The following is a 144179-nucleotide window of genomic DNA, read 5'->3' as shown; positions in this document are numbered from 1 at the left end:
TGGCAGCACAGTGGACAGCACAGTGACAGCACAGTGACAGCACAGCGGCAGCACAGTGACAGCACAGTGACAGCACAGTGACAGCACAGTGACAGCACAGTGACAGCACAGTGACAGCACAGTGGACAGCACAGTGACAGCACAGTGGCAGCACAGTGGCAGCACAGTGACAGCACAGTGACAGCACAGTGCAGCACAGTGACAGCACAGTGACAGCACAGTGACAGCACAGTGACAGCACAGTGACAGCACAGGCAGCACAGTGACAGCACAGTGGCAGCACAGTGGACAGCACAGTGACAGCACAGTGGACAGCACAGTGACAGCACAGTGACAGCACAGTGACAGCACAGTGACAGCACAGTGACAGCACAGTGACAGCACAGTGACAGCACAGTGACAGCACAGTGACAGCGACAGCACAGTGACAGCACAGTGACAGCACAGTGGCAGCACAGTGGCAGCACAGTGACAGCACAGTGGCAGCACAGTGACAGCACAGTGACAGCACAGTGACAGCACAGTGACAGCACAGTGACAGCACAGTGACAGCACAGTGGCAGCACAGTGACAGCACAGTGACAGCACAGTGGCAGCACAGTGGCAGCACAGTGACAGCACAGTGGCAGCACAGTGGCAGCACAGTGACAGCACAGTGGCAGCACAGTGACAGCACAGTGACAGCACAGTGACAGCACAGTGGCAGCACAGTGACAGCACAGTGGCAGCACAGTGACAGCACAGCGACAGCACAGTGACAGCACAGTGACAGCACAGCGACAGCACAGTGACAGCACAGTGACAGCACAGCGTCAGCACAGTGACAGCACAGTGACAGCACAGTGACAGCACAGTGACAGCACAGTGGCAGCACAGTGGCAGCACAGTGACAGCACAGTGACAGCACAGTGACGGCACAGTGGCAGCACAGCGACAGCACAGCGACAGCACAGCGACAGCACAGTGACGGCACAGTGACGGCACAGTGGCGGCACAGCGACAGCACAGCGACAGCACAGCGACAGCACAGTGGCAGCACAGTGACAGCACAGTGACAGCACAGCGACAGCACAGTGACAGCACAGCGACAGCACAGTGGCAGCACAGTGACAGCACAGTGGCAGCACAGTGACAGCACAGCGACAGCACAGTGACAGCACAGTGACGGCACAGTGACGGCACAGCGACAGCACAGTGGCAGCACAGCGACAGCACAGTGACAGCACAGTGACAGCACAGTGACAACACAGTGACAGCAGTGACAGCACAGTGACAGCACAGTGACAGCACAGCGACAGCACAGTGACAGCACAGTGGCAGCACAGTGACAGCACAGCGACAGCACAGTGACAGCACAGTGACAGCACAGTGACGGCACAGTGACGGCACAGTGGCAGCACAGTGACAGCACAGCGACAGCACAGTGGTATACAGTGACAGCACAGCGACAGCACAGTGACAGCACAGTGACAGCACAGTGACAGCACAGCGGCAGCACAGTGACAGCACAGCGACAGCACAGTGACAGCACAGTGACAGCACAGCGACAGCACAGTGACAGCACAGCGACAGCACAGCGACAGCACAGTGACAGCACAGTGGCAGCACAGTGGTATACAGCGACAGCACAGTGAGCACAGCACAGTGACAGCACAGCGACAGCACAGCGACAGCACAGTGACAGCACAGTGACAGCACAGTGACAGCACAGTGACAGCACAGTGCAGCACAGTGACAGCACAGTGACAGCACAGCGACAGCACAGTGACAGCACCGTGACAGCACAGTGACAGCACAGCGACAGCACAGTTGCAGCACAGTTACAGCACAGTGACCAGCACAGTGGCAGCACAGTGACAGCACAGTGAGTGCACAGTGACAGCACAGTGACAGCAAGTGGCAGAACAGTGACAGCACAGGCGCAGCACAGTGACAGCACAGTGACAGCACAGTGCGACCGCACAGTGACAGCACAGTAGACAGCACAGTGCAGCACAGTGACAGCACAGTGGCAGCACAGTGGACAGCACAGCGACAGCACAGTGACAGCACAGTGACAGCACACGTGACAGCACAGTGACAGCACAGTGACAGCACAGTGGCAGCACAGTGACCGGCACAGTGACAGCACAGCGACAGCACAGCGACAGCACAGTGGACATCACAGTGACAGCACAGTGACAGCACAGTGCAGCCACAGTGACAGCACAGTGGCAGCACAGCGGACAGCACAGTGACAGCACAGTGACAGCACAGCGACAGCACAGCGGCAGCACAGCGGCAGCACAGCGACGGCACAGTGGGCAGCACAGTGACAGCACAGTGACAGCACAGTGACAGCACAGCGACAGCACAGTGGCAGCACAGTGACAGCACAGTGGCAGCACAGTGACAGCACAGTGACAGCACAGTGACAGCACAGTGACAGCACAGCGGCAGCACAGTGGCAGCACAGTGACAGCACAGGGATCAGCACAGTGGCAGCACAGTGACAGCACAGTGGCAGCACAGTGGTATACAGTGACAGCACAGCGGCAGCACAGTGACAGCACAGTGGCAGCACAGTGATATACAGTGGCAGCAGAGTGACAGCACAGTGACAGCACAGTGACAGCACAGTGGCAGCACAGTGATATACAGTGCAGCAGAGTGACAGCACAGTGACAGCACAGTGACAGCACAGCGACAGCACAGTGACAGCACAGTGACAGCACAGTGACAGCACAGCGACAGCACAGTGACAGCACAGTGGCAGCACAGTGGCAGCACAGTGGCAGCACAGTGGTATACAGTGACAGCACAGTGACAGCACAGCGACAGCACAGTGACAGCACAGCGACAGCACAGTGACAGCACAGCGACAGCACAGTGACAGCACAGTGACGGCACAGTGACGGCACAGTGACAGCACAGTGACAGCACAGTGACAGCACAGTGACAGCACAGCGACAGCACAGTGACGGCACAGTGGCAGCACAGTGGCAGCACAGTGACAGCACAGTGACGGCACAGCGACAGCACAGCGACAGCACAGCGACAGCACAGTGACAGCACAGCGACAGCACAGTGACAGCACAGTGGCAGCACAGTGGCAGCACAGTGACAGCACAGTGGTATACAGTGACAGCACAGTGACAGCACAGCGACAGCACAGCGACAGCACAGTGGTATACAGTGACAGCACAGTGACAGCACAGCGACAGCACAGCGACAGCACAGTGGTATACAGTGGCAGCACAGTGGTATACAGTGACAGCACAGTGACAGCACAGTGACAGCACAGCGACAGCACAGTGACAGCACAGTGACAGCACAGTGGCAGCACAGTGACAGCACAGTGACAGCACAGCGACAGCACAGTGACAGCACAGTGGCAGCACAGTGGCAGCACAGCGACAGCACAGCGACAGCACAGCGACAGCACAGTGGCAGCACAGCGACAGCACAGTGGCAGCACAGTGGCAGCACAGCGACAGCACAGTGACAGCACAGTGACAGCACAGTGACAGCACAGTGACAGCACAGTGACAGCACAGTGACAGCACAGTGACGGCACAGTGACAGCACAGTGACAGCACAGTGGCAGCACAGTGACAGCACAGCGACAGCACAGTGGCAGCACAGTGACAGCACAGTGACAGCACAGTGACAGCACAGTGACAGCACAGTGGCAGCACAGTGACAGCACAGTGACAGCACAGTGACAGCACAGCGGCAGCACAGTGACAGCACAGTGGCAGCACAGTGGCAGCACAGTGACAGCACAGTGACAGCACAGTGACAGCACAGTGGCAGCACAGTGGTATACAGTGGCAGCACAGCGACAGCACAGTGGTATACAGTGACAGCACAGTGGCAGCACAGTGACAGCACAGCGACAGCACAGCGACAGCACAGCGACAGCACAGTGGCAGCACAGTGACAGCACAGTGACAGCACAGTGGCAGCACAGTGACAGCACAGTGACAGCACAGTGACAGCACAGTGACAGCACAGCGACAGCACAGTGACGGCACAGTGACGGCACAGTGACAGCACAGCGACAGCACAGTGGCAGCACAGCGACAGCACAGTGACAGCACAGTGACAGCACAGTGACAGCACAGTGGCAGCAGAGTGACAGCACAGTGGCAGCACAGCGACAGCACAGTGACAGCACAGTGGCAGCAGAGTGACAGCACAGTGGCAGCACAGCGACAGCACAGTGACAGCACAGTGGCAGCACAGCGACAGCACAGCGACAGCACAGTGGCAGCACAGTGACAGCACAGTGGCAGCAGAGTGACAGCACAGTGACAGCACAGTGGCAGCACAGTGGCAGCAGAGTGACAGCACAGTGGCAGCACAGCGACAGCACAGTGACAGCACAGTGGCAGCACAGCGACAGCACAGCGACAGCACAGTGGCAGCACAGTGACAGCACAGTGACAGCACAGTGGCAGCACAGCGACAGCACAGCGACAGCACAGCGGCAGCACAGTGACAGCACAGTGACAGCACATGACGCACAGCACAGCCCAGGCAGCACAGTGACAGCACAGCGACATCACCCATGACCAGCACAGTGACCAGCACAGCTGACATGCACAGTGGACAGCACAGCTGACAGCACCGTGACAGCACCGTGACAGCACAGTGACAGGCACAGCTGACAGCACAGTGGCCAGCACCAGTGACAGCACAGTGACCAGCACCGCTGAACAGCACACTGACAGCACAGTGACAGCACAGTGACAGCACAGTGACAGCACAGTGACAGCACAGTGGCAAGCACAGCGACAGGCACCAGCGACCAGCACAGTGACAGCACAGTGACAGCCACAGCTGGCAGCACAGTGACAGCACAGTGACAGCACAGTGACAGCACAGTGACAGGCACAGTGACAGCCCAGTGACAGCACAGCTGACAGCACATTAGCAGGCACAGCTGACAGCACAGTGACAGCACCAGCTACAGCACAGTGACAAGCACAGCTGACAGCACAGTGACAGCACAGCGACAGCACAGGCAGCCACAGCACAGTGGCAGCACAGTGACAGCACAGTGACAGCACAGCGACAGCACAGTGACAGCACAGCGACAGCACAGCGACAGCACAGTGACAGCACAGTGACAGCACAGTGGCAGCACAGTGACAGCACAGTGACAGCACAGTGACAGCACAGCGACAGCAGCACAGCGACAGCACAGCGACAGCACAGTGACAGCACAGTGACAGCACAGCGGCAGCACAGTGGCAGCACAGCGGCAGCACAGTGACAGCACAGCGACAGCACAGCGACAGCACAGTGACAGCACAGCGACAGCACAGTGACAGCACAGTGACAGCACAGTGACAGCACAGTGACAGCACAGCGGCAGCACAGCGACAGCACAGTGACAGCACAGTGACAGCACAGCGACAGCACAGTGACAGCACAGTGGCAGCACAGTGACAGCACAGCGACAGCACAGTGACAGCACAGTGGCAGCACAGTGACAGCACAGTGACAGCACAGTGGCAGCACAGTGACAGCACAGTGACAGCACAGTGGCAGCACAGTGACAGCACAGTGACAGCACAGTGACAGCACAGTGACAGCACAGCGACAGCACAGCGACAGCACAGTGACAGCACAGTGACAGCACAGTGGTAACAGTGACAGCAACAGCGGACAGCACAGTGAAGCACAGTGACAGCACAGTGACAGCACAGTGACAGCACAGTGACAGCACAGTGTATACAGTGGACAGCACAGCGACAGCACAGTGACAGCACAGTGGACAGCACAGTGTACAGCACGTGACAGCACAGTGGTGAACAGCGACAGCACAGTGACAGCACAGTGACCGCAGCACAGTGACAGCACAGCGACAGCACAGTGACAGCACAGTGACGGCACAGTGACAGCACAGCGACAGCACAGTGACAGCACAGTGACAGCACAGTGGCAGCACAGTGACAGCACAGTGGTATACAGTGGCAGCACAGTGGTATACAGTGGCAGCACAGTGGCAGCACAGTGGCAGCACAGTGGCTGCACAGTGGCAGCACAGTGGTATACAGTGGCAGCACAGTGGCAGCACAGTGGCATACAGTTGCCCTGGTTTAAGGCCTTATAAACAAAAATGAAGTAAATATCAGATTATCTATGGGCTTGACAATATTCTGTCATAGCCCTGAAGACGTTCACTCCAGAACTTTCTGCACCCCTAGCCAAGCTGTTCCAGTACAGCTGCAACACTGGCATCTTATCCAGGTGTGTCCTGTACACAAAATCCAACCTGACCAACTAAAACCCCATCAGTCTATTTTCCATCATCAGCAAAGTGATGGAAGGAGCCATCAACAGTGCGACCAAGCAGCACTTACTCAGCAATAACCTGCTCATGGACACTCAGTTTGGGTTCTGCCAGGGTCACTCAGCTCCTGTGCTCATTACAGTTTTGGTTCAAACATGGACGAAAGAGGTGAATGCCAGTGGTGAGAGTGACTGCCCTTGACATCAAGGCAGCATTTGGCCGAGTATGACATCAAGGAGCCCTGGCTAAATTAGAGTCAATGGGAATCATGGGTAAACTCTCCGCTGGTTGGAGTCATGACTGGCACGTAGGTATTTGTTTGTGGTGACTGGAGGTCAAAGAGACCAGCTCCAGGACATCACTGCAGGAGTTCCTCAGGATAGTGTCCTAGGCCCAACCATCTCAGCTCCAGGACATCACTGCAGGAGTTCCTCAGGGTAGTGTCCTAGGCCCAACCATCTCAGCTCCAGGACATCACTGCAGGGGTTCCCCAGGGTAGTGTCCTTAGCCCCACCATCTTCAGCTGCTTTGTCAATGACCTCCCTTCCATCATAAGGCCAGAAGTGGGGATGTTTGCGGATGACTGCACAATGTTCAGCACCGTACATAATTCCTCAGATACTGAAGCAGTCCATGTCCCAATGTGGGCATTATCCAGGCTTGGACTGATAAGTGGCAAGTATCATTCATACAACACAAGTGCCAGGCAATGACCATATCCAACAAGATAGAATCTAACCACTGTCCCTTGTATTCAATGGCATTACTTTCACTTAATCCCCACTATCAGTATCCCTGAGTAGAAGCTGAACTGGACTAGCCATATAAATACCGTGGCTAGAAGGTACGGAGCTGGGTCAGAGGGGTTGACTCCCAATGGGTCAGAATGGAGGAGAGTTTGGGTAGGGGGTCGGGATTGAAGGTGCTAGCGACAGCACCGCCCCCGACGAGATACTCAGGGAGTCCGGTAGTAATAGCTTAACAACTGGGACCTTGTAAGGTAGAGAAGCTTTTAAGTTTTAATTTAGCTAATTTGATTGTAGTTGGAGATAAAGAGTGAGAGAATACAACTCTCACAGCTCTGCTAGAAGCAGTTGGTTTTAGAAGGCTAAAGAGGGAACATTTCTCTCAGCCTTGCTAGAAGAAAAGCCATGCTATTGAATAATGTTTAAGAAAAGAGATGCCGGAAATCTAAGATCCAGTTAGTTAAGAAAACTGGGGAAATTAAGTTTGCATTTAACTGAACAGAGGAAACTGGGAATCAGAACATTTTACTGTTCAGTAAAGTCACAAAGAGTTGAAAAGGTATTGGACTGTGAGAGGCCAGAAAGATATCTACGATAGTGCTACCGATTGTGAGAAATAACTACAGTTTGGGAGACAGTATGTTGAAATAATTGTGGAAATCGGTGGCTGGACCCGAGAGTTTTTATGAAAGCCTTTAAGAAACAAGAAAACCTGAGGGAGAGCCTGATGGAAGCAGCGGAGGGAAAGAACAATTTAAAAGCAGATTTGAAAGCGTGACTTATGAAGCTTGTTTGTAATTATTTGTGTGGCAGGAGGAATTCAGTGCGAAGGTTGGCTCACAGTAAGAGAACCATCTGGGGGGCTTTCAGGAGAATCCACAGACATTCACTTGGGTTCAGTGAGGAGTGTGTCCTGAACACAGTCATCCTGTGTACTTCAAAGGGACTGGGTGTTAATGAGACCATTGTACCTTAAAATGTATTTTGCAATCTGTGCGTAATCCTAAAACCTATGTGTAATTGTTAAACCAAAGGGGGAGTAAAGGAGTATTATATTATAGTCCAATATTTTAATTTTTAATAAGTGTTTTTTTCTTGTTGTTAAAACCAATTGGCAGGCATGTGATTTTCCACAGTTTATACAAAAAATAAATAAACCGTACAGTCTTTTGAGCAATGGATTCAATTTGGGATCTTCCTGTCCAGTTATAGCATCAACCGGGATCGTAAAAATACCACCATCTGGAGGTTCCCCTCCAAATCACTCACCATCCTGACTTGGAAATATGTCACTGAACTTCCTCCCTTGGGGAACTGTGGATGCACCAACACTTCCTGGGCTGTAGCGGCTCCTTGTGAAGGGCAATTAGGGAAGGGCAATAAATGCTGGCTGAACCAGCGACGCTCACATCCCATTAATCAATAAGAAAAAATATTTCTTGCCCTCCTACACTGCAAATTGTGGAGAATAGGTCTGGCAACCCGTTGGGCCTCTTTACAGAGACCAACCAGGAACATCAATTAATTTTTTAAACATAAATTTAGAGTACCCAATTCATTTTTTTCCAATTAAGGGGCAATTTAGCGTGGCCAATCCACCTACCCTGCACGTCTTTGGGTTGTGGGGGTGAAACCCACGCAGACACGGGGAGAATGTGCAAACTCCACAGGAACAGGGGCTGGTTTAGCTCACTGGGCTAAATCACTGGCTTTGAAAGCAGACCAAGGCAGGCCAGCAGCACGGTTCAATTCCAATACCAGCCTCCCCGAACAGGTGCCGGAATGTGGCGACTAGGGGCTTTTTCACAGTAACTTCATTGAAGCCTACTTGTGACAATAAGCGTTTTAATTTCATTTCCGTGACCCAGAGCCGGGATCGAACCTGGACCTCAGCGCCGTGAGGCAACGTGCAAACCACTGTGCCACCGTGCTGCCCCCAGGAACTCAATTAATTGGGACTTCCAGCCAACCTCATCACTGAGGTGAAACAGACATCCCTTCCCTTACCCTACTGCTCCCACTGCCCGTCTAGTCTATGGCACGTATGATAACCACTCCCCAACCATTTCAACCTCAACGTTTACTGAAAACAACTTAATTGATTTCATCATCCTGTCCTATTGATTTCCTGACTGGTAGGGAGACCATTCTAAGATATATCTTAGAATGGTTTCCCTAACACAGAAAAAAATATACATATAAATTCCTTGGACTCTAATTCAAGCCATTTTTGCTTTTGAACTTTTGTGCCTTGCTGGACCTTTTGCCATCTTGATCATTTAACCTGTAAACAAATTGGACCAAATAGCTTTAGCCTGTAGACATCGGTCCAGCAGTGTAGACTTTTTCCTTTCTTGGGGGGGGGGGGGATTGGAAAATTTGGTTTGTGCCCCCAGTGCCTGGGGAATCTATTGTTAATCTTGAGCACACTAATCTATGCTGAGTTTGTGTCAAGAAGCATTAAAGCAGAAAATGCTGGAAATATTCAATGGTTATTTTTAGAATTATTTGACCCGAAATGTTAACTCTGTTTCTCTAGGGCAGCACGGTGGCCTAGTGGTTAGCGCAACCGCCTCACGGCGCTGAGGTCCCAGGTTCGATCCCGGCTCTGGGTCACTGTCTGTGTGGAGTTTGCACATTCTCCCCGTGTCTGCGTGGGTTTCGCCCCCACAACCCAAAATGTGCAGAGTAGGTGGATTGGCCACGCTAAATTGCCCCTTAATTGGAAAAAATAATTGGGTAATCTAAATTTATAAAAAAAAAAAAACTCTGTTTCTCTCCCCACAGAGAATCTGCTAAATATTTCAAGAATTTTCAGTTTTTTATACCACATTTGGATTTGGATTTGTTTATTGTCATGTGTATCAAGGTACAGTGAAAAGTATTTCTCTTGCGGGCAGCTCAAACACATCATTTACTAGATGAAAGGAAAATATGTCATTGGCAACACAAAGTACACATAGACCAAAAGAGAAAATGCTGGAAAATCTCAGCAGGTCTGGCAGCATCTGTAGGGGAGGAAAGAGCTAAAGTTTCGAGTCCAGAAACCCCTTTGTCAAAGATTTAAAAGATAGAGAATGTTGAGAGATATTTATTCCTGTGGATGGACGAAATCGAAAAATGAGTCATAGTCACAGAACCAAGGAAACCCCGAGTGCTAATAGCCACAGAAACCAAGGGTACAGGAGTTGCTAATAGCCACAGAAACCAAGGGTACAGGAGTTGCTAATAGCCACAGAAACCAAGGGACACACGAGTGCTTAATCAGCTACAGAAACCAAGGGCAACAGCGTGCTAATGGCCACAGAAACCAAGGAACAGAGTGCTAATAGCCACAGAAACCAAGGGTACAGAGTGCTAATAGGCCACAGAAACCAAGGGAACAGAGAGTGCTAATAGCTACAGAAACCAAGGGAACAGAGTGCTAATGGCCACAGAACCAAGGGAACAGAGTGCTAAACCACAGAAAACCCAGGGTACAGGGTGCTAATAGCCACAGAAACCGAGGGCAAAAACTGCTAAAGGCAGTCCCCAGAGAGAATAAAAGAAAGGTCAAACAGCAGAGAAACTAAAATCAAAGGGTCAGCGGTGACAGATGTAGATGTGGGGGGAGAGGGGGGGACATGGACAGAAGGGAGAAGCAAAAGGGAGAAAATGTAAGGGAAAGGGGGGATAAGATAATGGGGAATATATGTAAAGAAAGACAAGAAATAAATAAATGGTAAACAACGGTTAAAATGAAATGGAATAAAAACAAATGGGTCGAGGTGGGGTAGAGCTAGTCATCTGAAGTTGTTGAATTTGATGTTGAGACCGGGAGGCTGTAGCGTGCCTAACCGGAAGATGAGATGTTGTTCCTCCAGTTGGTGTTGAGCTTCACTGGAACATTGCAGCAGGCCAAGGGCAGACATGTGGGCATAGGAGCAGGGTCTCACTTGATGAAGGAGCTACACTCCGAAAGCTAGTGATTTGAAACAAACCCGTTGGACTTTGACTTGGTGTTGTAAGACTGCTTATTGTGTTAAAATGGCAAGAAACGGGAAGGTCAGGGGTCCTGAATGCACACAGGACCGAAGATGCTCAGCAAAGCGATCACCCAGTCTACGTTTGGTCTCTCCGATATAGAGGAGACCACATTGGAGCAGCGAATGCAGTAGACCAAATTGGAAGAGGTGCAAGTGAAACGCTGCTTAACCAGGAATGAGTGTTTGGGGCCTGGGATGTTAAGCATGGAAGAGGTAAAGGGGCAGGTGTTACACCTTCTGCGATTGCATGGGAAGGTGCCATGGGTGATTTCCAAGATCCATTATATTTTACTCGATAAAGAGGTTCAGTTGGTATGGAGATTGCTCGTCGATCTGTGAACACAGGTAAAGTGTTGCGAATAAAGGGTCACATTCGAACAAGACATTAGATTGTCTTTTTGCTGGTGTGTTTTTGTTTTATTGGGATGACAATAGGAGCAGCTGCAATAGCTCCAGAATTTTGAAGCATTTTAACTCGGAATGAAGAGAAATGCTGTTGTTCTGAAAGAGCAAATCTATTTAGAGCAAATAAACAGATCTGATTTAGTTGATTATCCCAAATTCACAAACATGTATTTGTATTTCCCCTGGGTTTGGTTTGTTTAATTTTGTTTATGTCCCTCCAGGTGATTTATTTCCTGTAATATATACTTATATCTGTAACTGTGCCTTACAAAAACTTTACTCCTTTATATCAGCGGACACTATTTTTCCCACTTAATGAATGCTTAAATTTCAACCAAGCCTCTGATTGGCTTCCTAAATATTATTTTAATCTACAGAATTGTGGTGCTATGTTTATTCCTGGTCCTCTCTGATATCTCCGGTTCTCACAAAACTCTTACTTAGGGAACAGCTCCTGCTACCATTCTTTGTTTTGTTAACCAATGGTTTCGGGGAGAATGTGCAGCTCGATTCTAACCAGTGTCACAATCATGATTCAGGAAATTGAGGTGACGAATCTCTGAATCTGCAACTACCATGAAACTGTCACCAGAGATCTTATTGTCTAGGGGACCCGACGAAGCCAATGGTTACAGCAAGTGGAGTCTCGGTGTTTGTTCTAAACCCAGCTCCTCTGCATTATTGAAACCCCTTCCGTCAGTTATCCAGATATTTTGCACCTGAAATTTTGGAATGGCCATAACTCAGAAACAACAGATTAATTACAGCACAGGAAGTGGCCATTCGGCCCATCAACATAATACTACAATAGAATATTTTTTGAAATGTTTTCATACATATTTCTATTTAAGACAGTCAAGATTCTCCATTTGCAAAGATAATTATAAATGAGGCAGATCTTTCTACCTCATCTTAATTCATCCCAAAAGTTCAAGATGGAAAGCTAGGCAACTCGTGCGGTCTTTATTTAACTTTCAGCAGCAAATGTTGGGAGTTTCCATGTTTTATTATATCCCAACTAAAGAAACAGATAATACAAAAACTCAAGGCATTTTAGTTTCATACAGTTAAAGAGATCTCACTAGACCAACACTAAATGTACAGTATAGCTGGGTATGTGTCAGGAGATAATCCTACTCACTTTCATTAACTTTGAAAATAGGAAAACTTATGCTCTATTGACAGCCTTTAAAATAAATAGCCTTCCTTCCACGCTTAATATTTTAGTTAAACGTAAGAAATGAGTGATTGAAACTCTGAACAGGGTTGCATACAGAATCATTTTAATTTATCCACTTCAAGTTGAAGTCTAGCCCACCGCTCACTTTCCTGTAGAACAGAAGAGTATTAACTCCTTGCTTTGAAAATACAAGGGTCTTTTATAGAAAAGTAGATCAGACACATCTTTTCAGTTGATGGTATACATAAGTTAATGCAAAAGAAAAATCTTGCTTCAGTTAGTGTGAACTTAATATAGAACAAACTCCAAATGAGATATATTTCTCTTTTCCAAAGAGTCTACATAACAAATGTGAAGAAAAGTTCAGTGTGCTAAATTATTTGGCAAGTCAATACTTGGCATTGAACTTGAGATGCAGTCTTCTGAGCACTGAATCAGTCGGTGATTTAGATGCTCTTGGACCCTCATTTCTGGCCACAGTTATTGAAGGAATGTTACTTTTCTGCCTTTGGGTATTGTGGTAACACCACTCTACTGAGTGTAAATCTCCAAGGTGGGTGGCCCATTCCAAATCACTGATTCATTGCTTCTTTGGGAAATCCATTACAACTATCCAGGTGAATTCTAAGTTACGATTTGGAATCTTGGAAGCTGCCTATTTCCAGTAGGGATCATATGAGTATATCCCATGGCACTTGTCTATCTCCAATGTCATAGAAATAAAACTGCCCCATAACACACAACCCTAGAAGTTGAGAAGCTTGCCTTCTAACCTCAGGAGCGGAATTGACAGGGGCAGCATGTGGTCCAGTGGTTAGCACTGGGATTACAGCGCTGAGAACCCGGGTTCGACTCCCGGCCCTGAGTCACTGTCCGTGTGGAGTTTGCACATTCTCCCCATGTCTGCGTGGGTTTCACCCCCACAACCCAAAGATGTGCAGGGTAGGTGGATTGGCTATGCTAAGTTGCCCCTTAATTGGAAAAAAATAATTGAGTACTCTAAATGTATTTTTTTAAAGGAATGGAATTGACACTGGCCTTATTCACACACTCTCAGCTGGGATCTGTCCTGACCACAGGATAGTTCCCTTGGACTCTCAGGCCTTTGTACAGGTTTCCTGACAACACAAAGACATTTCTTCTCCTGAAAGATTCCCTGAAAAGACTGTTGCCTCTCTCCCATTTAGATGCTGATTTCCCTGCTGTGTATTCAGTTCTTCAGAATGCTTTACCTTCCTTTTGTGAGGGGCCACGAAGAATCCAGCACCAGTTTCCAGGATACAAAGAAATAACATTTATTTACAAATTAACATATATATACACCAGCAGCAGCAACTTCCCTTGCTGCCAAACTCCTCTCTCTCTGGTTCCAAACTGGCCAGCTCTATGTATGCAGGGAAGCTGCTAATGATTTCTCCGCCCCCCTCATTGGGGAAGCTCATACTCCCACAGGATTGTGGGATTGTCATTAGTCCCCAGCCAATGGTAAGCAGGCAGGTTATAACATCCCTTCCCCCCCCCCCGCAAAGTCCAAGGAATCCACAAGACCCTGGCGAAGGAGGGCGTCGGACTTGTTTTGCCGCAGGCCGGACACCATTTGCACGAGGCGCTGGATCAGGCGGCGTGTAACGAGATGGAGACCGGCGCTTCCGTGATGAATGGCGTAACGGTTGTACATCCACGGCCCGTGGGCCCGAGGATTCCCCCTCTGAGGCGTCCTGTGTCTCCGTCTCCGAGTCAGAGTCTGCTGCCTCCGTCATCTCGGCGTCTCTATCTCCACGTGGTTCTGTCACGACCTGCGCCGGCTTTGAGTGAGGCACCAGAGGAAGATTGTGAAGAATACTTTCCAACGTGTGTGGTCTCTGCGGCTGTAGGAATGAGCTCCTGGGGCGGGGAATCTTTGGCAGGGATAGCCTTCTGGACTGAACATGGTCTACATGTTTGCGCTGGAGACGTCCCTGGGCTTGTACCTGGTAAGAGATAGGGCTCGCTTGGCGAAAGATTACACCAGGGACCCACTGGGCACCACCAGCAAAATTCCAAACGAACACGGGTCACCGGGCGTAAACTGCCGAATCGGCCGATGCCGAGAAAAACCATGTCTCTGCCGTTCTTGTGTGCGGCGTACTTTTGCGCCAATGTCCGGGAAAACCATGCTAAGGCGGGTGCGAAGTCTCCGGCCCATTAGGAGTTCTGCGGGAGCTACCCCAGTCACTGCATGGGGGGTGGCCCTATATGAAAACAAAACCGAGCCAGTCTCGTGCCCATCGACCCGGAAGACTGCTTCTTTAGGCCTCGTTTGAATGGCTGCACTGCGCGCTCCGCCAACCCATTTGAAGCCGGGTGGTAAGGGCAGTGCGGATATGGCGTATGCCGTTTATCTTCATGAACCTTGCAAACTCCTCACTTGTGAACGGAGTGCCATTGTCTGTGACCAGCACCTCGGGGAGGCCATGCATACTGAAAGACAAACGCATCTTCTCAATTGTTGCGCAGGACGTTGTGTCTCCAATCTTATGCACCTCCAGCAATTTAGACTGGGCGACGATTAATAGAAGGAACATGGATCCTTGAAAAGGGCCGGCGAAATCCGCATGCAAGCGCGCCCAAGGCTGCCCTGACCATTCCCAGTGAGGTGGGGGCGCGGCCGGCGGAAGCTTCTGATGCTCCTGGCAAATGGAGCAGTTTTGGGCCACCTTCTCAATGTCTGTGTCGAGGCCTGGCCACCAGACATAACTCCGGGCCAACATTTTCATTTTGGTCACACCCGGATGCCCATTGTGTAAGTCTCTCCGTATCAGCTCCTGTCCTTTTCCCGGGACAATCACACGCGTCCCCCACAGAAGGATGCCGTCTTCCACGCTGAATTCGGACAGCTTGGAGGAAAATGCCCGCAACTCGCCTGGGAGCTGTCTATGCTGCCCTCCATGCAGGACAATGTGCCGAACCTTTGACAGGACTGGCTCCGTCTGGGTCCACTCACGGATCTGTGATGCCGTGACAGGCAAGGTGTCCATAAAATTTAGGGTTGCAACCACCTCACCGGTCGTGGGGGTCGACATGGGGCCGGTCGATAAAGACAATCGGCTCAGTGCGTCGGCATTCCCTATCTGGGTTCCTGGTTTGTGCTCCAGAAAATACTCGTATGCAGCGAGCAACAAAGCCCAGCGCTGGATCCGTGCGGAAGCAATGGGCGGTATTGGCTTATCCTCTCTGAAAAGTCCCAGCAGAGGCTTATGATCAGTCACGATAGTGAAGTGGCAGCCATACACATACTGGTGGAAACGTTTCACCGCAAAGACCACTGCCAGGCCCTCCTCGGTCTGTGCGTACATTTTTCCGCTGCAGTCAATGTGCGGGAGCGAAAGCTATCGGCCGCTCGGCCCCCGTTCTCCAACTTGTGGGACAGGGCGGCCCCAATACCAGACGGGGATGCATCACATGTGACGAGCAAAGGCTTTCCAGGATCATAGTGGGTTAGTAACCCAGACGACCACAATTGTTGTTTTACCCGCCGGAAAGCGGTTTCTTGCGGCTGACCCCAAACCCAGGTGTGATTCTTCTTTAACAGAAGGTGCAATGGGGTCAGTGTAGTTGCCAGATTGGGGAGGAACTTTCTGTAATAGTTTACGAGGCCGAGAAACGAACGAAGATGCGAAGTGTCAGTCGGGGCGGGGGCCTGTTGAATCGCGCGCACCTTCTCTGCGACGGGGTGCAAACCTTCGCGGTCCACCCGATAACCCAGGTAGACTACTTCCTTCGCCTGAAAGACGCACTTTGTGCGACGTAAACGGACTCCAGCCTCCGAAAAGTGTCTAAGGACAGCCTCCAAATTTTCTAAATGCTCCTGCTCCGACGTCCCTGTGATCAAAACGTCATCTAAGTAAACAGCAACACGCGGTAAACCTCTCAAAATTCCCTCCATTACGCGATGAAATATAGCGCAGGCAGAGGATACTCCAAAGGGCAAACGTGTATATTCATACAGGCCCCGGTGTGTATTAATCGTTACATATGGCCGGGAGGCAGGGTCCAGCTCCAACTGTAGGTGGGCGTGACTCGTATCTAATTTTGTGAATGAGAGTCCGCCTGCAAGCTTCGCGTAGAGATCCTCTATGCGAGGCATTGGGTATCGGTCGAGTTGGGAAGCCGTATTCACTGTAAGTTTATAGTCGCCGCACAAGCGAACTGTGGCATCTGGCTTCATTACAGGTACAATTGGTGCTGCCCAGTCAGCGAAACAGACGGGCCTGATGATACCCAAAGTCTCCAAACGAGTGAGCTCCCCTTCTACCTTCTCGAGCAAGGCGTAAGGCACCGGGCGCGCCCGGAAATAGTGCGGCGTGGCTCCTGGTTCAAATTGGATATGGGCTACAGCTCCTTTTATTTTCCCCAAACCGGGCTGCAATACTTCTGGGTATCGTCCTAGCCCCTCAGTCAACCCTCCAGAACCTGTTTGGAGGATGTGCTGCCACTGCAGCTGCAAATAGCGCAACCAGTCCCGACCCAACAGGCTGGGCCCATGGCCGTGCACCACGATAAGTGGCATCCATGGCCTCCTGGCGTCCATAAACAACAGGGGTCATCGTAGTTCCTGCAATATCCAATGGTTCCCCCGTATAGGTGGCCAACCTGGCCTGTGTGTCGGTTAATGTAAGGGTCTGTATACCCTGCTTGATGTGGGTGAATGTCCTCTGGGCGATCACGGAGACCTCTGCGCCAGTGTCCAACTCCATCTCAAGCGGGTGACCGTTGACCCGTACTGTCACTTTAATGGGGGCCAGACGGGGAGCTGCCACACAATGCAGCTGCAGGCAGTCATCCTCCGTCTCCACGTCCTCGGGAGTAGTCGCCGCAGGTTCATCCAAATGAAACCTGGGCTGGCCCTAGTTTCGGTCGGAACGACGGCGCCTCTGGCGCCCCCAGGACCGGCGTCCGTGACGGAGTCGGCGCCTACAAGTCTGACACGGACATGGCTTCTCATCCATTGGTTCTGGAGAAAGCTCCCTTCGGGGAGGAATGTCCGACGGCCACTGGTGTCGATCCGGACGTCGCCTTGCCCAAGGTACCGCAGGGGTGCAGGGGGACGCTTTCAGACGGAAGGGGTTGCGTCCCAAGGCATGCACCTCCATTCCCTGTATCTCCTGCAGTCCTCGTTCTGCCCTCTCTCGGGACAATACTATTTGAATGGCCTGTTGAAAAGTCAATGTTGGCTCGGCTAACAACTTTCTCTGGGTGGCCACATTGTTAATACCGCAAACCAAACGGTCGCATAACATTTCTGACAAGGTATCACCATAGTCACAGTACTCCGCAATCCTGCGTAGCCTGGATAGAAGGTCGGCAAGGGATTCTCCTGGGGTCCTCTCAGCGGCATTAAACCGGTAACGTTGGACTATCGTGGATGGGGTTGGGTTAAAATGTTGCCCCACTAAGTTCACAAGTTCAGCAAATGTTTTGGTGTCTGATGCAGCTGGGGACGTAAGGCTCCTAATCACCCCAAACGTATGCAGGCCGCAGGCGGTGAGCAATATGACCACCTGGCGCTTGTTTTCGGTGATGTTGTTTGCCCGGAAATAGTAACGTACCCTTTGTGCGTACAGGTTCCAGCTTTCCAGCGCAGCATCAAAAACATCCAAACGTCCATACAGAGGCATGGTGTAATAGAAAACAACTTCCCACCTGTATCCAACAAAAATCCAGGGAGGTGGCTTCAGCAGTGTAGACAGCTATTCACTTTAACCCTCGTCGCCAATTTTGTGAGGGCCACGAAGAATCCAGCACGAGTTTTCAGGATACAAAGAAATAACATTTATTTACAAATTAACTTATTTATATATAACAGCAGCAACGACTTCTCTTGCTGCCATACTCCTCTCTGTCTGGTTCCAAACTGGCCAGCTCTATTTATGCAGGGAGTCTGCTAATGATTTCTCCGCCCCCCCCTCATTGGGGAAGCTCATGCTCCCACAGGATTGTGGGATTGTCATTAGTCCCCAACCCCAATGGTAAGCAGGAGGGTTATAACACTTCCTTACATTTCCAATATTGGCCACATGCATAACACCCCTCATTCAACCTTGATGCATGTTGTCACTTTCCTGCCAATTGTTATCAACCTAATGTCTCGGCAAGTCTTACATCACCAAGCAAATGACACTTTTGTCTCCAAAGAAGGAAGAGCCACAAAAGATAAAGAGTTAATTATTATCACAACATCCCACAGCCCACAATTCCTCTCCTGAATAAAGTACTGAAAGGCTAACAGTAACCTAGAGGTGGGCAATGGAGTTTGGGTGATAGGCAAGTGAAAGGAGAGAGGGGAAGGTCTCCTATTCTGGCCTGAGAATTCTGTCCAAGTCTACTTGATAAATGTGCTAAATTAATTCAATAAGAAGTCTTACAACACCAGGTTAAAGTCCAACATGTTTGTTTCAAACACTAGCTTTCGTAGCACTGCTCCTTCCTCAGGTGAATCACCTGAGGAAGGAGCTGCGCTCCGAAAGCTAGTGTTTGAAACAAACATGTTGGACTTTAACCTGGTGTTGTAAGACTTCTTACTGTGCTCACCCCAGTCCAACGCCGGCATCTCCACATCATGGCTACCATCAAATTAATTCAAGTTATTGTTAGGTCACAGAAAATGAGTGTCCAGCGAACGGAGTAATCCCACTATGGAGGAGGCAGCAGGAAATCATGATGAGGACATCATGAAATGGACAATGTGCCAACCTTGAGATAAGCTTTGACAAAGGATCATCTGGACTCGAAACGTTAGCTCTTTTCTCTCCCTACAGACACTGCCAGACCTGCTGAGATTTTCCAGCATTTTTTCTTTGGCTTGGGATAAGGAATGTGAAATGAAAATTGCTTATTGTCACGAGTAGGCTTCAATGAAGTTACTGTGAAAAGCCCCTAGTCGCCACATTCTGGCGCCTGTCCGGGGAGGCTGGTACGGGAATCAAACCGTGCTGCTGGCCTGCTTGGTCTGCTTTAAAAGCCAGCGATTTAGCTGAGTGAGCTAAACCAGCCCCTTTGTCTGGAATGTCTGCAACAGAAAGAAGTGTTGCTTGATGAGGTTAAACTTGAGGAAGAGTGGTAGTGATTGGTCCAACATATTTTGAAGAGGTAGTGAAGTGGAAGAACTGCCCAATCAGCTGAATATCACGACTGAGAGATAGGAGAAAATGGGTTTAAAGGTAGAAAGGGGATAAAAGGATGAGAGAGGATCCAGGAATAAGATCTGGTTGGGGCAGCACGGTGGCGTAGTGGTTAGCACTGCTGCCTCACGGTGCGAGGTCCCAGGTTCGATTTCGGCTCTGGGTCACTGTCCATGTGGAGTTTGCACTTTCTCACCGGGTCTTCATGGGTTTCGCCCCCAGAGCCCAAAGATGTGGAGGGTAGGTAGATTGGCTATGCTAAATTACCCCTTAATTGGAAAAATGAATTGGGTACTCTTAATTTAAAAAGAAGGAATAAGATATGGATAATGGGACTGAAGTACTAATAATTGGGTGAAGACGAGGGAGTTACATTTGAGTGACCAAATATATGGGAGAGGATATTGCAGAAACATAGAATCCCTACAGTGCAGAAGGAGGCCATTCGGCCCATCAAACAACCTACTTACGCTCATTCCACTGCCATATCCCTGTAACCCCACCTAGCATGCACAACTGTGGACACGAAAGGGCAATTGATCATGGTCAATCCACCTAACCTGCACATCTTTGGACTTTGGGAGGAAACCGGAGCACCCGGAGGAAACCCATGCAGACACAGGGAGAAAGTGCAGACTCCACGCAGACAGTGACCCAAGGCCAGGATTGAACCCAGGACCCTGGCACTGTGAGGCAGTATTTCTAACCATTGTGCCACCGTGTCACCCAAAGACACGATGGTGAAAGGCCATGGAGCACTTTAAAGATGGTTTTAGTCTAATGTGTTAAGTGACTAGTGAAAACGTCGTATGAGGAACATTTGAGGACTCTAGGTCTGTCCTCGTTGGAGTTTAGAAGGATGAGGGGGGATCTTATTGAAACTTACAAGATAATGCGAGGCCTGGACAGAGTGGATGTGGAGAGGATGTTTCCAGTGGTAGGAAAAACTAGAACCAGAGGACACAATCTCAGACTAAAGGGACAATCCTTTAAAACAGAGATGAGGAGGAATTTCTTCAGCCAGAGGGTGGTGAATCTGTGGAACTCTTTGCCGCAGAAGGCTGTGGAGGCCAAATCACTGAGTGTCTTTGAAACAGAGATAGATAGGTTTTTGATCAATGAGGGGATCAGGGGTTATGGGGAGAAGGCAGGAGAATGGGGATGAGAAAATATCAGCCATATGTTCTATGTTCTATGTTCTATGATTGAATGGCGGAGCAGACTCGATGGGCCAAGTGGCCTAATTCTGCTCCTATGTCTTATGGTCTAAAACTGGGATGTTGGCTAATTCATACTCAGTATAGGTCAGGATATGGGCAACTAATGTTTGGACACATTCTAGTCTATTGAAGGTAGAGAAGGTGAATACCGTGTGGTTGACCTTGAAGATGAAACAAGATGGATAAGACTTTTACTGGGGTTTTGAGGCAGCAAGATGAAAGAGGACAGCAGGTTTGGTGCCAGATGTTGGGTGTGAAATAGATACTGATGAATATGCACTGGATCTGACTGGATGGGCAAGAGTGGAACTACCTCCCCCCGCCCCCCCCCCCCCCCCCCCCCCCCACCGCCCGCAAACAGTCGTCTACTTATGTGTTGTAAATAATTTTGCCGGGTGTACAGAGTTGCTGCTGTTGAGCTGGGGCACAATACCCTACCAGTTATTCTATTTTGTTTTTTATTGTTTTTTTTACTATGTACTATTTTCTTCTCTTTGGTATGTTTGGGTGTGCCATTCTCTTCTATATATGTGTTTATATATATATATATATATATATGTTTCTTATCTTGTGTACATAATGGTAATTATACCTTGTTCAAAAATCCAATAAAAAACATTTATTTAAGAAAAGAGTGGAACTACCTACAGAGAGCTGAACAACAGAGGAGAGAGACCAGAGGAATGGGGTGGGTCCACTATGTTTGAACTGTACAGAGAAGTCTAGATAAATAACGTACAATGATTACAATCACTCAGGATGTCATCTCAGCTCAGCCAAGCGTTCTCAGTGCTGGGAGAAGGGAAGAAACTGGAGTTGAGGGGATTTCACGGAATTGTTTGGGGAGATGTTGGAATGGGGTAGTGAGGTGATGATGTGAAAGGCAGTTTCAAGGCAGGGCAGGAGTTGGACAGATCAAAGTGACTTGTCCACCACCTTGAGTCTTGTGTGTGGTTCTAGGTATTGAAATATAGGGAGGGGAGGGTCCAGGTTTTGAAATGAGTGGAAGGGTAACCGGGTTTGTAAATGTGATTCAGCATTTGTGATTCAAGGGGAAGTGTACAAGCACGTGGGATTCTGCATAAAGGATTGAGAGTTTATTTTTCCTATAATATTCAAGACTTTCAGGGGAAGTGATTAACTGGATTCTACAAACATGTACATTTATACAAATTCTAGAACAAATGGACATAGATTCAGTTTAGGCAAAACATAGAGTTTAGATAAAACTTAGTGAAAAATGAAATGAAATCGCTTATTGTCATGAGTAGGCTTCAATGAAGTTACTGTGAAAAGCCCCTAGTTGCCACATTCCGGCGCCTGTTCGGGAGGCTGGTATGGGAATTGAACCGTGCAGCTGGCCTGCTTGGTCTGCTTTAAAAGCCAGCGATTTAGCCCAGTGAGTTAAACCAGGCCCTAGTCACAGGCAGGATGATGAATATAAATTTATATTTATATAAATATTTAAAAATCCAGCAGTGGAATTTGGGATTAGAGTAGGTAGGTTCTTCATAGCTAGCACAGACATGATGGATCAAAGGTCCTAATCTTGTGCAGTAAAGTTCTATGGAAATAGAGTAAGTTTTACATGGCAAGAGTGATCATTTTTGTCAGACAGTTATTGAAAGACAAAAGTGGAGCTTTGGGATCAGCCTGAAGGGTGGGAATGGGATGTTCTTGTCCTCGTGGCCCTTTCACATTAACTGGCACTGGGCAGCTGATTAGTTGAAGATTATTACACTAAACACTGGCGTATTCATTTATTGGATTCATGTGCTCAGATTATTCAAATCATGAAGCATGAAAATGTGAATTTCAATTGGTTTGGCTTCTTCTGACAATGACTAAGTATGAATATTGGCTCCCTCTGGAGGTGGAGCTGAAACTGAATATCCACCATGAACGGATTGAATAAATGGGTCAGATACCATGGGTTTGTTTCCTTTCCTCCTGCTTCTATTGCTGATGTTGTTATGCTCCACTAGTGGCAGGAATGAGGATGGGTGGACGGTGGGTTTGGTGCTGTTTCTACCAGATGAAGATTGGAGGAAATCCAGGCTTCTTTATTGCTGCATGATGTCATCACAATGAGACACTTCAGATCATCAGACTGAGGAACTCCTGAATCAAGTGTTTATCAGAACAAAACATGACTTCATGTGGAAGTAATCCAGTACATACAGAAGCAAGTCTTCCAATCATATCAATAATGCCATATTTAATATATCCTCTGAGTGTTTATCTCAACTCAAATATTCTATCAATAAGATCACCCACACATGCCCTTTACACAAAATAGTTTTCTCCTGATAGTATCCATTGTTCACTTACACATCTGTGTGATAGACATCTCACATTCAATCAGTGCAAATAACTAACATGACTCCAGTATTAAATCACCCCATAGCCCTGTCTCAGTCCCAAACTAATCTCACTGCCCCATACTCTCCCCAGGGCCCTAACTCTATCAACTTCAATTATTTATCCATTTATATATTTAATATGCAATGATATCTCCTTCAATCACTCCCCACTGCAACACACATTCCCTGCTTCATCGACCCTCTATGTAAAGATTTTTTGGGGGGTAATCATATTTTTCAATGTTTAGTGATAAGAAACGGTGAATATAAAATTCTCACTAACAATTCAACTAGGGGAAACAGTCATTCTCTCTAATTTATATGTCGGTCCTTGCTCAGTCGGTAGCTCTCCTGCCTCTGAATGAAAAGATTCCAGGCTCAAGTACCATTCCAGGGTTGAGCACGAAAATTGAATTGAATAGCCCAGAGCAATGCTGAAGGAGCACTGCATTGTCGGAGGTGCTGTCTGTCAGCTGAGAAACCAAACTGGGTCTCTGTCTGCTCAGGAGGGTGTAAAAGACCCCTTGGCACTGTTGTGAAAAATAACAGGTGAGTTATTCTCCTGTGTCCTGTCAATATTTATCCCTCAATCCACATCACAAAAACAGATTATCATTGCTCCTTGATGGATCTTACTGTGCACATATTGGTTGCTGCGGTTCCTACATCCCAACAGTTCAAACGTGCATCAATAGCTGGAAAGTCATTTGCGTGTCCGATGGAAATTGCAACGTCTTTCTTCATTTAAAAAAAAACCTCAATTAAAGATTTTCCGTGTCAGTGAAACAGTTCACGATGTTCAGCCTCTGCATTGTTAGTTTCACGCCTCTGGCACCATCCTGGAGAATTGGCATCCTCACTGGCTTCAATATTCTTTGTGCCTCATATACACTGTCTCCAACTGCCTCCGAACAAATGCTTTATACAATATACCATTACTGTTTTACTCTTAACGTCAGCATTTTTAAAACCCTAAAATATGGTTTCAGAATCTTTAGCTGCCTCCTCTCCGCTTCAAGACATGTTGGCCATCAGAGATCTCTCTGCTTCTGCTGTCTCGGTGTTTTCTCACTGAGATTTCACTGTCACAGCTTTAGTGAGGAGCTGGTTTACGGAGCAGCTTTTCTAGGAAGATATTCATGTCTCTGCCGTCAGTGCCGATCACTTGTCTCCAACCAGATTATCCTTCTTTCTCCCAGTATTGGGTTTTAATATTTGATAACATCAGCGTGATAGTGCAACATTTAGACTTTTAGCTGGGTCACAACCACTCTTGGCCAAATGGTCTGACCTTCTCTGTGGAATTAGCAGGTAGGGGAGGTGGTGGGGTAGGGGTGTCACTGGGCGAGTATTCGAGTGACCCAGATTACCCAGCGGGTCAAATCCTGCAGATGCTGAAATTGGAATTCAATAGAAATCTGGAATTAAAAATCTAGTGATGACCATTGCTAATTGTCATTAAAATTTAGTGGGTTCACTAATGTCCTTTAAGGAAGGAAATATGCCGTCCTTACATGGTTCAGTATTAACTGCTCCCTCAAGGGAAATTAAGGATGGGCATTTTGATGGCACAACCTGCAATGCCCATACACCATGAATGAATAATAAATATATAATAGACTGGCTGAAAGGTCAACCGTAACAAAGCTCTCAAGAAATTAGCAGAATGGCTTTGAATATGGTCACAGAGAATTTGTATTTCTGTAGCGCCTTTCATTTCCTCAGCATTGTCCCCAAGGCTGCCCAGCCAATGAAGTACTTTAGAAATGCAGTCACATTGGTTCTAGGAGACCCAAGAGAACAAGACGGGTTCGGTGTCAGTGATAATTACAGTTGGTCGCTGCCTACAAATAATAGCAATTTGTAGAGACACCAGAGGCTCACTGTTCACGTAGCATTGATGGTTCAGACACACAGGGACAGTGTGTACACAGTGCACAGGGACAGTGTGTACACAGTACACAGGGACAGTGTGTACACAGTACACAGGAACAATGTGTACACGTGTACACAGTACACAGGGACAGTGTGTACACAGTACACAGGGACAGTGTGTACACAGTACACAGGGACAGTGTGTACCCAGTACACAGGGACAGTGTGTACACAGTACACAGGGACAGTGTGTACACAGTACACAGGGACAGTGTGTACCCAGTACACTGGGACAGTGTGTACACAGTACACAGGGACAGTGTGTACCCAGTACACGGGGACAGTGTGTACCCAGTACACAGGGACAGTGTGTACCCAGTACACAGGGACAGTGTGTACACAGTACACAGGGACAGTGTGTACACAGTACACAGGAACAATGTGTACACGTGTACACAGTACACAGGAACAGTGTGTACCCAGTACACGGGGGCAGTGTGTACCCAGTACACAGGGACAGTGTGAACACAGTACACAGGGACAGTGTGTACCCAGTACACAGGGACAGTGTGTACCCAGTACACAGGGACAGTGTGTACCCAGTACACAGGGACAGTGAGTACACAGTACCCAGGGACAGTGTGTACACAGTACACAGGGACAGTGTGAACACAGTACACAGGGACAGTGTGTACCCAGTACACGGGGACAGTGTGTACCCAGTACACAGGGACAGTGTGAACACAGTACACAGGGACAGTGTGTACCCAGTACACAGGGACAGTGTGTACCCAGTACACGGGGACAGTGTGTACCCAGTACACAGGGACAGTGTGTACCCCGTACACAGGGACAGTGTGTACCCAGTACACAGGCACAGTGTGTACCCAGTACACGGGGACAGTGTGTACCCAGTACACGGGGACAGTGTGAACACAGTACACAGGGACAGTGTGTACCCAGTACACATTGACAGTGTGTACCCAGTACACGGGGACAATGTGTACCCAGTACACAGGGACAGTGTGTACCCAGTACACAGGGACAGTGTGTACACAGTACACAGGGACAGTGTGTACACAGTACACAGGGACAGTGTGAACACAGTACACAGGGACAGTGTGTACCCAGTACACGGGGACAGTGTGTACCCAGTACACAGGGACAGTGTGAACACAGTACACAGGGACAGTGTACCCAGGGACAGTGTGTACCCAGTACACGGGGACAGTGTGTACCCAGTACACAGGGACAGTGTGTACCCCGTACACAGGGACAGTGTGTACCCAGTACACAGGGACAGTGTGTACCCAGTACACGGGGACAGTGTGTACCCAGTACACAGGGACAGGGTGAACACAGTACACAGGGACAGTGTGTACCCAGTACACATTGACAGTGTGTACCCAGTACACGGGGACAGTGTGTACCCAGTACACAGGGACAGTGTGTACACAGTACACAGGGACAGTGTGTACACAGTACACAGGGACAGTGTGTACACAGTACACAGGGACAGTGTGAACACAGTACACAGGGACAGTGTGTACACAGTACACAGGGACAGTGTGAACACAGTACACGGGGACAGTGTGTACCCAGTACACGGGGACAGTGTGTACCCAGTACACAGGGACAGTGTGTACCCAGTACACAGGGACAGTGTGTACACAGTACACAGGGACAGTGTGTACACAGTACACAGGGACAGTGTGTACCCAGTACACAGGGACAGTGTGTACCCAGTACACAGGGACAGTGTGTACACAGTACACAGGGACAGTGTGTACCCAGTACACGGGGACAGTGTGTACCCAGTACACGGGGACAGTGTGTACCCAGTACACGGGGACAGTGTGTACCCAGTACACAGGGACAGTGTGTACCCAGTACACAGGGACAGTGTGTACACAGTACACAGGGACAGTGTGTACACAGTACACAGGGACAGTGTGTACCCAGTACACAGGGACAGTGTGTACCCCGTACACAGGGACAGTGTGTACCCAGTACACGGGGACAGTGTGTACCCAGTTCACGGGGACAGTGTGTACCCAGTACACGGGGACAGTGTGTACACAGTACACGGGGACAGTGTGTACCCAGTACACGGGGACAGTGTGTACCCAGTACACGGGGACAGTGTGTACACAGTACACAGGGACAGTGTGTACCCAGTACACGGGGACAGTGTGTACCCAGTACACAGGGACAGTGTGTACACTGTACACAGGGACAGTGTGTACACAGTATACAGGGACAGTGGGCACCCAGTACACAGGGACTGTGTGTACACAGTACACAGATTTGTGGACAGTTATCTCCATTAAGTTGTTGGCCGCAGAATTTCTGTTATTTCACTTCTTATGGAGGAGATGCCATTAATGTGAAGCTCCAGAGTTGTGCTTTGTGATAGAAGTTCCTGTCTGTTCCCAATTGCTGATAACACGCGGTCTGCTCCATCAGTCTGGAGCTTTTTGGGTTCCTCCTGATAATGACACCTCACAGAAGCAGCAACAACAGTGAACTGCTGTCAAAATGGGATTGAAGAGTAAGTTTTGCAGGAACAAACTGGGCCAGTTTGTTCTGACCATTTCTGACCTCACAAAGCTCACTTTATGCTCTGACAGCCATAAATAATAACGATGGATGTTTTCAGAAACCCATTTACTGGTGAATGGATTTAAATATAGTTAGCGAGGGGAGAGCTGGCCAGGGGAATATTGAAATGGGGATTATTGTTTTTAATGTATTTATTTAGTATAATCCAGTGGATTGATAGTAAAACGCTGCGGACTCGGTGGGAAGACTGGTGTTGACTTTGTCTGAAGCGGGTGTGGAGCAGAGAGAGAGGGGTCAGCTCCATACTCTGAAAGGCGCTATATGAATGCAGGCTGGTGTCTCTGGAAGACTTTTCCCAGTTTGTCGGCAGGAACATTTTGCCGAGTCCCGAGCCTGAATGGGAACTTTTCAATTTGGGAATCCGGGTGGCGAAGACCGGGAAAAACCCTCCACAATCAAAGGGAACTGAACTGACTTTGGGAATAATTGGGATCGGATTCCCAGCCTGGTCCTGACTCTGTTCAGCAAGCGGTGTTCCAAGTTTGGGAATATTTTCCTGCCCAGGTCCAGACCAGCGGCGCTTGTTTATTGTCGGAATGCTGTGAATTTTCACATCGGCCCACAACCTCCCCTCCCAGCACAATGTGGCCATAAATCCCCCTCCAGCAATCCCACTGCCTCCAGTCCCTGCCCTACCCTAACCTGCCTGGGTGTCCGGAGCTCTGTACCCTGCTGTCTGTGGGTGTGTATCCTGCTCCCTGCTGTCTGTGGGTGTGTGTCCGGAGCTCTGTCCCCTGCTGTCTGTGGGTGTGTGTCCTGCTCCCTGCTGTCTGTGGGTGTGTGTCCTGCTCCCTGCTGTGTGTGGGTGTGTGTCCTGCTCCCTGCTGTCTGTGGGTGTGTGTCCTGCTCCCTGCTGTCTGTGGGTGTGTATCCTGCTCCCTGCTGTCTGTGGGTGTGTGTCCGGAGCTCTGTCCCCTGCTGTCTGTGGGTGTGTATCCTGCTCCCTGCCTGTGTGTGGGTGTGTATCCTGCTCCCTGCTGTCTGTGGGTGTGTGTCCTGCTCCCTGCTGTCTGTGGGTGTGTGTCCTGCTCCCTGCTGTCTGTGGGTGTGTGTCCTGCTCCCTGCTGTCTGTGGGTGTGTGTCCTGCTCCCTGCTGTCTGTGGGTGTGTATCCTGCTCCCTGCCTGTGTGTGGGTGTGTGTCCTGCTCCCTGCTGTCTGTGGGTGTGTATCCTGCTCCCTGCCTGTGTGTGGGTGTGTGTCCTGCTCCCTGCTGTCTGTGGGTGTGTATCCTGCTCCCTGCTGTCTGTGGGTGTGTGTTCTGCTCCCTGCTGTGTGTGTCCGGAGCTCTGTCCCCTGCTGTGTGTGGGTGTGTATCCTGCTCCCTGCTGTCTGTGGGTGTGTGTCCCCTGCTGTGTGTGGGTGTGTGTCCGGAGCTCTGACCCTGCTGTGTGTGGGTGTGTGTCCGGAGCTCTGACCCTGCTGTGTGTGGGTGTGTGTCCTGCTCCCTGCCTGTGTGTGGGTGTGTGTCCTGCTCCCTGCCTGTGTGTCCGGAGCTCTGTCCCCTGCTGTGTGGGTGTGTGTCCGGAGCTCTGACCCTGCTGTGTGGGTGTGTATCCACCCCTGTCTCTCGCTGCCTCTCTCCGGGATGGTCCCTGGCTCTCCCCCACACCTCCTCCTGCTCGGGGCGGCTGCCCTGCTCCTCCTCGGTGTCCAGCTCCCGGTTTACGGTCAGTCCTCACCCTGTCTCAGTCTCTGCAAACTGTTTCTCCGCGGGATTTGTGTCAATTTAAATTGTTTTCCAAAGTGTTTTTCTGAGAAGTTGTACAGACAGATGCAGGTTGGTGGTTAGTAATATTGCTGCATTCTTCATGGATGGGGAAACGGTTTTCTTTTGAAGTATTTATCCAATTCATGTTTTAAATTATTCTGAAATCTGCTTTCAGATTAACTCACAGCCTAAAATCAATTGTGCTCATTCTCTCCTCTGGCCCTCTCGCCTGGTTAGTGACCCTCCCGCCCTGGAAACAGCTTCCTCACTCTTTCAAAACTCTTCATAGTTTTAATGGACCAAATCTACCCTGATCTCTCTCTCTGCTGCAAGGGAATAATCCCACCTTCTCCAGACTCCACATCAACCCTGGGTCATTCTGGATGTCTCTAAACTCTGTACCTATTTTTTACCAACCGGATCCATAAAATGGTTGAGATTATTTGAACAGGAGGAAGCTGTTCACCCACCAGCCTGTTCTGGACCCTGGCAGTGTGCACCTGCCTCCATTAATACTCTAACTGAACAAAAATCTATCAATCTTATTTTTTAATAGAATTTACAGTGCAGAAGGCGACCATTTGGCCCATCGAGTCTGCACCGGCTCTTGGAAAGAGCACCCTACCCAAGCCCACACCTCCACCCTATCCCCATAACCCAGTAACCCCACCCAACACGAAGGGCAATTTGGACACTAAGGGCAATTTATCATGGCCAATCCACCTAACCTGCACATCTTTGGACTGTGGGAGGAAACCGGAGCACCCGGAGGAAACCCACGCACACACGGGGAGGACGTGCAGACTCCGCACAGACAGTGACCCAAGCCGGGAATCGAACCTGGAACCTTGGAGCTGTGAAGCAATTGTGCTAACCACTATGCTACCATGCTTGCCCAATCTATTTTGAAATTTTCAATTGGTCCCCCAACATCAACACATTTTTGGGAAAGGGATTTCTATTATCCTTTGTGGAGAGGTGCTTCCTGGGATCGGAATAGTGGCTCTAAATTTAAGGTTATGCCCCCTTGTTCTGGACTTAACCCACCAGAGGAAAGACTTTTCTCTTGAGCCCAGTTTATACAACTTGTCCTCATAACTTACTCCTTTTTAACCCAGGGAGCACTGTTGTACAAAACCATCTTTCTGAAGAAATTTATATTGTCATAAATTTGCTGTACTTTAATGTAATTTTAAAATTTGTTTTAATTACTAAGTACAAGTACATCCTCTGTTCAGAACCGAATCATATTGTACAAAGTCTGAACTTTTTATTGCTTTCTGGAAGTTTGAGCTCAAAATCTGTTATCCTGGAAAGTGTGACGGTGACTCTGGGAGGAGTAACAAGACAAGGATGTGCTCAATGAATGGCAAGAAACTTGGAAGCTGAGAGGAGCAGTGGGATCTTGGGCTACTTGTCCACAGGTCCCTGAATGCAGCAGGGCAGGTTAACAGGGTAGTTAAGCAGGCAAACAGGACACTTGCCTTTATCAGTAGTGGCGTAGGTTTTATGAACAGGGAGGTTATGTTGGAGTTGTGCAGGACTTTGGTTAGGCCACAGCTGGAGTACTGTGTTCAGTTCTGGTTGCTGCACTACAGGGAGGATGTGATTACATTGGAGAAGGTGTAGAGGAGATTCACCAGGATGTGCTGGGATGGAGCATTTGAGCTACGTAGAGAGGCTGGATAAGCTCAGATTGTTACTGTTGGAGCAGAGAAAGTCGAGGGGGAATCTGATTGAGGTGTAAAAGATTATGAGGGACACGGGCAGGGCGAATAGGAAACAGCTGTTCCCTTTAGTTGAAGAGTCAATAACGAGGGGGCATAATTTTAAGGTGAGGGGCAGGAGGTTCACAGGAGATTTGAGGAGAGATTTTTCACCCAGTGTAGTGGGAATGCAGAACTCACTGCCTGGGAGTCGGGAAACCTCACAACATTTAAAAGGTACGTGGATGAGCACTTGAAACATCATAACATTCAAGGCTATGGGCCAAGTGCTGGAAAGTGGGCCCAGGGTCCCTGTCATAGAACATAGAACATTACAGCGCAGTACGGGCTCTTCGGCCCTCGATGTTGCGCCGACCTGTGAAACCATCTGAAGCCTATCTGACCTACACTATTCCATTTTCATCCATATGTCTATCCAGTGACCACTTAAATGCACTTAAAGTTGGCGAGTCTATTACTGTTGCAGGCAGGGCGTTCCACACCCCTACTACTCTCTGAGTAAAGAAACTGCCTCTGACATCTGTCCTATATCTACCACCCCTCAATTTAAAGCTATGTCCCCTCGTGTTGGTCATCTCCATCCGAGGAAAGAGACTCTCACTGTCCACCCTATCTAACCCTCTGACTATCTTATATGTCTCTATTAAGTCACCTCTCAGCCTTCTCCTCTGTAACGAAAACAACATCAAGTCCCTGAGCCTTTCCTCGTAAGACCTTCCCTCCATACCAGGCAACATCCTTGTGGAGTTTGCTCGTTCTCCCCGTGTCTGCGTGGGTCTAACCCCACAACTCAAAGATGTGCAGGATAGGTGGATTGGCCATGCTAAATTGCCCCTTAAGTGGAAAAAAATAATTGGATACTCTAAATTTATTTAAAAAGGAATAATTATCAATAATAGTGGCTGACAAAGGATCATCAAAAGGGGGTAATTGAAAGAAGCAACCCCAAAGATGTGCAAGTTAGGTGGATTGGACATGATAAATTGCCCTTAGTGTCCAAAATTGCCCTTAGTGTTGGGTGGGGTTACTGGGATATGGGGATAGGGTGGAGGTGTTAACCTTAGGTATGGTGCTCTTTCCAGGAGCCGGTGCAGACTCGATGGGAAGAATGGCCTCCTTCTGCACTGTAAATTCTATGATAATGGCTAAGAGTAATGGAATTAGTTCAATCGTTACAAAAATAGAGACTTTCCACCAGAAACTGAGAATGGTTGAAAATAAATCGAAAGTCAATGTTTCTCAGGCTGACTGAAGAGCTGGACGCCTCATTTGAGGAGTTTATTGTCTGACTGATCAGATAGCTAAACCACTCCGGGATTTAAGACAGTGCTTTGCGTTCATTATCTGATGGATAGTCTAAGAGATTTTAGTCTGTTGCATTTTAAGAAGCACTCTTACTGGATTCTTTATTAGAACTAAAATTATATTTTCCATCACTTTATAATCTTTAAAGTTTTAATGTCCTTATTCACTTTAAAGTGTATTGAATGTCATTTAATTAACTTGTAAATAATTTAGTCAAATATAACATCTTAAATAGTATTCTGTATGCAACTTTAAGGAGCCCCTCTCTTTTATAGCTCTAAAGAGAGGATATACATTTTTTTGAAGATAGATCTCCAGACCCTTATAATAGCTGGGCATTTATAAGCTAATTAAAAAAAAAAAAAAATTTAGAATACCCAATTCTTTCTTTCCAATTAAGGGGCAATTTAGCGTGGCTAATCCACCTACCTAGCACATCCTTGGGTCGTGGGGGTGAGACCCACGCAGGCACGGGGAGAATGTGCAAACTCCACACGGACAGCGTGGAGATCAAACCCGGGTCCTCGGCGCCATGAGGCAGCAGTGCTAACCACTGTTCCACTGTGCCGCCCCAATTATAAACTAATTGATAATTATTTTAAAAGACTACCTGGAAGAATGTAACATCTATTAATGGTTATCTTCCTGGGGGAAAAATGGCTCACTTGCTCAGGCCCCAGATAGGTGTCTGCAGGAAGTGACTATTCTAAACTCAGGTCAAGGTGATTCTCAAGGGAGTGCTCCTGATCTGGAATTACTCCAAAAGAGATTAGGGATATAATTAATGCCCTAAAATCCTTTACAACCAGTGAAATGTTTAAATGTTTTTATTGATGTGTTGTCGCTGTTCTAATGTAGAACAGCAGAAGCCAAATGGAAATATGCCACAATGAACAGTCATAATGATCAGACAGACAATCTGTTTTAATGATCTTGGTTGAGGGGTAAATAATGGTGGGACACTGGCAGGAACCCACTGCTCCTTTTTGTGCAATATCCTGGGATCTTTTACATCTATCTGACAGGACTGAGTCAGCCTCCATTTAAGATCACATCAGAAAGATAACACCTCTGACAGTGCAGCACTCCCTCAGCACTGACCCTCTGACAGTGCAGCTCTCCCTCAGTACTGACCCTCTGACAGTGCAGCACTCCCTCAGCACTGACCCTCTGACAGTGTGGCACTCCCTCAGTACTGACCCTCTGACAGTGTGGCACTCCCTCAGTACTGACCCTCTGACAGTGCGGCACTCCCTCAGTACTGACCCTCTGACAGTGTGGCACTCCCTCAGTACTGACCCTCTGACAGTGCGGCACTCCCTCAGTACTGACCCCCTGACAGAGCAGCACTCCCTCAGTACTGACCCTCTGACAGTGCAGCACTCCCTCAGTACTGACCCTCTGACAGTGCAGCACTCCCTCGCTACTGCACTGGAATCTCAGCCTAGTCTTGTCCAGGGGCTGTGTCTTATTGTACTGTCTTGTCCAGGGACTGTGTCTTATTGCATTGTCTTGTCCAGGGACTGTATCTTATTGTACTGTCCTGCCCCAGGGGCTGTGTCTTATTGTACTGTCTTGTCCAGGGACTGTATCTTATTGTACTGTCCTGCCCCAGGGGCTGTGTCTTATTGTACTGTCTTGTCCAGGGACTGTGTCTTATTGTACTGTCTTGTCCAGGGACTGTGTCTTATTGTACTGTCTTGTCCAGGGACTGTATCTTATTGTACTGTCTTGTCCAGGGACTGTGTCTTATTGTACTGTCTTGTCCAGGTACTGTGTCTTATTGTACTGTCCTGTCCAGGGACTGTGTCTTATTGCAGTGTCTTGTACAGGGACTGCGTCTTATTGAACTGTCCTGCCCCAGGGGCTGTGTCTCATTGCACTGCCTTGTCCAGGGTCTGAGGCTTATTGCACTGTATTGTCCAGGGTCTGTGTCTTATTGCACTGTGTTGTCCAAGGACTGTGTCTTATTGCTCTGTCTTTTTTTTAAAAAACACATTTTATTCGAACTTGTATCAAACACCCCTGAAACATTCTTCCCAACAATCAACGATACAGTATGGGCAGATTTTCCTCCTTTTTCACCCCCCCTCCCGATCAACAACCCCCCCCGCGACATACAGCTCCTCAAACACGGTCATAAACATCCCCCACCTTTTCTCAAACTGCCCTGCTGAGCCCCTTAGCTCATACTTTATCTTCTCTAACCGCAGGAAGTCTTATAGGTCTCCCAGTCCATGGACTGTGTCTTATTGCACTGTCTTGTCCAGGGACTGTGTCTTATTGCACTGTCTTGTCCCGGGGCTGCGTCTTATTATCATAGATTATCATAGAATTTACAGTGCAGAAGGAGGCCATTCAGCCCATTGAGTCTGCACCGGCTCTTGGAAAGAGCACCGTACCCAAGGTCAACACCTCCACCCTATCCCCATAACCCAGTAACCCCACCCAACACGAAGGGCAATTTTGGACACTAAGGGCAATTTATCATGGCCAGTCCACCTAACCTGCACATCTTTGGACTGTGGGAGGAAACCGGAGCACCTGGAGGAAACCCACGCACACACGGGGAAGATGTGCAGACTCCGCACAGACAGTGACCCAAGCCGGAATTGAACCTGGGACCCTGGAGTTGTGAAGCGATTGTGCTATCCACAATGCTACCGTGCTGCCCAGGGGCTGTCCAGGGGCTGTGTCTTATTGCATTGTCTTGTCCAGGGACTGCGTCTTATTGCAGTGTCTTGTCCAGGGGCTGCGTCTTATTGCATTGTCTTGTGCAGCGACTGTGTCTTATTGCATTGTCTTGTCCAGAGACTGCGTCTTATTGCATTGTCTTGTCCAGCGACTGTGTCTTATTGCATTGTCTTGTCCAGGGACTGCGTCTTATTGCACTGTCTTGTCCAGCGACTGTGTCTTATTGCATTGTCTTGTCCAGGGACTGCGTCTTATTGCATTGTCTTGTCCAGGGACTGTGTCTTATTGCATTGTCTTGTACAGGGGCTGTGTCTTATTGCACTGTCTTGTCCAGGGACTGCGTCTTATTGCATTGTCTTGTCCAGCGACTGTGTCTGAATGCATTGTCCTGTCCCAGGGGCTGTGTTTTATGAAAGAACAAAGAACAAAAGAAAGTACAGCATAGGAACAGGCCCTTCGGCCCTCCAAGCCCGTGCCGACCATGCTGCCCAGCTACACCACAATCTTCTACACTTCCTGGGTCCGTGTCCCTCTATTCCCATCCTATTCATGTATTTGTGAAGATGCCCCTTAAATGCCACTATTGTCCCTGCTTCCACCACCTCCTCCGGCAGTGAGTTCCAGGCACCCACTACCCTCTGTGTAAAAAACTTGCCTCGTACATCTCCTCTAAACCTTGCCCCTCGCACCTTAAACCTATGCTCCCTAGTAATTGACCCCTCTACCCTGGGGAAATGCCTCTGACTATCCACGCTGTCTGTGCCCCTCATAATTTTGTAGATCTCTGTCAGGTCGCCCCTCAACCTCTGTCGTTCCAGTGAGAACAAACCGAGTTTATTCAACCTCTCCTCATAGCTAATGCCCTCCATACCGGGCAACATTCTGGTAAATCTCTTTTGCACCCCCTCTAAAGCCTCCACATCCTTCTGGTAGTGTGGCGACCAGAATTGAACACTATACTCCAAGTGTGGCCTAACTCAGGTTCTATACAGCTGCAACATGACTTGCCAATTCTTATACTCAATTCCCCGGCCAATGAAGGCAAGCATGCCGTATGCCTTCTTGACTACCTTCTCCACCTGTGTTGCCCCTTTCAGTGACCTGTGGACCTGTACACCTAGATCTCTCTGACTTTCAATACTCTTGAGTGTTCTACCATTCACTGTATATTCCCTACCTGCATTAGACCTTCCAAAATGCATTACCTCACATTTGTCCGGATTAAATTCCATCTGCCATCTCTCCGCCCAAGTCTCCAAACGATCTAAATCCTGCTGTATCCTCTGACAGCCCTCATCGCTATCCGCAATTCCACCCACCTTTATGTCGCCTGCAAACTTACTAATCAGACCAGTTACATTTTCCTCCAAATCATTTATATATACTACGAACAGCAAAGGTCCCAGCACTGATCCCTGCGGAACACCACTAGTCACAGCCCTCCAATTAGAAAAGCACCCTTCCATTGCTACTCTCTGCCTTCTATGACCTAGCCAGTTCTGTATCCACCTTGCCAGCTCACCCCAGATCTTGTGTGACTTCACCTTTTGTACCAGTCTGCCATGAGGGACGTTGTCAAAGGCCTTACTGAGGTCCATACGGGCAACATCCACTGCCCTACCTGCATCAATCATCTTTGTGACCTCTTCGAAAAACTCTACCCAGTTAGTGAGACACGACCTCCCCTTCACAAAACCATGCTGCCTCTCACTAATATGCCCATTTGCTTCCAAATGGGAGTAGATCCTGTCTCGAAGAATTCTCTCCAGTAATTTCCCTACCACTGACGTAAGGCTCACCGGCCTGTAGTTCCCTGGATTATCCTTGCTACCCTTCTTAAACAAAGGAACAACATTGGCTACTCTCCAGTCCTCCGGGACATCACCTGAAGACAGTGAGGATCCAAAGATTTCTGTCAAGGCCTCAGCAATTTCCTCTCTAGCCTCCTTCAGTATTCTGGGGTAGATCCCATCAGGCCCTGGGGACTTATCCACCTTAATATTTTTCAAGACGCCCAACACCTCGTCTTTTTGGATCTCAATGTGACCCAGGCTATCTACACACCCTTCTCCAGACTCAACATCCACCAATTCCTTCTCTTTGGTGAATACTGATGCAAAGTATTCATTTAGTACCTCGCCTATTTCCTCTGGCTCCACACATAGATTGCCTTGCCTATCCTTCAGTGGGCCAACCCTTTCCCTGGCTACCCTCTTGCTCTTTATGTATATGTAAAAAGCCTTGGGATTTTCCTTAACCCTATTTGCCAATGACTTTTCGTGGCCCCTTCTAGCCATCCTGACTCCTTACTCAAGTTCCTTCCTACTTTCCTTATATTCCACACAGGCTTAATCTGTTCCCAGCCTTCTAGCCCTGACAAATGCCTCCTTTTTCTTTTTGACTAGGCCTACAATATCTCTCGTTATCCAAGGTTCCTGAAATTTGCCGTATTTATCCTTCTTCCACACAGGAATATGCCGGTCCTGAATTCCTTTCAACTGACATTTGAAAGCCTCCCACATGTCAGATGTTGATTTACCCTCAAACATCCGCCCCCAATCTAGGTTCTTCAGTTCCCGCCTAATATTGTTATAATTAGCCTTCCCCCAATTTAGCACATTCACCCTAGGGCCACTCTTATCCTTGTCCAACAGCACTTTAAAACTTACTCAATTATGGTCACTGTCCCCGAAATGCTCCCCTACTGAAACTTATACCACCTGGCCAGGCCCATTCCCCAATACCAGGTCCAGTACAGCCCCTTCCCTAGTTAGACTGTCTACATACTGTTTTAAGAAGCTCTCCTGGATGCTCCTTACAAACTCTGCCCCATCTAAGCCCCTAGCACTAAGTGAGTCCCAGTCAATATTGGGGAAGTTGAAGTCTCCCATCACAACAACCCTGTTGTTTTTACTCTTTTCCAAAATCTGTCAATCTATCTGCTCCTCTATCTCCCGCTGGCTGTTGGGAGGCCTGTAGTAAACCCCCAACATTGTGACTGCACCCTTCTTATTCCTGATCTCTACCCAGATAGGCTCGCTGCCCCCTGAGGTGTCCTCCCGTAGTACAGCTGTGATATTCTCCCTAACCAGTAGCGCAACTCCGCCACCCCTTTTACATCCCCCTCTATCCCGCCTGAAACATCTAAATCCTGGAACGTTTAGCTGCCAATCCTGCCCTTCCCTCAACCAGGTCTCTGTAATGGCAACAACATCATAGTTCCAAGTACTAATCCAAGCTCTAAGTTCATCTGCCTTACCCGTAATACATCTTGTATTAAAACATATCCACTTCAGGCCACCAGACCCGCTGTTTTCAGCAACATCTCCCTGTCTGCTCTTCCTCAGAGCCATACTGGCCCTATTCCCTAGTTCTCCCTCAATGCTTTCACCGTCTGACGTATTGCTCCGGTGCCCACTCCCCTGCCCCCTCCCGTGTGACACTAGCAAACCTCGCGGCCAGGATATTTGTGCCTCTCCAGTTTAGATGCAACCCGTCCTTCTTATCCAGGTCACACCTGCCCCGGAAGAGCTCCCAGTGGTCCAGATAACGGAAACCTTCCCTCCTACACCAGCTGTTTAGCCACGTGTTTAGCTGCTCTGTCTTCATATTTCTAGCCTCACTGGCAGGTGGCACAGGGAGTAATCCTGAGATTACAACCCTAGAGGTCCTGTCTTTTAACTTTCTGCCTAGCTCCCTGAACTCCTGCTGCAGGACCTCATGCCCCTTCCTGCCTATGTCGTTAGTACCAATATGTACAATGACCTCTGCCTGTTTGCCCTCCCCCTTCAGGATGCCCACTACCCGTTCGGAGACATCCTGGACCCTGGCACCATGGAGGCAACATACCATCCTGGAGTCTCTTTCACGTCCACAGAAGCACCTAGCTGTGCCCCTGACTATAGAGTCCCCTATGACTATTGCTCTTCTGCACTTTGACCCTCCCTTCGGAACATCAGAGCCAGCCGTGGTGCCACTGCTCTGGCTGCTGCTGTTTCCCCTGATAGGCTATCCCCCCCCCGACAGTATCCAAAGGGGTATACCTGTTTGAGAGGGGGACAACCACAGGGGATTCCTGCACTGACTGCCTACCCCTTCTGGTGGTCACCTATTTCTCTGCCTGTACCTTGGGCGTGACCACATTTATATAACTCCTATCTATGACGCTTTCCGCCACCTGCATGTTCCTGAGCATCCAACTGCTGCTCCAACCGAACCATGCGGTCTGTGAGGAGCTCTAGTTGGGAGCACCTTCTGCAGATGAAGCCATCCGGGACACTGGAAGCCTCCCGGACCTGCCACATCTCACAGTCAGAGCTCTGCACCCCTCTAATTGACATTGCGTCAATTAATTAGTCAATTAAATTTAAAAGTTTTTTAAAAAGTTACTGTTAACTATATGTTTCCCAGCACTCGATTTCTACTATGAATGTGAAAGCAGAATACAGTGCTCTCCGATCTCTGGCTTAGATACCCCTCTTAATTATAATTAAGTAATTATGTTTAATTAGTTTAACAATGCTTAATTTTTAAATTTAAGTAGCGTCCCAACCAGCCAATCAGGTCACAGCTTTACTGTGATGTCACTTCAGTCCCCCCCCCCCCCCCCCACACAATTTGAAAAGGTAATAAAAATAAATAAAAATCACTTACATTTCCAGGGTCTCAGATGCTCTTTGGTTCTCTCCCTGCAGATTAAAAGTTACAGGCCTGAAGAAAGAGAGAGAACAAAACAATAGGGAAAAAGCACCTTCTCTCACTCTGCACCGAATTACCTCACTGCACCAAATTACCAAGCTCCAACTTCCCACTCTGGATGTACCTCACTCCGGCTGTGTCTCCTTCACTTGCGCAAAGTTTTTATTGTCCAGGGACTGTGTCTTATTGCACTATCTTGTCCAGGGACTGTGTCTTATTGCACTATCTTGTCCAGGGACTGTGTCTTATTGCACTATCTTGTCCAGGGACTGTGTCTTATTGCACTATCTTGTCCAGGGACTGTGTCTTATTGTACTGTCTTGTCCAGGGACTGTGTCTTATTGCACTGTCTTGTCCAGGGACTGCGTCTTATTGCACTATCTTGTCCAGGGACTGTGTCTTATTGCACTATCTTGTCCAGGGACTGTGTCTTATTGCACTATCTTGTCCAGGGACTGTGTCTTATTGTACTGTCTTGTCCAGGGACTGTGTCTTATTGCACTGTCTTGTCCAGGGACTGCGTCTTATTGCACTATCTTGTCCAGGGACTGTGTCTTATTGCACTATCTTGTTCAGGGACTGTGTCTTATTGCACTATCTTGTCCAGGGACTGTGTCTTATTGCACTATCTTGTCCAGGGACTGTGTCTTATTGCACTATCTTGTCCAGGGACTGTGTCTTATTGTACTGTCTTGTCCAGGGACTGTGTCTTATTGCACTGTCTTGTCCAGGGACTGCGTCTTATTGCACTGTCTTGTCCAGGAACTGTATCCTATTGTACTGTCTTGTCCAGGGACTGTGTCTTATTGTACTGTCTTGTCCAGGGACTGTGTCTTATTGCACTGTCTTGTCCAGGGACTGCGTCTTATTGCACTATCTTGTCCAGGGACTGTGTCTTATTGCACTATCTTGTCCAGGGACTGTGTCTTATTGCACTATCTTGTCCAGGGACTGTGTCTTATTGTACTGTCTTGTCCAGGGACTGTGTCTTATTGCACTGTCTTGTCCAGGGACTGCGTCTTATTGCACTATCTTGTCCAGGGACTGTGTCTTATTGCACTATCTTGTTCAGGGACTGTGTCTTATTGCACTATCTTGTCCAGGGACTGTGTCTTATTGCACTATCTTGTCCAGGGACTGTGTCTTATTGCACTATCTTGTCCAGGGACTGTGTCTTATTGTACTGTCTTGTCCAGGGACTGTGTCTTATTGCACTGTCTTGTCCAGGGACTGCGTCTTATTGCACTGTCTTGTCCAGGAACTGTATCCTATTGTACTGTCTTGTCCAGGGACTGTGTCTTATTGCACTATCTTGTCCAGGGACTGTGTCTTATTGCACTATCTTGTCCAGGGACTGTGTCTTATTGCACTATCTTGTCCAGGGACTGTGTCTTATTGCATTGTCTTGTCCAGGGGCTGTGTCTTATTGCATTGTCTTGTCCAGGGGCTGTGTCTTATTGCATTGTCTTGTCCAGGGACTGCGTCTTATTGCACTATCTTGTACAGGGACTGCGTCTTATTGCATTGTCTTGTCCAGGGGCTGCATCTTATTGCATTGTCTTGTCCAGGGGCTGTGTCTTATTGCATTGTCTTGTCCAGGGACTGCGTCTTATTGCACTATCTTGTACAGGGACTGTGTCTTATTGCACTATCTTGTCCAGGGACTGTGTCTTATTGCATTGTCTTTTCCCAGGGAAGATGTTCGTGCTCCGGACAGAGAATGGGACCTCGCAAAGGGACCTGCCTGCGGCACTGTGCAGCGAGCAGGGAGCACGCCTGGCCACAGCGGAAGAGCTGAGGCGAGCGGTGGAGGAGTGCGCTTTCTCGGAGTGCACCACTGGCTGGATCACCGGCAGCCGGATAGGGTAAGGACACCCCCGTGGGGGGCCGGAATTGCCCAGCAGACACGCTGCCCTCAAGGGCCCAGATAGGCCCACCCCCACAGCTTCTCCCAACCCTCCCTCTGCCACTCCCAACCCTCCCTCTGCCACTCCCAACCCTCCACTGCCACTCCCAAACCCCCACAGCCACTCCCAATCGCCGCTGCCACTTTCCCAAATTCCCCGCTGCCACTCCCAACCCCCCACTGCCACTCCCAAACCACCACTGCCACTCCCAACCCCCCACTGCCACTTCCAACCCCCTGCTGCCACTCCCAAACCCCCGCTGCCACTCCCAACCCCCACTGACACTCCCAAACCCACCCCCACAACTTCTCCCAACCCTCCCTCTGCCACTCCCAACCCCCGCTGCCACTCCCAACCCCCGCTGCCACTCCCAAACCCCCGCTGCCACTTTCCCAACCCCCTGCTGCCACTCCCAACCCCCCACTGCCACTCCCAACCCCCCACTGCCACTCCCAAACCCCCACTGCCACTCCCAAACCCCCACTGCCACTCCAAACCCCCCCCCCCCCACTGGACCTCCCAAACCCACCACTGCCACACCCAACCCCCCACTGTCACTCCCAACCCTCCCTCTGCCACTCCCAACCCCCGCTGCCACTCCCAACCCCCCACTGCCACTCCCAACCCCCGCTGCCACTTTCCCAACCCCCTGCTGCCACTCCCAACCCCCCACTGCCACTCCCAAACCCCCACTGCCACTCCAAACCCCCCCCCCACTGGACCTCCCAAACCCACCACTGCCACACCCAACCCCCCACTGCCACTCCCAAACCCCCACTGCCACTCCAAACCCCCCCCCCCCCCCCCACTGGACCTCCCAAACCCACCACTGCCACTCCCAAACCCCCACTGCCACTCCAAACCCCCCCCCCCCCCACTGGACCTCCCAAACCCACCACTGCCACTCCCAACCCCCCCCACTGCCACTCCCAACCACACACTGCCACTCCCAACCCCCCCACTGCCACTCCCAACCCCCACTGCCACTCGCAACCCCCCACTGCCACTCCCAACCCCCCACTGCCACTCCCAACCCCCCGATGCAATTCCCAGCCCCCCACTGCCAATCCCAACCCCCCACAGCCACTTACCCAAACCCCCACTGCCACTTTCCCAAACCCCCACTGCTGCTCCCAAACCCCCACTGCTGCTCCCAAACCCCCACTGCCACTCCCAACCCCCCACTGCCACTCCCAACCCCCCACTGCCACTCCCAAACACCCGCTGCCACTCCCAACCACTCGCTGCCACTCCCAACACCCCACTGCCATTCCCAAACCCTCACTGCCACTCCCAAACTCCCACTGCCACTCCTAACCCCCCACTGCCACTCCCAACCCCCACTGCCACTCCCAACCCCCCGCTGCCACTCCCAACCCCCCACTGCCACTCCCAACCCCCCGCTGCCACTCCCAACCCCCGCTGCCACTCCCAGCCCCCCGCTGCCACTCCCAATCCCCCACTGCCACTCCCAACCCCCCGCTGCCACTCCCAACCCCCCGCTGCCACTTCCAACCCACTGCCACTCCCAGCCCCCCACTGCCACTCCCAAACCCCACTGCCACTCCCAACCCCCACTGCCACTCCCAATCCCCCACTGCCACTCCCAAACCCCCACTGCCACTCCCAAACCCCCACTGCCACTCCCAACACCCCACTGCCACTCCCAACCCCCACTGCCATTCCCAAACCCCCACTGCGACTCCCAAACTCCCACTGCCACTCCCAACCCCCCACTGCCACTCCCAACCCCCACTGCCACTCCCAACCCCCCGCTGCCACTCCCAACCCCCTGCTGCCACTCCCAACACCTCGCTGCCACTCCCAACCCCCGCTGCCACTCCCAGCCCCCCGCTGCCACTCCCAATCCCCCACTGCCACTCCCAACCCCCCGCTGCCACTTCCAACCCACTGCCACTCCCAGCCCCCCACTGCCACTCCCAAACCCCACTGCCACTCCCAACCCCCACTGCCACTCCCAACACCCCACTGCCACTCCCAAACCCCCACTGCCACTCCCAACCCCCACTGCCACTCCCAAACCCCCACTGCCACTCCCAACTCCCCACTGCCACTCCCAACTGTCCCTCTGCCACTCCCAACCCCCCACTGCCACTCCCAAACCCCCACTGCTACTCCTAACTCCCCACTGCCACTTTCCCAACCTCCCGCTACCACTCCCAACCCCCCACTGTCACTCCCAACACCTCGCTGCCACTCCCAACACCTCGCTGCCACTCCCAACACCTCGTTGCCACTCCCAACCCCCCCACTGCCACTCCCAACCACACACTGCCACTCCCAACTCCCACTGCCACTCCCAACCCCACTGCCACTCCCAACCCCACTGCCACTCCCAACCCCACTGCCACTCACAAACCCCTACTGCCACTCCCAACCCCCACTGCCACTCCCAACCCCCCACTGTCACTCTCAAACCCCCACTACCACTCCCAACCACCCACTGTCACTCCCAACCCCCCACTTCCACTCCCAACCCCACTGCCACTCCCAGCCCCCCACTGCCACTCCCAACCCCCCACTGCCACTCCCAAACCCCCACTGCCACTCCCAACCCCCCACTGCCACTCCCAACCCTACACTGCCACTTCCAAACCCCCACTGCCACTCCGAACCCCTCGCTGCCACTCCCAACCCCCCACTGCCACTCCCAACCCTCCACTGCCACTCCCAACCCCCCACTGCCACCCGCAACCCCTCACTGCCACTCCCAACCCCCCACTGCCACTCCCAAACACCCACTGCCACCCGCAACCCCCCACTGCCACTCCCAGCCCCCCACTGCCACTCCTAACCCCCCACTGCCACTCCCAAACACCCACTGCCACCGCAACCCCCCACTGCCACTCCCAACCCCCCACTGCCACTCCCAACCCCCCGCTGCCACTTTCCCAAACCCCCACTGTCACTCCCAAACCACCACTGCCACTCCCAAAACCCCACTGCCACTCCCAACCCCCCACTGCCACTCCCAACCCCCCACTGCCACTCCCAACCCCCCGCTGCCACTCCCAACCCCTCACTGCCACTCCTAACCCCCGCTGCCACTCCCAAACCCCCGTTGCCACTCCTAACCCCCTGCTGTCACTCCCAAACCCCCACTGCCACTCCCAACCCTCCACTGCCACTCCCAACCCCCCACTGCCACCCGCAACCCCTCACTGCCACTCCCAACCCCCCACTGCCACTCCCAAACACCCACTGCCACCCGCAACCCCCCACTGCCACTCCCAGCCCCCCACTGCCACTCCTAACCCCCCACTGCCACTCCCAAACACCCACTGCCACCGCAACCCCCCACTGCCACTCCCAACCCCCCACTGCCACTCCCAACCCCCCGCTGCCACTTTCCCAAACCCCCACTGTCACTCCCAAACCACCACTGCCACTCCCAAAACCCCACTGCCACTCCCAACCCCCCACTGCCACTCCCAACCCCCCTCTGCCACTCCCAACCCCCCGCTGCCACTCCCAACCCCTCACTGCCACTCCTAACCCCCGCTGCCACTCCCAAACCCCCGTTGCCACTCCTAACCCCCTGCTGTCACTCCCAAACCCCCACTGCCACTCCCAACCCCACTTCCACTCCCAACCCCACTGCCACTCCCAGCCCCCCACTGCCACTCCCAACCCCCTTACTGCCACTCCCAATAGAATTGAGTGAAACAGCGATCAGAAAAAAAAACATTACCTCCTGGAAAGATTTGGTTTTCAAAAGGGCTCCCCCAGTGCCTGGTACCTCGGCCCAATATCAACACCTTCTCCATGTCAATATCTGTCCATATTAAACTGTTATTAAACAGTTTAATAACCTTGTCTAAACACCAATTCAAAGGCATCTTTCAACTGGGCAGTACGGTAGCATTGTGGCTAGCACAATTGCTTCACAGCTCCAGGGTCCCAGGTTCGATTCCGGCTTGGGTCACTGTCTGTGCGGAGTCTGCACATCCTCCCCGTGTCTGCATGGGTTTCCTCCGGGTGCTCCGGTTTCCTCCCACAGTCCAAAGATGTGCAGGTTAGGTGGATTGGCCATGATAAATTGCCCTTAGTGTCCAAAATTGCCCTTAGTGTTGGGTGGGGTTACTGGGTTATGGGGATAGAGTGGAGGTGTTGACCTTGTGTAGGGTGCTCTTTCCAGGAGCCGGTGCAGACTCGATGGGTTGAATGGCCTCCTTCTGCACTGTAAATTCTATGATAATCTATGAAACTTTCCTTTAGGTCTGACCTTTAATCCTGGGCTTTCCCACATCGCCCTCTATTCAACATTTGTATCCCCGGAGTTTTCAATTTGTCTGTCAGTTTCTGATGCTCATATTCTGATCTTTGAGTCTCTCTCACTCTCACAATTGCTAAATGTACCACAAGGTAAAAACAATTTCCATTTGCTGATAACACCGGGACTGGGGGATACACATTAAGGTTGGGCAAGAGATACAGGGCGGAGGGGGGAGTGAGGAAGAACTTTCTACACAGCGAATGCTAACGACCTCCGCCAGAAAGCACCGTGCAAGTGGAGATATTGAATAATTTCAAAAGGGAATTAGAATCTTGAGGGGAATAAGCTTCCAGCACTTTGGGGAAAGAATGGACGAGTGGAACTGATTGGAACGCACTACTGAGAGTCACCATGGATTAGCCGGGCCGAATGGCTTCCTTTGTGACTAGATATCACCGTCAAATAACTCCCGTGCAACCCCCAGTCTTTACACAATTTCACTCACACTCACTTTTCACTTTCCAGATTACAGTTACTAATTCCTGGATGTTACATTTTGCCTTTATAAATTTGCTCAAAACAATCTAGCATCAGAGTGTGTGAAATCTCAGTGAGACGACACAGCGCGGTATCCGTCACTGATGATACCCTTCAAAAGTATCGAAGTGCAACGGGACTGGAGCCATATCCTGCTGATTGTTAGACCCAGCAATCCATGCACACAACATGGATTGTACACGGACTCCAATCTCCCATTCACAGAGAGAGAGACAGACTCCATTCTCCCATTCACAGAGAGAGAGACTCCAATCTACCATTCACAGTGAGACACATTCCAATCCCCCATTCACAGTCAGACAGACGCCAATCTCCCATTCACAGTCAGACAGACGCCAATCTCCCATTCACAGAGAGAGAGACTCCAATCTCCCATTCACAGCCAGACAGACTCCAATCTCCCATTCACAGTCAGACACACTCCAATCTCCCATTCACAGTCAGACAGACACCAATCTCCCATTCACAGTCAGACACACTCCAATCTCCAATTCACAGTCAGACAGACTCCAATCTCCCATTCACAGTCAGACACACTCCAATCTCCCATTCACAGTCAGACACACTCCAATCTCCCATTCACAGTCAGACACACTCCAATCTCCCATTCACAGTCAGACACACTCCAATCTCCCATTCACAGTCAGACACACTCCAATCTCCCATTCACAGTCAGACAGACTCCAATCTCCCATTCACAGTCAGACACACTCCAATCTCCCATTCACAGAGAGACAGACTCCAATCTCCCATTCACAGTGAGACAGACTCCAATCTCCCATTCACAGTCAGACAGACTCCAATCTCCCATTCACAGTCAAACACACTCCAATCTCCCATTCACAGAGAGACAGACTCCAATCTCCCATTCACAGTGAGACAGACTCCAATCTCCCATTCACAGTCAGACAGACTCCAATCTCCCATTCACAGTCAAACACACTCCAATCTCCCATTCACAGAGACAGACTCCAATCTCCCATTCACAGTCAAACACACTCCAATCTCCCATTCACAGTCAGACAGACTCCAATCTCCCATTCACAGTCAGACACACTCCAATCTCCCATTCACAGTCAGACAGACTCCAATCTCCCATTCACAGTCAGACAGACTCCAATCTCCCATTCACAGTCAGACACACTCCAATCTCCCATTCACAGTCAGACACACTCCAATCTCCCATTCACAGTCAGACAGACTCCAATCTCCCATTCACAGCCAGACAGACTCCAATCTCCCATTCACAGAGAGACAGACTCCAATCTCCCATTCACAGTCAGACACACTCCAATCTCCCATTCACAGTCAGACACACTCCAATCTCCCATTCACAGTCAGACACACTCCAATCTCCCTTTCACAGTCAGACACACTCCAATCTCCTCACAATGAGAGCAAAAAGTGCAGCTTTCAGGTACTGGATTAAATAACTAATTTATCTTGAAATAAGCCTGCAATTAAGTTTAATTACTACTTCCCCCTTAAAGCCTGTCCCTCAAACCCCTTGTTTTCACCCAACTCCAAGAGCACTCTTGTTTCCCCAGACAGCACTGGGAGTGCCAATAGAGATGGTCATGTGCTGTTAACATATTTCTGTGGTGGAAATGAATCTCAGAATGGAGGGGAAACAGTTTCACTGTTCATATTGCCTCAATTGTCTGTGGACAAAACTGGTTGACAGAGAGAAAGTTGAGTTTAGCATGGAGAGACCTGTAATATTTAGTATTCAGCAAATTAACTGGTGCATCATGATTCAATCTTTACAATACACAGTGAATATCAGAAAAGTGTCAATGTCGTAATCAGTAATTAGAACTATCTGAAGATGTTCTCTGAGAACAGCATTAAACATCATTGACATTTTTATCTCCCCGAGTGTGTCTGTTACAATGATTCATCAACATTGCATGCTGCAGTCAATTCAATCTCTTACTATATTGTGTCACTCCATCACCGGTTCAGTAAACAGTCTAGGAATGTTCTTTTAATAGTGAGAAATGAACCCACTTTTAGATTTCTACCCTGTCCAGATGACACAGACTGACATCATGTTTAACAGTTCTGCCCTTCCAAGTCACAGGTTCAGTTTCAAATGGAATAAATTCCATGAGAGACCATAAATTTAGTCTGAAATATTTATTGCCAACTGTGAGCACATCTGAAATGGGCAAGTCTTGTTTTGGCAATAACAGTTCTGCATTCCTGTTAGCTTGTGTGCAATGGTCCATCTTTAGCTTAACAACAAAAATGTTACTTAATTTAATTTACAAGGATTGAATACACGGTTCAGGAATCAAACACTGTCCTGTTTTCCTTTTGCTTGTTCCACTGAACATCAAGTAATCCCAGGATAGGTGAGTAAAGGAACTTCTTCATTCCCAATCATTCAAAGGCATCACATCCAGTTTTCACTGACACATCTGACATTTCTTTTTTAAGATAAATTTAGAGTACCCAATTAATTTTTTTTCTAATTAAGGGGCAATTTAGCATGGCCAATCTACCTAACCTGCACATCTTTGGGGTGAAACCCAGGCAGACACGGGGAGAATGTGCAAACTCTACACGGACTGTGACCCAGGGCCGGGATTCGAACCTGGGTCTCCAGCACCATAGGCAGCAGTGCTAACCACTGTGCCACATGCTACCCTAGACATCTGACATTTCAAATACCTTCTGGAACATTGCTGGTGCCCACGTGTCAGAATGTGAGCAGTTTTGCACTGCATGTCCAGTCTGATCCAAGCTCTGATCACTCAAAAATATCACGCTGAATCTTTTACAAGCTGCAGGAAGAGGAGATTTCCATCTCAAGAATCTGACACAGTCAACCTGTTCATCTCCCCTTTGGTTCATTTGCTTAAATCTGTGCTCGCTAGCTACTGTTCCTCCTACCAATGGAAACAACTTCTCCTTATTTACCCCATCAAAGCCTTTCAAAATTCTGATTCTGTGCAACAACGTCAAGATATTACAGAATTTATAATTCTGCAAAGTGAGTTCCATATGAAAAATCAGTGAATGAAAAACATTTATCAACTCAAATTTGAGTATTGGTATTCCTACTCTGAGAGGGCAAATAATTGGTTCAGCCCTATCTGTTCCTCTGAGCCTACGACAGAGGACATGGAGAAGTCGTTTTGCCATGTGTCTAGCCCATGATGGACTTGCTGTGGGAGTGGTTGCAGATGCCTCTGTTGCATAGAAACACGGAAAAAAAAATCAGAAGATGATTTTCACTTCTACAGCCAGCTCCAGACTTTAGAAAACACTTTACAGCCATTGTAGGAAATTCACATACATGACACTGTTCTGCTATTCAATTAGATTTTGGTCAAACTGTGTCTTAAATTCCATCTATTTGCCTTGGTTCTACAAACCATAATCCCCATACCCAATAAAACCCAAAATGTCAGTTTTGAAACGTCCAATTAACCCCTCACCACAATAGCTTTTTAAGGGAGAGAGTTCTAGATTTACACCACCCTCTGAGTGATTAAATGATTCCTAATTTTGTCCCTGAATGGCCTGGCTCTTCCTTTTAAGTTTATACCTCCTTGTTTTGGACTTGTCTATCAGAGGAAATATGGATAGTTTCTCTCTATCTTTCCTATCAACTCCTATAGTTATCTTCAAACATAAGCTACAAATGATCCAAAGCTGACTCTCTTCTGCACAAACTTTTTCTCATAAATTACAGCAATGACATGGATAGAATTTATCCAGGCTTCTCCTGACTTCATTCTGCACTGCAGTGGGAGACCAGGAAACTTCTCCCAGCTCCACTGATATCCTGCAATAAACTCTGGTGGGAAAATCATGCCGTGCCTCTGGAAAGTTAGTGTTGCCAATCCTCTGGAACTACCCTGGAACCTTCAGGAATCAAAGGATAATCTCTTGGGTAGTGCCGTAAACAACCTGGAGAAATATTATACAGGAGTTGCATTGAGTTGGCTGTTTAGCTTAAATGCTAACAGCATGGCGTTGATAATGCCAACATTATGAGGATTGTCCCTGTAGTCCAGAGTGTCTGCTCTAACCAGAATTATACCAAATTTTCATGCCAAATTAGTTTAAAGGAGGAATGTGGCTCAGTGGTAATGTCACAAGATGAGTAACCCAGGGATAAGACAGCTGGTGAAATTTGAATTCAATTAATGATTCTGGAATAAAGCCAGAGTCAGCAATAGTGATCATGACACTATCACTGATTATTGCAAAAGTTCATCTGCTTCACTAATGTACTTTTCGGGAAAGAAATCTGTCAACCTTACCCAGTCTGGCCTACATGTGACTCCAGATCCACAACAATGTGATTGACCCTTAACTGCCCTCTGAAGTGGCCTAACAAGCCACTCAGCCCAAGGGCAATTAGGGATCCAAATGCTGGCCTGAGCAATGGCAACCACATCCCATGAAAGAATAAGGAAAGAAAATGTATTTTTCCATTTTGTTTGAACAATTGTGTTCATTAGTTCGAATCCCGGCCCTGGGTCACTGTCCGTGTGGAGTTAGCACATTCTCCCCGTGTCTGTGTGGGTTTCACCCCCACAACCCAAAGATGTGCAGGGTAGGTGGATTGGCCACGCTAAATTGTCCCTTAATTCGAGAAAAAATAATAATTGGGTACTCTAAATTTTTTTTTAAATCATGCAATCAGATAGGAAAGCATCTGTTCACTTCCCAGCAGGCTGTGGAAGGATGGGTGACCAATGGCAGGCAAAAAGGGGCGGAGATGGCTGAATGTGAGAGGTCATGTGATGAAATTTCCCACAATATGTCCACCAATATGTTGGTGTTAATAACTGGAGCACTGATATTCATTTATAGATTCTCACACTAATAATAATCTTTATTGTCACAAGTCGGCTTACATTAACACTGCAATGAAGTTACTGTGAAAAGCCCCTAGTCACCACATTCCAGCTCCTGTTCGGATGTGGTAATAAGGACAGGTTTGTCCTTATTTCTTGCCACAACCTAGACTTTAGCGTACCCTTGAGAAAACAATTCACACAATTTCTCCAGGAACATTGTCAATCATCCAACTGGCCAATCGCCACCAGATCTCCAAACATCAGCAAGGTCTTTGCCCACATCAACAAGTCGGCAATTCCAGAGTCCCCACAAGTACAATAGCTGAGTAAGGAAGGCACGGGGTAATCCTGGAACAGTTGATATGTTTGAGTTCTGGGTCTGAAATGGTGCAGAATGAAGATTTGGAGCCTCCTTAAAGATAGGTTAAAATACGAGTGAAGCAGGGTGTGCGAGAAATTGAACGTAAATAAACGAACGATTCCCAACATAGAATATAACTGATTAAATGTGTTTCTGTTTACATACAGGATAACGATGTGTAACAACATAGGCTTTGGCCAACAGGACCATCAAACAGTCCGTGTAAAAATTAAAGCAGCTTCTTCAACTGGTCACTATGATTCATTCTGCATTAAAGATCAAGGTTAGTGCGTACGTCAACACAGTCAACATGCTAACCCTATATAATTGTAACAATATCTATGTGTACACCCACAGTGCTGTTAGGGAGGGAGTTCCAGGATTTTGACCCAGTGACAGTGAAGGAACGGCCAATATATTTCCAAGTCAGGTTAGTGTGTGGGTTGGGGGGGAAACTTCCCAGGGGTGGTGTTCCTGGGTATCTGTTGTCCTTGTCCTTTGAGGTGGTACAGGTAGTGGGTTTTGAATGTGTTGTTCAAAGAGCCTTGGTGAGTAGTGATCAAGGAAGGCAAATAAATTCTGAAGAGAAATTGCATAAACTTGCCTTGTATTCCTTTGGATTTAGAAAGTTGAGGAATGATCTGATTAGGGTGTTTAAAATGTTAAAAGGATTTGATAGGTTAGATACGGAAAAACTATTTTCTCTGGTGAAGAAATCAAAAAACTAGGGAACACGATCTTAAAATTAGAGCCTGATTCAAAATCAAGAAGCACTATTTTATACCAGGGGTAGTGGGAATCTGGAACTCACTCCCACAAAGACCTTCATTGCTGAGGGTTAATTGGAGCTTTCAAGTTGAGATTGATAGATTTTTGTTGGGTTAAGGAACCAAAGATTATGGTACAAAGTTGTGTAAATATGGTTGAGTTGCAGATCTAATTGAATGGTGGAGCAGATTGGAGGGGCTGAATGGCTTTCCTCCTGTTCCTACAAGTTTATAATTGGTTGTTGTGGAGATTCCCTTTGGATCTTAGTCTGGATAACAAACCCCACATTCCTCACTTCACATCAGTGGTACCATCAATCCCCTTAAAGGGGGAAGTGGGTTTTGTTACTTCAGTTGAGAGTAAATTGGAAATTCAAGGCTGAAGCAAAGAAAACAATAAATGTTATCTGTGATTTCTCCCTTCCTTCGATGATATCCCTTCTGTTCCACTCGGTTGTATTTCAATACTCAAACACAATTCCATGGGTGGCAGACATTTGTCTCAGTGTCATCCTAGATATGGTTCAATGAGTATCACAGTCCAATCAGGTGCCCTCAGTCACCTGAACCATTTGGGGAGGATTCACAGGCTGATGGCCAGGAGTGGGTATCATTGCCAATATTTCTCCCCCTAAGGATTCTTCGTGAACTGGAGAGCACGTGGTACAGTATTGTCCTGGACGAGAAAGGTTAATGCAGTACAGATCAGGGTTATAAATTGGAACCCTCTTTGTCTTTGTGGTTCAATATTATGGACAGTTTCTTTTTCCACTGATTCATTAACATAAGAACATAAGAACTCGGAGCAGGAGTCGGCCATCTGGCCCCCCGAGCCTGCCCCGCCATTCAATGAGATCATGGCTGATCTTTTGCGGACTCAACTCCACTTTCTGGCCCGAACACCATAACCCTTAATCCCTTTATTCTTCAAAAAACTATCTATCTTTACCTTAAAAACATGTAATGAAGGAGCCTCAACTGCTTCACTGGGCAAGGAATTCCATAGATTCACAACCCTTTGGGTGAAGAAGTTCCTCCTAAACTCAGTTCTAAATCTACTTCCCCTTATTTTGAGGCTATGCCCCCTAGTTCTGCTGTCACCCGCCAGTGGAAACAACCTGCCCGCATCTATCCTATCTATTCCCTTCATAATTTTAAATGTTTCTATAAGATCCCCCCTCATCCTTCTAAATTCCAACGAGTACAGTCCCAGTCTACTCAACCTCTCCTCATAATCCAACCCCTTCAGCTCTGGGATTAACCTAGTGAATCTCCTCTGCACACCCTCCAGCGCCAGTACGTCCTTTCTCAAGTAAGGAGACCAAAACTGAACACAATACTCCAGGTGTGGCCGCACTAACACCTTATACAATTGCAACATAACCTCCCTAGTCTTAAACTCCATCCCTCTAGCAATGAAGGACAAAATTCCATTTGCCTTCTTAATCACCTGTTGCACTTGTAAACCAACCTTCTGTGACTCATGCACTAGCACACCCAAGTCTCTCTGAACAGCGGCATGCTTTAATATTTTATCGTTTAAATAATAATCCCGTTTGCTGTTATTCCTACCAAAATGGATAACCTCACTCAGGTTTGGCCTCACTAACACCTTATACAATTGCAGCATAACCTCCCTAGTCTTAAACTCCATCATTGTAGGATAGTTGCTAATTCTGTGTACCTGCCTGGGAGAGACAGTGGGCGCGATTCTCCGCCCACAACGACGGGTCGGAGAATAGCGGGAGGGCCTTCCCGACATTTTTCCCGACCTCCCGCTATTCTCCCCCCCCCCCCCCCCCCACGGCCGCCCCACGACACGAATCGCTGCTCGCCATAAAAAACGGCGAGCAGCGATTCTCCCCTAGCCGATGGGCCGAGTTCCCAGGCCTTTACGGCCGTTTTCACAAACTCCAACACACCTGCTCTCACCGTTCGTGAAAACGGCCGCAAAGTGCCGTTCTGGAGAACCATGCCACCGATTGGCATGGCCGCACCACGGCTGTGCCAAGGGTGGCATGGGCCCACGATCGGTGGGCACCGATCGCGGGCAGCGGGTCCGAACCCCGCACACTCTTTGTTGCTCCGCCGCCCCGCTGGATCAGTCCGCGGGGCGGCTGAGGGGCATAACGGCCCGCACATGCGCGGGTTTCACGCATATGCGTGATGACGTCATCCGCGCATGTGCGGATTGGAGCCGTCCAATCCGCGCATGCGCAGCTGGCGTCATCATTTGCGTCAGCCGCCGTTAACCTTGTTGCACGGGCTTAGCGAAGTTCGCTAAGCCTGCGATGCCGAGGTTCACGGGGCCCCGCTGCTAGCCCCGACCAGGGAGCAGAATCGGGTCCCGGGAGGGGGGGGCGGAGGCTGCCGGGAAACACGGCCAATTTCACGGCAGCCTTCACGACTCTCCGCATTTGCGGAGAATCGCGCCCAGTGTCCTTTTAATGACTGAATTTTAATATTCAAAGTATTACTCCTGTTAGTAAAGGACAGTCTGTGTAAATCTTTGAATATGGATGATAGTTTAATAGAGAATTGAGTGTGTAGCCACGGTTACATAGGTCCAGATTCATATTTAAAAGGCACTGGAACACCATTCCAAAACTGTTACATGTCTCTTATCCAGCCCCATCTGTCCCTTGTGTTTTTTTTATAAATTTAAAGTCTCCAATTATTTTTTTCCAATTAAGGGGCAATTTAGCGCGGCCAATCCACCTACCCTACAATCTTTGGGTTGTGGGTGTGAGAACCACGCAAACACGGGGAGAATGTGCAAACTCCACACGGACAGTGACCCAGAGCCGGGATCGAACCCAGGTCCTCAGAGTACTTTTGATGTATAACATTGTTGTGAAGGGTTTTGTGACATTTTGTTATCTATTAATTATTCTGAAAACCGGTTTTATATTCTCAGTTATTACTTTATTTTGTGGAGACTTGAGGCGCGATTCTCCGCCCCCCACGCCGGGTGGGAGAATAGCGGGAGGGCCTCCCGACATTTTTCACGCCCTCCCGCTATTCTCTCCCCCCCCCCCCCACGCCTGACCCACGCTACGAATCGCCGCTCGCCATTTTTTACAGCGAGCGGCGATTCTCTGAGGCCGATGGGCCGTGCGGCCTGGCCTTCACGCCCGTTTCAACACAGCAGCAAACACACCTGCTCGCTGCCGTCGTGAAACGGGCACCAGATGCCCGTTTGGGGCATCTGGGGGCCCGATTGGCACGGCAGTACCACGGCCGTACCAAGGGGGGCATAGGCCCGCGATCGGTGCCCACCGATCACGGGCCGTGCGTCCGTAATGGACGCACTCTTTTCCCTCCACCGCCCCGCAAGATCAAGCCGCTATGTCTTGCAGGGCGGCTGAGGGAAAAGACGCCAACTGCGCATGCGCGGGTTGGCGGTGTCCAACCTGCGCATGCGCAGCCGACGTCATCGGCCGCGTCAGCCAGCGTGACGCTTGATGTGCGGACTTGACGACCGTTGTCAAGGACGCGCCACCGTGACGCACGGGGCTGCGCTCCTAGCCCCGCCTGGGGGGGGGGGGGGGAGAATCGGCCCCGGAAGTGGGCGTGAAGGCTGCCGTGGGTCACAGCCTGTCCCACAGCAGCCTTTACGATTCTCCACATTTGAGAAGAATCTCGCCCTTGGTCTGGTGGTCAGCTGTGAATAGTTTGGGATTAATATTTAACTCCTCTCTGTTTGGTTGATAGTGTAGCCGTTTAATGGAAAACCCAGTAAACAATGTCATCCCAAACACCAATTAATTGATTAATCCTTTGTCCATTCCAAATGGTTTGTTTAATACAATTCATGTTGCAAAATGATTTCACTTTAATTCCACACTTTTCCAAGCCAAATGCTTGTTCTAGTGGTTAGTCAGCTCAACTGTGACTTTGTCATGTATTTTGAGGCGATGATTGAATGTTAAAACAATAACATTCAATTGAATTTAATGGAAAAAATGGCCATTTATAACTCATCTCGTTTTTCTTATATTGAATTGTAGTCAGTCAGTCAGTCTGTACATCAGATCATGGCACTATTTAACCTGGGAGCAGATTATGTTCCTTTTTCGAGGAAAGTTATTAAAACACAGCTGTACAATAATCTTTAAAAACGGATTTCCAGCTCCATTTAATAGTTATTGGCAGTTACCCCGGTGTGTTTTTAGTAATGTTGCTGTCATACGACGATAAGGCTGAGAATTGTGAAATCCATAGGTGTTGTTAGTACATCCTAAGGTGAACGTTTCTGACAGATGTTCAGAGTCTCCCTCTACATCTGTCCTGTGACTCCTTTCCTGACTGCGTGAGGGGTTCACTCCCCTGGGAATCCTCCAGCATTCTCTGAATAGCTGAGGTAGCTGAGCAGGGCGGGATTCATCAGCTCTCACTGTCTGGCCCCTGCTTCTGGCTAAAGAAAAACCTATCATCCAAACAGAGAACAGGCAAAAGCTTTCTGCCCCTGACTGGGCTCGCTGTTTACCATGAAGCTTGTATTCTGATTGTTAATGAATGAATGGTGAAGGATTCTCAAGATAGCGCCAGTGTAGATAATGAGGAGTCTCCACAGCACAGTGAGGCTCATCACAAAATCCTGGGTTGTAATGAAATAAAGTTCACAGGCGAGGGACTGTAATGTAATAGATTACAGGTTAAGACTGTAATGGGGCTGTAATTAAATAAAGATCTCCATAAGACTATAAGACATCGGAGCAGAATTAGACCACTCGGCCCATCGAGTCTGCTCTTCCATTCAATCATGGCTGATATTTTTCTCATCCCCATTCTCCTGCCTTCTCCCCATAATCCCTGATCCCCTTATTAATCAAGAACCTATCTATCTCTGTCTTAAAGACACTCAGTGATTTGGCCTCCACAGCCTTCTGCGGCAAAGAGTTCCACAGATTCACCACCCTCTGGCTGAAGAAATTCCTCCTGATCTCTGTTTTAAATGATCGTCCCTTCAGTCTGAGATTGTGTCCTCTGCTTCTAGTTTTTCCTACAAGTGGATAAATTCTCTCCATGTCCACTCTATCCAGGCCTCGCAGTATCCTGTAAGTTTCAATAAAATTCCCCCTCATCCTTCTAAACTCCAACGAGTACAGACCCAGAGTCCTCAACCGTTCCTCATACGACAAGCTCTTCATTCCAGGGATCATTCGTGTGAATCTCCTCTGGACCCTTTCCAAGGCCAGCACATCCTTCCTTAGATACGGGGCCCAAACCTGCTCACAATACTCCAAATGGGGTCTGACCAGAACCTTATACAGCCTCAGAAGTACATCCCTGGTCTTGTATTCTAGCCCTTTTGACATGAATGCTAACATTGCATTTGCCTTCTTAACTGCCGACTGAACCTGCACGTTAACCTTAAGAGAATCGTGAACAAGGACTCCCAAGTCCCTTTGTGCTTCTGATTTCCTCAGCATCTTGCCATTTAGAAAATAGTCTATGCCTCCATTTCTCCTTCCAAAGTGCATAACCTCACACTTTTCCACATTGTATTCCATCTGCCACTTCTTTGCCCACTCTCCTAGCCTGTCCAAGTCCTTCTGCAGCCCCCCTGCTTCCTCAATACTACCTGTCCCTCTACAGCTCTTTGTATCATCTGTAAACTTAGCAACCGTGCCTTCAGATCCTTCTTCCAGATCATTAATGTATATTGTGAAACATTGTGGTCCCAGCACCGACCCCTGAGGCACACCAATAGTCACCGGCTGCCATCCTGAAAAAGACCCCTTTATCCCCACTCTCTGCCTTCTGCCAGTCAACCAATCCTCTGTCCATGCCAGGATCGTACCCTGAACACCATGGCCTCTTAACTTATTTAACAGTCTCCTATGTGGCACCTTATCAAAGGCCTTCTGGAAATCTAAATAAATCACGTCCACTGGTTCTCCTTTGTCTAACTTCCTTGTTACTTCCTCAAAGAACTTAGAGATGGTTATGGGCTCTAATTAAACAAAGTTTACAGGCTAGAACTGTAATGGGTTGTAATTAAATAAAGTTCACAGGTTAGAGACTGTAATGGGGCTGTATGATATCAAAATCACAGGTTAGAGACTGGACACTACTTTCCCAACCTGGATCCTGGGATTGGATTGAGAGCTCATCGTCACCCTTGGGGTGAGTTGTACAAATCTCAGGATTTGACTGTGACCGGGAATGAAAGTGCTTTGTGAGGTGGATTAAATGAATTAATTCTGTGTTGTGTGAGAACTGACTGAACCGTGTTTAACTCTGCCATTGGGAATATAGGTCTCTGAAAGAACATTTCTTCCAAAGTGCTGCCATCCCGCACAGAATCCACACAAACACAAAACCAAACAAATAAGTTGCCAATTCTGAACATTTGTATTTGTTGCTAGTGCTCACCAATTTGAGCCGTTACTTTGCTCATGGAATAAACACGGAAAATATTCTGGGTTCTCATTCTACTCCACACACTTGAGCACATTTAGGCTGATGCTTCCCATGCAGTACTGAGGGAGTGCTGCACTGTCAGTGCACTGTCAGAGGATCAGTACTGAGGGAGTGCCGCACTGTCAGAGGGTCAGTACTGAGGGAGCCGCACTGTCAGAGGGTCAGTACTGAGGGAGTGCCGCACTGTCAGAGGGTCAGTACTGAGGGAGTGCCGCACTGTCAGAGGGTCAGTACTGAGGGAGTGCTGCACTGTCAGAGGGTCAGTACTGAGGGAGTGCTGCACTGTCGGAGGGTCAGTACTGAGGGTGTGCCGCACTGTCAGAGGGTCAGTACTGACCCTCTGACAGTGCAGCGCTCCCTCAGTACTGACCCTCTGACAGTGCGGCACTCCCTCAGTACTGACCCTCTGACAGTGCAGCACTCCCTCAGTACTGACCCTCTGACAGTGCAGCACTCCCTCAGTACTGACCCTCTGACAGTGCAGCACTCCCTCAGTACTGACCCTCTGACAGTGCGGCACTCCCCCAGTACTGACCCTCTGACAGTGCGGCACACCCTCAGTACTGACCCTCTGACAGTGCAGCACTCCCTCAGTACTGACCCTCTGACAGTGCAGCACTCCCTCAGTACTGACCCTCTGACAGTGCGGCACACCCTCAGTACTGACCCTCCGACAGTGCAGCACTCCCTCAGTACTGACCCTCTGACAGTGCAGCACTCCCTCAGTACTGACCCTCTGACAGTGCGGCACTCCCTCAGTACTGACCCTCTGACAGTGCGGCACTCCCTCAGTACTGACCCTCTGACAGTGCGGCTCCCTCAGTACTGACCCTCTGACAGTGCGGCACTCCCTCAGTACTGACCCTCTGACAGTGCAGCACTCCCTCAGTACTGACCCTCTGACAGTGCAGCACTGTCAGAGGGTCAGTACTGAGGGAGTGCTGCACTGTCAGAGGGTCAGTACTGAGGGAGTGCCGCACTGTCAGAGGGTCAGTACTGAGGGAGTGCTGCACTGTCAGAGGGTCAGTACTGAGGGAGTGCTGCATTGTCAGAGAGTCAGTACTGAGGGAGTGCCGCACTGTCAGAGGTCAGTACTGAGGGAGTGCTGCACTGTCAGAGGGTCAGTACTGAGGGAGTGCCACACTGTCAGAGGTCAGTACTGAGGGAGTGCTGCACTGTCAGAGGGTCAGTACTGAGGGAGTGCCGCACTCTCAGAGCGTCAGTACTGAGGGAGTGCTGCACTGTCAGAGGGTCAGTACTGAGGGAGTGCTGCACTGTCAGAGGGTCAGTACTGAGGGAGTGCAGCACTGTCAGAGGGTCAGTACTGAGGGAGTGCCGCACTGTCAGAGGGTCAGTACTGAGGGAGTGCCGCACTGTCAGAGGGTCAGTACTGAGGGAGTGCTGCACTGTCAGAGGGTCAGTACTGAGGGAGTGCTGCACTGTCAGAGGGTCAGTACTGAGGGAGTGCCGTACTGTTTATTTCCGATTTCCAGTATCTGCAGTATTTTGCTTTTATCCCATATAAATGCCAGTCTTTTTCTGTTTAAGATGCTTTTCTATCTCGTGAGTCAGCTTCATTATGTATGTACAGCATCTTACAAATATATATCCTTTCATAGAGAATAAGCTTCAGGGCAGCCTCTAATACACTCAGCCTCTGATCTAAAATATAATCTAATAAATCTGTCCCTCACACAGCAAAATATCTCCAACCTCTTCATTAATGGCAGAAATCTGCATTGCCAGAGACAATCTCACACAGAGGGTAAAATCTACAGAGGGAATAAAATGCCTGAGTGACTGTTTGAGAAATTGATGGAGTGTTCAGTATCTCTTTCCTTTTTTGTTGTTGCAGGTAAGCCTTGTGGAGACCCGCCCTCCTTTCCCAACACCCTCCTCCAGGGTCACACCGGAACCGAAATGGGGGATGAGCTGCTTTATATCTGTGCCCAAGGTTATGTCATGGCCAACGGGGAGAATGCCTTCAGCCTGTTGTGTGATAGCTGTGGAGAGTGGTATGGATTTGTCCAGGTCTGTGTAAAAGGTAAGAGAAAATGCACAATCTTAACATCCAATAACATCAGTGTTTAGAAGCATTGAGTTGTGGACTTTGGGATGTTCTATGTTGACTACGTAGTCCTAAAGTCATCTTGAAAGATTACAGATTGACTTGTAAAATAAATGTATTTGCTTCCCTCACATTGGTTTCTGTCTGAGTGAGGTAGGGCTGTTGTGTCATTTCAGTGATGCTAGGCAACATCATCAGAACACCTTCATTTCAGAGAGGCTGTGCTCAGGGAATGAAACATTTTGCGTATTTTATGGCCCTGCTATCAGCTCCATGCATTCTTTGGGTGGGTGCATACATTGAGTAACTCTCCCCCTAACTGAAACTCCCATCAAGTCAGGGTCCTCCGGGTTGCGATGGTTTTAATTTTAGAAACCAACGGATGTTTACTTTAACCCATCATCTGCTTGGATTTGAGCTCTGATCTGGGAAGATGAAGGCGAGTGTGCAAACTCATTCCCACCTTCAATCATGTTAAAGGTTCTCACCCTGCTTTAACCTAATTCTTATTCTATCCCATGTGATCAAAACTAGTCATCAGGGAAAGTGGTTCGTTACCAATGATTTTAGTGCCCTTAATTCAGCGTGGCTATTTATCTGATACCCCTGTTGGACTATAAGTCAGTTTACCTAATAGCGAGAGATCAGTCTCTAGTGGGTTTATGACTCACCTGTCACTGTATGGTTATATGAATTTGTTAAGAGCTTATGGCTGTAGTAACTAGGAAAGGAAACTGAGGCATTATGAAATAGTGCTCGCAGCCATCGGTGTTTATTTACTAGGATATGAACCAAGTCAAGATACCCAAAAATAAAATTGTGGGTCTCCCGCAGACTTTAAATATAGGAACAGGCGCCGGCCAACTCAACATTCTGCGCAATGGTGGCACCCTTCAATTTGCACAGTGGATAAATCACATGAATTGTAACAATTTGATTGAACAGTGACCCAAATTCACCTTCTGTGACTAATTCACCGCTAAGATGTCCCTGTGCAATAATGATGATTTACCGAGACAAACACAGATTTAAACAGATAGTTATAAGGCCGACCTAGCAAATTAACAAAACTTGATACAGGCCTAGAAAATTGTTACTTCTGATGAAGAGTCTTGAGTAGAAGCTTTATGACACATTTTAGAATAAGGAGCTGCACTGTAAGTGTAGAAGGAATGGGAGGGTAATAGGTTAATCTTCAGGTGGGCCCAGATGTTGTTTGCCTTTATAGGAGATTGACCAAAACACATCTGGGGAGTTGATGGATTCAGAGGAGTGTGAACCCTGACAGCAGGATGCTTATTTTCAAGAGGCTCCCCTCAGTAGGTTTCAATTTTGATAATTTTGTTACCGATGTTTTAAATATGGAAATAAAAGTATTTGTTATGGACTTCAATCCAACTTCAAAATAAATTAAAACAAGTGAGGCTAGCAGCAAGATGAGGTCAAGTTTCACATTTCTCCAGTGTTATCACTAGAGCTAACTGATAACCTTAGGTCACTCTTTAAAAAAATATTTATTTCTCTTCATATCTTCTCTTTATATATCAAAAAAATACTCACTAATGGGCAGCACAGTGGCAAGCACTGGGACTACAGTGCTGAGGACCCGGGTTCGAATCCCGGTTCTAGGTCACTGTCCGTGTGGAGTTTGCACATTCTCCCCGTGTCTGCGTGGGTCTCACCCCCACAACCCAAAGATGTGCAGGGTAGGTGGATTGGCTGCGCTAAATTGCCCCTTAATTGGAAAAAATTAATTGGGTACTCTAAATTTAAAAAAAAATTTAATTAAAAGAAAATACTCACTAATTATGGGAAGCCATCTTGTTGTGCAATTTTACGAGCACGTGAGGAACTGATTTGTACTTAGAGATTAATCTGATTGACTAATCAGATGGCAAAGGAAGCCATTCAGCCCATCGAGTCTGCACCGATCCCCTGAAAGGATATCACACTCTGTGTCATTAACCCAGTAACCCCATCTAACCTAACGTGTTAGACACAAAGGGGCAATTGATCATATCCAATCCACCTAACCTACACATCTTTGGACTGGAGGATGAAGCCGGAGCATCCGGAGGAAACCCACGAAGACACAGAAAGAAAGTGGAAAGAAAATGCAAACTCCACATAGACAGTGGCCCGAGGCCCGAGGGTGCTAACCACTCTGCTGCCCATCACTCTGTTGTTATCTGACTATTAATGACCTAGATCAATGTGGTCAATGGTGGAGCAGAACATGAAGAAAACTGTTCACAAAGATCTAGTGATCCCTGAGGTGGGATTTCTCCTTTTCTGTCTTCTAGTCACATTGGAGCATTCTTGTACAAACCAGCAAGTTAAAACTACTTAATATCCTTAACTTTTCATTAAAAGTTTCAGATAGCAAAATAATGATTATGGTTTGATTAAAATATAACCTAAAATTAAAATAAACTTCTAATTCTGGATTTTTTTGTGGTGAAATTTGACATTCTCCAAATATAAATCTAGTTTTCAACATCAGGGAGGGTGGATATTAGTGATTATGAAGTTCATACACAATTCAAAACTGAGTTACACCTCCATTCAACAAGGTGTCACTCCGCTCCTACTCCCTCCCCCCTCCTCCTGTCCTACCTTCCCCATTTTAACCCCCTTACCCCCCTTCCCCCTTAAAGAAGTCAATGAATGGCTTCCACCTCCCATTGAATCCATCAGCCGACTCCCTCAGGATAGACTTGACCTTCTCCAGCTTCAGGAATTCCGCCAGGTCACTCACCCACACCCCCCGCTTTCCACCAGTTAATTAATGACTAACAGTTAACTGCCAAGTTTTGCTTTAAATTCAAACCAGGCAGGTTGACTCTGATTGATCAAGACATTGCCCTGGGAAATGAACAGAGAGTGGCTGTCACCTATTTTGTTTGCTGTTCGCAAGGGGAAGGGTACCGAATGTACACTTGCTGAACAATGCTGAGTTTGAGAATTACCCTGAAGATTATCAGTCAGGCTCGCAGTGTGGCTCACGTACAAGTGACAGAAGCCACATAGTTTAATACACAAGGCTCTGTTCTTTTCAGACAGAAAGGACATGTACACACACTGCACCTGTTTTAACTGAACAAAATAGACCATTCTCTAGTTAATTCGGCAGGGAAATGTCTTCATCAATCAGAATCAACCTGCCTCGATTGAATTTAAATAAAACTTGGTAGTTAACTTGTGCATTCTCCATGGCAACATCTCTACCAATCACAGTCCACTTGTCAACCAATCAGCATTTTCTTCCCATGAAGTACAAATTGTTGTTTCCTTTACATTTGGTATTCTTGCGAGTTGTCCTGACAGGGCAAGACCAAAGGCTACAACAATATGCCTTTGTTCAACAATATTCAAGTTCTGTACTACCAAATGATTATTTGTATATAAATTAGCCCAACAACAACTCTATCAGATTATTTCAGAAACGTGAAGTAATAGGAGGTAATGAGAACACAAAGAACAAAGATGAATACAGCACATGAACTGGCCCTTTGGCCCTCCAAGCCAGTACCAAATAACCTTGGCCAAAACCCTCAGCACTTCCTTGTGCTGCATCCCTCTCTACCCATCCTATCCATGTATTTGTCAAGATGCCTTTTGAACGCCGTTAATGTATCTGCTTCACAACCTCCCCTGGCAACGCGTTCCAGGCACTCACCACCCTCTGTGTAAAAAACATGTCTCGCACATCTCCTGCAAAACAGTTCACCACAATTGAACCATGAAGTGAGGCTAGTGTTGAGGGGACATGAGATCATTCTGCTATTGCTGATCCTTATTCTCACACATAACTTCTGGCATTTTGATGGCGACATACACAGGAAGAGAGAGGGAGAGTGAGACGGAAGGAGAGGCAGGCACAGGGAGAGACAGCCAGGGTGACAGTGTTCACTGGAGAATTTAGGGTTTTTCCTCTGTACAGTTTTCTGCACTGATTCCGAAACACGGAGTTTGTCTCTAAACCCCTGTAGGTTGGTTAGATGGTGATGCCTGTTCAGAACAAAACTGGCTTTAAAAAAAACAAGAACATTACACATGCTTGATTACTTAAGGTGGAGTTGAATTCTGTCCAATTTCACATTCATGCAATTAAAAATAATTCAGACAGTGGTAGCAGTGGAAATGAAATACTTTCATTTGAAACATTTGCAGCTGCTAAATATAACCAGCATCACATTTCCTCGCTAAACGCCAACACTGGGGCTGGGTTACTTTCTACAAAGGTAACCTCAAGCCAGACAGAAATTATTACCCAATATTGAACACACCCATTAGTGTCATTCTGGGAAAGGAAACGTGAACTTAGGATGGGGGAAACAGAGTTTGTTTTCTTTGATGTTAGAATGATGAATAGAAGCCTCTATACCCTCGGTATCTCACTGGGTTGCCTGTGCCAGAACTAACTTCTGCAATTGGACTGGTTCAAGTGAGGAAAATAAATCTTTTCCCATTTATTCCAAAATAGCAGCGTTTCATTCAGATAATTTGATAACTACATTCATATTAATCTCATTAATTAGCTAAAAATTACCTTGTGTTGCGAAGTCCCAACCTGCTGAAGATGTGTGAACTCTACCTTTACATTTCTGCAGGACAAGAATTAAAATGTTCATTTTTTTCTGTTAATTAAAAGCAAAATAGTTTTGACGGGCTGCAAGCTTTGCTGGCTAGGCCAGCATTTAGTGCCCATCCCTAATGGTCCTTGACAAGGTGGTAGTGAGCTGCCTTCTTGAACCGCTGCAGTCCATGTGGTGTAGGTACACCCACAGTGCTGTTAGGGAGGGAGTTCCAGGATTCTGACCCAGCACCAGTGAAGGAACAGCGATATATTTCTAAATCAGCACGGTAAGTGACTTGAGAGGAACTTCCAGGTGGTGGGGTTCCCAGGTATCTGCTGTCCTTGATCTGCTAGATGGTACAGGGTGTGGTTTTGGAAGGTGCTGCCGAAACAACCTTGGTGAGTTACTGCAGTGCATCTTGTAGATAGTATACACGGCTGCCACTGTGTGCCAGTGATGAAGGGAATGTTTGTAGAAGGGGTGCCAATCAAGTGGACTGCCTTGTACTAGATAGTGTTGGGCTTCTTGAGTGTTGTTGGAGCTGCGTTCATCCAGAAAAGTGGGGAGTATTCCATTACACTCCTGACATCATCTGTCATGTGGCTTTGGGGAGTTGGGAAGTGAGTTACTCGCCGCAGGATTCCCAGCCTCTGACCCTGCTCATGTAGCCATAGTATTAATATGGCTAGTCCAGTTGAGTTTCTGGCCAATGGTAACTCCCAGAATGTTGATAGTGGGGGATTCAGAAATGAAAATGGAAAAATGAAAATCGCTTATTGTCACGAGTAAGCTTCAATGAAGTTACTGTGAAAAGCCCCTAGTCGCCACATTCCGGCGCCTGTCCGGGGAGGCTGGTACAGGAATCGAACCGTGCTGCTGGCCTGCTTGGTCTGCTTTAAAAGCCAGTGATTTAGCCTGGTGAGCTAAACCAGCCCCTATGGTAATGCCATTGAATGTCACGGGACGATGGTTTGATTCTCTCTCATTGGAGATGGTCATTGCCTGTCACCTGGTGGCGTGAATGTAATTTGCCACTTGTCAGCCCAAGCCTGGATATTGTCCAGGTCTTGCTGCATTTGGACATCGACTGCTTCAATATCTGACAAGTCGCAAACGGTGCTGAATATTGTGCAGTCATCTGCAACATCCCTACTTCTGACCTTATGATGGAAGGGAGGTCATTGATGAAGCAGCTGAAGATGGTTGAGCCTCGGACACTATCCTGAGGAACTCCTGCAGTGATGCTCCGGAGCTGAGATGATTGACCTCCAACCACCACAACCATCTTCCTTTGTGCCAAGTATGACTCCAACAAGTGTAGAATTTTCCCCCTGATTCCTATTGACTCCAGTTTAGCTCTGTCTCCATGATCAAATGCTGCCTTGACATCAAGCGCAGTCACTCTCACCTCTGGCATTCAGCTCTTTTGCCCATGTTTGAACCAAGGCTGTAATGAGGTCAGGAGCTGAGTGACTCTGACGGAACCCAAACTGAGCGTCCGTGAGCAGGTTATTGCTGAGTAAGTGCCACTTGTGTTGATTACCCTTTCCATCGCTTTGCTGATGATTGAGAGTAGTCTGATAGAGCTTTGACAAAGAGTCATCCAGACTCAAAATGTGAGCTTCTTCTCTCTCCACAGTCAGACCTGCTGTGATTGTCCAGTATTTTCTGATTTTATTTCAGATCCCAGTATCCTCAGTAATTTGCTTTTGTCTGATAGGGCAGTAATTGGCCAGGTTGGATTTGTCCTGGACACACCTGGGCAATTTTCCACATTGCTGGGTAGATGTCAGTGTTGTAGCTGTACTGGAACAGCTTGGCAAGGCAAGCTCTGGAGCACAAGTCTTCTGGACTATTGCCAGAATATTGTCAGGACCCATACCCTTTGCAGTATCTTCAACCATTTCTTGATATCATGTGGAGTGAAGCAAATTGGCTGAAGACTGGAATCTGTGATGCTGGGGACCTCCGGAGGAGACCGAGATGGATCATCGACTCGGCACTTCTGGCTGAAGATTGTTGCGAATGCCTCAGCCTTGTCTTTTGCAGAGATGTGCTGTGCTCCTCCATCATTGAGAATGGGGATATTTGTGGAGCCTCCTCCAGTGAGTTGTTTAATTGTCCACCACCATTCATGGCTGGATGTGGCAGGATTACAGAGCTTAGATCTGATGCTTTGGTTGTGGAATTGCTTAACTTTGTCTATTACTCGTTGCTTATGCTGTTTGGCAAACAAGTAGGCCTGTGTTGTAGCTTCACCAAGTTGACACATTTTTTGGTATGCCTGATGTTGCTCCTGGCATGCTCTCCTGCACTCTTAATTGAACCAGGGTTGATCATCGCCAGGTTGCAGATTGTGGTTGATTTCAGAGAGCATTTTACCACATTCCTGTGGGTCTGGAGTCACATGTAGGCCAGACTAGGTAAGGACGGCAGATTTCCTTCCCTTAAGGACATCAGTGAACCAGATGGGTTTTTTACAACAATCGAGTCAAGGTCATCATTAGACTTTTAATTTCAATGGGTGGCACGGTACCACAGGGGGTACTATTGTTGCTAAGCGGCGCCAGGGACCCGGGTTCGATTCCCAGCTTGGGTCACTGTCTGTGCGGAGTCTGTACGTTCCCCCCCCCCCCGTCTGCGTGAGATTCCTCCGGGTGCTCCGGTTTCCTCCCACAAGTCCAGAAAGACGTGCTTGTTAGGTGAATTGGACATTCTGAATTCTACCCGAACAGGCGCCAGAATGTGGCGACTGGGGCTTTTCACAGTAACCTCATTGCAGTGTTAATGTAAGCCTACTTGTGACAATAAAGATTATTATTATTTCCACCGCCTGCTGTGGTAGGATTCGAACCCGGGTCCCTGGGTGTCTGGATCACCAGTCCAGTGACAATACCATTACAGTCACCACCTTCCCACTATCCGGTGCAGCATCGATATGAAACTGACTGGAATAGCCCTTGCATTTGGTGTTTTCTGGTGTAATATTAAGATATGTAACAGAGTCAGTGCTGTAAATACACTCAACCGAAGCAAGCCTTGTGCCATACGTTAATTACGTGACAAATTAGGAATGAGTAAATAGTCATTGGTTATGTAATCTCAATAATTACAGGGTGAACTCTAACCTCTTCACCCGTGTTGGTAAAGTGTTAAGACCAGGAGCAGAGTCTGTCAGTGTGTTTTGAGCCCGTGATTTACTTCTTTGGTTGCTAATAGTTGCTGATGCTTGTTCAATAAATATAAACCTGTACAGATCAGTTGGAGACTTGGGTGGGGGGATGTTAAATGGAGCTTAATACGGACAAATGTGAGGCAAGGCATTTTGGAAGGTCTAATACAGGTGGGAATTAAACAAGTAAATAGCAGAACCCTTACGAGTATTGACAGAGAGAGGGATCTGGGTGTACAAGTCCACAGGTCACTGGCAACGCAGATGGAGAAGGTAGTCAAGAAGGTATAAGGCTTGCTTGCCTTCATCAGCTGGGTCATTGAGTATAAAAATTGGCAAGCTGCAGCTGATAGGCCTCATTTGAAATATAGTGTTCAATTCTAGTTGCCACACCACCAGAAGGATGTGGAGGCTTTGGAGAGAGTACAGAAGAGGTTTACCAGGATGTTGTCTGGCATGGAGGGCATTAACTATGAGGAGAGGTTGAATAAACTTGGTTTGTTCGCACTGGAATGATGGTGGTTGAGGAGCAACCTGATAGAAGTCTATAAAATTATGAGGTGCATGGACAGAGTGGATAGTCAGAGGCTTTTTCCCAGGGTGGAAGAGTCAATTACTGGGGGATATAGGTTTAAGGTGAGAGGGGCAAAGTTTGGAGATGTGCAGGGGACAATTCTTTACACAGAGGGCAGTGGGTGCCTGGACATCGCTTTTGGAGGTGGTGGAAGCAGGCACGAGTGACATTTTAGGGGCATCTTGACAAATGCATGAATAGGATGGGAATAGAGGGATATGGAGACGGGAGTGTAGAATGTTTTAAGTTAGACGGCAGCATGGTCGGTGCAGGCTTGGAGGGTCGAAGGGCCTGTTCCTGTGCTGTACTTGATTTGATTTATTGTCACGTGCCAAAGTTCAGTGAAAAGTATTTTCTGCGGCCGAGGAAACGTGCACAGTATGTACACAGTAGACAAAAGAATAATCAACAGAGAACATTGACAAATGGTGTGATTATACAAGAGGAAAATAGTATTAGTCGGTCAGAACGCTGATAGGAGATAAAAGAAAAGGGGCAAGGGGAGAGAGCTCGCAGAGAGTCGCCATGCTCCTGCGCCATCTTGAATCATATCTCTCTTTGTTCTTTGTAAACTGAACTCAATGGGCTGGATTCTCCGCAGCAAAGCGCCAAAATTGTGCGTGTTGGTCCACGGTCCGAGTCCGCCATCAAGAGGCCGCCACCGTGCACATGCGCGGACTCGGAACCGGAAGTACGGGGGCCCATATCCACAGCCAAAGCTGCGTGAAGCTCCCCAGGTCCCTGCTAGCCCCCTGAAGGTAAGTGAATCGATCTTTATTTTTTGCAGGAAACTGGAGAGTTTAACACCAGCATTTTTACGCCGGCATGGGGGTCATAACCCTATTTTTGGAGAATCCAGCTCAATGTCTGCTTAACTACTCTACAGAGAACCCTCTTAATCTAAATAAAAGTCCATTTGCCCAAACTTTTATGATGCTTTCATTGGACCCGACTCAAAAAAACCTAGCTGTCTTGAAAACTAGGATTTTAAAAAACACAACCGCAGCAGTCACACACACAATAACCCAGGATTATAACTCTTACAGCACCATGACTGCAGCAGTCACACACACAATAACCCAGGATTATAACTCTTACAGCACCATGACTGCAGCAGTCACACACACAATAACCCAGGCCTTTAACCCTTACAGCACCAAATACAGAAAATACAATATACTCCTCCAATCATCAGAGGCAAGCTGGGAGATTCTAGCCTAAGCTACTGAGCTCAGGGAGTTTTAACTATGATATTACTCTGCTAGTGTAAACATATATGTTTAGATCTTGCCCTTTCCCACTGGCAAGGAACGGATGCTGTGACGGGGGAGGAAAAGGCCAGCTTATTCTCCCAGTACATTTAGTGCCCATCAAATTTTACCCACTCCTTATGTCCCAGCCATGTAAACGTTTCTTGTATTCCAGTGGATTGGAATGGGGTTGAGATGATTTGAGGGAGATGGGGTTGAGAAGTTTTGTGTGGGGCTTCTCCTGTCGATAGAGGGATAGAACGCTGCACCAGCAGAGCGAGAGCTGGATCCAAAGTTGCAAATGAACCCTCACCTCATTCGGCCGATAAATATATTTCAGCGACTACCAGCTTGAAAATACTAACACATTGCTACCCATAGCTATGAGAAAATACCTTGATTTTCAGACGTCCAAAATTGTAGAAATTAGTACTTTTAACGCAGTCTTCCTTATTGCATGAAAATCCCATCTGGGTTAATATTGAATCCAAGATAATTCAGCCAGACACTTGTTTATTTTTTAGATGAAACAGAGGGACATGTTGACTACGAAGACAAGTTCCCTGATGAAGAATCAATGTCATTTTCAGATCCCAACGAGCAAGGCAGAGTCACTGTGTCTGAGAATGGTGGGAAAGGCGTGGATGACGACAATGGTTCAATAGGAGAGGACAGCCGAGAAACTCTCAAGCCAACTGAATCTCCAGTTTCGTTACTCAGCCAGAAACATCTATTTTGGTTCCCCTCAGAGGTTTTTCCCAACACCAACCAGCCTGATACCAAGGAACCAGACATGGAATCTGAAATCCAAATTACTTCAAGTGATAATCAAATTGGAGTGAAGACTGATGCTACCAAAGGGGTCCAAACAGCCGAAGATTTGCCTGAACCATCCATTGTGCACAATGAAACTAAAGTTACCAAGGCTACAGTTGCCAGTACAAATGAATCATGGGTAGATGGGTATCCCATTGTACCAGAAACCGAAGAGGAAACTGAGAAGGTTGATGGATCAATGGAAATCGAGGATGAAACAACTGACACCTCAGATCATTCCAACCATATTGAGATTAGCAGGCCGGACACTCCAGGCACAACCTCTGCCACGCACTACACACAGATTGTAAGTATACCAACTGAACTGCCTGACCAAGGAGTTAAACAGGTGGACCGAAGTCTAACACCAACCACAGATCCTGAAACCGTCAGTACCAGTAAAGCGATTGAAGATGACAATTTCTACATAACTACCATCGCAAATATAGGCACTGATGGATCCTGGAAATCCTCTGATGAAATTACTGAACCTTCACCATCTCCGATGAGCACTGTAGAAACTGTAAGTGAAGGTTTATATCCTGTAGATCATGTCCCAATACCCACAAAAACAGATGAAATTTCAACCCATCATACTTTGACTTTAGGCACACTTGAAGCAAGTACTGGGACTTTGATAGATTTTACAGAAATAGACATGTATGATGGCTTCACTAAAAGGGAGAACTTCAGGGACGGCACGGAGGCCAAACTGCTCCCCACCATTGAAAGCTGCAGAGGGGAGGGGTGCACACACTCGAGCAAAGGCCCAATAATTGCTGTCATCGTCACGGTGATTGGTCTGCTGGTACTGGCAGTGATACTTGCTGTGTGGTGTTACAGACGCAGACATCAGAAAACATCTGTGTACCAGATGAATGGAAGGGGGCAGGTGAGGTGTAGTGAGCACATCGAGATGCAACATAAAGTGTGAGTGAAAAATCTGCTTAGTGAGGGAAGCTCCAAAATCAAGATGGGGCCATCAGAACTGACCCTCTTAAAAATGGGAAGCATTGCAATACAGCACGAGATATCTTAATTCTACTATGCTTTAAATAATCATTGTTACAGTTTCAAATAGCTGGAATATGCACAATGAACAATGAGTCTGACCAGTCAGTTAAGTACACACACCACAGATTGGGAGTAAAATTATTTTTGATTAGAATGATTGAAGTACAATTGACCTTCTTGGTAGAGAGACAGCCTCACTGCATTTGTGATATTGTCAATTCACCTAGACAACCAAACGGGAATCTTGTGAAATGGGGGTGGGAACTTTAATTGGCTCCTGTCAGAAACATGTAAAGATTTGTAAATAATTTTTGTTTAGTTTCTGTTTGCATGTGGTAACCAATATAATCCATATTGTAATTCATTGAACTTTATTTCTAGACAATATGCAATGTATTTATTCTACTTCCTTGTGTATTTATTCCATTTTTATATACCCCTACCTTTTGCTAAATGACCACACTGCTTTGGAAAATAGCCGAGAGTGAATCTTATCTTCCATAAAGTGGGGCCAGTTAATGTGGAGATACTGAACAAAACATCAATGTAGTCTCTCCAGAAAAGGCTAAAAACATTTTTAATCGTTTAAGGCACCCAGTCAGTTGTACAGATTCTTATCCTTTTTAAAAAAAAAACATTTGAACACATTGGCTGTAGTGTATGAAGAAAGATTAATACTGTTACATTAATATGATTCACGAAACAAAAACATGATTGCCACAAAAATGTTGCAGTTCACTGTCCAGACAGGGTGAGCAGAGACACAGGAAGACTTAGTATCGTATCATCGGGAGGGAAGGGGTTCGGGGTGGGGGCGATCAGTGAGTAATTGACTGTCTGATTCATACTGTCTGACAATTTGCTTTAAATAATCAAAAATAAATCTTTAAGTTAAATATATTTGGTGTTATTTATTTTCTGTTTGTTCAAGCAATTTGGATTATACATAAAAAGATAGCTAGTGACCCCAGGTAAACATGGAAAGAATTTAAGGGCAAGCTTTGAGGGTTATTTGTTTTGAGATGGCTGCAAATGACCAACAAGGATTTGCATTATGCAATTCTCAGTAACGCACACCACCCTGCAATTTAAAATGCCCACCAATTTACTTTCTTCTTAAAAACACTTTGGGCCCCACAAAGATTGCAGATTATTCAGGTTATCAAAGCAGCAGTTGTTTTGGGAGAATCTCTAATTGTACAGTGAGTTTACACTATGTTATTCAATCCACCAGTGGCTGTGGAAAAGGGGTTTGCTGTTTAAAGCATGGCTCACAACCAAGTGTCCAGGCACAGGGCAGCTGCACTGAAGGATTACTTGTGGGTTTTTCACACTGACTCGCTAAGAACAGCATCAAGGGTCTATGTTCAAACATTAATAAATGAGTCAATGTTTTCTCTGGCAGCGAGGCAGTGGAGCTAGTGGAAGCCCGAGGCAAAGTACGAAACAAGTTTGGTTTGAGTTTTCGCAGTGGAATTATAATCAGCACACTGAATTTCCCATCTTTATAATTCTTAGTTGCATATTAAAATAAAAATTATACCCTAACTTTGCTCAGCACCTTACAGAAAAATATTCTTCCTGTTGGTGGTTATGAATCACACAAAGATTCCATTCTGAATATGGGTATTTCCACAATATTATTGCACGAGGTTTCTGCCAATCAGCATCTCCATGGTTTCCGCTGCCTCAACATTGGCAACTGGTAATGCAGATAGATGTGAAGGATAATTAAACATGAACAGCAATCGCTGACTGATGCCTCTATTCAGTGTGAACTCAGACAGCAGATTTGTCTGATTGATTCCACACCCAAAAAAAGTTTCCCCCCCCTCCATTGCCAAGCGCAACGTAATCTTGGGACTGATTCAGGACAACATTCAACCATCAAACTAACCACGTTGGTACAGAAACAGAATGTTAGTTAAACCGATTACATACAGTCGGTGTGCCAAATGTATTTAAACATTATTTTAGGTTTTATAGGAAAGAAAATAAACATCCTTTAAGGAAAGACTACATTCTACCATTACAAACACAGGCACAATACTCCAATCATGGCAGGATAACAACCAGGAAGAACTACCAAGTGGACAGAGGTAGTTATGAGGTAATAAGTTCTACTGATGCCGTTCGGAGAAGAACGAAAATAAGCAGAGTGGAATTCAAATGTAAAATTGGACAAAAGCTCAAAGCTAAAGGGTTTCTATTAAATAATAAAAGGCAGATCTCAGAAAGAACGTTTACAGGCTGCCACTCGGAAACACCGACAAACTACACAGGAGGCCGGTTTTTTAAAAATCCAAGACTTTAAGCAGCTATGGTAAGAGTTCCGGGTTTGGGGAAATAGTCCTGAACAGAGGCAGCTGGAGAAACGGAATCATTTTGGGGATTTCACCATTTTGAATCAACGTATCTCTTGCACAGACTTTGTTCTAGCGCTGATTAACTGTCCACTTTTTCCAGAAGATCGTCAATATATTCCAGCACTTCACCCTGCACAGGAAGAACAAACATCAGTTCTCAGGCCACAACCGGATTTACTCTATAACTTTAGGCTCATTCACTGTTAGCTCTATTGTAAAACGACATGTGCACAGACATGCACATGCACAGACACACACTGACAAGACGCATGTGTGCACGTATACACACACACATAGGCGCGCACACAAACAGATTTGTTCTTCCTGTGAAATAATTGTTTTGGTTTTAAAATAAGTCATTACAAACTCTAACAATAAAACATATTTCTTATATTTAATTTTGGTGACATTTATTTGTAATGAATACAGACTCTAGTCACTTGCAGGACTGAACAAGCACCAGGTTGGCGCACAATTCAAGTGCTGAATCTCGTCACTTCCCACTGAAAGCAATTTGTTACAACTTTCATCCTCCATCCCAACAATTATAAAGGATTGTAGTTTACAATCGATGTTTTCATTTTAGATCACACGGGCGTGCAGGTCCACAGATCCTTAAAAGTGACAGCACAGGTGGAAATGGTGGTAAAGAAAGCAATGGCATGCTTGCCTTCATAGGACGGGGTATCGAGTATAAAAGCACGAAAATTATGTTACAATTATATAGAACGTTGGTTAGGCCACATTTGGAATACGGTGTCCCATTCTGGTCACCGTACTACCAGGAGGACGTGGAAGCTTTGGAGAGAGTACAGAAAAGGTTTACCAGGATGTTGCCTGGTATGGAGGGTATTAGCTATGAGGAGAGATTGAATAAACTGGGATTGTTCTCCATAGAAAGGCTGAGGGGCGACCTGACAAAAGTTTATAAAATTATTAGGGGTATAGATAGGATGAACAGTTGGGAGGCTTTTTCCCAGGGTGGAAAAATGACTATTACAAGGGTCACAAGTTCAAGCTGGGGGGGGGGGGGGGGGGGGAACGGTTCAGTGGAGATGTGCGGGGGAAGATTTATTTATTTATTTTACACAGAGGGTGGTGGTGGCCTGGAATGCACAGCCAAGTGAGGTGGTTGAGGCAGATACGTTAGCGACCTTTAAGAGTTATCTGGACAGGCACATGAACAGACGGGTATAGAAGGATACAGGCGGTTGGTCTAGACAGGACACGTGATCGACGCAGGCTTGGAGGGCCGAAGGGCCTGTTCCTGTGCTGTATTGTTCTTTGTTCTTATGGATTAACCACATGCTTTAGAACCCAACTATTAAACAATTGAAATATTGAATTAAAATTTACATTCTGTAATTATATATATGCTGTCTGAAGATTGTGTGGTTGGATTGATTTGTCTACATCATTAACACAAATTTGGAAAGCCGAGAGCAATTAAACACAAAATAGCAACAACTGCACCTATGTGAGCTGACACAACAAGGTATGTGTGAACTTCAGATAGTGTTTCTGCATCCAAAAGGGGAACGCACACAACACACACACCTATATTTATCAATGACACGGATCATCAATACAGGTATTCAATAAAAGGTCACAGTATTACAAATTATGAATAGACTGATCTCTTGATTTAAGCCTATATTGCTTTACAACCAAAGATTAAATTAGCTGTTGATAAGCAAATTGCTGAGGATGCTGGGAATCGGAATTAAAGGTTAGATTAGCCATTTCATTCTGTAGTAATCCTGGCTGCAGTTCCGGATATGGGGCAGCTTCAAATATTTACACAGAGATCCAGTATACAATCAGGTTATTAAAATTTATGAGCTACAATGGTGTCTGGAAAAAGAACACAACCCAAACCATGTTAGCACTATTGCCCGAACACATACTCTTGCAGTGATTGAATAGAAACTGATTCCAGTTTGTTCACTTAGTCTCGTCTCCCGTCTAAAATGAAATATGTTAAAAATAAATATAGAAAGGATAATGCGATTACAATCCAATTTTCTATGTCATTCATTAAATTAAGAAAGTGATCAAATTTGAAATTTGTTGATGTTCTAGAGGAAGATGATCCACACTGCTCTGTTCCAGAGCTCTGGACCCACACTGCTCTGTTCCAGAGCCCTGGGCCCAAACTGCTGTGTTCCAGAGCCCTGGGCCCAAACTGCTGTGTTCCAGAGCCCTGGGCCCACACTGCTGTGTTCCAGAGCCCTGGACCCACACTGCTGTGTTCCAGAGCCCTGGACCCAAACTGCTGTGTTCCAGAGCCCTGGACCCAAACTGCTGTGTTCCAGAGCCCTGGACCCAAACTGCTGTGTTCCAGAGCCCTGGACCCAAACTGCTGTGTTCCAGAGCCCTGGACCCAAACTGCTGTGTTCCAGAGCCCTGGACCCAAACTGCTGTGTTCCAGAGCCCTGGACCCAAACTGCTGTGTTCCAGAGCCCTGGGCCCACACTGCTCTGTTCCAGAGCCCTGGACCCACACTGCTCTGTTCCAGAGCCCTGGACCCAAACTGCTGTGTTCCAGAGCCCTGGACCCAAACTGCTGTGTTCCAGAACTCTGGACCCAAACTGCTGTGTTCCAGAGTTCTGGGCCCACACTGCTCTGTTCCAGAGCCCTGGACCCAAACTGCTCTGTTCCAGAGCCCTGGACCCACAGTGCTCTGTTCCAGAGCCCTGGACCCACAATGCTCTGTTCCAGAGCCCTGGACCCACAATGCGCTGTTCCAGAGCCCTGGACCCACACTGCTCTGTTCCAGAGCCCGGGACCCACACTGCTCTGTTGCAGAGCCCTGGACCCACACTGCTCTGTTCCAGAGCACTGGACCCACACTGCTCTGTTCCAGAGCCCTGGACCCACACTGCTCTGTTCCAGAGCCCTGGACCCACACTGCTCTGTTCCAGAGCCCGGGACCCACACTGCTCTGTTCCAGAGCCCTGGACCCACACTGCTCTGTTCCAGAGCTCTGGACCCACACTGCTCTGTTCCAGGGGCTGGTTTAGCTCACAGGGCTAAAACGCTGGCTTTTAAAGCAGACCAAGCAGGCCAGCAGCACGGTTCAATTCCCGTACTGGCCTACCCGGACCGGCGCCGGAATGTGGTGACTAGGGGCTTTTCACAGTAACTTCATTGAAGCCTACTCATGACAATAAGCGATTTTCATTTTCATTTCAGAGCCCTGGACCCACAATGCTCTGGTACAGAGCTCTAAACCTAAAATCTGACTCGACACAAGTGACAAGTGGAAAGTGTTTTTGTACCAACACTAAACCTGAAGTGTAACTGTATGTGTAACAAGTCGTGCAATACCACACAGACATGATGTAGATTTAGCCTGATACAAAGTGGTTTCAGCTTCACATCATAACTTCAACCGGTGCAGTGCAAATCAGGTACATTGAGGTTCAAACTGCCTGAAGCAAAGCAGATTAGTCGCCACCTTGAAAGAGCCTCAGTCCGGTTTGCTCTGAATTCAGGCTACAGTCAGTGTACCTAGCAAGCAGCAAACCACTCTTTATGATGCTAGTTTGAACAGAGCCTGCATTGATGATCTTCCACTTTACATTCAGATTAAATTTAGGTCCTGCTCAGTAATAAATACCCTTCCACTGAACACCAGTTAAATCCATGAGCAGTTACTCCAAAATATTCCAATTAAATCCAAGACTGAACTTTTTTTAAAAGCAGAAATATGTCATTTGGAACATATCCTAGGACCCACCTGAATATGGTCCACTCTCCATTGATGTTTTCTCTTAGTTTAAGATGGTAATTGTATACTCTACGCTTAGAGTTTATATTGGTAGCTTCATGTTACTGTTAAAAGTTCAGTTCTTCTTGCAAGCAAACAGGGATATCTTCACACACACGAGAAATATGTGCTCAATATACCTGCTGTGGGTTAGACATTTGAAGTACATTTTGACATGCTATTATTAGACACATTTACCACACCAGCTGAGGTGGAAGGTTTCTCATTTTAGCAAACTACATAAAGATATTAAATATACTCTGTGGCAACATTATTTTTAAACACGGATGAGATGCAAGATGCAAATCCCTGAATTACAACAAACTGAATCTCTGAAAAGTCCCTGACACCTTCAATCTGAACTCATTTGTGCTCAGTAACCATCCAGGGAATTGCAACAAGGGCCAGTGTTCTCTTTCACTGGGAAATCAATCTCATGTATACCAGTGTTTAACTTGGAAATTAACCTCATGTCCAACAGTGCGAAGCTCAGGAAATCGTACCTAATGTCCATTTGGGACACTAACCCATGCTCTCGCTGAGAAATTTCTGTCACAAAAGAATTCCCATGCAAACAAAAAAGGGACAAGGACTGCAGATTCATGGGAACACCTCCACCTGCAAGTTGCACTCCAAGTCACACACCATCCTGACCAGGAATTGTCGCCATTCTTTCACTGTCCCTGGGTCAAGAACCGGGTGCAACTCCCTCCCGAACAGCACTGTGGGTGTACCTACACCGCATGGGCTACAGCGGTTCAAGACAGCAGTTCAAGACAGCAGCTCACCACCACCTTCTCAAGGGCAACTGAGATGCACAATAAATGCTGGCCTAACCAATGAAGCCCACATTGCGAAAAATTAATGAGATATACTAATTCACAGCCTGAATTATTCTTCCAAAGCACAAAGCTCAGCATTTCAATAAATAACTACATATAATGACTGTTCATTACTTATTGCACGGTAGTCGTTTGGTATGGATTGCTCCCACCTTGAAAGGAAAATTTACAGCACCAGAAAACGCACTTACAATTCCTCCAAAGGATTGGTTACTCCTGTAGTGTGACTAACCAAGAAATGTATATGGAGGGTGCAGGAAAGTGCGATTAGACTGGGTGGGATATTAATGGGTAAACGGAGTGAGCAGGACAATGGGGTGAGACTGGGAACCCAAATTGGGGGGAAATAACAGCATAGAGCTGATGGGCTGAACAGCTCCTCACTGTTGTAACAACTTTTGATTCAGTAATTTACTTTCGAATTAGTTTTCTAATTATTACTAATTAATAGAAACGTTTTGTATTCTCTTTATAAAGCAGCATGCACGTGACCAGATTAAAAAATATATATCTGGAGGTTAAGTCTGACATTGTACAATAAATGGTATCCAAACTGCAAATCTTATTTTTAAAAGACAGTTTAAATTTATTTATTGATGATTCACTGGGAATTTAATATAACTAAAGATCAATAACATTTTTGTCATAGATACCAGCGAGATGAGAGATAGCAGTGCTGTAATATTCCAAATTTATATTTGGGGAATATTTGCAGGGCCATTAAATTTCTGGATTGAGAGATTAAAACTGGCAGAGAAACTGTTGCAGAATCAGATGGCACAGCCTCATGCGAGGATAGCCCAGCCTCACCATATCTAACCGAACGTGGAGCAGCAAACTCAGTCCAAGAACCTGCATCAAACACGTCCTTCAATATCGACACAGGTTTTCACAAACAGGCAGTTCTAAGCGCCTCATTATCACAGGGTCCTATACAGATAGCCCAGGGAAGAAGGTTAACAAAGTACTCCCTGCTCATCTTGCCCTCATTAATCTGTGATTCCTTATTTACTGTAGCAGCAATGGGGTATCAAAGGAACGTCTCTGCCATTTCTCTACACTTTTGAGATCTTCTTCTGTTACTCACAAGAAATTCCTATTTTCAATTTCAATGAACAAGGTGACTAGGGAAAGAATAGATGGGCTGGTTTCCCATTACCTGCCTTATGTGTTTAAAGGAAACACAAATGCTCGTTCCCAAAGAATCCACCACCTGGAATCAGCTCTTGTCCCCCAGGTTGCCTGCTCGCCCGGCTATATTGTGTTTAAAGCTGTATCTGAACTGTGAAATCTACAGACTTCATTCAGAATGACCTTCCAAGCCCAATCATTTCTCTGAGCAGTGTTTTCAAAATGGAAGCAGCACTAACAGATGAAGAATGTTGTCCGAAACCTTTGTAAATTAAGTCTCACTTGGTTAAGCCAAAGTGCAGTGTTTGCCACCACCTGGTGGTGATGTTGTGTAAATGACCTGCTGGAGTCTGACAGAAACAACAGAATGATCAGAACGCAAAGTTTGAAAAACATCTAAGAGTAATAAAATTGTAAATAATATTCACTTTTACTGGTATTTTACTGTTGGGAGTAAAAACTCAGAAAACATTCACATTTTTATTTATTCCTTCTTGGGATGTGGGCGTTCACTGGCTGGGCCAGCATTTGTTGCCCATCCCTAATTGCCCTTGAACTGAGTGGCCGTTTCAGTGGGGGGGCAGTTAAGAGTCAACTGCATCGCTGTGTGGGTCTGGAGTCACATGTAGGCCAGACCGGGTAAGGTCGGCCGATTTCCTTCCCTAAAGGACATTAGTGAATCAGATGGGTTTCACAGATTCTTTTATTGAATTCAAATTTCACCATTTGCCGTGGTGAGATTTGAACGTAGGGCCCCAGAGAACTGGGTCTCTGTATTTCCAGTGACAATGCCGCTAACTCCACTGCCTCCCCATACAGATTGATTCATTTGTCTCGGGGATTGTGTGAATAACGTCATCCGCGTTCAGATATCTTTAGCAAGTAAACTTTCACCAGTGTAAATTGAAGTCTACCTGGATAAATCTTGCCCATTTCTTACACATTCTTCCTGTTAGTCTGTGAGATAATGGCTTCCTCAGCCTCATACAGAGTGAGTGCGCAGTGCATACTCCTGAGAGCAGACAAGAGGTGAACAGGGAGTTATCAATCAGAAAGCACCAAATTCTATTCCTCTCCCTTCTCAAGACAGCATAATTTGACGGGTAGGAACTTTCAACTGGAAACAGTCACTGGCACGCTGGGATAATAGCGAGCACCTTCTTAAAAGTTCCTTTGATTTGATTGATAATGTAGATAGGAAGGCAACAACCCATGGTGAAGTCTGTAACACACCATTCCCTGCACAGGGATCACTTGACACTTCTCACAGGGAGTGGGGCTGGAGATCTCGTATGGAGCAATATCAGGAGAGTTGTGTAGCTGCTGCCCTCTCAATGAAACATTGCATCAAATCCACACATTGTTTCCCATCAAAGCTTATCTAGTTGATCAATAATTCCTACAATGGGTTCTGGTTACTTACTTCATCGTCAGCTTGTAGATGCTGTTTAGCAAATTCATACATCTGCAACTGAAACGTGGTCTGGTTGTAATATCGCAAAGCTTCCTGAAATTAAACAGCGGAATCAGAGAACACTTTCATTTAACAGCATTGCCCAACGATTAAATTATTGTGTAATCACAAATCTGGCCAAAATAAACTCAGTGCACTCCAGAAGCTAATTCAGTTCATGGTGTGCTTTGAGAAGTTTTAATAACACCATTAAACATTAGATTTACAAATGTTTGATATTTTCTTGGCTTCCTAGATTATCTCTTAACTCAAGGGGATATATGAAATGAAAATGAAATGAATGAAAATTGCTTGTCACGAGTAGGCTTCAATGAAATAACTGTGAAAATCCCCTAGTCGCCACATTCCGGCGCCTGTTCGGGGAGGCTGGTACGGGAATCGAACCGTGCTGCTGGCCTGCTTGAAAAGCCAGCGATTTAGCCCAGTGAGCTAAACCAGCCCCTAAAAATGAAATGAAATGAAAATCGCTTATTGTCACAGGTAGGCTTCAATGAAGTTACTGTGAAAAGCCCCTAGTCGCCACATTCCGGCGCCTGTTCGGGGAGGCTGGTACGGGAATCGAACCGTGCTGCTGGCCTGCCTTGGTCTGCTTTAAAAGCCAGCGATTTAGCCCAGTGTGCTAATCCAGCCCCATTAAGGAATCATTGCCCTATTAAAACCCATTAACAACATTCAGTGCAGGTTATCTGCACATTAATAACATACTGGTCTGGGCAGGAAATCTTCCTCTGTCAGGCCCCATTTCTCTTTATGGTATTGGTAATACACCAAATTCTGCTTCATCACAGAATCTTCAGGATCAAACAGCAAGTAGGTCACTACACATGGAGCTGCATTCTTCATATTGTCAACTGCAAAACATAAGACACAGTATGGTCAAAAACAACAGTAGCAGGTTTACCGAGTGAGTGTTCAATGTTGTACAATGTCACACCAAGTGTCAACTCAATTTCCATTAGGCATCATAGCAGTGCTCACAAAAATGAGTGTCTGGTCGACACACCTCCTTCAACTGGCAACACTATAATCAAAGCATCGCCTTGCTGTGTAGGATCTTACCATGCAAAATATCTGCTGCACTGCAGGAGGGGCAGTATCGAGGGAGTTCCGCTCAGCGCTGGCCCCTCGTGCATCCTGGCGCCCCCTCAGCATTGCTCCTCCAGCAGCACAGCGCCCCCCCCCCCCCCCCCCCCCCCCTCAGCGCTGGCCCCCCGGCAGCACAGCGCCCCCTCAGCACTGCCCCTCCGGCAGCACAGCACCCCCTCAGCGCTGCCCCTCCGGCAGCACCCCCCCCCCCCCCCCCCCCCTCAGCACTGCTCCTCCAGCAGCACAGCACCCCCTCAGCGCTGCGCCCCCTCAGCACTGCTCCTCCGGCAGCACGCCCCCCCCCCCCCCCCCCCCCAAGCACTGCTCCTCCAGCAGCACCCCCCCCCCCCCCCTTCAGCGTTGGCCCCCCGGCAGCACACACCCCCCCCCCCCCCTCAGCACTGCGCCCCCTCAGCGCTGCCCCTCCAGCAGCAGCAACCCCCCTCCTCCCCCCAAGCACCGCTCCGGCTGCGCCCCCCCCCTCCTCTGGCAGCACGGCGCCCCTGCAGCACCATGGTGCCCCCTCCCCCGGCACTGTCCATTTCCCCCTTAGTACCATAGTGATACATCAATTTGGACCATGTGGGTTGAACCATGACCTGATGATAGAGGTCAGAGAGCTAAGCCTGATACAGAGGGTGGCCCCTTTCTGATGTGCAAAACCCTGTAATTGAATGCGTTCATTCCCTTTGAGATTCACTGGCCTCAATATATATCCCACACGAGGGACTGCAGACGTGGAGTTAGATCCACGGGTACAACAAAGAAAATTACAGCACAGGAACAGGCCCTTCGGCCCTCCCAGCCTGCGCCGATCCAGATCCTTTATCTAAACCTGTCTCCTATTTTCCAAGGTCTACTTCCCTCTGTTCCCACCCATTCATATACCTGTCTAGATGCTTCTTAAATGATGCTATCGTGCCCGCCTCTACCACCTCCGCTGGTAAAGCGTTCCAGGCACCCACCACCCTCTGCGTAAAAAGCTTTCCACACACATCTCCCTTAAACTTTTCCCCTCTCACTTTTAAATCGTGACCCCTTGTAACTGACACCCCCACTCTTGGGAAAAGCTTGTTGCTATCCACCCTGTCCGTACCTCTCATAATTTTGTAGACCTCAATCAGGTCCCCCCTCAACCTCCGTCTTTCCAACGAAAACAATCCTAATCTACTCAACCTTTCTTCATAGCTAGCACCCTCCATACCAGGCAACATCCTGGTGAACCTCCTCTGCACCCTCTCCAAAGCATCCACATCCTTCTGGTAATGTGGCGACCAGAACTGCACGCAGTATTCCAAATGTGGCCGAACCAAAGTCCTATACAACTGTAACATGACCTGCCTACTCTTGTACTCAATACCCCGTCCGATGAAGGCAAGCATGCTGTATGCCTTCTTGACCACTCTATCAACCTGCGTTGCCACCTTCAGGGTACAATGGACCTGAACTCCCAGATCTCTCTGCACATCAATTTTCCCCAAGATCCTTCCATTGACCATATAGTCCGCTCTTGAATTTGATCTTCCAAAATGCATCACCTCGCAATGGCCTGGATTGAACTCCATCTGCCATTTCTCTGCCCAACTCTCCAATCTATCTATATTTTGTTGTATTCTCTGACAGTCCTCCTCGCTATCTGCAACTCCACCAATCTTAGTATCATCTGAAAACTTGCTAATCAGACCACCTATCTCCATTTTGAGACACTCCCTTCCACCACTACTCTCTGTCTCCTGTTGCCCAGCCAGTTCTTTATCCATCTAGCTAGTACACCCTGAACCCCATACGACTTCACTTTTTCCATTAACCTGCCATGGGAAACCTTATCAAACGCCTTACTAAAGTCCATGTATATGACATTTACAGCCCTTCCCTCATCAATTAACTTTGTCACTTCCTCAAAGAATTCTATTAGGTTTGTAAGACATGACCTTCCCTGCACAAAACCATGCTGCCTATCACTGATAAGTCTATTTTCTTCCAGATGTGAATAGATCCTATCCCTCAGTATCTTCTCCAACAGTTTGCCTACCACTGACATCAAGCTCACAGGTCTATAATTCCCTGGATTATCCCTGCTACCCATCTTAAACAAAGGGACAACATTAGCAATTCTCCAGTCCTCCGGGACCTCACCCGTGCTCAAGGATGCTGCAAAGATATCTGTTAAGGCCCCAGCTATTTCGACCCTCGCTTCCCTCAGCAACCTGGGATAGATCCCATCCGGTCCTGGGGACTTGTCCACCTTAATGTCTTTTAGAATACCCAAAACCTCCCCCTTCCGTATGACAACTTGACCGAGAGTATTTAAACATCCATCCCTAGCCTCAACATCCGTCTTGTCCCTCTCCTTTGTGAATACCGATGCAAAGTACTCATCAAGAATCTCACCCATTTCCTCCGAGTCCACGCATAAATTTCCTCTTTTGTCTTTAAGTGGGCCAATCCTTTCTCTAGGTACCCTCTTGCTCCTTACATACGAATAAAATGCTTTGGGATTTTCCTTAACCCTGTTAGCCAAAGATATTTCATGACCCCTTTTAGCCCTCTTTATTGCGCGTTTGAGATACGTCCTACTTTCCCGATATTCCTCCAAAGCTTCATCAGTTTTGAGTTGCCTTGATCCTATGTATGCTTCCTTTTTCATCTTAGCTCGTCTCACAATTTCACCCATCATCCATGGTTCCCTAATCTTGCCATTTCTATCTTTCATTTTCACAGGAACATGTCTGTCTTGCACTCTAATCAACCTTTCCTTAAAAGACTTCCACATTTCAAATGTGGATTTACCCTTAAACAGCTGCTCCCAATCCACATTCCCTAGCTCCTGCCGAATTTTGTTATACTCTGCCTTTCCCCAATTTAGCACTCTTCCTTTAGGACCACTCTCGTCTTTGTCCATGAGTATTCTAAAACTTACGGAATTGTGATCGCTATTCCCAAAGTAATCACCGACTGAAACATCAACCACCTGGCCGGGATCATTCCCCAATACCAGGTCCAGTATGGCCCCTTCCCGAGTTGGACTATTTACATACTACTCTAAAAAACTCTCCTGGATGCTCCTTACAAACTCTGCTCCATCTACGCCTCCAACACTACACGAATCCCATTCAATGTTGGGGAAGTTAAAATCTCCCATCACAACCACCCTATTGCTCCTACATTTTTCTATAATCTGTCTGCATATTTGTGCCTCTACTTCATGCTCGCTTTTGGGAGGCCTGTAGTAAAGTCCCAACAATGTTACTGCACCCTTCCTATTTCTCAGCTCCACCCATATTGCCTCAGTGCTTGAATCCTCCATCGTGCCCTCCTTAATCACAGCTGTGATATCATCTCTGACGAGTAATGCAACTCCTCCACCCCTTCTACCTCCCTCTCTATCCCTCCTGAAGCATCTATACCCTGGGATATTCAGTTGCCAGTCCTGCCCTTCCCTCAACCAAGTCTCAGTAATACCAATAGCATCATATTCCCAGGTACTGATCCAAGCCCTAAGTTCATCTGCCTTACCTGCTACACTTCTCGCATTAAAACAAATGCACCTCAGACCACCTTTGCCTTCATCATCTCTTCCCTGTCTACTCTTCCCCTTAGTCACATTGAGTTTATTGTCTCGTACCTTACTGGCTTTAGTTGCTGCTTCTTTACTGACCTCTAACTTCCTAATCTGGTTCCCATCCCCCTGCCACATTAGTTTAAAACCTCCCCAACAGTGTTAGCAAAAGCACCCCCTAGGACATTGGTTCCAGTCCTGCCCAGGTGTAGACCATCCGGTTTGTAATGGTCCCACCGCCCCAAAATTCTGAACCCCTCCCTCCTGCACCATCTCTCAAGCCACGTATTCATTCTGACTATTCTTGAATTTCTACTCTGTCCCGTGGCTCTGTTCTGTGAACTTTACAATGTCAACTTCACCATCAACCAGAGAAGCAACTGATCAGCTGACACGTCCACGTTCACTTGTATGAACGTTGCTGACAATTCTGTTTGTTTAATGATTTTAAACTCCTCCATTCCTCAAGTATGGTTTATGAGTTGCAAAGTACTCACGTTTATAATAAGCGAACTGCAAATAGTGGTACATTGTAGCTACAAATTTCTCCACAAAAAACCCTCCAATGACTGGAGTTAATTCAGGTTCACACTTGACTTTGCATTGCAGAACTTCAGCGTAATGTTCTGAAAATTAAAAGAACATTGTTTCTAATTCAGACACTGCAGGAGCACAAACTGACATCAGGCAGTTCCATTCATCAGACTCATCGCAAAACAGCAACAAACAGAAAAACAAACCAGAGTGCACAATAATTGACCTGGCTTTAAAATAAATTGTGTTTGCGATGAAAATTACATTTCTATTATCGGTAACTAGCTACACCGTGAAGTTGAGAGATTTATCCTGCCCCAACTGGGAAATATCTGACCTCAAAAGCAGAGTGTGTGGGGGAAGTAAGGAGATAGACGGGGGCAGGGATTAGACACAGGGGAAAGCAGAAGGATTTCAGCCAAGTGTAGTTCACATCTGGAGTATCTGCACCAACCTGCTATTGAAGGATAGAAATCTTTAAACTCCTTCACCTCTCGTGAACCCTCACAGGCAGCAATGCACTCATCGTATGTTTTGAGGTATTCAGGGATTGCTAGCTCCATGTCTGTGATAGACGTCGGGTAGTTCTCGCCATTGTAAGCTTTCACAGCTCGGATAAATAGATTCTAAAATCCAACAACATTCAGATTAGCAATGACTGTGGGCTGGTGTGTGTCCTGCATGTTGTGATGGGCATCAAGTTTATCATCACAACCTCCTAATGTGCTGGGACCCCAGTCACTATCAGCTGACACACAGTGTGAGGATGCAAAAAACTTAGTGAGTTACCATCAGCAGCAAGATGCCCCCTGACGCCATATTCTGACGAGTGTTTTACAAGAAGTAACTTTACTCAACCACCCTAACACTGCAATAGACCAAACACGAGTCAGAAAAGGTCCGGGGGTTGTCTAACCTTTGAACTTCTTATTCTATAGCAGAGGATGAGAATGAAAATCTTTTCTTTAACAATTTAATGTTTGTCCAAGCAGCACTAAGCTGGGACTGGGTTATGTTCTGATAATGAAACGTGACCATTAACAATGCTTCTGGACAATTCCCAATGAACCCAAAATTCAGGCTCTTCAGTCCCACAACGACCTTCATCGTCTACCCCAGCGAGCTGCAAGCACTCAGTTATAGAGCACATTCAAGACTGAGACTGTTAGATTTTGGACACTAACGGAATGAAGGGATAGGGGAATATTGTTGATGTTCAGCAGGGAGGTTGATGGAGGAGTAGGATTGAAGGGTCAGATAATGGGCTTCTGCTATCTCCTACATCCCATTGCCTAACCACTGTGAGGCTGACAGGATTAATTTTACTCAATATTCTCTCCAACACCAATACCAACTACTCCATAAATCATCCATCTTCACTGCTGCCTTAGCACAAATCCTTCTGAAACCTTCACCTGTATCTTTGTTATCTTCAGACTTGACTATTTCAATAAATCTCTGGATGGATTCTCATCCTCCACAAATTGGAGCACATCCAAATTCTGCCAGCACCTGACCTCACACCAAGTCCCAGTTACTCAGGGCAGGATTCCCAGCCTCTGACCTGCTCCAGTAGCCACACTGTTAATGTGGCTAGTACAGTTCGGTTTTTGGTCAATGGCAACCTCCAGGATGTTGAAAGTGGGAGATTCAGTGAGGGTAATGTCACTGAATGTCAAGAGGAGGTGGTCAGATGGTCATTGGCACTTGTGCGCTCTTGCTGCATTTGGATATGGACTGCTTCAGTGTCCGAGAAATCGCAAATGGTGCTGAAGTCATCCGCAAACATCACCACTTCTCACCTTCTGGAAGGGAGGGAAGGTTATTGATGAAGCAGCTAAAAATGGGTCCAGGACACTACCCTGAAGAACTCCTGCAGTGAGCTGAGATGATTGCCTTCCAACCACCACAACCATCTTCCTTGTGCCGGGTATGACTCCAATCAGCGGATGGTTTTCCTCCCGATTCCCATTGACTCGGGTTTTGCTATGGATTCTTGATGCCACACTCGATCAAATGGTGCCTTGATATCAAGGAAGTCACGCTAATGTCACCTCAGGAGTTCAGCTCATTTGGTAGCAGTGGTTAGCACTCTTGCTTCACAGCGCCAGGATCCCAGGTTTAATTCCCAGCTTGGGACACTGTCTGCACATTCTCCCCCGTGACTGCGTAGGTTTCCTCCGGGTGCTCCGGTTTCCTCCCACAAGTCCTGAAAGACGTGCTGTTAGGTGAATTGGACATTCTGAATTCTCCCTCCATGTACCTGAACAGGTGCCAGAATGTGGTGACTAGGGTTTTTTCACAGTAACTTCATTGCAGTGTTAATGTGAGCCTACTTGTGACAATAAAGATTATTAAATTATTATTGCAAAAGGACTAAGTATAAAAGTAGAGATATGTTGTTGCAATTGTATAGGGTGTTGATGAGGCCACATCTGGAATATTGTGTCCAGTTTTGGTCTCCTTGTTTGAGGAAGGATGTGGTGGCATTGGAGGCAGTTCAGAGGAGATTCACCAGATTGATTCCGGGGATGAAAGGGTTCAGGTATGAGAGATTGAACAGTTTGGGCCTATACTGAAGAAGGAGAGGGGATCTGATCGAGTTATATAAAATACTAAAAGCAAACATAGACCAAATGTTCCCCCTTGTGGGGCAATCTAGAACGAGAGGTCGCAGATATAGGTTGAGAGGCGGGAGATTTAAAACTGAGATGAGGAAGAACTACTTCTTGCAGAGGGTGGTGAATTTGTGGAACTCGCTGCTCCATAGTGCGGTGGAATCTAAGTCACTAAATGGTTTCAAGAGGGAGTTAAATATATTTCTGATTAAAAAAACAGGTTAAATGGGATAAGAGGTAGAGGTGGGGAGGTGGATTTGAGACCATGAAGAGATTAGCCATGATCTGATTGAATGGCGGAGCAGGCAAGAAGGGCTGAATTGCCGGCTTCCGCTCATAATTCCTATGTTCCTATATGTTTCAGTCAATAATGTAATGAAGTCAGGAGATGAATGAACCTGGTGGAACCCAAACGGAGCATCAGTGGACAGGTTATTGCTGAATAAGTGCTGTTTGAAAGCACCGTCAATGACACCTTCCATCGCTTTGTTAATGATTAGGAGCAGACTGATGGGACAATATTGGCTGGGTTGGATTTATCCTGCTTTGCAAGTAAAGGACATACCTGGGCAATTTCCACACAGCTGGTTGGAAGTAGATATTGTTGCTGTGCTGGAGGTGGAAATGGATTATTCATTTGGCATTTCTGGCTAAAGGTGGTTTCAATAGATTTCTGGCCGGCCTTGTCTGTTGCACAGATGGGCTGGGCTGTCATCGAGGATAGGGAGATTTGTGGAGCCTCCTCCTCCAGCGAGTTGCTTCATTGTCCACCACCATTCATGACTGGGTGTAGCAGGACTGCACAGCTTAGATCTGATCCGTTGATTGTTTGTTTCCTTCCCCATGTTTGACCTGATGCACGAGACTTCACGTGAACACAAGTCAAAGTTGGGGACTCCCAGGGAAACTCCCTTCCCACTATATACCAACATGCCACCACCTCTGCGGAGTCTGTCCTGCCAGTGGGACAGGACGCATCAGCAATAGTGATGTCTGGGACATTGTCTGTAAGGTATGATTCCATGGGCATAAACTATGTCAGGCTGTTGCTTGAATAGTCTGAGAGACAACTCTCCCAATTTTGGCACAAGCGCTCAGATGTTACTAAGGAGGACTTTGCAGTGTTGACAGGGCTGGGTTTACTGTTGTTATTTCTCATTCCTAGGTAGTTGCTGGGTGTTCCATCTCATTTCATCCCTTATTGACTTTTCAATAGTGGTTTGATATAACGGAGTGGATTGGCAGACCGTTGTGGAGGTCATTTAAGAATCAACCATATTGTTGTGGGTCTGGAGTCAAATGTGGGCCAGACCAGGTCTGCATGGCAGATTTCCTTCCTTAAAGGGCATGGGGAAAGCAAATCGGTCTTTAAAAAAATTAGTCGACAATGGTTTCAACAGACTAGATTTGAACCCTTGTCCGCAGAACATTAGCCCGAGCCTCTGGATTACTAATCCAGAGACATTATCACCATGGCTCTTTTATTGCGTTTTCTACTCATTTCACCAACTTTAATGACCTATATATCTGCACACAAAACTCTCTTTCTGTTCCTCTTAGTAAAACTAAATTAAAACTACACCATGACAACAGCCTCCCCGGACAGGCGCCGGAATGTGGCGACTAGGGGCTTTTCACAGTAACTTCATTGAAGCCTACTCGTGACAATAAGCGATTTTCATTTCATTTCATTTCAGCAGAAGAAATGCAAATGGAAGTGCTTCAACAAATAATAACCAATTTTCACCCAATCATTAGCCCATTAGACTGCAGTACCAATAGGTTTAAACAAGGCTGGGAATGTCTGCTAGCTCAGAATAAACCCCTGTTGAATTACTATTTTCTGCATGAAATGTGCACCCATCAAAGGACCAAGACTAACACCACTCTGTCAATTTCCAAAGTCTGCAAATAATTGCATCTACTTGCCTCATAATTTTTCATCTCCAGGTCATTCATGAACTCATCAGAATCTGGCAGAGACTTGTAGTAAGCCATGTTCTGCTGCATCATTGCATCATCAGGATGCCTCTGAAGGAAGGTATAAGCTGCTGATATGGCTTTAGGAACATTCTGAACCTAAGTGCAAAAGAATAGAAACTTGTGGGGAATAGAAGATTATTACAAACTACCACAATCGCAAATGAGGAAATATGCATTTAAACCCCAAGTTTTAGACACAAATACAAAAACTAAATACGACAGATGCTGAAAATCTGGAATAAAAACAGAAAATACTGGACATGCTCAACAGGTCTGACAGTATCTGTGGAGAGAAACAGAGTGTTGGGCTTAAATTTCCTGGTCATGGGAACGGGAAGGAAGATTTGATGGACCGTTGGCCTCAGGAGGGGCCGGAAACTCCACCCAATGTTTCAGCTGTGATAACCCTTTTTCAGTTTGAGTACATTAACCACGTCAGCTTGGGGCATACAAAACTTTCCAAATCGGATCCTTCAGTGGCGAGCACCAGGTTGTCTGCTCCCATACTTTAAATATGTCAGCCAAACCATTGAAAAATACTGGGAGACGGGCGTGGCTGGAATGAGACTGAAGGGTGCAGAAAGAGCATCACTGGAGGATAGCAAGCAATCTAAATGGGCAGAGTGGCCTTCCTCTTCGGCAACCATCTAATCTTCTGGTTTTCATATTTTGCCTAATTACCGTTGGAGTGTCAGAAGGAACTATTTCAGAACATCCCTGCAGGAGATTAGTAACAGAGATTATACAAATGTCCATTGTGGGTTCGGAGATCAATAACCTTTCACATTCCAAGCTCTAAATCCTCGATTTTTATTCTGGAGGGTTTTTTTAAAAAAACAGGCTGATTCCACTCAGTTACAGTGTGTGAGCGTGTACAGTGAGCTTGGCAGGCTGTTAGACAGTGCTAAGTATCACAGACAAACCGGTCTCAATCTGCACATTCCAACACAAAAAGAAGTTGCTGAGCACAGGACGGAGTCGACATTTAACTAGTTGCACATTACTCAGGTTGGAAAATTACAGAGGACTGATTAAAGCTCCAACTGAAGCAGATGAAAGACCAAAAATAAATGGGTGGTGAACTTGTCTGAGAGACACTGCTAAAATAGCCTTAGAATAACAGCAAACCTGACATCTAGTGGAGCTCTTGCCAAAACACTAATGTATAAACTGGATGTCTGAAAGTTTCTGCAATGTGATTTGCCTTATAATTATTCAAAGTTCAGCTGCTCCTCTTCCTCATATCGGATGACTGCCCGTGAACGACAATGAAGATGGAAAACAGCGATGTTGGTTTACCACAAACACCCCCTCAAATAGACTGGCTGCATAACTCTGGAGTCTGAGGAATGAGCAATTGACAGTGAGGACAGGAGGGGGACACTGTAGCTCAATGCTTATAATACAAAATCCATCACCCCAGAGATTGAGTGTTCAAAATCCACCATTGCAAAATAGGGGATTATCTCGGTAAATTTACCTATAGGGAAAAAAAATTGCTGCTGGATTGTAATGAAAAACTCAACTGGTTCACAAACATCCTTCAGGTAAGGGGGCGGCACGGCGGTTAGCACTGCTGCCTCACGGTGTCAGGACCTAGATTCGATCCCGGCCTCGGGTCACTGTCCGTGTGGAGTTTGCACATTCTCCCCGTGTTTGCGTGGGTTTCATCCCCACAACCCAACAAGATGTGCAGGGTAGGTGGATTGGTCACGCTAAACTGCCCCTTAATTGGGGAAAACAAAGAATTGGGTACTCTAAATTTATAACAAAAAAAGATAAGGTACCAATTCTACCTCGATCCCAGTTTCCCTATACTGTGTGGTCGACTAATGCCCTTCAAGATCCTCAGGGATAGGCAATAAATCCAAATATATAAACACAAAGAAATGGTTTAACACCAGTATTTTGGGCCAATCGCTACATTAACCTGCAACGAGTGTTTGCCTTAAAAACTTTTATTAGCTTCCTTATGGCACATCACAAGGCTTCCTAGTCTCGAGTTTATCATGATTCAGGTCATCCGAGCTCTCATTTGATGGCAACATGGTGAAGCTGATTTTTGGGGTGGAGGTAAATGGTGGAGAAGGTTGGATGGCCTCCTTCTGTTCCTGTGACAAATACAACTGAATTGAAACATCAATCCTTACAACACATGGAGGTCTCCACCTCTTCAAATTTACCATTACTCATGGCATAAATCACGGGTTAGATTTAAAGTAACCTCAATGATTATTTTCTTTGTTCCATTCTAAATATATTAAAGCACATCTCAAAAGCTGTAACAGGTTGTTGGGATTGGAGAAAAATAGTGGACTAGAATGAGATGAATTCATGAAAGGATTTGAAACGGAGGACATGAATCTTGACATTAATAGTTGGGCACAGGAGCTAGTCCAGCTCAGGCAGACTGACAGCGATAATTGCACACGGTTGTGTACGCATATACAGAAGATGTTATGATCGCAGTTGATCTTATAGCTGGAGGGTAAGATCCCAGAATGGAACCCTGGCTCAGAGGCAGTGCAACAGAGTCACAGGACCCCTAATTAGTTATAACAAAAATATTTATTATGTATGCAAAACTTGGATGATACAATAGGCCTTGACTCTCTCTACCCCCCCCCCCCCCAAGATTTAAATATTAACATGGATTAAAAAATACATCTTAAGCTGCAATGGTCTCATTAGCACATAAAGTCTCACTTAAACACACAGGATGACTGTGGTCAAATACACACTGCTCTGAACTCATGTTAGTGTCTCTGGTTTTCACCTCAGAATCCCCCCAGATGATCGTCACGAGAGTTTCCAAACTACACCCGAAAATACATGCTTTAAATTCTTCTCTCATCATAATGCTTTCCCTTGGCGGTTTGCATTCTGAAATCCAGTCCAGGTTTTACAAATGATCACTTTCAAACAAAGCTTCAGCTCTACTTTTAACAGCGAAACCAGTCCAGAATTTCACACCAATCCCCTTAGGATTTCATTGTTTTGACTGCTGTATAAACTGCACACAATGCTTTAACATTTGATTTCACCCTTCTAGGCACAGAAGAAACTCAGCAACTTGTGACAACTACAACGTGTCTGGCTTCTTCAGGGAAACTAAAGCCATCTACAGTCAGAGTATCCGGGGACCCACTCCAATGAGAGCCAAAGACAGAGAGGCAGCCAGGCTTGCTGGACAGAGCATTGAGAACCTCTTCAACTATGCAGCCCTCGATGCCACCCTGTAACACACTACCCAGCACCATCTCTTTACCACCCCAGCTCACTGCGAGGTTGAAAAAGCCATACGTTGAAAAACAACAAGGTCTCCAGCACAGATGGATTCCCTGCTGATGTACGAAAGTATGGCAGAGAAGCGCTCTATACGCGAATACACAACCTCATCACCCTTGCCTGTAAGGAAGAGAGCATGCCGGAAGATCTCAGAGATGCCGTAATTGTGACCACCTTCAAGAAAGGAGTCGGGTCAGTTTGCGAAAATTACAGAGGGACTTCCCTATTCTCCGCCACGGGAAAGAATCTTTCTCCAGCACCTCCTTTCAGGGGCTGGAGAGCTGCTCCCCAAGTCTCTAGGGATTGTGGAACATCTTCCTCAGATTCGGCTGCCCGCAGAAATTCAACACCATTCTCTGCCTGATCCACGATGGCATCCAAGCAAAGATCCTCACCATCAAAACTACAAAAGACCCAATAAGAGTGCAAATGAGGGTCAAGCAGCGCTGCGCCACTGCACTGACGCTCTTCTCCATCTTCCTCACAACACTCCACCCCATCGCCATGAAGTTCCCTGCTGGAAACTGTTGAACGTCCAATGTCACTAGGCCAGAAACCACCACCCCAACTTCTGCCATCAAGCTGCAGTACGCAGATGACACCTGCTGTACGCATGCACAGAGGCTGAGCTACAATCCATTGTTGGCACATTCACCGTGGCATATGAGAGAATGGGCCTCAGACTAAACATCCAGAAAACAAAGGTTCTCTACCAGCCAGCTCCAGCCACACAATACTGCTCCTGACCATCAAGATCCATGGCTTGTTCCTGGACAACGTGGACCATCGTCCATACCGCAGGAACCTCCTCGTGGTGTGATCAGACATCAACAATGAAATTTAACAACGACTCCAATGCGCCACAAATCCCTGGAGATATCACCAATGTTGTCTCCGCAAAATCCTGCAAATCTACTGGCATTATGGCGTACCAATGAGAGAATCCTCTCCCAGGCCAATTTCCCCAGTATTGAGGCGCTGGTCACGCTCAACCTGCTGCGATGGGCAGGTCACATTGTCTGCACTCCTGACACAAGACTCCCAAAACAAGTGCTCTACTCCGAGCTCCGCAATGGCAAACGATCATTAGGAGGCCCGAGGAAACAGGACAAGGACACTCCAAAAGCCTCGCTAAATAAAAACAACATCCCCATTGACACATGAGAATAGTTTGCCTGGAACAACCAAATTGAAGAAACATCTGCAAAAGCACCAGTCACCTCGAGCATCAATGAAGCATAAATAGTGGAATGGGCACCAGAATCCAGAGCATCCCACCCACGCTTCATTGATCACCGCCTGCCCACCTGTGGCAGAGTCTGCGGCTCCAGGATTGGTCTATTCAGCCACATCAGAAACCACCCCCCCTCAAAGAGTGGAAGCGAGTCATCCTCAAACCTGAGGGACTGCCAAAGAAGAAGGCAATTTATATTGTCCAGGGATCACTACTAGGGGAGTGCACTGGGTCCGCAGGCTTGGTAGATGCAGTTAGGCTGCTGTCATTCCATTCTCTCTTACTCAGATTGGACATAATAGCTGCAGCTTTTGTGATCTGTATGTTTTCAACATCAAGTGACAGATTGCTGGTGACTGTGGAGCCTAGATATGGGAAGCTATTAACAACCTCCAGTGCCACACTGTAAATTTTGATTGGAGAGATCATCACTGATTGCAATAAACAGTTGGAGGGATAGGTGGAACTACCATCAGCTGTACTAATGCAGAACAATGCCAGCAGCACGGGTTCAATTCCCGTACCGGCCTCCTCGAACAGGCGCCGGAATGTGGCAACAAGGGGCTTTTCACAGTAACTTCATTGAAGCCTACTTGTGACAATAAGCAATTATTATTATAGGGAGAACATGGTCACCAAGTGAGCTCTGTACACCACAGAAATCCCACCCGTCATGAAACACCGAGCTGGATATCGAACTCACAGTGGAGTTTAGCAAAATTATTGACTTGCTTGCCATGAGCGAAGCTCCAGGTTCTGATGCTATACCACTCAAACTCATCAAGCACTCCTTCGGCATCTGCATGAACTTTTCTGTCTCTGCTGGTGGAGGGAGGCACCCCCCCAGGATGTGTGTGATACAAAGATTGAGATCCCGTATACAAACTAGCTTGACTCCAGCAAAACTGCGACAATTATAATAATCTTTATTGTCACAAGGCTTACATTAACACTGCAATGAAGTTACTGTGAAAAGTCCCTAGTCGCCACATTCCGGCACCTGTTCGGGTACACAGAGGGAGAATTCAGAATGTCCAAATTACTTAACAACACGTCTTTTCGGACTTGTGGGAGGAAACCGGAGCGCCCGGAAGAAACCCACGCAGACACGGGGAGAACGTGCAGACTCCGCACAGACACCCAAGCCGGGAATCAGACCCGGGACCCTGGTGCTGGGATGCAGCAGTGCTAACCACTGTGCTACCATATAGCGGGCTGGTGGGAAAAGCCAGTGTTGACCTGGTCAGACCGCAAATCCTGGGCCATCTTCTCAACCCAGGTGCTGTGAGAGAAAAGGGCCACCTGTTCAGGTTGATGGGGTCAGAGTGAGGAAGAGGAGCCGGCCATTCGGCCCCTCAGCCCTCCTACCCCAAGGCTGATGGGATTGTGATCCCTGTCTCCCCGGCCCACAATCACGGCTGTTTGATGCTCTCACCTTGAAGTAGGCGAACTGCAGGAAGCGGTACACCTCCCTGGTTTCGAAGTCGAGCAGTACCTGCCGGCTGGCCTGTGCCTGGCGGAAGGCGGGTAGGCCCTGCTTACAGCGGCGCAGGCAGCGGGCCCTCTGCAGGATGCTGCTGAAGAGCTGGAGCTCGGGGAAGGCAGTGAAGTGGCTGGCGGCCTGGGGCGACACTGTGCTGCAGTTGAGGTTGCAGAAGGCCTCACTATCCCGGAGCAGGCGGTACAGCCGGAGGCTCATTTCCAGGTAGTCCACACTCTCCTGCCACTTCTCGGCCGTGTACTGGTCCAGCGCGTGGCGGTAGGCCGACTCCAGCGGCATCAGCTCATCCCGGGGGAAGCTGCGGAAACTATACCGCTCATACTGAGCCCGGCCCGGCCCACAGCACAGCAGCAGCAGGAGGACCGAGAGGCCGGCTGGGCCCCGCACTCCGCTCCCATCCCGGCTCTCCCACATCCCGCTCGCTCTCCGCCACCTCAGCGCCGCCAGTCCCGGCTGCCTGACGGCTGATTGACACTGACAGCGGCCAATCACAGCGGGAGCTCCTATTCCCCTTCAATATTCTGTCCAATGGCGAAGCGGAATCGCCACGCCCGCCCCTGTCAGCCCCGCCCCTGTCAGCCTCGCATTCATCACTGGTGCCCCGCCCCCATCGCCCCGCCCCCATCGCCCCGCCCACTCCCCACCCCCAGAGCCGGGACTCCGCCCACAACCTGCACTGATTCTTGAAGCCGGAGCCCCACCTCCAAACTCAGGGGCGCCCACAGATTACTAATCCCGCCCTCTGACCCGCCCCCACACCAGGCCCCGCCCCCGGCCCCCGTTGCCGCCTCTAGCCCCTGGGGCCCGGGCCCCGCCCCCGGCCACCGGCCCCAATCCCCCCATCCACGTCCCGTTCCCAGCCCTTAGTGCCCCGACTCCGCCCCCGATCGCGCCCGCCCCCAGTCTGGCCCCGCCCCCGATCGCGCCCTGGCCCCGCCCCCGCCCCAAGCCACTTGCGCCCCGGCCCCGCCCCCGTTCGCGCTCCGGCCCCGCCCCAGCCCCTCGCGCCCCGCCCCCGTTCGCACCCGCCCCCAGCCTGGCCCGCCCCCGTTCGCACCCGCAGCCCCGCCCCTGGCCAGTTGGCGGTTGGAGTGGAGCAGACGCCATGCCTATCTCGCTGTCTGGTCTGGTTGTTGCCGCCGTGCTGGGGGCTGTGGTGAGGGGAAACCCGCCGCCTGTGGCCTTGGACGATGTTGCGGTGGAGACCAAGTTCATGCCCAAGGAATGCGTGCGGGCGGCCCAGCCCGGGGACTTCATCCGCTATCACTATGTGGGCAGCTTCCCCGGGGGAGAGCGCTTCGACTCCAGGTAGCAGGGGCGGGGGGGAGTTGTGGGTGGGGGGACGGGAGTAGTGGGGGGACGGGAGTAGTGGGGGGGAGGGGAGGGGAGCTGTGGGGGGAGGGGAGTAGTGGGTGGGGGAGGGGAGTAGTGGGTGGGGGAGGGGAGTAGTGGGTGGGGGAGGGGAGTAGTGGGTGGGGGAGGGGAGTAGTGGGTGGGGGAGGGGAGTAGTGGGTGGGGGAGGGGAGTAGTGGGGGGGACGGGAGTAGTGGGGGGGAGGGGAGTAGTGGGGGGGGAGGGGAGTAGTGGGGGGGAGGGGAGTAGTGGGGGAGGGGAGTTGTGGGGGGGGGGGACGGGAGTAGTGGGGGGAGGGGAGGGGAGGGGAGCTGTGGGGGGAGGGGAGTAGTGGGTGGGGGGAGGGGAGTAGGTGGGGGGTGGGGGGGGAGTAGGTGGGGGGGGTGGGGGGAGGGGAGTAGGTGGGGGGTGGGGGGAGTGGAGGGGGGGTGTTGGGGGGAGGGGGAGTTGGGGGAGGGGAGGGGGAGTTGGGGGAGGCTCTCAAGAAAGGAAGAAAAAGCTAAAACTACCACAACTAACCCACAGGATAACAAATGTCACCACCCACCCCAATTTCCCTATTTCAAAGAACAAAGAAAATTACAGCACAGGAACAGGCCCTTCGGCCCTCCCAACCTGCGCCGATCCAGATCCTTTATCTAAACCTGTCCCCTATTTTCCCTCTGTTCCCGCCCGTTCATATACCTGTCTCGATGCCTCTTAAATGATGCAATCGTGCCCGCCTCTACCACCTCCGCTGGTAAAGCGCTCCAGGCACCCACCACCCTCTGCGTAAAAAACTTTCCACGCACATCTCCTTTAAACTTTCCCCCTCTCACCTTGAAATCGTGACCCCTTGTAACTGACACCCCTACTCTTGGAAAAAGCTTGTTGCTGTCCACCCTGTCCGTACCTCTCATAATTTTGTAGACCTCAATCAGGTCCCCCCTCAACCTCCGTCTTTCCAACGAAAACAATCCTAATCTACTCAACCTTTCTTCATAGCTAGCACCCTTCATACCAGGCAACATCCTGGTGAACCTCCTTTGCACCCTTTCCAAAGCATCCACATCCTTCTGGTAATGTGGCGACCAGAACTGCACGCAGTATTCCAAATGTGGCCTAACCAAAGTCCTATACAACTGTAACATGACCTGCCGACTCTTGTACTCAATACCCCATCCGATGAAAGCAAGCATGCTGTATGCCTTCTTGACCACTCTTTATCAACCTGCGTTGCCACCTTCAGGGTACAATGGACCTGAACTCCCAGATTTCTCTGTACATCAATTTTCCCCAGGACTCTTCCATTGACCATATAGTCCGCTCTTGAATTTGATCTTCCAAAATGCATCACCTCGCATTTGCCTGGATTGAACTCCATCTGCCCAACTCTCCAATCTATCTATATTTTGTTGTATTCTCTGACAGTCCTCCTCGCTATCTGCAACTCCACCAATCTTAGTATCATCTGCAAACTTGCTAATCAGACCACCTATACCATCCTCCAGGTCATTTATGTAGATCACAAATAACAGTGGTCCGAGCATGGATCCCTGTGGAACACCACTAGTCACTCTTCTCCATTTTGAGACACTCCCCTCCACCACTACTCTCTGTCTCCTGTTGCCCAGCCAGTTCTTCATCCATCTAGCTAGTACACCCTGAACCCCATACGACTTCACTTTTTCCATTAACCTGCCATGGGAAACTTTATCAAACGCCTTACTAAAGTCCATGTATATGACATCTACAGCCCTTCCCTCATCAATTAACTTTGTCACTTCCTCAAAGAATTCTATTAGGTTTGTAAGACATGACCTTCCCTGCACAAAACCATGCTGCCTATCACTGATAAGTCTATTTTCTTCCAGATGTGAATAGATCCTATCCCTCAGTATCTTCCCCAACAGTTTGCCTACCAATGACGTCAAGCTCACAGGTCTATAATTCCCTGGATTATCCTTGCTACCCTTCTTAAACAAAGGGACAACATTAGCAATTCTCCAGTCCTCCGGGGCCTCACCCGTGCTCAAGGATGTTGCAAAGATATATGTTAAGGCCCCAGCTATTTCGACCCTCGCTTCCCTCAGCAACCTGGGATAGATCCCATCCGGTCCTGGGGACTTGTCCACCTTAATGTCTTTTAGAATACCCAAAACTTACCCCTTCCAAATGACAACTTGACCTAGAGTATTTAAACATCCATCCCTAGCCTCAACATCCGTCTTGACCCTTTGCTTTGTGAATACCGATGCAAAGTACTCATTAAGAATCTCACGCATTTCCTCTGAGTCCACGCATAAATTCCCTCTTTTGTCTTTGAGTGGGGCAATCCTTTCTCTAGTTACCCTCTTGCTCCTTGCATACGAATAAAAGGCTTTGGGATTTTCCTTAACCCTGTTAGCCAAAGATATTTCATGACCCCTTTTAGCCCTCTTTATTGCGCGTTTGAGATTCGTCCTACTTTCCCGATATTCCTCCAAAGCTTCATCAGTTTTGAGTTGCCTCGATCTTGTGTATGCTTTCCCTGGCACACACTGAACAGCCAACAGTGAAGAGGAGAACAGGTCAATTAATCCACAAAAAAAGCTCTCTCCCGGGGCTGGGCAGCAGGATGTCCACCAAGCATAGGGCTTGGCTCATCCCCAGGCCACTGAAGAAGCAAAACCCCAAACTTCCAGGATGCCCCCTCCGCTCCAACAGTCACCCTTGAGAAGGGATATCCCAAGCCCTTCGGGGTGACAGCCACAGCACTGCATCTACCATAGCCCAACACATCCTGACACACAGGAAGCTGTACCCCCAGGACCTCCAACACAGACACAAATCTGCACCTCAGCCAAACCCATGCCTCTGCTATCCCATCTGGGGCAATGCACCATCCCACTTATACTAAGAAGATGGGACCCTAACCCAAGAAGAAGAACCTCTCAAGACCGAACAATTGGATGTCCTCGAACATCCTCGTGCTCAAATCACGCACTACCTTGCAGGACAATGATTGAAAAATCAACAACATAATCATGAGGGACTAACGTCCAGGATTATAGAAGAATTTCAGGATAAAGACACCATCCAAATTGCATGAGGAGGTAAAGGATATGCCAGTGAGTATGTTTCAAGATCTCTCAAGGATTCCAACCATCGAAGCATGCGGCACCATCACTAGGCCCTGGCCTGGGGTGGGGGGATGGCTCAACCTGTGCAACCATCTCCAACCCCTCATGACAAGCATCGAGAATAGGACAATATAGGACCAGTGATTCATGGCCTCGAAGATCATATTTGTTGTGCTTTGTTGAATCTGATGCACCCAGCCTCCAAACCATGGTTACCGAAACATGGGAGCCAATTCTCAACCTCAATTAGGAACTCACCTCTCACCAGGGACGCACCTGTCCGGGCCCTACCTCCTGATCACGTCAAGATAAACGACACACCATGCAGCAAGATCTTGACGCCATGAAGGCGGGCCCTCAACAGGGACAGTGCTCTTTCGAGTGCAAGAACCCACATGCGCCTCCACCATTCTCCTAAAAGTACCCCACAATTCTTCAAAGTGAGCTGTAATGACCTGCACTGGAGCTACAAGGTCTTCAACCAAGACAACATTTTCAATGGCGGCCATCATCTGGATATACACAGCACTGCCGAAACGAGAGCCTGATTAGCAACAACGCCACTGCGAGCTGCGCCCCACCCCAGCTCCCTCTGACCACCCAACAAACGAGGATTTTTACTAATTCTCTCGACTCTTCTTCACAAAACACCAATCAAGAACCTCCATGTAACCTAAGAGAAAACAAATATGAAATGTGCATCAGGATAAAATATAGGGTTAAACAGCTCCTGTGCTGACAGCATGTGACCCCCCCCCCCAGTTACTGTTTTTTAGTTACGGTGCATCTTTAGTCTGGTTTTTAATCTCTATAATTGTTTCAGGTTATATAACATTTTGAAATCTGTTGTTACAATTGAGGTGTTTCATTGACCCTATTACTCTCTTTCAGCTATGATCGTGGCTCCACTTACAATGCGTTTGTGGGTAAAGGGCGACTGATTGCTGGGATGGATAAAGCTCTGATTGGGATGTGTGTGAATGAAAGACGTTTTATAAAAGTGCCACCTCACCTGGCCTATGGCGAAGAAGGAATGTGTAAGAAAAATTCTGGCTGATGTCCTTATCTTTGCCTTTATTTAGTAATTGAAGTAGTCCTTGTTTTGGTTCTTAATGTACCTCCTTTAGAACAGGAGACCAGTCAGCCCCTCAAATTTGTTCCGCCATTCAACAAAAACATGGCTGAGCTGTACTTCACCACCTTTACTCCACTTCCCCTGATTGATGCTCGAGAGCTCCAATTGGCCCCAGTTTGTGACGATTTGGTGGAGTGCGTTCCAGGTTTCGATTACCCTTTGTGTGACACTGCTTCCCTGAATAACCTGGTTCTCACTTTAAAATGAATATCCCCTTCGTTCTGGACTCACCACCCAGGGGAAATAGCTCCTTCGTATCTGCCCTCACAAATTATTTGGACATTGTATACACCTTGATCAGATTACCCTTCAGGCTCCTATACTCAAGGGAATACAAGCCCAGCATATGCAACATGTTCTTGTAATTAGCCCTTCTATATCCAAGTGTCACCCTGGTGAATCTGTACTCTACCCTCTTTAGGGTATTTTATCCTTACAGAGTTTAATGCCCAGAATTGAATGTAATACTCCACATGACTTCTGATATTTTTAATGTACAGCTGATATAATCCCACCTGGTGCCACCTTGTTTTTTGACGTATTGATGCTCGATATCTGGAACCCTGACGATAAAGTGAAAATCGATGTTCACTATAAACCTGAAAACTGCAGTCGCACAGTGCAGGTATCTGATTTTGTCCGTTACCATTACAATGGCACTCTCCTGGACGGCACCCTCTTTGACTCCAGGTATGAGAATTTCATTTCATTTTTCACTTGCTTTCCATGTATTGTTATTAATTATTAATATTTCCAGTGTTGATTTGCTACAGCTGTCGTTTGAACAGCCCCTTGCTCACTGCTATTTGTCATGTCCTTGCAGCCACACTCGGCAGCAAACCTATGACACCTACATTGGAATTGGCTGGTTGATCGCAGGCATGGATGAGGGGCTGCTGGGTATGTGCATGGGAGAGAAGAGGACGATCACTATGCCACCATTCCTGGGCTATGGAGACAAAGGAGATGGTAAGACTGCCAGTAAAATTGCAGCTCGGTTGACCCACTGATTGAAATGTGTTGCATATCAGGTAGGGGCAGAATCTGTCTGAATTCCTAATCATGGTTTAGTTGATGAGCCTGTTACTCATCAAAATTAATTGTGGGAAGGCCAATAGCGGTATTGTCACTTGACTAGTAATCTATAAACCCAGGGCAGAATCTGGACACCCGGGTCCAAATCCCACCACGGCAGATGGTGAAATTGGAAACCATTGTCATAAAAATCCACCTGATTCATTGATTTTAAAATTTCTTTTAACCCAAAATAAGGTAATGCCTTGTTGAAAGTCTGTTTAGTCCATACCCAAGATGTTCTCTGTTTCTGATTAAATCTGCTGTAGGATTAGGTGCTCTACTCCATTGAAGCTTACTGATATCAGGGATATTGGACGGTAGTTTGATGGTAATTTTGGTTCTTTACCTGGTTCTGAGAAGCTGTTGATTTTAGACATGTGCCAGGATTTTGGCAGTTTTTCCTCTCATTTGATCCTTGAAAAGAATTGGGTCAACCAGCAGCGGGCCTGAGGGCCTAGGTGTTTTAGGAACTCGGTGAGGATATTGTTATAACCAGCAGCAGTGCCCAGCTTGACGGTTTGTAGAACTTTGTCCAACTCTGGAGTGGTGCTGGATTTCCAATCTGGAGTTGTGCTGCCTGTGGAAGAGTTTCCACTCTCTGGGTTTGCTTCTTCATTTCTTTTTTCTAGCAGTGATTTTCCCCATGTGAAGGCGAAAACTTGTGACCTGATTAGTATTTGCAGATAGGCGGCTTGGCGTTAATGGCTACTGGGCTGCTTTGAGTTGGTGAAGGATTCTCCAACATTTCTGACTTTAGAGTCTGAAGTTCAAGTTCTTTGTCATCTCTTCCAATCTGACCTGGAGGACACTGTCCAGGCATTCAGTCAGTTGGTCTGTCGCATCTGGGTCACTGGAGGACTGATATTGTTGGAGTGGGAAGACAGACTTCTCTTCCATAAGAAAAGAACATAAGAACTAGGAGCAGGAGTAGGCCATCTGGCCCCTCGAGCCTGCTCCGCCATTCAATGAGATCATGGCTGATCTTTTGTGGACTCAGCTCCACTTTACGGCCCGAACACCATAACCCCTTAATCCCTTTATTCTTCAAAAAACTATGTATCTTTACCTTAAAAACATTTAATGAAGGAGCCTCAACTGCTTCACTGGGCAAGGAATTCCATAGATTCACAACCCTTTGGGTGAAGAAGTTCCTCCTAAACTCAGTCCTAAATCTACTTCCCCTTATTTTGAGGCTATGTCCCTTAGTTCTGCTTTCACCCGCCAGTGGAAACAACCTGCCCACATCTATCCTATCTATTCCCTTCACAATTTTAAATGTTTCTATAAGATCCACCCTCATCCTTCTAAATTCCAACGAGTGCAGTCCCAGTCTACTCAACCTCTCCTCATAATCCAACCCCTTCAGCTCTGGGATTAACCTAGTGAATCTCCTCTGCACACCCTCCAGTGCCTGTACGTCCTTTCTCAGGTAAGGAGACCAAAACTGAACACAATACTCCAGGTGTGGCCTCACTAACACCGTATACAATTGCAACATAACCTCCCTAGTCTTAAACTCCATCCCTCTAGCAATGAAGGACAAAGTATATACACAGGGCGATATCCCCATGGGAAAATTCTGGTGGCTGCTTGACAGGTGACTAATGGTGTACCACAGAGATCTGTGTTGGGCCCTCAATTATTCATTAATGACTTGGACTAGGGTATAGAAAGTCGTATATCCAAATTTGCAAGTGATACAGAGTTAGGTGTCACAGTAGACAGCCTAGATGATAGCAGAAAGTGCAAGGAGATATTGACAGACTAGGTGAAGGGGAAGAATTGTGGCAGATGGAATTTAATGTAAGGAAGTGTGACGTTCATAGAATTTACAGTGCAGAAGGAGCCCATTCAGCCCATCGAGTCTGCTCCGGCTCTTGGAAAGAGCACCCTACCCAAGTACACACCTCCACCCCATAACCCAGTAACCCCACCCAACACAAGGGCAATTTTGGACAATAAAGGCAATTTATCATGGCCAATCCACCTAACCTGCACATCTTTGGACTGTGGGAGGAAGCCAGAGCACCCGGAGGAAACCCACGCACACACGGGGAGAACGTGCAGACTCCACACAGACAGTGACCCAAGCCAGGAATCGAACCTGGGACCCTGGAGCTGTAAAGCAGTTGTGCTATCCACTATGCTACCATGCGGCTCAAGTTATCAATGCTGGACCAAAAAAGGATAAAGCAGAATACTATCTAAATGGAAAGAGGTTAGGTGCAGTGGATGTCCAAAGAGACTTGGGGGTTCAGGTGCATAGATCTAAAATTCTAGGAACAAGTGCAGAAAATGATGAAAAAGGTTAATGGAATGCCAGCCTTTTATATATAGACGATTGGAATATAAAAACACAGGAATTATGCTGCAGCTGTACAAAGCCCTGATTAGACCTCACTTGGAGTCACTGTGAGCAGTTCTGGGCACCACACCCTGGGAAGGATATTTTGGCCTTGGAGGGATGGCAACGTAGGTTTACAAAAATGATACTTGGATTACAGAGGTTGAGTTACAAGGAGAGATTACTCCAATTCGACCTGGTTTTGCTAGAATTTAGACAGTTAAGGGGTGATCTGATTGAAGTATTCAAGATATTAACAGGGAGAGACAGGGTAGATAAAGATGAACTATTTTCATTGGTTGGAGATTCTAAAACTAGGGTGACATAGTCTAAAAATTAGGGCTAAGCCGTTCAGGAAGATGTTTGGAAGAACTTCACTCAAAGGGTGGTAGAGGTTTGGAGCTCTCTCCCACACACAGCAGCTGAAGCAAAACAGTTAATTTTGAATCTGAGATAGATAGATTTTTATTAAGCAAAGATATGAAGGGATATGGGCCAAAGGCAGGTATATGGAGTTAGGTCACAGATCAGCCGTGATATAATTTATGAAGGGACAGGCTCGAGGGGTTGAATGGCCTACTCCTGTTCCAATGTTGCCCTGACTGTGTGGCAAATTTTTAACAGATTATCGTTATAACACTTTGTTCCAATATCTTGGTGTATTTCTCCCAATTGCTGAGTGTTTTGGCAAAGGTTGGTATCATGACCAGTACAGGCTTGGAGGGCCGAAGAGCCTGTTCCTGTGCTGTATTCTTCTTTGTTCTTTGGCTTTTTGTGGGTTGCAAACCGTTGCCGCTTTAAGTTAATGAAGATCAAGAGTCAAATATGGAGCAGGGAGGGTCTTTGCTGGATGTGTGAGACGTTGCACAGAATTTGAGATGATGGAGGAAGTGGATTATTGTTGTGGAGCGAAGGTCCCTAACCAGGAGTGTCCTGGCTGCAGATAGGCCCTCAGCATTGAGTTGCAGGATGTAAAGTGCGGGTCCAATGGGATGGGAGCCACAGGCTTTTCATATTGCTGGCGGTTTTTTGATTCCGTGATACCAGTGCAAACTTATTGAATTTGCTTTGTAAGGAGGATCATTGGGTTCCCTGGCTAAAGGCCTGATGGGTGCTGCATTGAGAACGCTGATCCATTGCCACCTAATGAACAAATGAAATAAACTCCTGGTTTAATAGAATAGCATTGGTGGATTAAAGTGGGGGAGGAAAGAGCTTCTGGGGAAGGAATGAACTCTGCTTTCTCCTTGCCCTGTGAGCATACTTTACTGAAGAATTGCTGGAAACTGCTTTACTTTGTAAAGATTCTGCGCATTAGCAACAGATGAAGTAACCAACACTGGTGTAAAATACAGAAAATTTGGGATGGGAGCTTTACGAACTGAGTGTACACCTTGCAAATGATTTGAAAAACAGTGCAAGTAGGTGTTGCTAGATCAGGGGTGGGCAAACTACGGCCCGCGGGCCGCATGCGGCCCGCCAAAGGTCTTTATGCGGCCCACCAAGATCAAGTCATATTTTTTAATAAGGTTAATTGGGGGGGGGGGGGGGGGGGGGTGCTGTTGGGTTACTGGTATAGGGTGGATACGTTGACTTGAGTAGGGTGATCATTGCTCGGCACAACGTCGAGGGCCGAAGGGCCTGTTCTGTGCTGTACTGTTCCATGTTCTATATGAGGCGCCCAGAATCATAACCGGGTGAAGCGCCATTTTTGAAAAGTAGAGAAAAAGAGGGCTAAAGGCAGGATGCCCCCGGGGGTAGCGCTGAGATATATGCCGCACGCTAATTGGTTACAACCGGGACTATTAATTAATATACTATGCGGCCCTTTAAAATTGTGAATTTCTGAATGTGGCCCTTGCACGGAAAAGTTTGCCCACCCCTGTGCTAGATGATGTTGTTTTTCCTTGGCTAACTTGTGTTTTCTCCTTTAATATTACAGGGAAGGATATTGCCTCACAAGCCACTTTGGTCTTTCATGTAACTTTGGTGGATTTCCACAATCCTAAAGACAGCGTTGCCATTGAACAGGAATTTGTTCCTGATCCCTGTTCCAGGAAAACAAAAGTGGGAGATTTTGTAAGATATCATTACAATGGCACGCTAATGGACGGCACTTTGTTTGACTCAAGGTATCTTTATGCTTCATTCTCATTGATGTTGACTTCCAGTTATCTCACAGCTTGTGGCCTTTATTGTCATTAGTTCTGCTGTTTTTTAAATTCACCTATATGTTTTAGAATTCCCTTTATACCAAAGAACCTTACGGGCCTTTCTTCTAAAAACGGCGACCAGGGAACTCCCTCCCTGACTCCAGTACAGGCCTCTGAGAGTGCTAATCGGGTCAAACTCTCCTTTCAAGTTATCCCCCGGTATAACTCCTACCTTCACTGAAGAATTTTACTTACTTACCCCTTAATGGCATTGATGTCCAGGGTCCTGCGTTCTTAAGGAAGTGAAGTAAGCTAATAACCACTTTTTCAGGTTAAATTATTTTATTATTAACATACTCTTTTTTATCTCATTAAATTAAAAACATTATTTACTTTTTGATGTTGTCTGGTTGGTTGGTGAGGCCTTCAGACTCTCTCTCTCTCTCTTTCACTTTCAAGCCTCCTGGTCATCTCTCCTGGTGCAGTTTTCTCTTTTCCTCCTCTTCTGTCTTCTGTGGCTGCTTCTCTCCTGCTGCTGGGCCGTCTTCCTTCTGGTCTGGTCTGGTCTTTTGGGCCGCTTCTCTCCTGGGCCTTCCCTCTCCTGGGCCTCTGCTCCTGCTGTCCTTCTTCCTTCTTCGGGTGCCGCTGGTGTTCTGCTGCTGGTGTCTTTGTTCTTGCTTCTTGCCTCGTGGGGAGAAAAAGGGGAGGAGTCTGAAGTCCACGCTGGTTTCTCTGTTTCAGCTGTTCTGATCGGGACCTCTGATAAGGATCGGACTTCGGGTCTTAAAGGGGCAGTCCATCACAATTTTCCAACAACACAAAGAGATTTTTTTAAACTTTTTTCTTTTGCCTTTTTCCTGCTGCAGGTTGTAATAACCATTCTGATAGACTGAAATTGCTGCCCACAGTTTCTGTGCCCTTCAGCTGCCACCAACCTCTTGTGGGATCTTTCCCTGCACTCTCCCCGATCAGATGTTGGCAGACCTCTATGTTTCAAATGACACATTCTGTATTTTCCAGAACACCCCGTCTTGACATTTGAAACATTACTATAATTTGGTTTATTGTCCCCCCATCCAATTGTACTAACCTACATCCCTGATCATTGTCATTTGTATGCATATCATAGACCAGTGTCAATACGAGTCTTGTTTTCCATTTCTGATTGGAATGTGGTAATTGTGATATCTTTTACCCCCCACTGATCCCCTAGTCTTATTAATTTAAAATGTTCAATTGATCCTGCTTGTATTCCTAACTTCCCCATTAATGTCTAACATTGTCGTGAATCATGTAAGTCTGCCAACCCCTGGTTTACATGAGAGAACATCTTTCTGACAACGTGTATATTTTTCATTTCAGCATTTACAAAACCGCATTGAACCGTCTCTTTTTTTTTCTTCCCAAACAAATTCTCCTTATTGTTCTATACATAGTAAAATTTTTATCTTATCTTAACACCTTATACATTACCTAACCAATAGACTGTGTGTTACACTTTACATATTTTCAACTGTTAACAATTTAATATCAATATCGAAACATCGCTTCTTGGCTTTTGGAACAATCATTATTACATACTAACTAACCCTCTATTAAAACATTCACAGTTTAGAAATGCGGATCAAGTTATTTAACGACACACATACCCCCCTTCTCATATATATACAACAGTCCCTATCAATTTACATGAAAATAAAAAAATTTTCTTATCAACGATTATAGCTCTTCAATGCAATATTGTTTTGTTGCATTGGTAACAATTTTCCCGCCGTAGTATCAAGCTACTGAAATTCTTAACCTATTATCATTGATCATATTGGGGTTCCTCGTCAGTCGCTGCTATCTGCTGCCGAGACCTTAATGATTCCACTGCGTAGTACATACCCCATGGAGACCACAGATCATCCATCAACTAATGTCCAGTTAGAGATGTCTGACCGGGGGTTTCACTGTCCAGTTATAATTTGATATTCTAATTTGCATTTAATTCCCTCAAATTTGTAGCCAATTATATCATTAGTTTCCCCCCAATCCTGTCGAACAGATTCTTCTCTGGAGTGTAGTTCTCTTCCTTCTCGCGAACTGGTTTGTTATTGGAGTGTAGTTCTCTTCCTTCTTGCGACCTGGTTTGTTATTAATTTTTTCCACCTGAAAAAGCAAATGAACAGATCAAGGGTGGAGAGGGCCCTATTCTTTAATTCGGATTATCCCAGAAGTGCCCTCTCCAGGACTTCCGGATTCCTTTTGCCATCATTTCTTTTTGAACTGGTTTATATTCCATATCCTTGATGTAGTCAAGCCTCCTTCTGTCATTGCACCCCTGAGTGAGATTCGAAGAATCTCAAACTCCTCTGATGCTCACTGGGTCGTGTGTTTCAAGCGTGACACAATTTCTTTTGCTCCAGACACCATGCTTCTCTAATTCAATTGTATGTGTACCCAGAATCTGAACAATCTTGTCTTTACATTTTACAGTCTCGCGAATGATTTTCCCCGCAGTCTTAGTTGGTAACTTCACCCAAACTTCGTCTCCTACTTGATAATTCCCAGATTCACTTGGGTCTCCTTGTCCCTGGGGGACAGAGGTTCCAAGGTTGCTATTAAGATCAAATACTATTCTTTCAATGTCTTTATCCCAGCCTTTATTATTCTGATTCTTTATGATCCAATCCTTTACTTTTCTTACAGACCTCTCAGCCATTCCATTACTCTCAGGTGCATATTTCACGGCCCAATTGATTGTTATTCCTCTGTCAGCACAAAAGTTAATAACAGTATTGTTTCTAAAGTGTGGCGCGTTGTCCATTCGGATCGATTCTGGTCTACCTCTGGAGGTCATCATTTCTGCCAATACCCTTTTGGTTGTGGCTCCATTTGCTTTGCTGGTTGCTCTAAGGTCAATTTCTCCCGTGCAGCTATCAGCTTTGACTAAAAAATACAAATTACCTTTGCTGCTTCTGGGAAAAAGTGGTCCTGCATAATCTAATGACCATTCCTGCATTGGTTTCTCAGTTTTTATGCTCCCATATGTTTTATTTCCTCTCTGTCCTCCACAGGCCATACATCTCTCACATTTTCTCCTTACTGCAGTTAAATGTTGTCTCCAATAGGCTATTTTAAGTCCCAACTTCTTCAACTCCCTTGAGACTACAACGTGACCCCCATGTCCTGTGGCTTCATGTACTTGCTTAATTATCATTTGATGGTCGGCTGCTGAGTTCCCAAGAGTCCCCAAGATTATTGTCCTAAGTCTGGCTAATTCATCCACTTCCTGATTCCCCTTACACAGTTCCCCAATTCCTTTTGTGTGTGCTTTTTGATGAATTGTCTGGATCTCCATATCGGCTAAAATTTTATCTATCTCTTCCCACTGTTCTTTCTGTTCCAGTAGTTTATTTCTACCGTTCGTCCAACCGTTTAGTTTCCAAAACTCCAAATCTTTCTCCAATCCTTGCTGCACGAAAAAGCTATCGGTTACAACGGTAACTTCCTGCAGCTTTCGCTGGTGACACTCCTTTAACCCTTGCAATACTCCCTCTACCTCAGCTGTCTGAGCTGATCCAATGATTACTCCCTGTTCCTCCACTACTATGTTTCCTGAATTTTTTAAAATGAATGCCCATCTGGCTTGTTCTTCGTCCTTCTTGACTTTACTACCATCAGTATATAATACCCAAGCATTCACCAACTCCGTTTTACTAACTGGCTCATCAAGTTTCTGTCCCTTTTGAATGTTATGAACAAACATTAAGTCAGGGTTTAGAAGAATGGTTTCCCATCTTTCCCATCGAGCTGTATTCGCGCCTTGCTGGCAAATCTGTCTCTTGGTTAGCTCCTTTAACTCCAGAAACTCAGTTGTGACATAAATTTTCTTACCACCCGACAAGTTTTCTATCTCTGCTATTCTCTTTGTTATAGCTGCTAGACATTTCTCGATGTTTGAAAACTTTTGTTCAGCTCTCGACCAGTTTCCTGTCAGATGTTTGATAGGTGTCTGATTGCTAAGATTAGCAAGTACCATACCATATCCATTTTTATATATGTCTAATTTAATGCTTAAATCATCCTCTTCTTGTCTCCCAACTAATGACCCCGATATCGCAATTGCTGCCTTTAACTGATCTAACCCTCTCTGGGCCTCGCTGGTCCAAATAAAATCCCCTTTCAAGGTTTGATAAATGGCTTTAGCATAGAGACTGAAGTCCTTCACTACTGGCCTTAGATATCCCAACATTCCCATTATTTTTTGAACCCCTTTTTTCGAAACCGGCGCAGTAATTTCAGCTATCTTCTTCCTCATTTCAATACTGGCCTCTCTACCTTCCTTCGATACTGAATAACCCAAATAGTTGACTTCGCTTCTCCCAATTTGACATTTCTTTAGCCCTATTTTAAAGCCTGCTTCACCAAGTGTCTTAATGATCCTGGCCACTCTTTCCACATGTATGTCCTGATCGTCATCTCCAATTAATATATCATCGATATATACTAAGGCCAAATCATCTTGAATCAGCTCCCTGATTATTGCCTGAAAGTGATTTGGAGAATTAACATATCCCTGTGGAAGTCTACAATATACATAATGCTTAGTTCCAAAGGTGAATGCTGTTTTCTCCCTGCTGTCTGGGTCTAATGGAACACTCCAGAATCCATTCGCCAAATCTATACTAGTTAAGTAAGTTTTTCCCGCGACTTGCTCTAAGGTAGCTTGTGGATTTATTAAATATCTCTTGTCCTTCTTTGTGACTTTATTTAAAGCTTTGTAATTTGTTACCATTCTAAATGTACCATCTGGTTTTCTTACTACCTGAAGTGGACTATTTGTTGAGGCATATGTGACCCCTTGAATAATCCCCTGCTGCTCCAATTCCTTGATTATTATCTCCAGCTCGCTCTTAGCTCCTCTAGGCAAAGGATACTGTTTTTGAGGTCTGTGTTGTCCCCCGTGAATTGTGTGTTGAAATTGCTGGCTAAGCAAACCTGTGTCATTCTTACCTATCGCTAGGTTTGCTCCCATCAGTACTTCTTCCATCTTCTTCCAAGCTTCGTCATTTAAAATACTTTTCTCTTTCTGTTTCCTTATTTCCTCCATGTTATCAATTGGTTTTAATATCCTTATTTTTCCAGTATCTATTTTTATTAAATCTTTCCCTGCCATCAGATTATCAGTTCCTGATATTGCCAGTAATTCTCCCAATCTAACTTCTGGTCTAATATCCTTATTCCCTAATGCTCCTTCTACTATGTATTTCTTTCCTGTCGGATTTCCAGCTTCTTCCCTTATCATTGATATCTCAGCCCCTGTGTCCACTATACATCTTTCCCCCTTGTATACTACTACTAATTCTCCTTTGTCTGTTTCTGTTGTTAGATTTTGTATAGCCTGTTTAAGGGGAGAAGCCGAATCCTGTCCATATATACCGGGGCCTCCTCTGCCTCCTCCTCGGAATCCCCCTCGCGAGCGTCCCGGATACCCTTCTGGTGGTTGATATCTACCTTGCTCAATCCTCCCCTGACCAGCTGCTCTTCTTCTCCTATCCTCAATGAATCTGTCTCTTTCCTCCCGACTGAGGGCTAGGAATTGTCCCCTTGGTAAATAATCTAGATTTTGTGGTGGAGGTGGCCCTTGTGACCGCAAATTATACCCATGTTGTGGCATTGCTGGTTGTGCTGGATTTTGTTCCGATTTGTCAGGTATCTGTCGGTTTGGTGGTCTAATCTGAGCATTTTGTGTTGAAACATTATTTTGGGCAGCTGCTCTTTTTTGTTCCCCTTTTGTGTGTTTATCCTTAAATGCTTTGCCTGCCAAATCAAATTTAACCAGTTCTCTTCCTATTTCTCTTCTAGAGGTCGTTAACAGTATTATTGAGAGGCTTTTTCCTCCTGGAATCTTGGGTCCTAATTCCCTCAGGAATCTGACTACATCGACCCCCTCTTCCTTATTAACCTCATATATTCGGTCGATATATGGTGTGAGGTGTTCCCCTGCATATGCTGCCTCTGTCATCTCTTTCATTAAATTAGCTCTCTCATTTCCCAAATCTAACTCATTTATTAAATCTGCGACTTCGCCTGTAACTATTTCTCCCACTGTATGTAAATCAATCAATTTGGTGGATTCTCCTGATGCCCCCATTTTCTTCGCTAACTGTTTTAACCTCTGTGAATACTCAATTCTACTCTCCCCATGTTTCTTTGGGCCTGCTGTCTTCATTACGGCTGCTACTATTTTATACGGTACCATGCCTCCCTGTCCTTCCTCTGGACCTGGTGTAAATGACTGAACTATTTTCTCACTTCTGGGGCATGGTGTTCTCAAAGGGGCACCTCTATCTGGGTCCCTATATTCGGAGAAATGTATCCGTCGTCGTACCGGTTCTTTCTCAAAATAGGGGGTACCATGTTGTGCAAACTCTTCCACCGATTCTATATATTCTTCAAACCTTGCACTTGGTACCTGGCTATCTCGTGGAGCATAACTTGCCCTATCCATTGGAGTAGGAGCAGTTTTTTGGGGTCTTGGACGATTCTGTATCCTTTCCTGTGGTCTTAGTGCTGCTATTATCTGGCCTTGTGTTTCTGTGCTGTTCCTTACCCTACTCATGGCTCTTCCGAAACTGTCATACCCTTTGCTCATTTGCCAAATTTTAGCTTTGGGGGTAACGTTTGGTAATTCTAGTAATTTCGTAGAATCAATTTGTTGACTTCCGCCTAATATTTCTCCTATTTTAAGTCCCCTAGCTGTAATCTCTCTTTCCCATCCTTCCTGATCTCTATGGTGTACCATTTCTGCTTCTGGATTATACATATAATACGGTACATCCTTATTTACTGGTTGATAAGTGGAAGGTTGTTGGTGTTTCCAGTGATCGCTATAATCCCCTATTTCTAATGGTTTAGAATTTTTTCTATTCCCTATTCCTCTCTTTGGTTTGACTATTTCCTCATTCTCGGATGAGGATGATAATTCTTCCAATCCCATCACAGGAGGCGCCATAATCCCAACTATGCCTTGTTCCTCTTCACTTTCTTGTGGTTCAACGAAATGATCGATAAACGCTTCTTTCTTATGTGTGGCAGATTGCTGAGGCCAATTTTCTTCCTGAAACAGACTTGGATCTGGGTATGGAAAATTGTATCCCGTTGGGAAATTTTCACAGGAGTCCGAATTCTCTCGGCTATCTGATTCTAGGCCTGATTCCTCGTCACTTTCCATTTCTAATGGTTCATTTTTCTGCAGTTGTTTTATATATTTGCCTACCACTTCAGAGTTAATTTTGTGTTTACTATGGATCTGTATTATTTCTGTCCTGTTTACTCCGTCAATGATTTTAATCAGTTTGGAACACACTTTGCCCACTTGAGCAGCTGCATGCTTCTGTCTGTGTCCAAATACGATTAGTGATTCAGCTCGCTTTTCAAATGCAAACTGACAAAGTGCTTTAAGGACCCTGACTGAATCTGTATATTGCAGGGCTTTTGGCACTCTAACAAAGAGGGAGATATCTCCGTCTGGATACATATCTCCTGTCCAGGATTTCTTTTGCTCTTTTAATTTCTTCCATTCCCTTTTCATTTCTACATTTCTCTTGACCGTATCCCAGGGCATGAGAATTACCCTAATTGCCATTTTCGGATTTTTAGTTCTGTTCCTGGTTGTCCCTTTCAGGTGCACTCTGAAATTAAGGATAAGTACCCTTTCTGGGCCCTATCCAAGGCTGACCAAGGCACTATCTTCCTGCTCTAGTTAAGGGTCGATTGATTATTGGTTTCTGAATATAAGCGTCCCTATTTTCCAGAAAATGTCCGCACAATCCGCCTTACTCTGAGGATGATTTATTCTTTAGCCCCTACTCTGCTTAACTAGAAACTTCTAATATTCTAGCCTCGCTTTACCTAGAAACTTCTAATATTCTAGCCTCGCTTTACCTAGAAACTTCTAATATTCTAGCCTCGCTTTACCTAGAAACTTCTAATATTCTAGGCTTTTCTTGGGAACTAGAAACTTCTAATATTCTAGCCCCTACTCCGCTTAACTAGAAACTTCTAATATTCTAGCCTCGCTTTACCTAGAAACTTCTAATATTCTAGGCCTCCACGCTGGGCGCCATGTTTTTTAAATTCACCTATATGTTTTAGAATTCCCTTTATACCAAAGAACCTTACGGGCCTTTCTTCTAAAAACGGCGACCAGGGAACTCCCTCCCTGACTCCAGTACAGGCCTCTGAGAGTGCTAATCGGGTCAAACTCTCCTTTCAAGTTATCCCCCGGTATAACTCCTACCTTCACTGAAGAATTTTACTTACTTACCCCTTAATGGCATTGATGTCCAGGGTCCTGCGTTCTTAAGGAAGTGAAGTAAGCTAATAACCACTTTTTCAGGTTAAATTATTTTATTATTAACATACTCTTTTTTATCTCATTAAATTAAAAACATTATTTACTTTTTGATGTTGTCTGGTTGGTTGGTGAGGCCTTCAGACTCTCTCTCTCTCTCTTTCACTTTCAAGCCTCCTGGTCATCTCTCCTGGTGCAGTTTTCTCTTTTCCTCCTCTTCTGTCTTCTGTGGCTGCTTCTCTCCTGCTGCTGGGCCGTCTTCCTTCTGGTCTGGTCTGGTCTTTTGGGCCGCTTCTCTCCTGGGCCTTCCCTCTCCTGGGCCTCTGCTCCTGCTGTCCTTCTTCCTTCTTCGGGTGCCGCTGGTGTTCTGCTGCTGGTGTCTTTGTTCTTGCTTCTTGCCTCGTGGGGAGAAAAAGGGGAGGAGTCTGAAGTCCACGCTGGTTTCTCTGTTTCAGCTGTTCTGATCGGGACCTCTGATAAGGATCGGACTTCGGGTCTTAAAGGGGCAGTCCATCACAATTTTCCAACAACACAAAGAGATTTTTTAAAACTTTTTTCTTTTGCCTTTTTCCTGCTGCAGGTTGTAATAACCATTCTGATAGACTGAAATTGCTGCCCACAGTTTCTGTGCCCTTCAGCTGCCACCAACCTCTTGTGGGATCTTTCCCTGCACTCTCCCCGATCAGATGTTGGCAGACCTCTATGTTTCAAATGACACATTCTGTATTTTCCAGAACACTGCGGCTGTGAATAGACATGGCTGTGTCTGTATTGCCATGAGAAGGTGATCGTGGGTCTTCTCCTTAAACTTTATGGTGATGGTCCACACCGTGGCAAGGACTAGGAAACTCCCAGGATACTGCCTCTGACAAATACCTGAACCAGGTTCATGTGTCACATGGAGGGGAATCTGAACATGTTTGGGTTTCCTCTGTGTGGCGTGTTACTCTATTCCAGTTCACAAGTGTTACAGTGCAGAAGGAGGCCATTGACTCATTGTGCCTGCATTAGCTCTCCAAATGAGCATCATGGCTTAGTGCCATTCCCTTGCCTTTTACCTGTACCCCTGCACATTATTTCTATCCAAATAATCATTGAATGAACTCTTTAAAGCCTTGATTGAACCTCCCTCCACCACACTTCCAGGCAATGTATTCCAGACCCCAAATACACACTGTGAAAGTTTTTTTTCTCACATTGCACTTGCTTCCTTTACAAATCACTTAAATCTGTGCCCTCGCGTTCTTAATCCTTCTACGAGTGGGAACAGTTTCACCTTATCTACTCTGTCCAGCCCCCTCATGATTTTAAACATCTCTATCAAATCTCCTCTTAGTCTTCTCTCCGAGGAGAGCCGTCCTAACTTCTTCAATCTATCCTCACAACTGAAGTTTCTCACCACTGGAACCATTTTTGTAAACCTCTTCTGCATTCCCTTCAATGCATTCACATACTTACTAAAATGTGGCACCCAAACCGTAGACACTATTCCAGCTGAGGTTGAATTAGTGTTCTGTACAGGTTCAGCATAACCTCCTTGCTCTTGTACTCTGTGCCCCTATCAATAAAACCCAGAATACTGTATAGTGGGATCAGGGTATTGAACTTGACGATCATAATTAAAGGTGGAGCAGGGCTGAAGGGCCGCCTCCTGCTATTTTCAATGTTGTTCCATTTTCTTCGGAGAAGTCTGAAACGAGAAAATTGCCATGTCATCAAATGTTTGATTTCTTTTTCAGCTATTCCCGGAATCACACTTACAACACATACATAGGGAAAAGCTATGTTATTGCAGGAATGGAAGAAGGATTACTGGGTGTGTGTGTTGGCGAGAAAAGAACAATTATAATTCCACCTCACCTGGGATATGGTGAAGAAGGGATAAGTAAGTTGGTGTGTGTGTAATTAGAACATAGAACAGTACAGCACAGAACAGGCCCTTCGGCCCTCAATGTTGTGCCGAGCCATGATCACCCTACTCAAACCCACGTATCCACCCTATACCCGTAACCCAACAACCCCCCCCTTAACCTTACTTTTTGTAGGACACTACGGGCAATTTATCATGGCCAATCCACCTAACCCGCACATCTTTGGACTGTTGGAGGAAACCGGAGCACCCGGAGGAAACCCACGCACACAGGGGGAGGACGTGCAGACTCCACACAGACAGTGACCCAGCCGGGAATCGAACCTGGGACCCTGGAGCTGTGAAGCATTTATGCTAACCACCATGCTACCCTGCTGCCCCTAGTAATTGTATTACTCTTTCTGAATTTCTGATTTTAAATTGAGGAAATGTAGCAGTGAAATAAAGGGGCAACACGTTGGCACAGTGGTTAGAACATACATTGCAGAAGGAGGTCATTCAGCCAATCGAGTCTGCACCGACCCACTTAAGCCCTCACTTCCACCCTATCCCCGGAACCCAATAACCCCTCCTAACCTTTTTTTGGTCACTAAGGGCAATTTATCATGGCCAATCCACCTAACCTGCACATCTGTGGGAGGAAACCGGAGCTCCCGGAGGAAACCCACGCAGACATGGGGAGAACGTGCAGACTCCGCACAGACAGTGACCCAGCGGGGAATCGACCCTGGCGCTGTGAAGTCACAGTGCTATCCACCTGTGCTACCATGCTACGGCATCACAGCTCCAGGGACCCAGATTCAATTCCAGCCTTGGGAGACTCTGTGTGGAGTTTGCACTTTCTCCCCGTGTCTGTGTGGGTTTCCTCCGGGTGCTCCGGTTTCCTCCTACAGCCCAACGATGTGCAGGTTAGGGTGGATTGGCCACGCTAAATTGCCCCTTAGTGTCCAAAGGTTAGGTGGGTGAAGGAAATGGCAAAGGGGAGTCCAAGGAGTTCCTAAGAAAGACGATTATTCAGCACGGGGCAGCAGGTTAGCACAGTGGTTAGTATTGTTGCTTCACAGTGCCAGGGTCCCGGGTTCGATTCCCGCTTAGGTCACTGTATAGAGTCTGCACATTCTCCCTGCATCTGCATGGGTTTCCTCCGAGTGCTTCCCCACACACAAATATTATACATATAAATATCTATATCTTGAGAACTGATCGTGACCAGCAATTATATCCAAGATTAAGGAATTTGAAGCATTTACCTTGTTTCAAATTACACTTTTAATCCAACTCGGCTGCCATTTGATTTTAAACTCCCTATTCAAACTACTATTGCAAAGTAATAAAATAGGGAAAATAAAACATTAAAGCTAGCAGCACAACAAAGAAAATCCACACAAATGCATTATTAAACACACACATTCATTCATTGGAGCTTCTCCACAACATTTTGCTCTCATTCAATATTAATAATTTGAACTGATCAAAATAGAATATTCCGAGAAAACAAATGAAATGGATTAAGACCGTCGTCTTCTTTGAAAACTGTAATATTGAACTGTAAATTTTCAAGAATTATACATAAAGGTAAGTTTAATAATCTTTCATAGCCGCGGATAGCTTTTGAAGCAACCCACATTCTTGCCCCAGAATTACCGCTCTCCCACCATAACAAAGCAATTGCTTTAACAACTCCTCTATCACTTTATCACAGCTTATTCTTCTCACTTGATCTAATTTAAAATACAACTACAGAACACAATAAACAAGCAACTTTAAAACAACGAACAGAACCACAGCCACAGAGGGTAAACTCAATCACACAGGCACTAGATACAAACTCAGAGAAGGAAAATCCCACAGACACTAACACACAAACAGGAAAAACAAAGCTTTCCTTTTCTACTGAGCTGCCAGCAGTTCTGAATGAGTTAATCAAAGCCTGAAAAATTCCTTTCACCTTACATGCAATAAAACCAATCGTTTCCCCGAATCGGATGTTTTGTTTCAAATGTGCTTTCAGAATGCAGTGATTCAAACTGTTTCAAATTGTTAATTTAGCTTTTTGAAAAACCCATCTGTCGTATTTCCCCGATCTTTATTGCCGTCGTCCTTATCCATCTCTCGGTCCCCAAAAGCGCACATCATTCCCCTTTGGACTGAGAGTAGAGACTTTAACTTGTCCATCTCCTTCCAACGCTTCTGTTCATTAAGGCACTCCCGGGGCACCAATACCCACACTGACTTCTTGTAAAACCCATAACACACCAACACTCGTGTCTTTCTTTTCCCCGGGAATGATCCTTGACTATCCCAATATCACGTACTCAATTTCAACAATCTCTCGCATATCATAACCCCCTTTGACACAAAAGGGTCCTCCCAGCAGCCATTTGTCACTGGCCACCTTCCACAAGGTAGTTTAAATTGCCTTTCCCCACTTGTTTTCTTACTTCTTTGGGTCCTAGACTCCTGCTTAGGCACTCCCAGAGTGCTAAAATCGACATCCGGAGCGCTTTATGGTTCAGCCTGTCTAAGTATCACTTAGTCAGTCTTGTTGAATGCCAAATGTTGCATCTTCAGAACCCTGCTGTTTATGTTGCTTATGCTGATACAGGGTGAGCCGTTTTAACCATCAGGCAATGCTAGTGTCTTCACTTTACTGGTGTCTTTACAAATACCCATCAGGTGGCACAGTGGTTAGCATTGCTGCATCACAGCGCCAGGGACCCGAGTTCGATTCCCACCTTGGGTGACTGTGGAGTTTGCACGTTCTCCCCGTGTCTGCGTGTGTTTCCTCTGGGCGCTCCGGTTTCCTCCAACAGTCCAAAGATGTGCAGGTTAGGTGGATTGGACATGCCAAATTGACCCTGAGGGTGAGATTATACGGCCTAGGTCGAGTGGTCTTTCAAAGGGATGGTGCAGACTTGATGGGCCGAATGGCATCTTTCTTTACTGTCGAGATCCTATTCTGGTTTACACTGGGCTTAGAAGTACAGCACAGTACAGGCCCTTCAGCCCACGATGCTGACCATTTATCCTAATCTTAGATCAACCTAACCTACACCCCTTCATTTTACTGCTGTCCATGTGCCTGTCTAAGAGTCGCTTAAATGTCCCTAATGACTCTGACTCCACCACCTCTGCTGACCGTGCATTCCATACACCCACCATCTTCTTGTGTATAATGTCCTGATGAGTGCAAGATAAAAAGCTTCAACGTGTCTTTTTTTTTCAGTAATTAATTTTAGTTAAAGATATAAACTTCTTTCTTGGAGACCCTTGAATTGGATTCCTTACTTTGCGAATGCAATCTTGTTAAAGTGAAAAACTAGTGTCATTTGCATCTGTAATTATATAATTGTGCAATTTACATAATCCATAAACTGGTAAAAGTATAATTGCTCCAGCTTTTTGTGCTGAGTTCCCGTCTCTTAGACGTCCGCACTTTCACCACTTTGAATCGATAATTTTTAAAGAGCTGATTGGATTCTTGACCTGAATTTAGAGTGCCCAGAATTTTGTGCTGAGTCGATTTTCTCCCAGACATTAACCAGTGTTGCTCTGACCTTCCTTTTCATATTTGACATAGGTGGAACCATCCCAGGCTCCGCTGTCCTAGTTTTCCATATCCAAATGATAGATGTCCACAACCCATCCGATGAAATTGAAATCAAGACCTACCACAAACCCAGTAACTGCACCACCCGGAGCAAGAAAGGAGACTATGTTAAATATCACTACAATGCAACACTGATGGACGGAACAAAGTTAGATTCCACGTAAGTTTTGCTGTTGAACTATGTTTCTGATGATACTGGTGTGGACTGAATACCTCTACCATAGTTCAGATAAAATGAGCTGTTGCTAATTCTCAACAGTCTAACGGAGGTAGAATGGCTTTTGTGCTACTTATTCTGGTTGAGCAAGCATTTATTTCCCAGCGGGGTGCTGGCAGGCAAAGTCACTGAATTACTGTTAGACTATGGTGAATGGGACTTGAGAACATAAGAAATAGGAACAGGAGCAGGACATTTGGCTCCTTGAGCCTGCTCCGTCATTCAGTAGGATCATGGCTGATCCGACATTTCACCATCTCGCCCTCTATCGACACCAGCAGCATCTCCCCCCGCACTGCCCTTCCCCCTACTCGCCGCCACCCCCTCCCCCACCCAGCACTGCTCATCCTCCCCACCTGACACCCATGAGCCTTGATGCTAAATGTTGGCTGGTTATTCAACTGCAGAGGCATCATTGTGGCTACTGCCTGATTCCAACAGGGATCTGATTGAGAGTGGCTGATTTTCCTCAAATGAAGGATGCTGGTGGCCCTGCAAAGTGTCAACCAGTTGAAAAAGACTTTCAATTATTTTGTTTCTGAATGTTAATGACATTGGGTTTCAAAGCTTTGCTTAAGAAATCATTCTGTTGATGGTTATTGATGATTACCAGTTGACGGCAAGCTTGGCAAGTGCACCCATATTGGAGGTTGATTCTTATCAATTGGCTACCTTGAACCAAATAATTGGCTACCTTGAACCAAGTGGCTGGTTTAGCTCACTGGGCTAAATTGCTGGCTTTTCAAGCAGGCCAGCAGCACGGTTTGATTCCTGTACCAGCCTCCCCGGACAGGCGTCGGAATGTGGCGACTAGGGAATTTTCACAGTAACTTCATTGAAGCCTACTCGTGACAATAAGCTATTTTCTATTTCTAAATACAGACATCTATTAAATCACACACCGGCGGCTGCTCTGTGACTTGCGTCTGAAGAGTAAGGCCCTAGTAAACCTGGCACCATTGAGGGAATTACATTGTGGCTAAAGAATGCCCTGTGATTGATTCTGTCCTGTCTGGAAGATGCACAGAATTGGTTGTCTGGCTGCCTGGGGTATATTTCGGGGGGGGGGGGGGGGGGGGTTGGGGGGGGGGCGCTGACTTGTATACGTGGAAATTTACAGCTGAGTCTGGTTAGAAGTGCGAATTTTAGAGTGGGGGTTGGGGAGAAATTTTTGCTGCTCACAATCATAAACATGCAGCATTAAATTCCTGCCTCTTTCACGAGCGAGTCTTTCAAAACCAATATCTCTACAGCTTCCTTATCTAGTGTTCAAAAGAAAAGATGAGATTCTTTGGAAAGGGGGGAGGGGAGAAAGATTTACGCTCCCTTTTTGTTAACAATATTCTTCCTGTTTAAAAGGCAACTCTGTATTATCCCTGAATGAGAATCAAGCTAAGTACAGCTTGTTGAGTCAGCTGTGGCTCACTGAGTAGCACTCTCGTCTCAGAGTCAAAAGGTTGTGGGTTCAAGCCTCACTCTAGAGACCTGAGCACAAATTCTAGGCTGGTACCACCTTCACGAGGACAATTAGGAATGGAAACAAATGCTGGCTTAGCCAGTGAAACCCACATCCTGTGGAAAAAAATCTTAATTCATTGCAGAACTGAAGAGTGCCGGGTGTCCTCTTTCAGCAGAGATGTTCAACCGAGCTCCTGCCTGCTCACTCAGATGGATGGAAATAAAACGCCAGGAGGCTGTTTCTACAAAGAGCGGGGGATTGCTCTCTGGTATCCACAGGCCAATCTTTATCCTGCAATCAAGCCCTAAAATAAATTATTTTGCCATTTCTGGGAGCTTGCTGTGCACAAACGGGTTACCGTGTTTCCTAAAACACTACCGTTGAAAAATAATGGAATTTCCTGAGTTCTCTTTTCCCAAGCTGGAAACATCCGGTCAGGTGACAAGTACAAGTTGTGTTTTCTGTGAGTTTCCTGTTGTGTGGCAATCAATTTCCTTCCCTCTCCTAGCTGTCAATGTAATTTTAAAGTAGATGACCACAAGGTGTAAGCTTGACATGATGCTGGGCTCCTTAACTGCAGATCCCAATAACCTGTCTCTGGCACTGAGGGAGGATCCATGGTCTGTGCTCATGGGTCCATCAGTAATTAATGCTGGCTTCCATTCTTTCTCCAACTCTGTTTATAAGTTACAGCTTAGATCTAACTGTTTCTTTCCTCCCTCACCGCCCTGTTCTAGTCCTTTTAATTTTGTTTTACAGTCACATAAAACTGTGTTCTGGACAGGACCAAATGAATATGTTCTCCTTTCACCATCAGTGCCAGAATCAACTAAAGCCTCAGGCTGTGTGGCCAGTCAGTGACTGCTGTAAACAAGGCACAGAAGGGAATACGATGGCTTGAAAGTCTTTAAGATCTATATAGGCGCACATTCCAACTTCATTAATTTAGTTCAGGGAAAAACTTTTAAATGCCACTGCAGGTTCTCACTGAGACTTTCTTTCCCACTGCTGCTGTTGATAAGCCGTTCCTGTTGGGACTACTGAGTTGTAGAGTAGAGTAGAGAAATACAGCACAGAACAGGCCCTTCGGCCCACGATGTTGTGCCGAACTTTTGTCCTAGGTTAATCATAGATAATAGAATTTTGGACACTAAGGGCAATTTATCATGACCAATCCACCCAACCTGCACATATTTGGACTGTGGGAGGAAACCGGAGAACCCGGAGGAAACCCACGCGCACACGGGGAGGATGTGCAGACTCCACACAGACAGTGACCCAAGCCGAAATCGAACCTGGGACCCTGGAGCTGTGACGCAATTGTGCTAACCACTGTGCTACCGTGCTGCCCTATGATAGGCCCAATGTTCTCTGGAGTTTATAAGAATGTGATCCCACTGAAGGTTATGAAGATGCTTGATAGGTTAGATACTGAGAGATTGTTTCTGCTGGTTGGGGAATCTAGATTACAGGCGGGCCAGTCTCAGGATGGGGGGGGGGGGGGGGGGGGGGAGAGAGGAGAGGGAGAGAGAGAGAGAGAGAGTGTTATTTAGGACTGAGTTGAGGAGAAATGTCTTCACTCAAAATGTTGTGAATCTTTGGAATTCATTACCCCAGATGGTTATGGCTGTGACATCATTGAATACACTTAACGCTGGGAAAGATAGAATTTGGTGTCTTGGAGTATGAATGGCTATGGGGAGTGGGTGGGAAAATGGATTGAAGCCAAGATCAGCCTTGATTGTATTACATTGTGCAACAACATTGATGAGCTTATGGACTTCTCTCACTTCCATTTCTTGTGTTCTTAAATCACCCTGGACTCTCATCTGTTATAATGAGTTCAACCCCAATTCATGTTTTTGTCATATTTATATAACCTCAGTAAGCAACAGTCCAATGATTTGCACTCTATCCAACTAATCACCTCCGCGTGCTCCCTGCAGTTTGGAGGAGTCTAAAGTTCTTTAATTCTGAACTTGCTGAAGGTTTTTAATAGGATTAGCATCATATCTCCACTTTTCGTCAATGCATCTTACTATAAAATGAATATAAAGGGATATGGGAAGAGGTGGGTATATGTGATTTCGGATACTGCCTATGTGGAGAGTGAATCCCAGCACAAACTGGTTGTGGAGAGTGAAGAACATCACGGACTAGTTGTGGAGAGTGAACCCCAACACGGACTGGTTGTGGAGAGTGAACCCCAACACGGACTGGTTGTGGAGAGTGAACCCCAACACGGACTGGTTGTGGAGAGTGAACCCCAACACGGACTGGTTGTGGAGAGTGAACCCCAACACGGACTGGTTGTGGAGAGTGAACCCCAACACTGACTGGTTGTGGAGAGTGAACCCCAACACGGACTGGTTGTGGAGAGTGAACCCCAACACGGACTGGTTGTGGAGAGTGAACCCCAGCACGGACTGGTTGTGGAGAGTGAACCCCAGCACGGACTGGTTGTGGAGAGTGAACCCCAACACGGACTGGTTGTGGAGAGTGAACCCCAACACGGACTGGTTGTGGAGAGTGAACCCCAACACGGACTGGTTGTGGAGAGTGAACCCCAACACGGACTGGTTGTGGAGAGTGAACCCCAACACGGACTGGTTGTGGAGAGTGAACCCCAACACGGACTGGTTGTGGAGAGTGAAGATCAACACGGACTGGTTGTGGAGAGTGAACCCCAACACGGACTGGTTGTGGAGAGTGAAGACCAACACGGACTGGTTGTGGAGAGTGAAGATCAACACAGACTGGTTGTGGAGAGTGAAGACCAACACGGACTGGTTGTGGCGAGTGAAGACCAACACAGACTGGTTGTGGAGAGTGAAGACCAACACAGACTGGTTGTGGAGAGTGAACCCCAACACGGACTGGTTGTGGAGAGTGAAGACCAACACGGACTGGTTGTGGAGAGTGAACCCCAACACAGACTGGTTGTGGAGAGTGAAGACCAACATGGACTGGTTGTGGAGAGTGAAGACCAACACGGACTGGTTGTGGAGAGTGAAGACCAACATGGACTGGTTGTGGAGAGTGAAGACCAACATGGACTGGTTGTGGAGAGTGAAGACCAACATGGACTGGTTGTGGAGAGTGAAGACCAACATGGACTGGTTGTGGAGAGTGAAGACCAACACGGACTGGTTGTGGAGAGTGAAGACCAACATGGACTGGTTGTGGAGAGTGAAGACCAACATGGACTGGTTGTGGAGAGTGAAGACCAACATGGACTGGTTGTGGAGAGTGAAGACCAACACGGACTGGTTGTGGAGAGTAGCTTGTTTCCATGTTGTAATTCTTGATGCTGCTGTTTTTTTCCGGGAGACTGGCTGTAAATTATTCAGATTCTCTGTTGATCCTTTGCATTTTTGAGACAAGTGCACACTTGCTATGACTGAATTAGAGTTCAGATAAAGAGAGTAAAAACTTCACAGGCAGGAGTTTCTGTTCCAACACATTCCCCTTGGCCAACAGCTTCACATTAATGTGGTATCTGCTGATGTGGACAGGTCGGCAGTGAATGGAAGTCTTAATGTCATTTAAAAAACAGATGTTCTCAAAAAGAATCTGGAATGTCAGCGTTTGAGCACTTTCCAATCTGGATAAAAATTTTGTTTAACCCTGTGTTGGCTTTTCTTGTGAAATTTCTAACACTGATTTCATCTCTTTTACTAGAGGCATTTCCTCCCTTTCTCCCTCTGTATCACCCCCTGCCTCCATCCACTCTCAGATTAGAAGCAGATCAGAGCAGCACGGTAGCATTGTGGATAGCACAATCGCTTCACAGCTCCAGGGTCCCAGGTTCGATTCCGGCTTGGGTCACTGTCTGTGCGGAGTCTGCACGTCCTCCCCGTGTGTGCGTGGGTTTCCTCCGGGTGCTCCGGTTTCCTCCCACAGTCCAAAGATGTGCAGGTTAGGTGGATTGGCCATGATAAATTGCCCTTAGTGTCAAAAATTGCCCTTAGTGTTGGGTGGGGTTACTGGGTTATGGGGATAGGGTGGAGGTGTTGACCTTGGGTAGGGTGCTCTTTCCAAGAGCCGGTGCAGACTCGATGGGCCGAATGGCCTCCTGCTGCACTGTAAATTCTATGAAGACTACTGATGGCATTTGAGAGCAGGTTATTTGTCCCACCTCAGCTAAGGAATAGTGTGCACTACACAGGTACACGTGATAAATGTCGTGGCAGCTAGCAACATAACCAGATTCTGCTTTGTCATTGCTTTAATCTGTTCAGCTGTTATTGTCCTTGCATATTAAACACGGACAATAGGTCTGAGTCACTGTTTATATGAACCAAATTGGAAAGTTACATCTTTCTTTCAGTCACAACTATGGAAAAACGTACAACATCGTCCTGGGTTCTGGTCAAGTGGTCATGGGGATGGACATGGGCCTCACTAATATGTGCGTAGATGAGAAGCGCACCATCGTTATCCCACCTCATCTGGGCTATGGAGAGAGCGGAATTGGTATGTAACAACCTACTGCTATTCTTGGGTTTAGAAACTTGAAGTATAAATAAGAACAGGAGTCATGGATTTTACCTGTTATTTTGAATGAAGCGTGAGTGAACTCAATTAAAACTCCCAGCTGTAACTGACTATTTGGGGGCCTGTGCTGTCACTCCGAGTACTGTAAGCAAACTGGGAAAATTGGGATAACAGCTGTGATGGTCGTTTTCAGATGAACAAAACTGAGTTATGATTTGTGGCTAAGTTGTATGGACACACGTTGAGTGCTAGTTTTCTCCGATAGTATGGCCACATCAAAATTAAAATCTTACTGACAAATTAGAGAACAGTGATGATTGGCAGCGCTCCCATACAGAATTGCCCATTTCTGATATTTTCCTTTCCCCATTATCACTGCATTAACACTCCTTCCTATAATAGCAAAAAACTCTGGGCTGCCTGTTTCTCTGTCTTGCGTTTCCCAGTGAATTCCACTGTGGCTACAGGTTGAAGTGAGCTGTTTTCTGGCCAACATGAAGTGGTGTTCAGACTTGAATGATACTTTGGAGAATGAAGTGTAAAGAATGGTAATGCTTGTTGGTGACACTGCTGGATTAAACATTGTGATTCTATCTTTCAGTGGGAGAGGTACCAGGCAGTGCTGTGCTTATTTTTGACGTTGAGATGGTAGAAGTTGTCACAGGTCTCCCAGAGGGTTATATGTTCGTTTGGACTTCTGAGGTATCATCGCCTGATCTCTTCCACGAGATTGACAAGGACGATAACAAGGAAGTCAGTCCAGAGGAGGTAAAACTAACAATGAATTTTAATAGTGAAACACCATTGACTCGAGGAGTGTGTGTGTGCATTCAGGGACAAGAGGAAAGTGATTAGGGGAAGGGAGGGCAGAGTACGTCTGTGGATGGAGGATGTGTTTGGGAGGGGGTGTGGGAGAGGGGTTGTGATGGTACGGGCTGGTAAAACTTTCAATCAGTGGAAACCAAGAAGAAATATGGTCAATTGATGTCAAGGATTTGTTATGATGTTTGCTACAAAGGATCTTTGTTACCGAAGTTACCCAGAGAAGGGGCGGCACGGTGGTGCAGTCGTTAGCACTGCTGCCTCACGGCGCCAAGGTCCCAGGTTCGATTCCAGCTCTGGGTCACTGTTCGTGTGGAGTTTGCACATTCTCCCAGTCTGCATGGGTCTCACCCCCATAATCCAAAGATGTGTAGGGTAGGTGGATTGGCCATGCTAAATTACCCCTTAATTGGGAAAAAAAATAATTGGATACTCTAAATCTATTTTTTTTTTAAATAAATTGCCCAGAGCATGATATTGGCATTAAAATGATGGGAAACATGGGTTGGTTGAGTAGTTACAATTGATGGTGATACTGTCTTTGTGCTTATGCACTGAAACTCAGTTAATGCTATTGGCAAATGTTAATACAATCTTGCCAAAGATGATACGTGGCAGGATGAGGCGAATCTAACTTTATTCAACTAAAAACAAACCATCCTCTCAACTGAGACACCGAATAGGTAAATTCCAGTGGGAATGTTTTAAATTCCTGGTTTTTCTCTCTCCATTCATTTCTTCTATTTCAATGTTATGTTTATTAAGGAAAGACTGTTAACGTTTGAAAGTGGAACACTGTTGGTGCTCAGTGTTGGCATTAGGCACTCCTGGGTCTGATAGAGCAACATTACATATTGAGTAAATTGTGAGAGGGGGAACAAGATTAGACACCCTGTGCCCTTTATCATGGGCTCAGCATAGTAACCCACTGAATAGTATACTATACTGATCAGAAAGAAGTTAGGTTATTAATGATATTCTGAGCTGAGTTGAGTGATGGGGTAACAGTACAGAAAGAAGTTGCATTAATAGAACGCCATTCACAAACTCAGGAAATCCCAAAGTGCTTTAGAACCAGTCACTGAAATCATTGAATCCTCCAGCATTGCTTTTTCTTTGAAAGAGCTCCACTTCCCTTCTCTTTCTGCATAGCTCGGCAATTTTTATTCCCTCTTTCAAGTATTTAAAACAGATTAGAAAATGAAAATATTAGAGAGGCAAAAAGTACAGCATTTGAGCACCTTCTTTATCTTGTGTTTCCTTCACCAAATACACATTTTCACAATATATTAACCAACGTGACCCTAAAACATTCGTGACTCACCAGCTGTGCTTCTCTTTTTTTAAATCTCTGATACATTGAAATTTTCTTCAGCTAAATATTGGGAAGACTGAAGCCATTGCCAGGATTTCACTGGCCCCAGGGGGCAGGCTGAGAGGCATGGGGGCCGTTAAAATTGGGGTTGGGGAGCTGTGTTGTATCAGCTATCTAATGCAATATGGGATGCAAGAGGCTGCCTTCAGCAAGGAGGCCAGCAGCTGATTTGCATATGTAAATGTCCTATCAATGGTCATTTTACGTTGTCGGTATTTTGCCGGGGGCAGGGTGATCTCCACCGGCTCAATGGAGGCAGATTACCAGCAGCCGCCCAAGGGGGGAAGTCACACAGACCAAAGAAGGGACTGTGGACAGGGAAGGCAACATCTATGGCTCCCCAGTCACCTCCCTGACAGGGTTTCCACCCAACACTCGGCACAATGATTTATATATTTTTTAACTTGCAGATGATTAGGGCCGATGGTCAAAAGCTTAATCAAAGACATGGGGTTTAAAGAGCATCTTAAAGGAAAAGAAGGAAGACAGTTTTAGGGAGGAAATTTCAAGCCTAAAGGCAGTTGTTGGAGAAGCCACTAATGGAGTGATTAAAATCTGGTCTAACTCCCATGGTTTCCTATGTTCCTCAAGCAGCAGCAAGCACCCCAAGATCCATCTGTTCCTTTGAGCTTCCTAGTGTCCTACCATTCATTGGATTGGATTGGATTTTTTTATTGTCACGTGTCCCGAGGTACATGAAAAGTATTGTTCTGCATTCAGTCCAGACAGATCATTCCACACATTAAAAAAAACATAGGACATACATAAATACACAATGTAAATACATAGACACAGATACATAGACACAGGGGTGAGCTGGCAAGGTGGGTACAGAACTGGCTAGGTCATAGAAGGCAGAGAGTAGCAATGGAAGGGTGCTTTTCTAATTGGAGGGCTGTGACTAGTGGTGTTCCGCAGGGATCAGTGCTGGAACCTTTGCTGTTCGTAGTATATATAAATGATTTGGAGGAAAATGTAACTGGTCTGATTAGTAAGTTTGCAGACGACATAAAGGTTGGTGGAATTGCGGATAGCGATGAGGACTGTCAGAGGATACAGCAGGATTTAGATCGTTTGGAGACATGGGCAGAGAGATGGCAGATGGAGTTTAATCTGGACAAATGTGAGGTAATGCATTTTGGAAGGTCTAATGCAGGTAGGGAATATACAGTGAATGGCAGAACTCTAAAGAGTATGGAAAGTCAGAGAGATCTAGGTGAACAGGTCCACTGGTCATTGAAAGGGGCAACACAGGTGGAGAAGGTAGACAAGAAGGCATACGGCATGCTTGCCTTCATTGGCCGGGGCATTGAGTATAAGAATTGGCAAGTCATGTTGCAGCTGTATAGAACCTTAGTTAGGCCACACTTGGAGTATAGTGTTCAATTCTGGTCGCCACACTACCAGAAGGAAGTGGAGGATTTAGAGAGGGTGCAGAAGAGATTTATCAGGATGTTGCCTGCTATGCAGGCCATTAGCTATGAGGAGCGGTTGAATAAACGCGGTTTGTTCTCAATGGAACGATGGAGGTTGAGGGGCGACCTGATAGAGGTCTACAAAGTTATGAGGGGCATAGACTAGTGGATCGTCAGAGGCTTTTCCCCAGGGTAGAGGGGACAATTACTAGGGGGCATAGGTTTAAGGGGCAAGGTTTAGAGTAGATGTATGAGGCAAGTTTTTTTTACACAGAGGGTAGTGGGTGCCTGGAACTCGCTGGCGGAGGAGGGGGTGGAAGCAAGGGACGATAGTGACATTTAAGGGGCACCTTGATAAATACACGAATAGGATGGGAATAGAGGGATACGGACCCAGGAAGTGTAGAAGATTGTAGTTTAGTCGGGCAGCATGGTCGGCACGGGCTTGGAGGGCCGAAGGGCTGTACTTTTCTTCTTTGTTCAGACATCAGGTGATGCATTTGGAGTGTAGTACTGCTCAGTGGAGATGATGTGTGAAAGTCATTCGGGTCAGTAATTACATACTCCCTTGTCCTGTTTCTTCCAAAGTGCACCACCGTGCATTTATCAGGGTTAAATACCATCTGCCACTGCTCTGCCCATCAGACCAACCCAACATAAAAGAGCTTGCATTCCTTCCTGCCTGAATGATGTGAGAAACATGCTCTGGTCAGCTCCTTTTCTAGTTTCAAACTTGTTTAAAACTAACTATTTTCTTTCTTACAGTTTTCCAAATACATCCTGGCCCAAGTGGAAAGTGGTCAGGGGAGACTAGCCCCTGGTTTTTCTCCTGATAAAATCATAGAGAACATGTTCTCCAATCAGGATCGGAATGGAGATGGCAAGATTAGTGCTGAAGAGTTCAGGCTGAAGGATGAGGAGCAGACCAGCCATGATGAACTATAAGGCGAAGGTCGACATCAGTTCTGTTATTGAGTGGAAAAGTAAAGAGTTAACCTGTGGGTTGTTGATTGGGATCTGGGTCTTATCCATGTTTCTGTTCTACAGCTTTGGTATAAAACATATCACTGGCATTGGAAACCCGGATTCCAAACGCTTGTCTAAGACTGAATTAAGAATCATGTTCATTTGCTGCTGAACACTGTTGATTCACAAAATTATTTTAGTGTTTTTTACATTTGAATTTTAATTTTTATTAAGAGGGAGAATAATCCTTTCCCCAGCCCCAGGCTATACACTCCAAATTAGTTTTACTTTGAGTCCAATTTCACATGCAGTTAAATATCATCAACAGTCACAACTTGTGTCAAACAATGTAAATATTTCATTGATATTTGAAAGCATATCTTGCAACTTATTATCTTCTACTTTTTTTGTTGGTCAATCTTTTATTCAATGAGAAGCAGTCAGATTTCTGTTTGAATTCATATTTTGGGTGACTAGGACTGATTGCCAGTATGCAACACTAGAATAGAAAGTCGAGGTTCAATGTCTTGTTACTGACGAGGATCTACGCAGCATCCATGAATAAAGTGAAACAGGGAGGAAATGAATGGAACCAGTTGCTATGGATCTTGTTCTCTGTGAGACATTTTCTCCTCAATAGGGTATGCGCTTATACTCAATTTTCTAAGATTGCTAGTTTGTTAATGGATGTCTAAATTATGGTTCACACTTCCTCAGGATAACCCCCACTGCCTGTTATAATGTACAACCTAAAGATCAACCAGGCCAGTGACAGCATTGAGGAGAATGTTGCTCAGGTTGTAATTATAACTATTTGTAAGGCTCCAAAGTCATGTATAATTTTACATTCCCTGCACAGACTCTGGGCTGTGATCCCTCGCTGCAGCTTGATGCAACCTGATTACAAAAAGAGGTGCAATGATTCAATGATACTTGCTTTGAGTAATATGAAAACTAATAATTTCCTAATTTTGTATAAGAAGGAGATTGATGCAAAATGCATGGTTATGGAAAACTCGTCACTGGTGCCCTGGCTTGGCTGATGGAATGTACTTGTGAATTGGATGTTGTTGCTACAGGAGAAGAGATATGGAGTAGGGCTGTTGGCATAGCTGTTTGAAAAGAGCTGCAAGGGGCTGAATGGTCCCCGCCCCATAAGATTCCATTTTTCATAAACCACATTTACTTGTCACGTTAATATTATTTTTCACTTTCCTTAGCTCCTTTGAAATAAATGCACAAATTAAATTGACACTGAACTCTTAGCGTGCTGTAGTGTAACCATGGTAATGGTTAATCACACCCAATTGTAGCTGACCATCACATCACTGGGAGCCAAGAGTTTGAAGGAGGTGGATTGAGAAAGCTTGGCTGTCACTGCCACATTAGCTTCTTATACAAAGCTGACATCATCTTTGGTAATTAGAAACCAAGAGCTGGACAAGCTCAGGAGATCTGGCAGTATCTGTGGAGAGAGAAGCAATACCTGTTGCTCTTTGATTCCATATATTCCAAACCATGCAGGCAGGACTGTTTATGTACCAGGGTCTACCATTCCCAATAATCAAAGATCTGGCCAAATTGTCAGTGCAGCAATATTGGTGCAGCCCTTAAACCAGGTCAGAGAGGAGCTGCTCCGATGCACCTGAATATTCATTATCAACCTGAGATAGCCAGATAGCTTTGCCTGTGGTACACACTCCACAATTGTCTGAACAATGCCTCTTGTATGCAGAAGTCCAAATACACCACTTACTGGACCAGAAGTATTTGACTACAAGTCTTGCGACCAGAATGTTACACACACACTACAACCTCTCAATTCTGTGAACAAGGTATCCTCAATTGATGCTCTGATCCTGTAAATAAAATGATAGGGATGATGGCTGTTAAGCCTCTCGGGCCTGCTGCATTGTTCAGTTAGTTCATGGCTGATTTCCACTGTAAATCCTAGAAATCATTACCTGAAAGCCCAACACCCACAGCCTTTTGAAGAAGAAACTTGCATATTTCCTCTAACTTCTGTGTGAAGCGCTTGCCGATTCTACCTGAGCTGCCTTGTTCTAATTCTTGAGAGTTCCACCAGAGCAAATAGTTTCTCGATCTACTCTAACAATTTCTATCATTTGATCAGCCCTAAATCTTCTAAACTTGGCATGGCAAGATTAGACAATCTGTCATCATACTTGAACCCTGTTGTTATCATTCTGGTGTAAGATTTGGTATTTTTCTGATGGAGTGTTCAGTTGCTTTCACAGTCAAGGTGAGCTTCCTGAAGTGAGCTACCCAAAATTGAACACAATTATTCCAGATTGAATCTAACCGAGGCTCTGCACAACTTAAGTATATTACTTCTTCCCCTTTGAATTCAAACCTGCCTTTGAGGCAAAAGCCAACATCCCATTAGCCTTTTTCATAGCTTTCTGACTTCAAAGCATTCCGAAGGCTCTCCCAAGAGTGGAGGAATCAGGATTTACGACCTTCAGTAAGGGTAATTGCTGATCCTTGTGTTTTGCAGTGGGAAAATGCCGACAGTCCTCAGTAATTAGCACTACACCTCCAAAGCTCATTGATGGAGAATCAGGCTTGTATTTGAAAATAACTTTTTCTTGGTCTTTCACTAAACAATTTTACTTTGAAGCGATTTACTTTCAATAAAAGAGCTTGTATTTTGACAACCAAGTGTGTGGAAATCTCATCTTTAAACAGAGAACATTTTCATACAATTTATATATTTGGGCTGAAAAATTGCCTTTGTGTGAGAACATTAGTTTTTGCAGCGACATTTACACGTCTTGGAATCTTTTGGCGAATACTGTAGTATTTAATTTGCTTTAAAGATACCAAGGTCAGCTCAATCCTTAAATTCTGAAAAATGTTGCCAATAAATGGCTCCATGTAGTGTGTACACATGTTGCAGTGAATAAATGGAACCCATGTGGATAATTTTTATGCATTTTGGTGTTTAGGATCTACTGCATTTACACGTATTTCTGACTGGCATTGCATATATTCCATTTCTAAAAACCACAAAGGGCATTAAGTTCACAATGGGTGGACCTACACCTCAGGGACTGCAACGGTTCAAGGCAACTCACCACCACCTTCTGACGGGCAAGTAGTGATGGGCAGTGAACAAAGAACAAAGAAAATTACAGCACAGGAACAGGCCCTTTGGACCTCCCAGGCTGCACCGATCCAGATCCTTTATTTAAACCTGTCCCCTATTTTCCAAGGTCTACTTCCCTCTGTTCCCCGCCCGTTCATATATCTGTCTAGATGCATATTAAATTATGCTATCGTGCCCGCCTCTACCACCTCTGCTGGCAAAGCGTTCCAGGCACCCACCACCCTCTGCGTAAAAAAACTTTCTATGCACATCTCCCTTAAACTTTCCCCCTCTCGCCTTGAAATCGTGACCCCTTGTAATTGACACCCCCACTCTTGGAAAAAGCTTGTTGCTATCCACCCTGTCCATACCTCATAATTTTGTAGACCTCAATCAGGTCCCCCCTCAACCTCCGTCTTTCCAACGAAAACAATAATAATCTACTCGACCTTTCTTCATAGATAGCTGGTCTAACCAGCGATGCCCACATCCTGTAAATGATTTGAAAAGAAATACCAAGCTTACCTTTGGATAACAAGGAGCTGAACCCATACTTGCTGATGGAAATGTCATCAAGTGGTGCTCAACCAATGTAACCAGCTACACATCACTATCAAAGCACAATGAAAATGCCTTGCCTTCTTCAGCCAGTTTCTGATACAGTATGTAATGTCCTTTGAAATAATATACAGCTCAGTGAATGAACTGTTATACTCTTCTTTGTACATGACCAAATTATCATTATCTAACCTGCAAAACCCAACAATTTAAAGAAAAACCACTCCAAACACAGGATGTAAGTGAACTTTATTATTATTTCTCTTCCATTTCCACCACCCTACCCCCGGTTCTTTGAGAGTGGGCGAGTTTGGGGGCGTGTGTTAGGAATCCGACAGTACGGACAACCAGTATATAATTTTGCCTATTTAATTATAATTACTGTTGTGTTTAAAATTATAATTACTTTTGTTTAAACTTGTACAAACCTGATGACTGGTCAGTTCAACACGTATTAATATAAAATCTAATTTCACGTGTGCTGCAACTTGGGTCAAGTGGGGCTGGAATTGACCGCACACGAGGCCAGGGTGCCGAGACACACAAGTAAGTGAGGATCAATGGAACGCTCCGAATTTAAGGAAGCTGCTGGAAGCAGATCTGCAACAAAGTGGGTTTGTGAGAAGCCGAAGAGAAGTGGAAATAGCCAACGGCGGGGCAGCACAGTGGTTAGCATTGCTGCCTACGGCGCTGAGGACCGGGTTCGAATCCCGGCCCTAGGTCACTGTCCGTGAGGAGTTTGCACATTCTCCCCATGTCTGCGTGGGTTTCACCCCCACAACCCAAAAGATATGCAGGAGAGATGGATTGGCCATGCTAAATTGCCCCTTAATTGGAAAAAATAATTGGGTACATTAAATTTAAAAAAAAGAGATAGCCAAAGGTTGGTGACTCATAAGAACAAGGAGCAGGAGTCGGCCATCTGGCCCCTCGAGCCTGCTTCGCCATTCAATGAGATCATGGTTGATCTTTTGTGGATTCAGCTCCATTTTCCAGCCTGAACACCATAACCCTTAACCCCTTTATTCTTCAAAAAGCTATCTTATCTTTATCTTAAAAACATTTAGTGAAGGAGCCTCAACTGCTTCACTGGGCAAGGATTCCATAGATTCGCAACCCTTTGGGTGAAAAAGTTCCTCCTAAACTCAGTCCTAAATCTACTTCCCCTTATTTTGAGGCAATGTCCCCTAGTTCTGCTTTCACCCACCAGTGGAAACAACCTGCCCACATCTATCCTATCTATTTCCTTCATAATTTTATATGTTTCTATAAGGTCCCCCCTCATCCTTCTAAATTCAAATGAGTGCAGTCCCAGTCTACTCAACCCCTCCTCGTAATCCAACCCCTTCAGCTCTGGGATTAACCTAGTGAATCTCCTCTGCACACCCTCCAGTGCCAGTATGTCCTTTCTCAGGTAAGGAGACCAAAACTGAACACAATACGCCAAGTGTGGCCTCACTAACACCGTATACAATTGCAGCATAACCTCCCTAGTCTTAAACTCATAGAATTTACAGTGCAGAAGGAGGCCATTCGGCCCATCGAGTCTGCAACGGCCCTTGGAAAGAGAACCCACTTAAGCCCCCCACCTCCACCCTATCTCCTTTATCCCCGTAACCTTACCTAACCTTTTTGAACAATAAGGCCAATTTAGAATGTTCAATCCGCCTAACCTGCCTGTCTTTGGACTGTGGGAGGAAACCGGAGCACCTGGAGGAAACGCATGCACACACGGGGCGAACGTGCAGACTCTGCACAGCCAGTGACCCAAGCCGGGAATCGATCCTGGGACCCTGGAGCTGTGAAGCAACTGTGCTAACCACAGTGCTACCGTGCTGCCCAAAACTCCATCCCTCTAGCAATGAAGGGTTCAAGCCCTAATCCAGAACAGCACTAACAGAGATGCCATCTTCAGATGATGTTAAACAGGCTCCAAGTGCCTCTGAGGTGGACACAAAAGTCACTCATGCCAATATTTCTACAACTGGGGAGTTGTACAATTGGACTTCCTTAAGAACATAACAAATAGGGGCAGTTGCCCATTGGGCCTCTTGGGCCTGCTCTGCAATTCAATAAATCATCATAATGATAATAATCTTTATTGTCACAGGTAGGCTTACATTAACACTGCAATGAAGTTACTGTGAAAAGCCCCTAGTCGCCACATTCCGGTGCCTGTTCGGGTACACAGAGGGAGAATTCAGAATGTCCAGTTCACCTAACAGCACATCTTTCGGAACTTGTTGGAGGAAACCGGAGCGCCCGAAGGAAACCCACGCAGACACGGGGAGAACATGCAGACTCCGCACAGACAGTGACCCAAGCCAGGAATCGAACCCTGACACTCTGAAGCAACGGTGCTAACCACTGTTACCATGCGTTCTGGTTCCTGTTTGGCCCCATAACCCTCGACTCTAGAAATCTGTCTGATTCTGCTGTGAGGATATTCAATGACACAGCCTCCATCCACTATTCTCCAGGGAAGAAAATGTCAAACATTAACATTAAGTTTCCCTTTCACAAAACTATGTTGACTCTGCCTGATTGCATTATAATTTTCTAAATTTCCATCTACTATCTCCAATAATGGATTCTAGCATTGTCCCAATGACAAGCTATAGTTACCTCCTTTCTATCTTCCTCCTTTCTTGAACAGGTATGACATTGCAGTTTTCCAATCTGCTAGGACCTTCCCAAAATCTAAGGAATTGTGGAAGATTATAACCAATGAATCCACAATCTCCGCAGCCACCTTTTAAGACCCATCGATAACGGCCAAATCCCATGAGTATTCCATCACTTTTTCCTCTACTGATAGTGATAATTTAAAGTTTCTTTTTCCATTTTGCCTCTTGGTTTCAGTTCTTGGGATGCTTTGTACGTCATCAATTGTGAAGAATGATACAAAATACTTATTCAAAGCTTCTGCCCTTTCCTCATTTGTAATTCCATAACCTCGCTTCCTGGGGACCAATATATAGATAGATAGAGAAATACAGCACAGAACAGGCCCTTCGGCCCACGATGTTGCGCCGAACTTTTGTCCTAGGTTAATCATAGAAGTTTGGACAATTTTTCATGGCCAATCCACCCAACCTGCACATCTTTGGAATGTGGGAGGAAACCGGAGTACCCGGAGGAAACCCACGCAGTCACGGGGAGGATGTGCAGACTCCACAGAGACAGCGACCCAAGTCGAAATCGAACTTGGGACCCTGGAGCTGTGAAGCAATTGTGCTATCCACAATGCTACCATGCTGCCCTTAAGAAGTTAACCTACACTCCATTATTCTACCCTAATCCATGTACCTATCCAATAGCCGCTTGAAGGTCCCTAACTTTTCACAGGCAGTGCATTCCATGCCCCCACTACTCTCTGGGTAAAGAACCTACCTCTGACATCCCCTCTATATCTTCCACCATTTATCTTAAATTTATGTCCCCTTGTAATGGTGTGTTCCACCCAGGGAAAAAGTCTCTGACTGTCTACTCTATCTATTCCCCTAATCATCTTATAAACCTCTATCAAGTCGCCCCTCATCCTTCTCCGTTCTAATGAGAAAAGGCCTAGCACCCTCAACCTTTCCTCGTATGACCTACTCTCCATTCCAGGCAACATCCTGGTAAATCTCCTTTGCACCTTTTCCAAAGCTTCCACATCCTTCCTAAAATGAGGTGACCAGAACTGCACACAGTACTCCAAATGTGGCCTGACCAAGGTTTTGTACAGCTGCATCATCACCTCACGGCTCTTAAATTCAATCCCTCTACTAATGAACGCTAGCACACCATAGGCCTTCTTCGCAGCTCTATCCACTTGAGTGGCAACTTTCAAAGATCTATGAACATAGACCCCAAGATCTCTCTGCTCCTCCACATTGCCAAGAACCCTACCATTAACCCTACATTCCGCATTCATATTTGTCCTTCCAAAATGGACAACCTCACACTTGTCCGGGTTAAACTCCATCTGCCACTTCTCAGCCCAGCTCTGCATTCTATCTATGTCTCTTTGAAGCCGACAACAGCCCTCCTCACTATCCACAACTCCACCAATCTTCGTATCATCTGCAAATTTACTGACCCACCCTTCAACTCCCTCATCCAAGTCGTTAATGAAAATCACAAACAGCAGAGGACCCAGAACTGATCCCTGCGGTACGCCACTGATAACTGGGCTCCAGGCTGAATATTTGCCATCCACCACCACTCTCTGTCTTCTATCGGTTAGCCAGTTTGTTATCCAACTGGCCAAATTTCCCACTATCCCATGCCTCCTTACTTTCTGCATAAGCCTACCATGGGGAACCTTATCACAATGCCTTACTAAAATCCATGTACACTACATCCACTGCTTTACCTTCATCCACATGCTTGGTCACCTCCTCAAAGAAGTCAATAAGACTTGGAAGGCAAGACCTACCCCTCACAAATCCGTGCTGACTATCCCTAATCAAGCAATGCCTTTCCAGATGCTCAGAAATCCTATCCCTCAGTACCCTTTCCATTACTTTGCCTACCACCGAAGTAAGACTAACTGGCCTGTAATTCCCAGGGTTATCCCTATTCCTTTTTTTGAACAGGGGCACGACATTCGCCACTCTCCAATCCTCTGGTACCACCCCTGTTGACAGCGAGGACGAAAAGATCATTGCCAACGACTCTGCAATTTCATTTCTTGCTTCCCATAGAATCCTTGGATATATCCCGTCAGGCCCGGGGGACTTGTCTATCCTCAAGTTTTTCAAAACGCGCAACACATCTTCCTTCCTGACAAATATCTCCTCAAGCTTATCAGTCTGCTTCACGCTCTCCTCTCCAACAATATGGCCCCTCTTGTTTGTAAATACTGAAGAAAAATACTTGTTCAAGACCTCTCCTATCTCTTCAGACTCAATACACAATCTCCCGCTACTGTCCTTAATCGGACCTACCCTCGCTCTAGTCATTCTCATATTTCTCACATATGTGTAAAAAGCCTTGGGGTTTTCCTTGATCCTACCCACCAAAGATTTTTCATGCCCTCTCTTAGCTCTCCTAATCCCTTTCTTCAGTTCCCTCCTGGCTATCTTGTATCCCTCCAGCGCCCTGTCTGAACATTGTTTCTTCAGCCTTACATAAGTCTCCTTCTTCCTCTTACCAAGACATTCAACTTCTCTTGTCAACCATGGTTCCCTCACTCGACCATCTCTTCCCTGCCTGACAGGGACATACATATCAAAAACACGCAGTACCTGTTCCTTGAACAAATACTTGAAGCATTTGCTGTTTATTCCTCTTGCTAATTTTCTCTCGTCCTCCCCTCTTTTTTTTCATCCTTTGATTTCTAATTTCCTTAGTTAGCCACAGATGGTGCATCCTTCTTTCCTCAATATATCTTTGAGTTATGAAATATCCCCTTACATGCCTCTTAGTCTTTCTCTACTGCAGTGGTCTCCAACCTTTTTAAGCACAAGATCACTTTTAGAGTCTAAATGTAGCACAAGATCGACACTTTAAAAATAATTTTACTAAAACCCCCCAAAATGTACGCTAGCATAATACTCACCTATTCGTAATTTGACACCTGTGCTTGTATATTATCTGTGAGTGTTGCAAAGTCTGGGTTGAAGGTTGAGATGGAGAGGCTGTTGGGATATTGTTGAAAAACCTATTGTCTGTCCTGTGTGTCCCTTTCTATCCCCATCCTACTGCCTGCTTTGATCTACAGTCTTCTGGTTAGCTGCAACAATATTACTGCATCCTTTGGGATTTCTGTTGAAATTAAAGTTTTTGTATACTGGAACACCCATGTCCTGTTGGATCAGGCCAAGATATCCCCTCTAAGTTCTGTGGTAGAACCTGTGATGTCGATTTGATAAACTTGGCAAGCAGCCAATCATTGTATGTAGGATTCTCAGCCAGCTCCTATTGTTGCCTATGATTTGTGGAGCCAGTCAGAAACTTTCCGAAAAGGAAGCAGGTCTTATGCAGAGTTTCATCTTTTGTTCAGTTCTGAAGTTTCTGCCAGGTCGCAGCTGGAAGGCACCCTCTCTCTCTCTGCTGCTCTTTCTCCCTTTTGGCCAGGCGACATCTAAAACCTCCAAGTCAGTTCTGCGAAGGCTCTGTTAGTGAGAAGGTAGACAATCAGAAGTCTTCTGGAGTAAGAATACAAGCAGTCACTCACCAGGTCTGTAACCTTTTAATCCTCTCTCTGAAAGGCTGGGAAGAGCACGAATTGGGAGCATTCTTTAAAATACTGCTGGCATTTGTGCACAGAAATGATGCAAATGAAAGACATCGAAACTCTCTAATTTAAAACCCAGTAATGTCTCAAGGAGGCAGGAGCTCCACCTGGTGGGAGAAGGGCAGAGGCCCATCAACCTGAATCCTGCGTAAAGCTCCGACTGGTGGTGGAAGGGTGGAATTGCACCAACCTGGAACTCTTGGGTGAAACGCCATCCGGTGGTCAGAGGACGGAATTGTGCCAACGTGAGCCTCGAGCAGATCCATTTCTCAGAGGCCGCAGCACCGAGGAATCAAACCTTCTCTGTTAATCCACATTTTAAAAAATACTCTCTTATCCTTACAGTGTGTCTATCTTCTGTGGGTCTGGCTGGAGGGTGGGACGGGGATTTGGGAATAGATCCAAAGAACAATACAGCACAGGAACAGGCCCTTCAGCCCTCCAAGCCTGTACCGGTCATGATACCAACCTTTGCCAAAACTCTCAGCACTTCCTTGTGCCGTATCCCTCTATACCCATCCTATCCGTGTGTTTGTCAAGATGCCTTTTGAACGCCGTTATTGTATCTGCTTCCACAATCTCCCCTGGCAACGTGTTC

The 144179-nt window shown here is 46.7% G+C and overlaps 3 protein-coding genes across 5 annotated transcripts; 2 read left to right on the top strand and 1 right to left on the bottom strand.

The window, feature by feature from the left end:
• Positions 1-29343: 29343 nt before the first annotated feature.
• On the top strand, positions 29344-72943 carry susd5 (sushi domain containing 5). Of its 2 annotated transcripts, XM_038810389.1 has the most exons (6): positions 29344-29393; positions 29427-29547; positions 41706-41877; positions 52063-52178; positions 60947-61135; positions 71260-72943. In XM_038810389.1, exons 2-6 carry the CDS (start codon positions 29466-29468, stop codon positions 72483-72485), a joined length of 1785 nt encoding a protein of 594 aa, XP_038666317.1. In that variant the 5' UTR covers positions 29344-29393; positions 29427-29465; the 3' UTR covers positions 72486-72943. The 2 variants fall into 2 exon arrangements, with proteins under 2 accessions (XP_038666317.1, XP_038666318.1); XM_038810390.1 differs by having other exon boundaries at positions 29356-29547; positions 71326-72943.
• A 182-nt stretch (positions 72944-73125) lies between these two features.
• LOC119972871 (cartilage associated protein) lies at positions 73126-98437 on the bottom strand. 2 transcript variants are annotated; one of them, XR_005462166.1, is made up of 8 exons: positions 97888-98437; positions 91877-92026; positions 87784-87955; positions 87293-87421; positions 82856-83001; positions 82100-82183; positions 78674-78846; positions 73126-75061 (listed from the first exon to the last, which is right to left on the bottom strand). XR_005462166.1 is itself a non-coding variant. In XM_038810393.1 (7 exons), exons 1-7 carry the CDS (start codon positions 98365-98367, stop codon positions 75011-75013), a joined length of 1212 nt encoding a protein of 403 aa, XP_038666321.1. In that variant the 5' UTR covers positions 98368-98434; the 3' UTR covers positions 73126-75010. The 2 variants fall into 2 exon arrangements, 1 of the variants encoding a protein (XP_038666321.1); XM_038810393.1 differs by lacking the exon at positions 78674-78846 and having other exon boundaries at positions 97888-98434.
• Positions 98438-99012: 575 nt separating this feature from the next.
• Positions 99013-136370, top strand: fkbp9 (FKBP prolyl isomerase 9). Its single transcript, XM_038810392.1, has 10 exons — positions 99013-99261; positions 103299-103444; positions 104043-104232; positions 104366-104511; positions 108906-109095; positions 119197-119342; positions 122908-123097; positions 128944-129089; positions 129712-129878; positions 133488-136370. The coding sequence occupies exons 1-10, from the start codon at positions 99059-99061 to the stop codon at positions 133665-133667; spliced, it is 1704 nt and encodes a 567-aa protein (XP_038666320.1). The 5' UTR covers positions 99013-99058; the 3' UTR covers positions 133668-136370.
• Positions 136371-144179: the final 7809 nt, after the last annotated feature.

Source organism: Scyliorhinus canicula, chromosome 10 (assembly GCF_902713615.1).
Source record: "Scyliorhinus canicula chromosome 10, sScyCan1.1, whole genome shotgun sequence".
Lineage (NCBI taxonomy): Eukaryota > Metazoa > Chordata > Chondrichthyes > Carcharhiniformes > Scyliorhinidae > Scyliorhinus > Scyliorhinus canicula.
This window is presented reverse-complemented; position numbering and strand designations above follow the sequence as displayed.

Bases quoted from the DNA above. Each gene is read 5' to 3' on its own strand.
- susd5 (XM_038810389.1), top strand. From the start codon at position 29,466: ATGGTCCCTGGCTCTCCCCCACACCTCCTCCTGCTCGGGGCGGCTGCC. The intron at 29,548-41,705 runs GTCAGTCCTCAC...GTCTTTTCCCAG, and splicing joins TGTCCAGCTCCCGGTTTACG to GGAAGATGTTCGTGCTCCGG. The intron at 52,179-60,946 runs GTTAGTGCGTAC...TTGTTGTTGCAG, and splicing joins ATTCTGCATTAAAGATCAAG to GTAAGCCTTGTGGAGACCCG.
- LOC119972871 (XM_038810393.1), bottom strand. From the start codon at position 98,367: ATGTGGGAGAGCCGGGATGGGAGCGGAGTGCGGGGCCCAGCCGGCCTC. The intron at 87,422-87,783 runs GTTGGTGCAGAT...TTTAATTTTCAG, and splicing joins TTTCTATCCTTCAATAGCAG to AACATTACGCTGAAGTTCTG. The intron at 83,002-87,292 runs GTGAGTACTTTG...TATGTTTTGCAG, and splicing joins GCAGTTCGCTTATTATAAAC to TTGACAATATGAAGAATGCA.
- fkbp9 (XM_038810392.1), top strand. From the start codon at position 99,059: ATGCCTATCTCGCTGTCTGGTCTGGTTGTTGCCGCCGTGCTGGGGGCT. The intron at 103,445-104,042 runs GTAAGAAAAATT...TTTAATGTACAG, and splicing joins CTATGGCGAAGAAGGAATGT to CTGATATAATCCCACCTGGT. The intron at 104,512-108,905 runs GTAAGACTGCCA...TTAATATTACAG, and splicing joins CTATGGAGACAAAGGAGATG to GGAAGGATATTGCCTCACAA.